The 144,179-nt window shown below is 41.9% G+C and overlaps 3 protein-coding genes and 1 non-coding gene across 5 annotated transcripts; all 4 read left to right on the forward strand.

The window, feature by feature from the left end:
- The first annotated feature begins 266 nt into the window (after positions 1-266).
- On the forward strand, positions 267-78,618 carry IL13RA1 (interleukin 13 receptor subunit alpha 1). Of its 2 annotated transcripts, none has more exons than XM_034949439.3 (11): positions 267-861; positions 14,174-14,313; positions 20,111-20,249; positions 22,832-22,952; positions 31,227-31,414; positions 34,317-34,468; positions 39,717-39,764; positions 40,031-40,163; positions 47,072-47,168; positions 49,624-49,708; positions 78,324-78,618. In XM_034949439.3, the coding sequence occupies exons 1-11, from the start codon at positions 774-776 to the stop codon at positions 78,363-78,365; spliced, it is 1,233 nt and encodes a 410-aa protein (XP_034805330.1). In that variant the 5' UTR covers positions 267-773; the 3' UTR covers positions 78,366-78,618. The 2 variants fall into 2 exon arrangements, with proteins under 2 accessions (XP_034805330.1, XP_034805329.1); XM_034949438.3 differs by lacking the exon at positions 78,324-78,618 and adding an exon at positions 65,257-68,022 and having other exon boundaries at positions 268-861.
- LOC112438596 (small nucleolar RNA SNORA35) lies at positions 11,211-11,338 on the forward strand. Its single transcript, XR_003027000.1, has one exon. It is a non-coding gene; the product is annotated as a small nucleolar RNA SNORA35 (small nucleolar RNA).
- LOC103785125 (cell cycle control protein 50B) lies at positions 40,249-44,057 on the forward strand. The gene is given in 5 exon segments (XM_014343537.5): positions 40,249-43,362; positions 43,365-43,447; positions 43,449-43,553; positions 43,556-44,020; positions 44,022-44,057. Coding segments are annotated over 5 exon segments (1,062 nt in total). The 5' UTR covers positions 40,249-42,989.
- Positions 78,619-97,154: 18,536 nt separating the features above from the next.
- ZCCHC12 (zinc finger CCHC-type containing 12) lies at positions 97,155-100,310 on the forward strand. The gene is made up of 4 exons (XM_003812636.6): positions 97,155-97,347; positions 97,681-97,732; positions 97,931-98,055; positions 98,473-100,310. Exon 4 carries the CDS (start codon positions 98,587-98,589, stop codon positions 99,793-99,795), a length of 1,209 nt encoding a protein of 402 aa, XP_003812684.1. The 5' UTR covers positions 97,155-97,347; positions 97,681-97,732; positions 97,931-98,055; positions 98,473-98,586; the 3' UTR covers positions 99,796-100,310.
- Positions 100,311-144,179: the final 43,869 nt, after the last annotated feature.

Here is a 144,179-nt window from a genome sequence, read left to right on the forward strand (position 1 = left end):
ACCCTCATAGGCGCCCAAGTATCAATGTGTATTCTTCCGATTCACCTCCCATCCCTTTGAAAAATATGTAGAAAGTTTGTCGTGTGCTTTAAAAAATGCATGTATGGTACCCTCCCTCATGTTTGGAATGTTCCTTTTAAAATCAACATTATGTATTGCCAGCTTTCAAATATGCCCTTTGTCCTTTTCACAAAGCACAGTACTGCCAGTGTCCCCAACTCCACCCAGTGAAGTAGGGCTGGTATTACTAATCCTGGAGTCAGCGCTAGCAAACAAGGGCTCAGAGGTCAAGGGCTGGAAGCCAGGTCTCCAGACTCCCAGGCCAAGGCTCTTTTCCGCAGATGACTCTGTCCTGGTGTCCAGCAGGACACAGCCCCTAGCACCTCCGAGGCCCCGCAAGTGTGCTGGCAGCGGCGACGCCGGCTCCGCCACGCGGAGGGAGGAGGCCCAGGCAGCGCCCGGACTGGGCGGCGACGTGGTGGAGGAAGTTTTGTTCGGTCAGAGACCGGACGCGGGAGCTGAGGGTGGGCCAGGTGTCCAGCCTTGGGAGCCGTAGGAGCCGCCAGAGCCGCCAGAGCCGCCGGCGCCCCGCTCCGCCTCCTCCGGCCGCTCTCGCCGGCTCAGGTTACCTGAGGCCGGTGGGCGGGGCGGCCCTTCCCGTCTGCGCCGGCCCCCAGCCTCCAGGGCGGCGGAGTCGGGAAGTGGAAGAGGGAGCGAAGGAGGCGGGGACTGCCAAGGCTCCAGCCCGGCCGGGCTCCGAGGCGAGAGGCTGCATGGAGTGGCCGGCGCGGCTCTGCGGGCTGTGGGCGCTGCTGCTCTGCGCCGGCGGCGGGGGCGGGGGCGGGGGCGCCACGCCTACGGGTGAGTGCGACCCTCGGGGCCCGAGGGGCGGCCGGCGGGCTGAGGGCGGTGAGGGTCACGGCTGAAAGGCCCGGGAGGTCAACGCCGGGCGGAGGGCCGAAGCTGGGGTGGGTGCTGGGGGTGCCCTCGCGAGGCCCCGCGCTCGGCGGCTGCGGCTTCCCGCGCGGGATCTCTGGGGCCCGGTACTGGGGCCGGTTCGAGGTGGGACCCGGGAGCTGCGGGGTTTTCCCGAACTCCGGGTGCGGCGGAGGTGGCGGCAGCGAAGTAAGAGGGCTGCGACTTGTAGTGGGAAGAGCCGAGGAGGCTGGCGTCCAGGCGTGCGGGGGCGGGGGGCCCGAAACATGCCCACGGCGTCAGAGGGCCGTGGGTCAGCGCCCGGAATGTCGCCTGTGAGCCCGGGAGGAAATGAGGCGCCAGAGCCGGCGGGGACCACGACCGAAGTCCAGGCGAGCTGAGAAAGCGCCGGGGCTCTTTGCCCGAGGCCGCGCCAATCCTCACTGTCTAAGGGTGGCTCTTGCGAGTGGAAGTTGAAGGGAACCTCTAAACATCTCAGTCCTTGTTGAAAAAGGACGTGACGCTCATGACCTCCTCTGGCGTCGAAGAAATCCTTTGGGAAATCCAGAATAGCATCCTGGCAGATGCTCCCCCCACCCCACTCTCTTTAATAAACCTTATATTTTAGGGTAATTGTAGATTTATGGAAAAGTTGCAAAGATACTTCAGAGAGTTGTGTATATCCCTCACCCTGTTTGGTAACTTCTAGTTAATCAACCTGGCAGTTGTGAAAAATTGGGAGTTAATGACTTCCTTAGGAGCAGCTCCTGGAAGGAATGGCCTTCTGGACGTTTTTGGTGACAATGAAAGCCCCAAACTGTATAGGTTTTATTATCACATTGACACAAACACTTATATATGCTTATTGCATTTTTACCAATGTGCTTTGAAATCCAAGTTGAAATGTTGATTAGGAAACCTTAATGCCCTCTATGGATTCAGTCAATAAAATACATGCTGCCAGGCAGTGTTTAGGGGCTGAGGATGCAGCAGTGAGCAAAACAGATCAGGTGCCTGCCCTCAGACATATCGGGGGGTGGGGGTAAAATATATGATATGTCTGAGGGTGTTAAGTAGAGAAAAACAGAGCAGCTGGGAAGGGGTTTGCCATTGTAAAAAGGGTGGATCGAGAAGAAAACAAATGTTGCTGAAAGGTGGCATTTGAGTAGAGACCTGAGGGAGACTTGAAGCTTGTCAGTCAATAATTATTCAGGTGTCTGCCTTATTTAGTACTGAGTCAGGCCCTCTAGGTTGACTTAGAACCTGAGAGTGTATAGCAAAATTCTTGCCCCAAAAGGGCCTCTAGTTTAGTTGGGTACACCTGATTTCCATAATCATATGGGGACATTGCAGTCCAGAGAAGGGAAGGAACTTGTCTAAAGTTACCCGTCTCATTAGTCTCCTGATTTTCACAGTGCCACTCCAGCACCCTCCCTCCTACAGACTCACTCCCACACACACCTGAAACAACAGCTGGCCATCTAGAGAATACTGGCAACTCCCAACTTCATCAGTCTTGTCACAATGGTTTGTCGTTAGCTTGCTTATTTAGAAAACAGAAACTTCTTTCCCCATTAAAAGTATTGATAGAATTGCATTGAGGTATGGTGGGAAAAAATTAGATGTTTCCAGTGAGACTTGAGTTTTAGTGGTTCTGATATTTACCACCTGTGGGACTCTGGGCTGGTCATTTCCTCTCTTTTGTGCTGCAGTTAGTTTTCTCATCTGTGAAATGAGGAGGTTGAACTGCATAAATTCTAAGAGCTCCTCCAGCTCTAATCCTCAGAGTGTTTATAAAAGTGATTAGATTACTAGCTTAGTTTAACCTGTTCCACTCAATGGCCCACATTGTGGCATGTCTTAATTATAACTAGCATGTATATAGCATTTATGCCCAGCAGTTTTCTAGCTGCTTTACTTGTACTATTTCATTTAATCTTTACCAATAATATAACTTGTAGGTGCTGTTATTAGTCCCATTTTGTACACGAAAAAGTTGAGGCACAGTGCGACCAAGACCCTTGCCCAAATTCGCATAGCTGGCAAAGTGGAAGAGCTAGGTTTCCAACCCTGGCAGCCTGATTCCAGAGGCCATGCCCTTAACCACTGTACTCATTGCTTCTGCCCAGCAGAAAAGACGAGAGTCCTTAGCTGGACACCTCCCAGGGTAGCAGGGCAGGACGGCTTGGGACCCACGAAAGTATGTGCAAGCCATTTGTTAAGAAGCTAATGATACTATATTAGGCCGGGTGCAGTGGCTCATGCCTGTAATCCCAGCACTTTAGGAGACTGAGGCAGATGGATCACTTGAGGCCAGGAGTTTGAGCCTGGCCAACATGGCAAAACCCCATCTACTAAAAATACAAAAATTAGCCGAGTGTGGGATTACATGCCTGTAATCCCAGCTACTCAGGAAGCTGAGGCATGAGACTCATTTGATCCTGGGAGGCAGAGGTTGCAGTGAGGGAAGATCAGGCCACTGCACTTCAGCCTGGGCGACAGAGCAAGACTGTCTCAAAACAAAAAAAGAAGCGAATGATACTACATTGGAGACTGGCTTTATAGTGGCTGGGCTGTGTGGTCCAAACAACTAGTACTATAGGCATTCAAAAGAGAAAAAGCTGACGGTTGGTAGTGTTACGGAAGAGGTAAAACTTGAGCTAGATCTTCTGGATGACTGGGATTTGAGTAGGTGGAGAATTTATTCCAGGTGGGGGCAATAGCAGGAGCAGAGACCCAGAAATGAGGGCAAGAGTGCTCCTTTGTGGTCAAGAAGGAACCTGGCTTGGCAGGAGAGTGCATTGGTAAAGTCAATCCAGGCAGAATAGCTTGATTTGCCCTTGAAAGCTCTGAGTCTGGCACAGCATGGGAAAAATAACACAGAAGGAGGAAGCAAGCAGGGAGACTTCACTGGGTAGGGGAGCCCCTGGAGTGTGAAGCTACATAAGAATCTATGGTTGCAGGTCTCCACTAGAAAAATGTGCTGCGAACCCTTCCTGTCCAGGACCATGACTTACTGGTATCTTCCCACCTGGTGGGGCACAACAGAGCATATTTGCATGATTGGGGTAACTAAGAAAGATGTTGGAAGAAAAAAACGAACAGGAGTTGATGCCTGAGTGGATGTAAGGGAAGGGACAGATGACTCATATATGACTCTTGTGATTTCCTTAACTTTTCCCGAAATGTGCATGCCTCTGCTAGCTGCTGTGATTGGACAGGCGAGAGCAAAAGCTATAAGCTAAGCAAAATGCCTTCTTATGAAATAGTAGATTGTGTTAACTCTTAATTTAAATAGGATGTTGTGCTAGATGACTGTACAGACTTGGGATTTGAGGTTTAGATACAGACATACTTGGATCCCTTCCTACTCCCTTTTCTGAAGTCAGTGGTGCAATCCCCAAGACATGGTTGAAATTAGGTGCCTAAGGGAAGCTTATCAGGTAGAAGGGATACTTGTTCTGTCTCAAAGGCCAGGGACACATATCAATTCAACAGAAAACCAAAGCAACCCTGGCCAGGCACAGTGGTTCACACCTGTAATCCCAGCACTTTGGGAGGCCGAGGTGGGTGGATCACTTGAGGTCAGGAGTTCAAGACCAGCCTGGCCAACATGGCGAAACCCAGTCTCTACTAAAAATACAAAAATTAGCCAGGTGTGGCAGTGCACACCTGTAATCCCAACTACTCGGAAGGCTGAGGCAGGAGAATCGCTTGAACCCAGGAGGCAGAGTTTGCAGTGAGCTGAGATCACACCAGCACACTCCAGCCTGGGTAACAGAGCGAGACTCCGTCTCCAAAAAAAAAAAAAGCAACTCTTTAGAATTGTTTTGTCTTAAAGAAATAAAGCAGATAGCTAACACATAGCACTTGCTGCCTGTGGGCACTGTTCTAAGCACATTGCTTGTATTAACTCATTTAATCCTCATAATAACCCTTTGCAAGAGGTTACTATTATTATTCTCATATTAGAGATGAGAAAACTGAGAAATAGAGAGGTTAAGTAATTTGCCTGCTGGCAAGTAGTAGAGGTGGGATATAAACTCAGGCAGTCAGGCTCCAGAGTCTGTGCTCTTAAACACTACACTATGTTGAAGTTATACACGAAGAGCTGTTAGAGACCTTTACAAGTAGTATAATCATCACTTAATCATATATATGTCTAGGCATGTTGTATACACACACAGTTCACATGTATTTGTATATATTTAAACATTTGGAGATTAAAGTTTCAGTGCCTGTGTTTTTTTCAATTTTTTATTATAAAATACACATAAAATTTACCATCTTAATCATTTTTAAGTACACAGTTCAGTGTTACGAAATACATTCATAATGCTGTGCAACCATCATCACCATCCATCCCCATAACTCTTTTTATCTTGTAAAACTGAAACTCTGTACCCATTAAACAATAACTCCCCATTTTCCCCTGCCCCTAGCCCCTGGCAAACACCATTCCACTTTCTATCTCTATGATTTTGACTACTCTAAGTATCTCATATGAATGTAATGATGTACTATTTGTCTTTTTTGTGACTGGCTTATTTCTGTTAGCATAGTGCCCTTATGGTTCATGGTGTATCATATGTCAGAATTTTTCCTTTTTAAAATTTATATATATATATATTTATTATACGTTAAGTTCTAGGGTACATTGCACAACGTGCAGTTTTGTTACATATGTATACATGTGCCATGTTGGTGTGCTGCACCCATTAACTCGTCATTTACATTAGGTATATCTCCTAATGCTATCCCTCCCCCATCCCCCCACCCCACAACAGGCCCGGTGTGTGATGTTCCCCTTCCTCTGTCCAAGTGTTCTCAATGTTCAATTCCCACCTATGAGTGAGAACATGCAGCGTTTGGTTTTTTTGTCCTTGCGATAGTTTGCTGAGAATGATGGTTTCCAGTTTCATCCATGTCCCTACAAAGGAGATGAACTCATCCTTTTTTATGACTGCATAGTATTCCGTGGTGTATATGTGCCACATTTTCTTAATCCAGTCTATCATTGTTGGACATTTGGGTTGGTTCCAAGTCTTTGCTATTGTGAGTAGTGCTGCAATAAACATACGTGTGCATGTGTCTTTATAGCAGCATGATTTATACTATTTGTCTTTTTTGTGACTGACTTATTTCTGTTAGCATAATGCCCTCATGGTTCATGTTGTATCATATGTCAGAATTTTTCCTTTTTAAAAGCTGACTAATATTCCATTGTATGCATATACCATATTTTGCTTATCTGTTTATCTGTCAATGGACACTTAGGTTGCTTCCATGTTTTAGCGATTTCACAATACTATTATGAACCTGGGTGTAGAATATCTCTTTGAGACCTTGTTTTCACTTCTTTTGGGTATATACCCAGAAATGGAATTATTGTATCATATGATAATTCTATTTGTAATTTTTTTGAGGAACCACCATACTGTTGTCCATAGTGAAATTTTAAATTTCCACCAACTGTGCACCGGGGTTTGAATTTTTCCATATCATTGCCAACATGTATTTTCTATTTTTTGATAGTAGCCATTCTAATGGGAGTGAGGTGAAATCTCATTGTGGTTTTGGTTTGCATTTTCCTAAATATTATTGATGATGAACACCTTCATGTGCTTATTGGCTATTTCCATATCTTTGTTGGTGAAATATCTATTTAAGCCTTTGCCTATTTCTGAATTGAATTTTTTTTTATTGTTGAGTTTTAGGAATTCTCTGTATATTCTGGATATTAATCCCTTATCAGATATATGATTTACACATATTTTTCCATTCTGTGAGTCACTTTTTTCTGTGAATATTTTGATGCACACGTTTTAATTTTTTCCATGAAATCCAATTCGTCAATTTTGTCTTTTGTTACCTACATTGTTGGTGTCATATCCAAGAAATTGTTGCTGAATCCAGTGGTATGAAGCTTTTGTCTTATGTTTTCTTCTAAAAATTTTATAGTTTTAGTCTTACAATTTCAGTCTCTGATCCATTTTGAATTTTTTTTTTACTTGGTATTGGGTAAGCGTCCAATTTCATTCTTTTTCATATGGATATCCAGTTTTCCCAGCACCATTTGTTGAAAAGATTGTCTGCATTGAGTGGTCTTGGCACTGTTGTCAAAATCATTTGACCATACATGTGATGGTTTATTTCTGGACTGTCTATTCTATTACATTGATCAGTATGTCTGTCTTTATGCCAGTACACACTGTTTTGATTATTGCAGCTTTGTAGTAAGTTCAGAAATCAGGAAGTGTGAGTCCTACAGCTTTGTTTTTCCGTTTCAAGACTGTTTGGCTATTCAGGGTTCCTTGAGATTTCATAAGAATTTTAGGATGGATTTTTCTGTTTCTGCAAAACTATGCCATTAAGATTTTGATAAGGATTGAATTGAATCTATATATCACTTTGGATAGTATTGACATCTTAACAATATTAAGTGTTCTAATACATGAACATGGGATGTGTTTCCATATCATCTACAAACAGAGATAATTTTACATCTTATTTTAACTGGATGTCTTTTATCTCTTTTTCTTGCCTAATTGCTCTGGGTAGAACTTCAAGTACTATGTTGAATAGGAGTGGTGAAAGTGGGCATCTTTGTTTCATTCCTGACCCTAAAGGAAAAGCTTTCAGTCTTTCACCATTAAGGGTGATGTTTACTGTGGGTTTTTCATATATAACTTTTAAGTCAATTTTCTTACACTCCTAGTTTGTTGAGTGTTTTTATCATGAAAAGTAAATTTTGTCTAATGCTTTTTCTGTATCAATTGAGATGATCAGGTAGTTTTTTTCCCCTTTATTCTGTTAATGTGGTATATTACATTGATCAAGTTTTGTATGTTAAAACATCTTTGTATTCCAGGGATAAATCCCACTTGGTCATGGTCTATAATCCTTTTGATATGCCCCTGTATTCACTTTACTGCTATTTTGTTGAGAATTTGTACATCAATGTTCATAAGGCATATGGGTCTGTAGTTTTCTTTTCTTGTAGCGTCTTTGTCTGGCTTTGGTATCAGGTAATGCTGGCCTCGTAGAATGAGTTACGAAGTTTGAGAAGGTTTGGTACTAGTTCTTTAGATGTTTGGTAGAATTTTATCTGTGAAGCTATCAGGTCTAGGGCTTTTCTTTGTTGAGAGATTTTTGATTACTGATTCAATCTCCTTACTACTTATAGGTCTGTTTAGATTTCCTATTTCTTTGTGATTTAGTTTTGGTGGTTTTGTGTTTCTGGAAATGTGTCCATTTCATCTAGGCTGTCCAATTTGTTAGTGTACGGTTGTTCATAGTACTCTCTTATAACCCTTTTTATTTCTCTAGAATCAGTAGTGATTCTAGAGAAATACTCATTTTCATTTTTGAAAATGAGTAAAATTCTCATTTTCATTTTTGAAAATGAGTAAAGTTCTCATTTTCATTTTTGATTTTAGTAATTTCAGTCTTCTTTCTTATTAGTCCATCTAGCTAAAGGTTTGTCCGTTTTGTTGATCTTTTCAAGAAGCTTTTAGTTTCATTGATTTTCTCTATTTTTCTATTCCCTTTTTCTTTTATCTCTGGTCTAATCTTCATTATTTCCTTCCTTATGATAGCTTAAGATTAGTTTGTTCTTTTTCTAGTTACGCAAGTTGTAAAGTTAAGGTTGCTGATTTGAGATCTTTCTTGTTTCTTAATATGTGTTTATAGCTATAAATTTTTCCAATAGTACTGCTTTCGCTGCATCGTCTACATTTTAGATGTTTATATTTACGCCTTTCATCAAATTTGGGAAGTTGTCATCCATTATTTCTTTATTTTCTTTTTTTGAGACAGAGTCTCACTCTGTCACCCAGGCTGGAGTGCAGTAGCACGATCTCAGCTCACTGCAACCTCTGCCTCCCGGGTTCAAGCGATGCTCCTGCCTCAGCCACCCAAGTAGCTGGGATTACAGATGTGCACCACCACACTCAGCTAATTTCTGTATTTTTAGTAGAACTGGGGTATTGCCATGTTGGCTAGGCTGGTTTCGAACTCCTGGACCCAGGCAATCTGCCTGCCTTGGCCTCCCAAAGTGCTGGGATGAGCCACCACACCCGGCTCATTATTTTTTCAAGTATTCTTTCTTCCTCTTTCTCTCTCTTCTCCTGGAACCCCCATAATGCATACACTGGTCTGCTGATGGTGTACCACAGGTCTCTTAGACTCTGTTCACTTTTCTTCAATCTTTTTTTCTTTCTGTTCCTCGGACTCAATAATTTTTATTGCCCTAATTTCAAGTTTATTGATTCTTTCTTCTGCCTGCTCAAATCTACCTTTGATTCTTTTTAGTGAATTTTTCATTTCAGTTGTGCTTTTTCTGCTCCAGAGTTTCTTTTTGGTCTCTTTTTAGGTTTTCTATCTCTTTATTGGTATTTTCATTTTGCTTACATATCATTTTCTTGACTCTCTCCACATCTTCCTTTAGTTCTGTGAACATCTGAAGATATTTGTTTCAGAATCTTTCTTTAATATATTTGCCATCAGGTCTTTTTCAGGGACAGGTTTGCTGTTGTTTAACTTTTTTTCTTTGGGCCATAGTTTCCTGGTTTTTTTGTTTTGTTTTGTTTTGTCTGTCTTGTGATTCTTTGTTAAAAACTGGACATTTAAATCTGGTTTCTCTGGAAACCAGATTCCCCCTTCCCCCAGGATTTGCTGTTTTTTGTTATTGTTTTGTTTATTGTCTTTATTTTTTTGATTATTGTAGGCTGTCTGTGTGTTGAGCATCAACCTGAAGTGTAAACTTAGTCTTCTCAGGTTTTTTTCTGGGCTTTCCCTGAGCATGTGTGGTCACTTTCTGTTTTTCTCTGTATATATAGTTTTGTTTCATTTTGTTTTGTTTTGTTTTTAAGACCTAGTCTCGCTCTGTTGCCCAGGCTAGAGTGCAGTGGTGTGATCACAGCTCACTGTAACCTCGAATCCCTGGGCTCAAGTGATCCTCCCACTTCAGTCTCCTGAGGAGCTGGAACTACAGATTCATGCCACCACACCTAGCTAATTTAAACAAACAAACAAAAAAATTGTTTTGGTAGAGATGGGATCTCGCAGTGTTGCCAGGGCTGATCTTTAACTGCTGGCCTCAAGTAATCCTCCTGCCTCGGCCTACCGAAGTGCTGGGATTATAGGTGTGAGTCACCATGCCCAGCCTCTGTAGTTGTTTAAGAATTTCTAATCTTTAATGCCTGGCTCCCAAAAGTGGAAAAGGAGAAAAATGAGGCGACAAGGGAAGAGCGCCATTCTTTTACATCTTCTGGAAATCACTTTAGCTAGATAGGGAGGGCTTGCAACAGTGGGGATAGGTGCAACCACAATGGCTGCCAGCCTCTTTGTCTGTACCTCTGTGATCAGAAGCAGCAATCAGTAATCAGAATACAAATCCCTGATATTTGGAGGACAGAGTACTTCTGCCCACATAGCCCACAAGCTGTGGGCAGAGGGCTCCAGGAACATGTGCACAGCCGCCTGCCATGGGGTTGGGGATGAAGGATGGGCAGCTACTACTATGTAAAAGCTGACATTGATTGAAATTTATGGCAATTTGTTGTTCAGGCCTTTCCTGGGAAATTGCAAGCCTTCAATGTAAGTGTTTCCTGATATAACTCTGCAGTCTTCCAAAATTGTTACATCAAACAGACTCTGCCACTACCATTGTTATCTAGGTGAGGAGATAGATGTCTGGTGCTTCCTACTCTTGCCTTATTCCCAGAATCCATGTGTGTGTGTGTTTAAAGTGTAGGAAGTAGAAAAATCAAAAGATATGGAGGAAACCAGAAGAGAAAAAGAAAAGGATAGCAGATAGCCCCAGGAAGCCCAAAATGCAAACCAGTTAGAAGATCTGACCAAAGGACACTTCAAAACAGATGGGAAAATATTAATCCCATTTGAAAGGTTGAATATAGGGCAGGCCATTGTTTTATTTCAAAACTGAGGTTAAAGTAGGTTTTAAATTACCTTGAAAATTGGAGTACAATTGAAATGAACCACAAATAGGTATATTTTTATTATCAGGGCTTTAATATTTGTGTGGGAGTGGGAGGTAGGTGGGTAGGGAGAGTACTGGAAGTGCTAAACTAGGTATCTTGGATGTGTTTCTGGGAACTGCAGAATAAGGCAGATAATCCTACAGTAAATTGTAGTCTCCAGTAGGAACAATGTTTTTATTGGAGGCTCTCTACCTGACAAATGATTTATCTTCAAAAATATCATTGATATGGTGTTAGAAAGGCCAAAATGGAATAGCCATACATGCTTTTAATCACTTAAAATCCTAACTTTAGCACTGTTGCCTGAGCCATTGGTGCTCCCTGGTACTAGCTCAGTTTTAATGCAGTGCAATAGGAATTCTTTGTTTCCACAAGGCCTTGTCCTGCTGTGGGCTGCTCCTTCCCACAGTTGGACCTTGGGAAAAGGTAGAGTTAGAAGAGGGAATGATTTTTTTTAATTTCAAATTTTATTATAGATTAAAGGATATATGCACAGATTTGCTACATGGGTAAACTGCATGATGCTGAGACTTGGGGTCCAACAATCTGATCACCCAGGCTGTAACCAGCCTGGTGGTTACCCAACAGGTGGTTCTTCGGCCCCCAAACCCACCTCCCTCCCTCCCTTGTCTAGTGATCCCCAGTGTCTATCATTTCCATCTTTATGATCATGTGTATTCAGTGTTTAACACCCACTTATGAGTGAGAACATGCGGTATTTGGTTTTCTATTCTTGCATTAGATCACTTAGGATAAAGGCCTCCAGCTCCACCCATGTTGCTGCAAAGGGCATGGTTTCATTCTTTTTATGGCTGCGTAGTATTCCATGGTATATATGTGCCACATTATCTTTATCCAATCCACTGTTGGTGGGCACTTAGGTTAGTTCCGTGTCCTTGCTTTTGTGAATAGTGCTGCAGTGAACATACAGGTGCATGTGTCTTTATGATAGAATGAGTTATTTTCCTTTGGGTATATATCAAGTAATGGAATTGTTGGGTTGAATGGTAGTTCTATTTTAAGTCCTTTTTTTTTTTTTTTTTTTGAGACATAGTCTTGCTCTGTTGCCCAGGCTGGGGTGCAGTGGTGCAATCTTGGCTCACTGCAACCTCCACCTCCTGGGTTCAAGTGATTCTTATGCCACAGCCTCCTGAGTTTCTGGTATTACAGTTGTACACCACCATGCCTGGCTAATTTTTGTATTTTTAGTAGAGACGCTGTTTCGTTATGTTGTCCAGGCTGGTCCCGAACTCATGATCTCAAGTGATCCAACCGCCTCAGCCTCCCAAAGTGCTGGGATTATAGGCGTGAACCACTGTGCCTGGCCTATTTTAAGTTCTTTGAGAAATCTCTAAAGTGCTTTCCACGGTGGTGGAACCAGTTTGCATTTCCACCAACAGGGTATAAGCATTCCCTATTTTCCACAGCCTCATCAACATCTGTTTTCTGACTTTTAAATAATCACCAGGGAATGAATGTTGAGGGTCAAGGGCCTTTGTAGACTGCTGACCAAGTAGCTGCTATGTATAAAATTGACTGTTAGAGAAACCTCAACTACAGAGTGCCTGTGAGTTTGATGTTTTGATGTTTTGGGACAAATGGAATTTTTTGCTCAGTTAGGGAGGAAGGTAACAGTATAAATATTGCTGATTATGTAACAGGCCCAGTGCATTCCAAAGTATTAGCATAGAGTACAAGATTTAACTCTATCATTTGGTAAATTACTATTACTATAATCCTTAAGTAATTAATAATAGTTCCGTTCATCACTTTAGAAAATTTGGGGGAATTATTTTCAAATAATTTTAATAAACTTCTATGTTGAAATAATTTTTGATTTACAGAAAAGTTGCAAAGGTAGGACAGAGGGTTCCTGTATACCCATCACCCAGTTTCTGGGGGATGATTTTGATAGTCTCAGGAGAAGTTCTCAGGAAAGTTTAAAATGATGTTTCACAGTTCCTCCTCTTTCTCTTCCCTCTTCAGATTAGTCAAAGCTCTAGCTCCAGCTGTTTAGTGTCAGACCTCAGGGGAACAAGGGCTGCTAAGTCTCTTTCTCAGTACTTCTTTGGAAAAGCTATAAAAAAACAATTACCAGGTCATGTTAGCAAGCAGAATTAAAGATGAGCTTCTTAAACTTACTTATAGAACTGCTGAGATTTTGAACAATCTGATTTTTTGTTGTTGTCATTGTTTTTGAGACAGGGTCTTGCTCCGTCACCCAGGCTAGAGTGCAGTGGCATGATCTTGGCTCACTGCAGCGGCATGATCTTGGCTCACTGCAGCCTCAAACTCCCGGGCTCAAGTCATCCTTTTGCTTCAGCCCCCCAGTACCTGGCACTATAGGCATGTACCAGCATGTTTGGCTAACTTTTGTAACTTTTTTGTATAGACGGGATTTTGCTATGTTGCCCGGGCTGGTCTCAAACTCCTGGGCTCAAGCCGCTTGGTCTCCCAAAGTGCCAGGATTACAGGTGTGAGCCGCCGTGCCCAGTCTGAAGAGTCTGTATGGAGTGAGGTGTGGATCCCAAGGTTAGGGAACCCCAAATTCCTGGAAGAGAACAACTTGGAAATATTAGTATTTAAGAATATCACTCTTCTCTATGGAAGTGGTTAAGAATGTGACCTTGGAGCCACACTTTTCAAGTGACACTCCCAGCTCTGCCGTTTACTGTAGCCATGGGATATGGAACAAATTACTTCACCTGCTTGCTGCTTCAGTTGCCTCATCTTTAACATGAGGCCAATAGGCCAGATGTGGTGGCTTACACCTGTAATCCCAGAACTTTGGGAGGCCAAGGTGGACGGATCACTTGAGCTCAGGAGTTCGAGACCAGCCTGGCCAGTGTGGCAAAAACCCATCTCTACTAAAATTACAAAAATTAGCCAGGCGTGGTGGCATGTGCCTGTAGTCCCAGTAACAGGCTAGGTGAATCACTTCACCCCAGGAGGCAGAGGCTGCAGTGAGCTGAGATCGTGCCACTGCACTCCAGCCTGGGTTACAAAGTGAGATTCTATCTCAAAAAACAACAACAACAAAAACATGAGGCTAATACTAGTCCCTATCTCCAAGATTGTTGTGAGGATTAAATGGATTAATATGTGTGGAATATTTAGAATAGTCCCTGGCCCAGTAAATGTTAGATGTTGTTAACTCAGTTATTACTGTCTTGCCCTCTAGGACTTGGGAGAATTAAGCAAACCATTAAAAATACTGTTGATAAATTCATTTTTTTTGTCCTTGATTTGAACAGAAACTCAGCCACCTGTGACAAATTTGAGTGTCTCTGTTGAAAACCTCTGCACAGTAATATGGACATGGAATCCACCCGAGGGAGCCAGCTCAAATTGTAGTCTATGGTATTTTAGTCATTTTGGCGACAAACAAGATAAGGTAAGTTTTCTGCAACATGTTACATTGATGAGGTAAAGTGAACACTATGAATTGGAGCCAAGAATAAGCCAAATTCTAATCTTACGTCGAAGTGGAAATTGTATTTTAGGGTGTGTTTAAATTTCAGTTGGGGAAATTATAGAAGCAACTATTGACACAAGTGAACACTTAAAAATATTTGCTAATTATTTGACAATTAAATGCAATTGAGATTGCTCTGACAGGAAATACTAGATATCTTTATCTCTAAGGTACTCAATAAATAATTATGTTATTGTTAAAATTTGTTCCTATGTTCCTGCCTGTAGCTGTATTGCCTTGTATCTATATAACACTTAATTGGGGAATTTTTACATTTACCATCTTGCTAATCACATGGACAAATAGATGTACAGGCACTATGTGGTGTAAAAGTAAATGGCCATATGGAAAGCGAAAAAGTAAGTTGTCAGTGGCAGGTGTGTTTGAGTAGAGGGTTCTGTAATGCCCGTGGAAAAAGGAGGAAGACTTTCAAGATTTCTAGTCAACTGATATAAGTGAATTTTTGTTAATAGGTTTGGATAATTTCAGGTCCTTTATGATAATCTTATTCAACTTTTTTTTCAAAATCTTTTTATACCTTCTTTCGGTGTGTATGTGTTTGTTGCAGGGTGGCGGCGGTGAGTGGGTTGGGTGTTTGGGGTTGAATTTGTCCAGGATTTTGAGTAGGCAGAATGAGAAGTTATTAGCAACAGTGCTTTGCATCAGTGAATTGTAGAAGCACCAAGTTCAGGCAGCTTTGGTGGCAGGAAGTCAGGAGAACTAGCTTCTGATTGGCACTGTCACTCTTAGCTGACTCTATGGCCTGGAATAAATTGCTTAACCTCTCTGAGCGTTTGTTTCCTTATGTATAAAGTATGGCTTTACTCACTTCGCTGGCTTGCTGGGACACAGAAAATAATGTATATATACAAAAGTTTAATAGTCAGGTTGGAACATGCTCTTCCTCTGGAGGGAAATTTGCTAATCTGCCTTCCTCTCCCTTGTCCTGCTGAGGTGTTACTTATGGTTTAGGCGTTAATTGATAAAGAATTGAGGCTTATCAGAAGTATTTGCATTTTAAAAGAGGTCTTCTAAATGTGGAAGCCAATGATACTACTAGCAGTGAGACTGGAGTTTGCCTTTACATACTGTCGGCTTCCTCTTGTTCCTTCTAAGGAAGGGCCTTAGGCATTTGGAGTCTTAGTGGTGATTTTTGGTAATTGAGCCTTGAGAAATTCACAGAAAGACCCTAAGTGCCTCTGGCTGTAAGCCCTGTAATCACCCAAGTGTCTAACTGAAACCCTGAGGAGAGGTTGCTTTTCAGGTCCCTTTTCCTTAAGTTGTCAAGGATCAATCAGGTAGCCAGGCTGGTGTTCTAGCCTAGAAATGGGGCTATTTCCTCAGAGTATGTGCAGAAATCTAGAGTTAAATGTAACTTTAGGAGACAGTAGAATCAGATAGAATTGTACTTGAAATTTTATCTCTTCCCCTTTCAAGCTGTTTGATTTTGGGCAAATCACTTAACCTCTCTGAGCTCCCATTTTCTTGTTTATAAAATATGGGGTTGTTTTGGCGGGGGGCGGGTAATAATAGTACCTACTGAATATGGATGGCGTGTGCATTAAAGGAGATGAGGTTTGTAATGCACCCGACACAGAGTTAGTGCTAGGTAATTGTTAGCTTTTATTATTGTTACTGTTGTTAGGTTGAGCCATGTGAAATTACCACTTTTATGGGTCAAAATGGTTGAATGTTGTCATTATTATTTGTCAGCCTAATATTATCATTTAATCTTGTTTCCTCCATTTTACCCCTGAAGAAACCAGATAGAGACCAAAAAGGGTGACCTCTGCCTAAGGCCAGCTCATTTATTGTAGCCATTTGACAGCATTGTTGGCCATCAGTCCTACATTTGTGATGAACACGGATTATTCCTTCCAGTCAGTGATAGGAGATATCCTGTCTGGACCTTTTTCAAGTTTATCATCAGGAGGCTGAAAATGAATGGCAGAAGTAATTTTCCTCTCCTCTTTCTGTCCTTTGGGTACAGCATTAGCATCATTGGGCCAAACTGAGGTATCCCTGAAGCATATTGAAGCAATGGCATTACGATAGTTTGTACATTAGGGGGCTTAGGAAAATGTTCAAAGGTCCCAAGTTGCTAAATGAGATAAACCCTTGAGGTCATTGTCAATCTTAAGATTGGAGGCTCATCAAGTTGAGAGACAGGGATTTGCAGAGGATTTTTGGAAAAGAAAAGATTAGTGTAAATGGCAGCCCTCCACCATTTTTTAAGCAATGTCTAATAGTTCCTCAGCTGGCAAGTAGAAGGAGGATCTAGCATCAGATTTTAGATATCTTTCATCACTAAGAGATGGGCAAGTCCCATTAGGCAAACTAATCAAAAGGCCAGGCATCCAAATAGGAAGATGCTGAAGCTAACTCCCTTTCTTTTTGAGAAAGGAATTCTGGAGTTGAGAAAGGTGCAGTCCAGCCAAGTTAACATTTGTCTGGGGAGATCAGTTCAGGACTCTTGCCTTGGTTTTTGATAAATTTTCAAAGGGAACCAGATTCCCTGCAGGGTGGAGCATAACATCATACAGCAGCTACCAGTGGGAATGATTCACCAAAGCCAAAAGTCACATGGGAGCCATCACACATACCTCATCAAGATCTGTTGGGAGGGTTGAACGTGGTGACTCATGCCTGTAATCCCAGCACTTTGGGAGGCCGAGGCGGGCTGATCACCTGAGGTCAGGAGTTCAAGACCAGCCTTGCCAACATGGTGAAACCCTGTCTCTACTAAAAATACAAAAGTTAGCCAGGCGTGGTGGTGTGCACCTGTAATCCCAACTACTTGGGAGGCTGAGGCAGGAGAATCGCTTGAACCCAGGAGGCAGTGGTTGCAGTGAGCCGAGATCATGCCACTGCACTCCAGTCTGGGCAACAGAGCAAGACTGTTTAAAAAAAAAATCTGATGGAAGGAATTTAGGAATTTAGTTTCTTGTGTGATACAGAGAGGTGTACTTGACTTGGCAGTTGTTGATAATCTGGGTTCCTACTTTATTAGTGCCAGTTTAATATTGTTTACCTTGAACTTTGAAAGAAATTTTAAAAAAATATTATTTGAAAAAATTTTCCCTCTACTGTCCCTTTTCTATGTTATTATTCATATGCCTAAAGCATAAGGTTCGGATTTAGATACTAAGGCATTTTTTAATTTTTTATGTTATTTTATTTTGAAATGGAGTCTGCTCTGTCACCCAGGCTGGAGTGTAGTGGTACGATCTCAGCTCACTGAAACGTCTGCCTCCTAAGTTCAAGCAATTCTTGTGCCTTAGCCTGCCAAATAGCTGGAACTACAGGTGCATGCCACCACGACCAGCTAATTTTTTTTGTATTTTTAGTGGAGACAGTGTTTTGCCATGTTGGCCAGGCTGGTTTCCAACTCCTGACCTTAGGTGATCCTGACCTCAGGTGACCTTGGCCTCCCAAAGTGCTGGGATTACAGGTGTGACCCACCACGCCTGGCCACTAAGGCATTTTTTAAATTAAAAATTCCATTGTGATAATTTTTGTGTACTAAAACTCCGTAACCCTCTAACTGGAACAATGTCCATTATAATATGAAAACTGGGATTATTTTCATGATGATTCTAATTTGACTGTATTTGACTGTACAGTCTAATTTGACATTTGACTGTACATTTTCCCCTGATGTCTTCAAAGGGCAAATATAGCTTCCAAACAAGAATTGCCATGGATCCTTGGATAAGGGTGGCTTCTTCAAAGATATATGGGACTTGTGCTTAGTAAAATTGTGAGGTCGGTAAAATTTGTATTCGAAGCCTTCCTGCCACCATTACCATGATCCTGGAGGCAGGTCTTCAGCTTCACATACTCAGAAACTTCATTTCCTCAGCACACATGCATCTCTTAGGGGCTGATTTTTTACTTTGTTGTGAAAATGGTAATGGTAATGGTGAAGCATTCTAGGAAGATTTCTGTTAGCATAACTGGTGCATTTCATCCCTGTCGGCAGAGCCTATATGGGAAGCCAAATGTTAAGTAGGTTTCTTGGTGAGGAATCAGAAATTAGTTGTAAAAATATACTTGTCTAAGAATAGCTGGAGGCCCTACTGAGGGTAAACAGCTTTGCCAGTGGGACAGAAAAATTCAATGCCCACATTCCTGTATCACCCTCTTTTTCCTGCCTGTCAGGATTTTGCTCACAGACATTTCTTTTTCTGTTCTTCCAGGGCTGACCAACTCCCTTTTCAGAGTGCTGTCTTGACTGGACCTAAGAGCTATTCTGGTTCTATAAAGTGATTTTGTTTTTGTGTCCTTGCTATGATTTATTCATTGTTGACTTGCTAGTTACTTCTCAGAGGCCATCCATATGTCCTGGTTTTGGGGGTATCTCACAGTTGCCCTCATGCTCAGCTGGCAGCAGGCATGTGACATGGCAGAATAGCTCCTTAGGGTAGCAGATAGAACTAACTGTGGCAAATTTTCCTCTTCATGGCCGTCAACATGTAGATGAAAGGAAATACTATCTCTGACTTGAGTCAGAAGCTATTGCAAAACAGGAAGTGCTCTCCTTGGAGCTCTGATTAAAAGCAGCTCCATTCTTAATTATTCCAACTCTGTCAGTTTGGGAAATGTTAATTTCCCAGAGAGCCCATTAATCTTATTATTCTCAGTCATAGTAACCAGACTGGTGATTTATGTCTCTATGATGTCTATAAATTGGCTTCCTATGGTTCCACAAAGCTTATCTACTTTTCAGAATGAGAGTGTATATACTCAGCACATATAGCAATGTTTGAAATTTATACATATATATGAGGTAGTCAAAATAGTCAAACAGTAGAGAGAGAGGTTTAATGAAAAGTCTCTCTTCAGCCCTCAGGCCCTCCTCCTTTACTTCCTTACCCAGAAGTAACCATGATTACTGGATTTTTTTTTGAGACAGGGTCTCACTGCATTGTCCAGGCTAGAGTGCATTCTTGGCTCACTGCAGCCTCCCCCTCCCGGGCTCAAGTGATCCTCCCACCTCAGCCTCATGAGTAGCTGGGACTACAGGCATGAGCCACCATACCTGGCCAATTTTTTTTTGTACAGATGGGATTTTGCCATTTTGCCCAGGCTGGTCTCGAACTCCTGGGCTTAAGCGATCTGCCTGCCTCAGCCTCCCAAAGTGCTGGGATTATAGGCTTGAGCCACTGAGCCTGGCATGATTCCTGGATTCTTAAAGCATCCCTTTTTAACCTTAATTTTCCTGGTACAGTGCATCTACTTCTAAGTGAATTTTGATAATCATATTGTTTCCTTTAAAATTGCTTTTAGAGAGTTGATATGTTAGCATTGTAGGTTTATAGGTAAATTTCATGTTTATACCTTTAAAATGCGGGAAATTGTTGTATCTACACCAGGGTTTCTCAGTGGTGACACTAGTGACATTTGCTGAAGGGTTTGTTGTAGGAGGAGGGGGGCTGTTGTGTGCATTGTAGGATGTTTAGCAGCGTCCTTGACCTCTACTTACTAGATGCTGGTAACCTCCCCCTCCCAAGTTAGGACAATAAAAAGTGTTCGATATTACCAAATGTCTCTGAGAGTGGTAGGGAGAACAAAATCAGCCCCAATTGAGAATCACTGATCTATACCATTTGATAACTTTTTTGATAAAAAAAGCACCACATTTAAACATGCTAATGTTTCATTATATAAGTGTGTGTTAGCTGAAGCAATGCCTTTTTCAATTTTCTAACCTTAGAAAATAGCTCCGGAAACTCGTCGTTCAATAGAAGTACCCCTGAATGAGAGGATTTGTCTGCAAGTGGGGTCCCAGTGTAGCACCAATGAGAGTGAGAAGCCTAGCATTTTGGTTGAAAAATGCATCTCACCCCCAGAAGGTAACAACTGAAAGTGCTATCTCTTGGTGTTTAGAGAATAAATCCGAATGCTCCAATGCTTTTGTGCATTGTTCATTAATTAATTCAATTCTCAAACATTTTCTGAGTCTAATAAGTGCCAGGCATTGTACTAGGTGCTAGCAGCTCAATGAAAATATGAGTATGTCTCTGCCTTGAAGAAGCTTACAAACAACTTGAATAACAATGCCTAATAGTTATATAAAATTTAATAATTTAAAAAATGATATACACATGCACGTGCGTGCATGTGCACATGAGCGTGCGCGCACGCGCACACACACTCACACACACGCACACCCCTCCTTTAGATCGAGAGTCACAAGCTTATCTTGTGAAGTGAGTAAGGCATGTATTATTACCCTGATCCATTTTATGAGGAAGAAAGGAACTGCGTGACTTGCTGTATGTCTTCACATTTCAGGCCCAGTGCTTTAAAAATAAAACACAAAATACTCTCTTACCCATTATGTGTGATACTTAGTTTGATACACAGGATATATTTGGGAAAAGATGTTGTTTAAAGAGAAAAATATTATGCTGGCCTGGCTCCAATACAAGTCTAGACAAGATAGTACAAGACAACCTTAGGAAAAGCTGTCAAGTAGTGAGGATGATCATTGTTCCCCAATCCCACCTCTCCCAATATCCTTCTGGCTCTTATGTTACATACAGGGAGTAGCATATACTGATTAAGAGCAGGGCTACCAGAAACCAACTGTCTAACTTTAAATCCCAGCTCTGCCAGCTATTAGCTGTGTAACCTTGGGCAAATTTCTTAGCCCCTCTGCACCTTAGTTTCCTCATCTGTAAACTGGGCATGATGATAGTATCTATCTCCTAGAATTATTGGGATGATTACGTAAGTCAGTATATGTGAGGTACTTAGAATAGTGCCTGGCAAAGAGTGAATGTGTGTGTGTGTGTGTGTGTGTATACACACACAAAAAACATATATATATAAAACACACATATATATACTATATATAATATATAATATACATTATATGTAATATATATAATATTATATAATATATAATTATATATAATATGTTGTTGTCTCTTGGTTGGGTAGGGCTGGGCCCCATCTCTTAACCTCCAGTCCTTAGCTCTATGTGCCCTTTGCTCTAAGCCATTCCATTTACCTGCTTTGTACTGATCACAAACACATGAAGTGCTGTTTGTAAAATTATAAAATTCAGGACTGCCAGGAGATTTGAAACAACTTACCTGCCCTATTCTCCTTTCCTTAGGAGTTAACGAAAAAAAAAAAAAAAAAACAAACGGCTAGATGCAGTGGCTCACACCTGTAATCCCAGCACTTTGGGAGGCCAAGGTGGGCAAATCACCTAAGGTCAGGAGTTTGAGACCAGCCTGGTCAACATGGAGAAAAATAATAATAATTAGCCAGGTGTGGTGCATGCTTGTAGTCCCAGCTACTCAGGAGGCTGAGGCAGGAGAATCGCTTGAACCTGGGAAGCAGAGGTTGCAGTGAGCCAAGATCACATGACTGCACTCCAGTCTGGGTGACAGAGCAAGACTCTGTCTCAAAAAAATAATAATTACTATACTATGACATAAAATGGTTGATGATGGCTCAGTGTAGTACCCCTTCAAGGATCATGAGGGATAACAGATTTACATTTTAAACAGAGGTGTTTAATTTAAAGACATTATACCTTAACTAAAATGGCTTTATAAAGATAGAGATTTTAGGTCAGAAAGATACTAGGGCTCTTAAAGTCATGACACTTAAGAGGCAACTACTAAGAGTTAAATTAGGCTTACCTTTCCCCAGAATTGCTTCAGGAGGAATGTTTGTTTGTTTGTTTATTTATTTAGAGACAGAGTCTTGTTCTGTTGTCCAGGCTGGAGTGCAGTGGCAAGATCTTGGCTCACTGCAACCTCCAAAACGGTTTAAGCAATTCTTGTGCCTTAGCCTCCCGAGTAGCTGGGACTAAAGATATGTGCCACCACACCTGGCTATTTTTTTGTATTTTTAGTAGAGACAGGGTTTCGCCGAGTTGGCCAGGCTGTTCTTGAACTCCTGACCTCAAATGATCCACCCTTGTTGGCCTTCCAAAGTGCTGGGAATACAGGCGTGAGCCACCCTGCCTGGCTGAATGTGTATTTTTTAAAAAATGTGTCAGTATTGATCAAAAGACAGAAAGTTAAATTGTACCTCAATAATTTTTTTAAGACAGATATATATAAGGGTTGTTTGTATATCCACATTCATTTAGGAATTGTGTAGATATTGTCTATGATTGAAATAGTTTTTGATCTTTTATCTCTCCCTCCGGTTAGGAATATTAGTTAGGGTCCCTCAGTGATAGGGAAGATGTTTTCTTTGTATCAGGAGGTAAGAGAGAAGGTTGTGAACAAATTAGATTTGAGTTTCCTCCATCCTGGGTGACTTCTGGGTAAAATGGGGTGAGAGATGAAGCATTTGCTTTCTGACAAAGCAGCATGAAGCACTCTCATCATCCCCATGCCAAAGAGTGATTTGCTACTTTGCATTACAAGGAAAGAAGGGTCTTAAACTCTTGGCCTGGATATTCTAGGTGATCCTGAGTCTGCTGTGACTGAGCTTCAATGCATTTGGCACAACCTGAGCTACATGAAGTGTTCTTGGCTCCCTGGAAGGAATACCAGTCCCGACACTAACTATACTCTCTACTATTGGTGAGTATGTACAGTACAGTTACTGGAAGACTGACTGTAATTGTGTTGGGAGCCTTTGGATCCAACCTAGTCAAAAATAAAAGAACTTTATTTTTTTCTGCAAACTCAACAAGATGGACAATTTGCTTCAATGAAAAATGCATCTGCCTTTGGTGTCTACTTTTTAAATAAACTTTCTATTTTTAAATAAAGATCCTGTATATTACCAGAAAAAATGTACAGAGAGATCCCATATACTCCACTCAGTTTCTCCCAGTGGTAACATCTTGTGTAACTATAGTGCATTATCAAAACCAGAAAATTGGCATTGGTACAATCCAAAAACCTCAGTCCTATTTCAACAGTTTTACATGCACTCGTGTGTGTGTGTATGTACAGTTGTATGCAATTTTATCACATGTGAAGATATACAATGGTTGCATCACCATAAGGAGTTGCTCTTTTATAGCCACACTCACCTCCGTCTTAAACCATCTCTCCTTGTACACCCCTCTCCCCCAATCCTCTAACCTCTGGCAACCACTAATCTGTTCTCCAGCTCTTTAATTTTATTATTTCAAGAATGTTACTGAAATGGAATCCTATAGTATATAACCACTTAAGACTGGCTTAAAAAAAAAAAACTCAGCGTAATACCCTGGAGATCTATACAAGTAATTGTATATCACGAGGCCACTCCTTTTTATAGCTCAGTAGTATTCCATGATATGGATGTACCAGTTTTTTAAACCATTCATTAATTAAAGGATATCTCAGTTTTTTCCAGTTTTTTGCTACTATGAATAAAGCTACTGTAAATATTCACATACAGATTTTTATATGAACATAACTTTTCATTTCTCTGGAATAAATGCCCAAGAGTGCAATTGCTGGGTCATATAGTAATGGCTTATTTAGTTTTTTTTTTTAATGCCAAACTGTTTTCTAAAGAAGTTAGTTCACCTTACATTTCCACTAGCAATGTATGAGTTATTGATGTCTACTTTTAAAAAGGAAAATGATATGTCCGGGGTCAAAAAGTTGTTTGTTTGTTTGTTTGTTTATTTATGTTTTTGAGATAGAGTCTTGCTCTGTCACCCAGGCTAGAGTGCAGTGGTGAGATCTAGGCTCACTGCAACCTCTGCCTCCTGGGTTCAAGTGATTCTCCTGCCTCAGCTTCCCAAGCAGCTGGAATTACATGCATGCACCACCATGCCTGGCTAATTTTTGTATTTTTGGTAGAAACAGGGTTTCAACGTGTTGGCCAGGCTGGTCTCGAACTCCTGGCCTCAAGTGATCTGCCCATCTCGGCCTCCCAAAGTGCTGGGATTACAGGTGTGAGCCACCACACCCAGCCTCAAAAAGTAGTTTAGCTTCCTGCAAAACAACTTTGATATTTTGATATTTGATACTTTAGTATTTGGTATTTGTGACTATATCTACTACAAAGTTTGTTAAATTTCTAAGTTAGTCTTCCATCATTCCCTTTAGAGCCTAGAATTATTAGCAACAGAACAAGGAAGAAAGACCAGGTTAATCCAGTTTAATTCAGTAAAGCTTTATTTAGAACACTTTGTGGATAAACCACTGAATGCACAGCAGAGACAAAAAACATATCTCTTCTCTCCTAAAGCTCAAAATATAGAGGAGAAGATAGTGCCTGATACAGTGACCTGCATTAAATTAAGTAAGACAGTGTATGCTGAAGGCTGTTGCAGAGGGATAGATAGATTCCTGTGGGAAGTTAGGTTGGAGCTTGGGGTGGTGGTCGAGGGGAGGTGGATGGCTGGATGGAGAGGGGACTGAGAGGCTTTGATGAAGGAGGAAGACTGCCTAGATGGGGGAGTTTCTCTGATGCTGGCCTCTGGGGAAGAGCATTTTGAGAAATGGAGGTATTTAATCGTTGTGATGTCAGGGTGGAGAAGGGGAGACCTAGCATAGGCAGTCTGCCTCTACATGGCCTTGTTCCCTGACTGTCATTTGTTAAGACTTCTTCTGAGAGAATGGGATGTGGAGAGCCATGTCCAAGACTTGTGAAGCTACTGGATAAACATGGCCTTTCATGCTAGAGTGTCTATTTTGCCTGATGACATGATGGAAAGCATTTTTGATACATTAAAACACTCATGGCTATATCATGGAATAGAATGCAAAAAAAAAAAAAAGTAACACACATTTTTGGATGAAAACCTCCAAAGTTGCCCCAGGATTCACATCCGCACTCCTCCCTGGTGGAAGGATCCTCCTGGCAAAGTTGGGAAATCCTGCATGTGGAGCCAGAAGTTCTGTGTGGTTATGTCTGAGGTCTGTTTCTTTTTTCCCCCCTGATGTAAATCTCATTTGAGGTTTTGTAGTTTCACCTGCTCACTCTTGGTACCTGTTGTTTCTCCTTTACTTAAAACCCTTCAGTGGCTCCCTGGTGGCTTTAGGTTAAAGTCCAAACTCTCCAGCATGACAGACAAATCGCTTTATGACAGACCTGGCCCCTGTCAACCTCTCCAGACTCGGTTGCATCTGCCTCCATGCACCCCCGCCCCTCTTGCAGCCTACCATTCGCCCGCAGCAAACTTCTTTCAGTTCCTCAGACTGCTTTCTTCAAATACTCAAACAGAACACTAGATTTCAAACAGAATATTCAAACAGAATAGTGGAAACATTCTGCATCCTCTTGTAGCCTAGGCCTTTCCTTTTCATTTGGATGCCTCTTATTTGTCTTTATCCTTATTTCAGCCCAGACACCATTTCCTCTCCAGAAAGCCTTCCTTGACCTCTCAAATCTAGACATGTGTCCCTTCCTCTTGTCTCACGGCACCTTGCAATTTCTTGTGTCATACTACCCAGCACATTGTGTTGTCATTTCCTGTTACTTGGTGGTAGCCTGCTACAGGCTTCAGTTTCTCTTGAGAGCAGGAGCTGTGTCTTGTTTCTCCTGGTGCCTGATATATAGTAGGTATTCCATAAATAAGTTGTGAATGTTTGGTAGGATCCAAAGCTAGAGAATATTCGGGGTTGCGGTGATGACTTATGAGGTATAAGCAACTGAGGAATATTATGGTTCATGAATAAAAAGAGAGAAGGATTGAGTAGATCCAGCTCCCTAAAGAATTGCTAAGAAGGGGCCAAAGAACTAAGCCTTAATAAGAAGGAGTAGCCTGGCTGTTGATGTTGTAGTAAAGTTTAGGGAGAGCCGTTACACAGGCTTTTAAGATGTCTTGTGAGTTGGCAGCATCCATGTGTTTATTATGCTATTAAACCCTCTTGTTTTCCCTGGAGTCATTATTGGTAAAACCACAGGGAAAACCTTTAAAGAATCTATGTCTATATAAGGGACTGGAAAAGAAGGGAAGAAGTCTTAAAACTATATCTCATTCCATGGCAGACTGGGTAGAAAATTATCCCAGCTATTAGAATCAGGGTGGCACTGGAGGCAGATGGTAGCCTAGTCCTTGGGGTTCTTCTAAGACAAAAATAGGGAAGTGCCTTGGGGATATACTAGCAAAAACAAAGTCTCAATGCAAATTGTTAAAAGAATGTTTCCTCTGGGTGAATGAATTACAAAAAAACCTGGACTGACCAATTTGAAAAAGCATTCCTCTTCCTCTGGGCTGAAGCAGGCTCTCACCAAAGCTGAGAGCAGATGGTACTTGGGCTGGCTTTCAGCCCTCAGTTGATGTCTTTTTGCAGGGAAAAATCTGCACAGCCACTGGAGGTCGCTCAAGATGCAATTCCAAGATAGTGGTGGGTCACTAGCATCTAAGGGGGCAGGTATCAAGGATCCTACTTTTTTTTGCGATAGGGTCTTGCTCTGTTGCCCAAGCTGAAGTACAGTTGGTGTGATAATTGCCCACTGCGGCTTCAACCATCCAGGCTCAAGCCATCCCCCCATGTCAGCCTCCTGAGTTGCTGGGATCACAGGTGTGTACCACCATGCCCAGCTAATTTTTGTGTTTTTTGTAGAGATAGGGTTTTGCTATGTTGCCCAGGTTGCTCTCGAACTCCTGGGCTCAAGCCCGTCTCGGCCTCCCAAAGTACTGGGATTATAGGCATGAGCCACCGCACCTAGCCTACTTCTTGTCATACACAGTCCCAGAGCTGGTCATCAGCAGGGGCTCTTTCTGTAGTGTAGTTCTGTGCCATCCAGTATAGGAGCCACTGGCTACATGTGGCTAGCTACATTTTAATTTAAATCAATTAAAATTGAATCAAATTAAAACTTCAGTTGCATAGTCTCGCCAACCACTTTCACAAGTGATGAGTGGCTCTTGTATTGGACAGCACAGATAGCGACCATTTCCATAATCCCAGAAAGTTCTGTTGGATGGTGCTGGTATAGATTCTGTATCTTATCCCCTTACCACCCCACAGCTTATTCTTTCTGGAGCCACACTGCTTGGGTTGAAATCCTGGCTCTCTTCCTTACTTTAGTGTGATTTTGGGTAAGTCCCTTCTCTCTCAGCCTTAGTTTCATAATCTGTGAAATGGAGATAGTAATAATAGTGCCTACTTCTTAAGGTTGTTGTGAGGGCTAGTGTTTAGAGCCATGACTAGCTGCTAGCATATGTAGAGTAAGTGCTCAATCCATGATAGCTATTATTACTATTGGCCAGGCGTGGTGGCTCACGCCTGTAATCCCAGCACTTTGGGAGGCCGAGGCAGGTGGATCATGAGGTCAGGATATCCAGACCATCCTGGCTAACACGGTGAAACCCCGTCTCTACTAAAAATACAAAAAAATAGCCAGGCGTGGTGGCGGGCACCTGTAGTCCCAGCTACTCAGGAGGCTGAGGCAGGAGAATGGTGTGAACCCGGGAGGCGGAGCTTGCAGTGAGCCGAGATCGCACCACTGCACTCCAGTCTGGGCAACAGAGCAAGACTCCATCTCAAAAAAAAAATACTATTTATTATTATTATTATTGTTATTCATCCCCACTCCTTTGCAGATGCAGTCAGTACACAGTGCTGGCCTCTTCCCGTCTCACAGAATTAGTACCTAACCCATATCTCCTTCTTTCTTGCTCTCCTCTAGATAGATCCTTTCTAATCAAAACCACAAAAGAAAGGGAGTCAAGACACAGTGCTCATTAGCAAGCACCAGAAATGGTTTAGGTACCAGTATAAATCACATCAAACAAACTGCCAGAGACTGTTTTCCCTAACCCCCAACCATAAAATACGGAGTCTTTCTTTTTTTTCTTTTCTTTTTTTTTTTTTTGGAGACAGAGTCTCATTCTGTCGCCAGGCTGGAGTGCAGTGGTGCCATCTCGGCTCACTGTAGCCTCCGCCTCCCGAGTTCCAGTGATTCTCCAGCCTCAACCTCCTGAGTAGCTGGGATTACAGGCACGTGCCACCACACCTGGCTAATTTTTGTATTTTCAGTAGAGACAGGGTTTTACTATGTTGGCCAGGCCGGTCTGGAACTCCTGACCTCAAGTGATTCACCCACCTCGGCCTCCTAAAGTGCTGGGATTACAGGCGTGACCCATGGCGCCTGGCCTGGAGTCATTTTTTGAAATCAAAATAATTCATTGAAGCCCTAGGGCAATGACTTGTGTCCCTGTAGGGACAGTCTGGCATTGAACAGACCACGGCCTGAAGAGCTGCAGACTAGTCATGCCAACGAATTTTAGGGATTTTTTTTTTTTACCACATTAATCATCTTCTGAGTTGGGAGAATAGTCTTTAATTTGTCAATTTCCTTCTCATATCTGCAGTGTGACTCTGCAGATGAATTCAGTATATAAATTTTAACAGGAATCACCTGCTGTTTTAGGTTAATGTTTCACAAGAATTCAAGAAATGTTATCTATTCAGAACCAGTATTTTCCCTTCTATAATTATTTCTAAATTACAACAAAATTGTTTTAAAATTTCATTATCTGAGATCCATGAGCATATGCAGAATACTCAGGGTACAGAAATGAAAAAGGGATCAAGAAGATTGTGCATTCGAGGAGTTCCTTTCATCATTAAAAACAATTTTACACATGGCTTTCTTTAGTTATGTAAGAAAAATGTCATTAAATTTCTTCAGTTTCTGTTTTTGGCCATGGGCGGAAAACATTCCAGGACTGTCTGATCCAAAAACTAGTCATGACAATAACTTCATTTTTACAACACTGTTTTCTTCAGAAACCACAGGGCGCTGCAACGAGGGGGAAAAGCTTATGTACTACCTGTTGAAGGAAAAAAGCATTTTCTATATCGAAGCATTCCTTTGTGCAGCCTTTGAAGGAATAAATACATTAGCTCTGAGTTTTTTTTTTTTAAACTGACTTGCAGCAGAATCTCCTGGAGAATTGCTGTTCAAATGCTGGTTCCTAGGTCCTGGCAAAACCTTCTAAATCAGATTTTCTGGGAGAGGGTTTGAGAAAGCTGCATTTTAAAGTAGTACAGAGGATTCTGAGGTAACAGGTTAAGGATTTGGGACTCTTTACTCTCAGTTCATTTTTCTTAAAATTGTCTTCCTTTTCTGCAAAACCTTTGTGCAACTCCCTTTGTGGCTGATGATGTAAGACTTGACTCTGTCTTCTGCCAGTTACTACAAAACAGTTCTCTGATAGCCTAGACTAAAAAAAAAAGTGTAATAAACACATTGTCTGCCTGCGCTGGGCTAGGTGCTGATGATCTTTGGGGAAAGGTATGTGTCGAGGAGAAATGGGAAATAAGGTACCTGTAATACTGCTTATGGAAGACAGTTAAAGCCACACAGTGGAGTGAGACACTTAGAAAGCCATTATGTTTTAGAACATTGACCTGGCAGTGATTGGAGGGCACTAATAATGAAGATCAGGGAGGTCAATCTGAAGAAGCAATGGAGCCTGTAGTCATTAGGGTATGAATCTCAGGGTGTGGGCAATGGATGTATCATAAAAGACGAGGATCCATGAAGCTTTGCAAAGGAAGAAAGAACAGAATTTGGTAATAGAATACAGGGAACAGAGGTGGGGGAAAAGGTGATTTTAATTTAAATTATCTAATCTAGGAGCCCAAAGAAAATGAGCTCTGGCTGATAATGGGAAGGTTGGAAGAAAAAACAGTTTGGTGGAGAAGAGGGTGCATGATGTGTTTTGGACACTGGATTTGAGGCAATGGTAGAACACTCAAATGGAGCAGTTGGAGATCTGGGATTTGTTCTGAGGTGAGATGTCAGGATTAGGAATTACCAGCATAGAAACTGTAGTCGAAGGATGAGGGAGTGATAAACTGGATGTGAGTGGATGAGGGAGTCAGAAAGAGGGAAGAATGTGAGTAGTCCTACTCCCCCTCTGCTGGAAGAGGGAGGAGGGAACAGAACAAGCCAAGAAACAAGGAAGGAGCAGGGCAGAGGGACCAGAGGAGGAATCGTAGAATTCAGCAGATAGGCATTTTCAAGAAGCATGAAACTTCTAATCCCAGCCTTAGAATGTCTTCTCTTATACAGAAGAAATAGGCCTCCTGTAGTCTCTATAGCTGCTGAGAGTACCAGTGTTCATCAAAAAGGAACAATCTAGGCTGGGTGCAGGGGCTCACGCCTGTAATCCCAGCAGTTTGGGAGGCCGAGGCGGGTGGATCACTTGTGGTCAGGAGTTTGAGACCAGCCTGGCCAACATGCTGAACTCCTGTCTCCACTAAAAATACAAAAATTAGCCGGGCGTAGTAGTGCGTGCCTGTAATCCCAGCTACTCGGGAGGCATGAGATTCACTGGAACTCGGGAGGCGGAGGCTGCAGTCAGCTGAGATCGTGCCACTGTACTCCAGCCTGGGCAGACAGAGTGAGACTCTGTCTCAAAAAAAAAAAAAAAAAAAAAAAAAAAAAGAAAACAGTCTTTTCTTCCTAGCATATGAAATGAGTCACATTGTAAAATAGGGTTTTTTTTAAAAAAGTTATCTTGCCCATTGCAAATATTGCTTTTCATGGACATCTCAGTCATTAAAAAGAATTCTGCCTTTTTTTTTTTTTTTCTTTTTTTGTGGAAGGGTCTTACTCGGTCACCCAGGCTGAAGTGCAGTGGTGCAATCTCAGTTCACTGCAACCTCTGCCTCCCAGATTCAAGAGATTCTCCTTCCTCAGCCTCCTGAGTAGCTGGGATTACAAGCACCTGCCACCACACCCGGCTAATTTTTGTATTTTTGGTAGAGACAGGGTTTCACCATGTTGGCAAGGCTGGTTTCCAACTCCTGACCTCAAGTGATCCGCCTGCCTCAGCCTCCAAAAGTGCTGGGATTACAGGTGTGAGCCACTGCGCCCAGCCTGCTCTTATTTCTTGAATACTCTGTTGAATATAATGCAGAAGATTGTCTCATTTTATCTTGTAGGCACAGAAGCCTGGAAAAAATTCATCAATGTGAAAACATCTATAGAGAAGGCCAATACTTTGGTTGTTCCTTTGATCTGACCAAAGTGAAGGATTCCAGTTTTGAACAACACAGTGTCCAAATAATGGTCAAGGATAATGCAGGAAAAATTAAACCATCCTTCAATATAGTGCCTTTAACTTCCCGTGGTAAGTTTTAGAAGTCCTCTAAAACAGTATGGATAAAAAGTGTATTCTATCTTTTGCACAATCAGTACAAATAATAAAAAATGATGATTCTGGGTTTAAGATCTTCTGAAACAAGGGACTATATTGATGTATAACTTTCTTTGATAGATCCTTTTTAAAGAAGTAAACTTGGAAATTCTTTTTATTGAACACATGTGCCAGATGCTTTATCCTTGTTTAGAGTACACTGAGAGTTAGAACAGTTAGTTGTAGAACCAACATTGGAATTGTCTTAGTTCATTTTTTGTTTGGTATTTTCTGGTATTCTGTTGCTTATAACAGAATACCAGAGACTGGGTAATTTATAAAGAAAAGGAATTTATTTCTTAGAGTTCTGGAGGCAGGGAAGTGGAAGGTCAAGGGGCCAAATCTGGTGAGTGCCTTCTTGTTTGTGGGGACTTTCTGCAAAGTCCCAAGACAGCACAGGGCATCACATGGTTAGGGAGTTGAGCATGCTAGCTCAGGTCTCTCTTCTTCTTTGTATACATCCACGAGTCCCACTCCCATGATAATCCATTAGTCGGTCAATAGATCAATCAATTCATGAAGGCAGAACCCTCATGACCCAATTATCTCTTTAAAGGTCCAACCTCTCCATACTGCCACATTGGGGATGAAGTTTCAACATGAGTTTGGGAGAAGATAAACATTCAAATCATAGCAGGAACCCAGGCCATCTGACTCTAAGGTCTAGTCTCTTGATACTCTTGATACTAGAGGATGATACTCATAATGATCATATATAGTTCCTAAATAATCTGTCTCTTAGAAAAGGCATAGACTTAAGGTAGTGTAATCGGGTGATATTCAAAATATTTAACATTCTGTATGGCATGGGCACTGATCAGTTAGAAAAACCAGTATAGCCTTAACTGTGGGTGCCAGCTGCATGTCAGCCTGTTAGAAAGCACCCTCAACTTGAACACAAATTATCTGATTAGGTTCTAACTCCTCCACTTTGGGCAAGGCATATAAACCCCCTTCAAATATTTCCTTATCTGTGAAATGGAATATATAATCTCCCTCTATCTAAAAAAATTGTCATAAGGTCCAAATGACATAAAGCGTATTAACACATTGTGTAAATTACTAAAGCAAATTCCACTAGCGTAATGGTTTATTTGTTGAAATATCCCAACTGGGAGCTCAGATTCTGGCTTAGATAGTCATAGAAGTGAATTCTAATAGGGTACCAAAGTCAGCTTACTTTGTAGGCCAAGGGAGTGAGGTTGGAGTATTTTGCCTAGTGGGGTAAGCTGAAGCAGAGCCCTTCTCTTTGTTTGGCAGATTATCTTAGATGACCTTTTAAGTCTTATTTTGCTGTTTTTCTCTCTGGATATTAATGGTGACATAAAGGAAGAAGGAAGATCCTTCTCAGATAGAAGATGATATCTTCAAGTTGTTTTCTGTTAATTACCCATTATTTTCTATTGCTTGGTCTTAAGTATAGCTGACTCCTGAAAAAGTAAATTGACCAGGCTAATGCATTTTTAAAAATAAATTATTTTTTTCTTTTTCTGAGACAGGGTCTCTGTTGCCCAGGCTGGAATGCAGTGGCGTGATCACAGCTCACTGCAGCCTTGACCTCCCGGGCTCAAGCTATCCCTCCCATCTCAGCCTCCCGAGTACCTGGGACCACAGGCGTGTGCCACCACGCCAGGCTAATTTTTGTATTTTTTGTAGAGACTGGGTTTTGCCATGTTTCGCAGGCTGGTCTCAATCTCCTGAGCTCAAGCGATCTACCCACCTTGGCTCCCAAAGTATTTTACTCTTAATTGTGGTTATAAACACACAACATTAAAATTACCATCATAAACATTTTAAGTGTACAGTTCGGTAGTGTTAAGTATATTCACATTGTTGTGCAGCAGCTCTTTAGAACTTTTTCATCTTGCAAAACCGAGCTCTGTTCATTAAACATTAATTTCCCCTCCCCTCCGCCCTTAGCAAACACCTTTCTACTTTCTGTTTCTATGAATTTGACTACTTAAGATACCTCATAGGAGTGGATTCATACAATATTTGTCTTTTGTGACTGGCTTATTTTACCTAGCATAATTTCCTTGAGGTGCATTTATGTTGCAGTGTGTGTCAGAGACTAAGCCAATGTTTTAATGGTGGTCTTTGATTGGCATTAATAAGTGACAACTAGGGAAGCCCCTTGTATCTGGTGCCTTATTACTCATCAGGTGGAAGTACATCTGGATCCAAGCCTTTCTTTATTCTCTATGTTGCATCTAGATGTCCTGATTATACCCTGGCCATTTTCTAACCAGATGCAGGTCAGAGTTCATATCATCTGCTAGATACCCCAAATATGTTCCTTAAATTCATTTTACTAGGCAGTTTTAAATAAACTTCTTCTATAATTGTGGCTAATCAGAAATTCTAAAACTATGTATCTGATCATGAAAGGCCACTAAATGCATCAGCTCTGTTTTGATTTAACTTTATGAACCCTGCATATATACGCAGTTGTCTCTCAGTATTAGTGAGGGATTGCTTCCAGGAACTTCCAAGGATACCAAAATCCATGGATGCTCAAGTCCCTGATAAAAAGTAGCATAGTACTTGCATATAACCTATGCATATTTTCTCACATACTTTAAATCATGTCTACATTATTTATAATACCTAATACAATGTAAATGCTATGTAAATAGTTGTTATATTATCTAGGGAATAAATGAGAAGAAAAAACTCTGTACATGTTCAGCACAGATGCTATTTTTTAAAAAATATTTTCAGTTCATGGTTGGTTGAATTCATGAATGTGGAATCCATGGATATGGAGGGCCGACTGTGTGTTTGTGTGTATAATCAAGCTTTGGAAGCTTACTTGTGTTCTATTTTTGTTTTTCAGTGAAACCTGATCCTCCACATATTAAAAACCTCTCCTTCCACAATGATGACCTATATGTGCAATGGGAGAATCCACAGAATTTTATTAGCAGATGCCTATTTTATGAAGTAGAAGTCAATAACAGCCAAACTGAGACACATAATGTTTTCTACGTAAGGTTTTAAAATTATTGTTTTTATTTGGCTATTTTTCTTTTACTTGAATTTCTTACGTTGAAATATCAATGAAACATAGCTCTTACATTTGTCACCTTATGATGATGATGGTAATGAAACTTCTTGTCTAAAATAAGGCATGGTGGAAGATTTGAAGATTTATGGTATGATAGTATCAGCTGCAAGTTTCAAGCCATTTATTCATCTGTAAGCTTCTTAGAAAGGCCTATTAAACGATAATTCATTTGCTCAACACGTTCTTATTAAATATCCACCACATGCCAAGCACTCTTTTGTGTGCTAGGGATAAGGCAGTGAACATGACACCTGACAAGTTTTTTTCTTCATGAAACCTACATAATAGAAAACGTAAGTAAATAAGCAAGCTAATTTCAGAGCATGAGTGCTGTGAAGAAAATAAAATGGGCTGATGTAGTAGAGTGACTGGGAGAACGAGAGGGAATATTAGGTAGGGAAATCATCTGAGGTAATAACATTTGAGATGAGACCAGAATGATGAGCAGACGCTAGCCATGTGAAGATCTGGGTGTAGGGGGTCAGCAGATACAGACTCTGAGGCAAAAATGAGCTTAGCATGTGTGAGAGAACAGAAAGGAGGGTGGTGTGAACAAAATGTAGCAGGAAAAGATGTCTAAGCAGTAGGCAGACATCAGATCTTGCAGACACTTTGGAGGCTCTGATAATACCATTCTGTTTTCTTGGAGTTTGTGGCAACTAAAGTAATCAGATTTGAGTAGTCAATATTTGTTGGATTATGTGCCTGTATGCTATTCAGAATCAAATGCAGAACATGCTAATTAGAGGCCCTGTAGGACACTGACCAGAGTGTACTATAATCTCAGGACATCAGTCCAGTTGTTCTGCTTTAGGGTAAAGGTCACAAACTAGGGCCTCACACTTTTTTGTGTGGAACACAAAGTCGTGTTTTGTTTGTTTGTTTGTTTACTAGATTTGAATTTTTTGCCCAGATTTTAAATCGTAGTACTTTAAGAGTGTATGTCCATAAGATGGCGCCTTAAGACCATGAAGACTGCACCACTCACTTGTCTGCTACCTGCCTGGACCCTTTGTGTGTTTGAGTTTTAGAGATTAGAAGTGAAGTGTTTTATATTGGCTTTTAAAGGAGCCTAGCATCTCGCACGTGGGTAAATTCCTTGGTCCAGTTGTTTTAGCTCATCATGGAACTTCCAAAATGCTTGCTAAAATAAGCCAGTGTTGACAGGCTATAATTCCAACTCCAGAGGGAGTGACCAAGTCCACAGCAGAACAGAACAGCAAATGCTCTTCTGGGCATTTGCATTATGAATCCTTCTGCTGAAATATAATAATCATCACTAGTACCAGAAATTAAGTGCCCCATGAAATGCAGCAAAGGGAAAAATCTAAGGGCTTCCATGTGGAAAGGGGCTGGTACTTGAATTTACAACAAAAGGAGTTATCAGAAAGCTGAAATACACTTGTTTACTCCAGTCTTTACTGTTCTCTCCTGTCTGAAATCCTGAGATGCATGTCTGAAATCCTGAGATAGTATTCATTTTGCCACTCAATTATTTTCTGCTGTTTAACCTATCACATGTATGCATTTTCTCTCCACTGAAAATATAGACTCCTACAGAAAACCAAATGCCACATGTTCTCACTTATAAGTGGGAGCTGGACAATGAGAACACATGGACACATGGAGGTGAACAACACATACTGGGGCCTGTGGGGGGTGTGGTGGGAGGAGGGAGAGCATCAGGAAGAACAACTAATGGATACTGGGCTTAATACCTGGGTGATGGGTTGATCTGTGCAGCAAACCACTATGGCACACTTTTACCTATGTCACAAACCTACACACCCTGCACATGTACCTCAGAATTTAAAAGTTGATATTTTTTAGAAAAAGAAAATATAGACTTCTGTAGGAAGGAGTTTGGTGCTGTCTACTTTGTGCAGTTCCTGCTACTAAATAGCAGCTAACCTGTATTGAGTGATTACTATGTGCTAGGTATCTTAATAAGCACTATATCTGAATTGTTTCATTTAATCTTCACAATAACCCTAAGGATCTAGGTCCTGTTATTTTGTCTCCATTTTACAAGATAAGAAAACTTAGTTACTCCTAAGGTCACATTTTTAGTAAGTGGTAGAATCAACATTTAACCAAAGTTGTAACGCTAAGACTTGGATTCTTAACCGCTAGAGACCACCTCAATACTTCCTCTTAATAGCAATAGCTATCATTCATTAAGTGTTTATGGCGTGCTACAAAGATGCTCTTCTATGTGCTTCTTAATACAGTAGCTCATAGCAACCCATGAAATAGTAACTATTTTAACCTACATTTTATTGAAAAAACTAAGGCTCAGAGAGGTTAAGTAACTTGCTACAAGCCACACAGCTAATAAGTCAGTAACACTTCAAAGGTTGGTTGGTCTCCATGTATTTAACTTTGACCAAGAATACTTAGCATAATGTCATGTGCACAGTCATCATTTAATAAATTATTATTGAATTGAGTTACTTTTTTTTTTTTTAACACACTTCTGAACTGAAGAGAACACATACACTATGGAAGTTATCTACCTAAATCAGAACTGTTTTCTATTTGGAATTAACTCTGTTTGTACACTTGAGTTTAATATTCTTCCTCCTAGCAGATGTAGAAAGTCATCAGTTTTTTGTGTGCTCACAGATTTTGAGCTCTGCTGCTTAGATTTTTCTTTTTTTTCCTTTTTGAGGAATTATTTTGCCTGGTGTTACACTTAAGAGGGGGAAGTAAGCGGGAACATGAACTGGTACCATCACATGGGGGCTGTGGTCAGAGGTAGCTCATGACAGAATTATGAAGTAAGGAACAACTTGTCTGTGACCACCCCCCACCCCCCACCCCCACCTTCCCAGCAGACTATCTTCTTGGTGCCCTGGCTTTCCTTCTCTTAGTGGTCTCTGAAGAGCCAGTAAACTATGCAGGGGGATTTACATTTGAACAAGAGCCTAGAGACGTAAATCTACAGGTTGATTCGGCAAGTTTGGAATTTCTATATATGGGAGATGGTCCAGGGGAGGAGGGACATCAATTTGCAACTTGATCCCTCACTGGTAGTTGACGCTTGTGATTCCCCAACAGGTCTACGATTCTAAATGGCCAGTAATAGGGTATACTAGCCCCCTGAGTGGGGTTTTTTTTTTCTCAACCTCTGTATGAAATATTGAAAGGATGTCCCTTCATCATTTGCTTGGCCTCTCAGCTCTTTACACAGGCTGGTAGGAACTATTTAGTGAATGACATTGAATGTCAAAAATAATATCTATGTGTTCTGGTCTTGGTTCCAAGTTTAAACGTCTCTTTGATAGAAGTTGACTATTTAAGCAACAGATTTTCATGTGTTTTTTACTCCATTTTGGAAATACTTGCATTTAAGGAAATTAGTATTCTCTTTACATTAGACAGCAAGTGACTTTTATTGTGTGGAGGAGAATTTTGCATTACACTTTCTTTTCTCCAACCCAGTCAAGTTTTATATCTTATACTCTCAACAAGGGACACTGGTTTCTCGCTCCCTGTCTCTTTTTTAAAAGTTTTTACTGAGTTATAATACATGAACAAAATTACACAAATCATAACCTATAGCTCAATGATTTTTCACAAATGATTTTTCACCTATGTAACCAGCACCACAGAAGCCCCCTTCAGTTGCTATCCTCCCAAAGAGCAGCTACTCTCCTGGCTTCTAATCCCATAGATTGATTTTGTTGCTACTTTAAAACTTTATATAAATGGAATTATATAGAACGTACTTTTTTTTTTTGAGACAGAGTCTTGCTCTGTCACCCAGGCTGGAGTGCAGTGCAGTGGTGCAATCTCAGCTCACTGCAACCTCCACCTCCCGGGTTCAAGCGATTCTCCTGTCTTAGCGTGCGGAGTGGCTGGGATTACAGGCACACGCCATCAAGCCCAGCTTTTTTTTTTTTTTTTTTTTTTTTGTATTTTTTAGTAGAGACGAGGTTTCGCCATGTTAGGCAGGCTCCTGGCTCTCGAACTCCTGGCCTCATGTGATCCACCCTCCTCAGCCTCCCAAAGTGCTGGGATTACAGGCGTGAGCCACTGTGCCTGGCCCAGAATGTACTTTTTTGTGTGTTTGCCCTTTTTTTTCACTCAACATTATGTTTATGAGATTCACCAATGTTGTTTCTTATAGCTGTAGATGGTACGTTCTCACTACATTCATTCCATTGTGTGAATATACCATACTATATCCATTCTCCCATTGATGGACGTTTGGATAGTTTCCCATTTGGTTTTATGAATGGAGTTCTTATGAACGTTCACATACTTGTCTCTTGGTACACATGTGCGTACATTTGTGTGGGGCATTTATATAGGCATGTGGGTCATAAGGTTACATATGATTGTCTCTAGTAGATAATAACAGTTTTCCTGGATGGTTGTGCCAGTTTACACTACTAAGCAGAGATTGTGAGTTCTAGATGCTTCATATCCTCACAACACTTGTTGTTGTCAGGTAAGTGTGTGTATTGTTATCTTGTGGATTTAATTTGCATTTTTCTCATGACCAGTGATGTTGAACACTTTTTCAGATGTTTATTCGCAACTTGCTTATCCTCTTATGAAGTGCCTGTTCAAGTCTTTTGCCAGTTTTTTAAAAATTGGGTTTTCTGTTTTTGCCTTATTAGTAGGGTAAGAAAAAATACATATGCAAGTCCTTTGTCAGAAATTGCAAATATGTTCTCACACTCTATGCATTGCCTGTTTATTTCCCTATAAGGTGTCATTTGATCAACAAATGTTTTTAATTTTAATATAGATGACTTTATTAAAAAATTCCCTTTATGGTTAATATGGGAGGTTTTTTTGGTCTTGTTTAAGAAATATTTCCCTTCTTCAAGGTCATTAAGATATTCTCTGTTTTTATCTAAAAGCTTGCTATAGTTATGTATTTATTAATTCATTTTATCTTATACATTTAAATCTGCAATATATCAGGAACTGATTTTGTGAATAGTGTGAGGTAGGGCGTCAAGAATCTTTTTTTTTTTCGTATGCATATGTAATTGACCCAGCACCATTTATTTAAAAAGGCCAACCTTTTTTCACTGTACCTGATCATCTTTTAATGGGATAAAAGGAAAGCTTGTTAGAAATGACTAAGTGATAGAAAATGGGTTTTTAAACATTTAGGACTCATTAGTTTATTTATTTATTTTTATTTTCAAGGTCCAAGAGGCTAAATGTGAGAATCCAGAATTTGAGAGAAATGTGGAGGTCAGTAAATTCAACATTAGCTATTTGGGTTTAGACTTAGAGCAGTTGGCAGTGGAGCATAGCCTAAATATGAGCTGCTTTGAGAAAAACAAATTACGTTGTTCCGTGAGTTATTGACAATTTTTTCGAAAAGTCAAAGATAATTTGAATTGCAATCCAAGTCTTAACCATAGACAGAATTTGGCAGATAATTGTATTATGATTCAATAACAGTGAAAAAGAATAAACTGGTAATATTCCCTGTGTATTTTTATTTTATGCCTAAGAATACATCTTGTTTCATGGTCCCTGGTGTTCTTCCTGATACTTTGAACACAGTCAGAATAAGAGTCAAAACAAATAAGTTATGCTATGAGGATGACAAACTCTGGAGTAATTGGAGCCAAGAAATGAGTATAGGTAAGAGAACAGAATTTTTATTAAAATTTAAAACACTGATGTATAAAAACTAAGCTGAAGCAGAAAATAGACTGGGGAAAGGGACTGTCATGCTCTCTTGATGTCAGGAAAAGAGTACTTACAATTGAAATTTATTTTCTTCTTAATCACTTTCAAACCACCCAGGGTTAATTGACAGTATACAGTTATTTAGAAAACCATAATCCAAATGGTTTTATGTTCTTTTCTATCTCATTTCCATTTTTATTAACAAACTGAACAAAAATATAGAAAGCAGGCATAGGCTGCACACAGTGACTCACGCCTGTGATCCCAGCACTTTGAGAGGCTGAAGCAGGAGGATCGCTTGAGCCCAGGAGTTGGAGACCAGCCTGAGCAACATGGTGAAACCCCATCTCTACAAAAAATACAAAAATTAACCAGATATGGTGGTGCACGCTTGTGGTCTTGGCTACCCAAGAGGCAGAGATGGGAAGATCTCTTGAGCCTGGGAGGCGGAGGTTACAGTGAGCTGAGATTGTGCCACTGCCCTCCAGCCTCGGCGACAGAGTGAGACCGTCTCAAGGAAGAAGAAAAAAAAAAAAGGCAGGCATAATCAAATCTGCACATTGTACAATACTAGAGACTGTCCTACATGCTGGTTGGCAGAAACAAGAGTGGAGCCATTTAATAGAGAGAAACCTGTACCTTAGTTTGAAAAAAATCATTTATTAATTGAAAGGCTGAGCAAGCTAGGCTCAAGTACAGGACTGGAAAGACCTGTGCTTTATGGATGTGTGTGTGGTGGGGTGGGATACACGGCTTTATAAGTGCAATGTGACTCAACATTGTAATCTTAAATGTGTCAAAAAGGCATATACAATCTTAGGAGTGATAAGTGCAGCACCCAGAAAGGAATGCTGCAGGTTGGGGCACAGAGCTATGGCCACATCAGAATTGTGCAGTATTCCATTCTGAGCACCACATTAAAGGAGTTGCCTTGGCAGACTGGAATCTATCCTTGAAAGGATAATCAGGATGTTGAAGAATCTCAAAACTTGGCAAGGAACAATTGGTAAAGTAACTTTGAGGAGTCATGATTGCTGATTTCTAATATTTGAGGTATTGTCAGGTACAATAAGGAATAGGCTTTACTTTTTGTGTCTCCAAGGGGCAACACAGAACCAACTTAAGAACTTTTTTAAACAGCTGTATATTGGTCAAACAGGTTGTCGAGGTAGCCAATTCCCTATTAATTGAGAAGCTCAACAAGTTATGTGCCAGGCATGGTTGTATTCGTTTATTTATTGTTGTATAACAAATTACTCCAAGGTTTAATGGCTTGAACCAACATACATTTACCATCTCACAGTTTCGGTGAGTCAGGAGTCTAGCCACGGCTTAGCTGGAGGTCTCATGAGGTTGCAGTCAAGCTGCAATGAGAACTGAAATATGTCTGAAGGCTTGACTGGGGACAGAGCATCCATTTCCAAGTTCACTCATATAGTTGTTGGAAAGCCTCAGTACCTCACTGGTTGCTGGATGGAGGCTGTTGCAGGTTGAATTGTATCTCCCAAAAAGGTATGTTCGTAGGTTCCAACCCCGGTACCTGTGAATGTAACCTTATTTGGAAATAGGATTTTTGCAGATATAATCAAGTGAGGATGAGGTCATGCTGGATTAAAGTGGACACTTAATCTAATGACTAGTATCCTTATAAAAAGAGAAGCCACACAGAGACACACAGACACACAGGGAAGAAAGCCATGTGAAGATGGAGGCAGAGATTGCAGAGATGCAGCTACAACCAAGGAACAACCAGGATTCCCAGGAGCTACCAGAAGCTAGGAAGAGGCAAAGAGGGATTCTTCTCTAGAGCCCTCAGAGGGAGCATAGCCCTGCTGACACCTTCATTTTGGATTTCTAGCCTCCAAAACTGTGAGATAATACATTTCTGTTGTTGTAAGCCATTCAGTTTGTGGTAATTTGCTTCCCTTAGTTCCTTGCCACTTGGACCTCCCCATAGGGCTACTTCCTGACATGGAAACTGGCTTTCCCAAGTGAGTAATCCAAGCAAGAAACAGTGTGAGAGAACACGCAATATGGGAACCATGGTCTTTTATAACCTAACCTTAGAAATGACATCCCATTACTGCTGCTGTTCTGTTTTTTAGAAGTGAGTCAATTAGTCTAGCCCATGCTCAAGGAGAGGGGATTACACCAGGGAATGAATATCAGGAGGCAGGAATCATGTGGAGAAATCTTAGTGACTGCCTAAAACAACGGTGCCAGGCCTTGATGATGCTTTCTAGATGTTCATGACCTAGTGGGAAAAATGAATTTGTATATAGACAAATGACAGTCTATATGTTAGATGTAGCAAGGCAGGCTTTGGAATTGGACAGTGGAACTGGAATTTGAGGCCTGATGCCATTATTTACTAAATCCTTCCGGATGACTTACTAAACCTCTCTGAGCCTTATCTTTCTCATCTGCTTAAATGGGAGATAATGCTATCATTATAGCATATATATGAGATAAGCATGCAAAACCACCTAGTGTGGTATCAGACATATAGTAGGTGCTTATTTAAGAATAATAGTAGTTGTTAGGATTATTTTAGGTATTTTAGTAGTGGTAAGTAACCAGTAAAATATGTAGTCAATGTTAATAAGATTACATATTTAATATAGCATCTTTGTTAATAGTATTTAAAACTAGTTAAGATCTTCTGATTTACCTGAGCGGGTGGGGAAACCCACCCCATGAGCATCCCCTGGGCTCACCCAGTGCACAGGGGGAGGCCTCCCGTGGCTGGGCCCCTCTCAGTCAGCCCATGTGGCTGCCATGACCTGGAGCACCACAGCCGGGGGCGCCCACCAGCTCAACACCACCACATTCACGTGGCAGCACCTCCCTGCCTGGCAACCGCTGCTGTTGGCCAGCATTAGGCTGCAGCTCTTCTTCTACGTGGGCCTGGCCTTCATCAGCCTGGACCTCTATTACTCCTCCACCAGCATCAAGGAGCTGGAGTACAACTACACCGGCGACCCGGGCACCAGCAACTGCTCGGTGTGTGCTGTGGCTGGCCAGGGCTGTGTGCCACTGCCCATCTGCTCATGCGCCTGGTACTTCTCACTGCCTGAGCTCTTCCAGGGCCCCGTGTACCCCTACTACGTGCTGACCAACTTCTACCAAAACAACCGGTGGTATGGAGTGTCCACGACAACGCGCAGCTGAGCGGGCTGCCCAGCACGCTGCACCATCCAGTCAATGAGTGCACCCACTGCGCCGCCTGCCCATCGTGCACCCTGCAACGTCATCACCAACAGCCTCTTCAACGACTCCTCGCTGTGGCACCAGTGCTGGCCCGGCGAGCCCTACGTGGAGGTGCCGCGCTACCGCACTGCACCTGCATCACCCGGTAGACCAACTACCCCATCAAGTTCTGCAACCCACCACTGGTCAACGGCAGCCTGGCACTGGCCTTCCATGGCACAGCACCCCTGCCCAACTGGCGCCGGCTGGTCTACGACAAGCTCAGCCCCATCCCCAACAACAACGGCTTCATCAACCAGGACTTCGTGGTGTGGATGCGCATGGCAGCGCTGCCCACGTTCCGCAAGCTGTTCCGCAAGCTGTACGGGCACATCCGCCAGGGCGACTACTCAGCTGGGCTGCCGCGGTGTGTCTACTGTGTCAACATCACCTACAACTACCTGTTGTGTGCATTTGGCGGCCACAGGCTCCGCATCTTCAGCAGCATCTTGTGGATGGGTGGCAGGAACCCCTTCCTGTGCATCGCCTACGTGGTGGTCAGCTCCCTCTGCATCCTTACTGGCTTTGTCATGCTGGTCATCTACATTCGCTACCAGGACCTACCAGAAAGATGATGACAATGAGGAGGAGGGGTGATTCCAGCTTTCCAACGACCCTTCCTGCTTCTTACCAAAACTCTGCAAGCTTTTTTCAGTCTTTCCCCTTTGCCTCTCATCCTATTCCAACCTCTCCTCACTTTTCCTCCCTTTGTGAATGAGGGGGCCAGAGAAGGGAATTACCCACTTACTCTTGGGGGCTGCTAAACTCTGTTGCCTGGTGGCGGAGGGTTGACTGCAGAGTGAAACATCCTTGCAAACTCTCCCCACCTCCTTCATGATGCTGAGATGCCATGTTAGATTCTCCAAGTCCAAGAGTGGAAGGGATCCCTATAGAGACTCATTTTCAACCCCTACCAGAGGAAGAGATTGAGAGACCTAGCAACATCAAATAACTCAATCAAGATCAGGCAGCTGGCAAGTGGTTCCTGACGCTAAGGCTAGAGCTTTTGCCACTACAGTACAGTGGTTTTCTTTTCTTTGTGGGGAGGGTGGGTTGGGATGGAGAGTGAGACCCACAAATTATCTGCAGAGGCATGGAGGGGTGTGGGAGAACATATTTGTTAAATATGCAGATAGATGAGGAGGCACCAACCCCAGAGATTCTGACACAGTAATGCTGGGGTGAGATGCTTGAAACTGTGTTTTAACAAACTCCTCTGGAGATTCCCGTATTCTCTCAAATTTGGAAATCACTACCCTGAACCTGGTTGGGCCTGAAGCAGTCACCTGAGTCCAGTTTTTCAGATAGTAATTTGTTCCCAGGGACAGTGACACCATAATGTTGCAGGTTTGGTCTGGCACTCTGCCTTAAATATAGTATGCTCTAATGACTTGTGGAATGAATTTTTTAAAAAATCACTATCTCTGGGCTGGGCGCCATGGCTCATGCCTATAATCCCATCACTTTGGGAGGCTGAGGCGGGTGGATCACTTGAGGTCAGGAGTACAAGACCACTCTGGCCAACATGGTGAAACCCTGTCTCTACTGAAATATAAAAATAAGCTGGACATGGTGGCAGACGCCTGTAGTTCTAGCTCCCGGGAGGCTGAGGCAGGAGAATCGCTTGAACCCGGGAGGCGGAGGTTGCAGTGAGTCGAGATCGCGCCACTGCACTCCAGCCTGGGTGACAGAGTGAGACTCTGTCTCAAAAAAATTAAATTAAAAAAAATCACTATGTCTGGAAAACTAGTTGGTGTACAGATTTGTAGGACAGGGTTTGTGTCGATTTATTTGATATTTTAGTATAACAGCAAACAGGCAAACTTTACCAGATACTGTGTAGAAATTTGAAAATGTGAGGCCAGTTTGTACAGTTCAGAGGGAATGCTTTTTAACTGTAGAATCAGATAGCTGGAAGGGATCTTTGAGGGAAAGTAATTTCCCTAGTCACATCTATGTCTCCTGGCTCAGTCTTCTTTGTCATTTAATCTGTGTGTGTGGGTGTGTGCGCGCGCACACGTGCGTACTTACAAAGGGCTTCATTCATACCTTTTCTCTTGGATCTGGAAAAATTTTTTTATGTTTTCCAATGAGATACATTTGTAGTAATCATATTTGAATCAATGCTAAGGTATATATAGTCTTATATGTAAACTAGAATCTTAACATTATTTGAATCTTGGAGATAATGTTAAAAGTCTTAGCTAAAATGATTCCATTGATTTTATTGATTGACTAACATCAATCAATATGTTTAAAGTTATTCTAAGAAGCAATATTTTTATTTAAAAAAACCTTTCTTTCATGGCAAAATAGCTTAAAAGAACTTTTAAAAAAAACCCTATGTGATATGTTCCAGTTTATTTGCTAAAAGCAAACAGTTATTTGGTATTTGTCAGACAGAATTCTTCAGTGCCTGCTTTCTATTATAGCTATTTTCCAGTTACCACTCATTCGTTTATACTCCTTCCTTTAAAGCAGCGCAAGATCTTGAAGTTTTTTTTTTATCAGTTAAGAAATATTGGATTGTATTGGATAGTATACATAGTTTAGTCTGTTTGTTCTCTGAAAGTTACTGAACAATGGACAATGGGCATGTCACTGACATCCGTCTCAGATCTTCTGGGACAACTATGATTTAAGAGATTCTATCTCATTATTACAGATACCAAAAAAATAGTTGGGTAATTCCAGTGTGTTGGCTTTCCAACTCCTGAACACTACACAATTTTATTATCAGTTTTTGTATGGTGATTTTAGGCTATGAAAACATTATTTTATGTACATAGAGAAATTTTTATTATGAATGTTTGAGCTCACTAGCCCAGCCCTCCTCTATTTTGAAAAAGAGAGTTTACTACATTTTTTACTATGTAGTTGAAAACAACATGTATTTTGTCATTTTTAGAATGGTCAGTCTATTTCTATAAAATTTTAAATGTGGCTGGGCGCAGTGGCTCATGCCTGTAATCCCAGCAATTTGTGAGGCCGAGGCAGACAGAACACTTGAGGTCAAGAGTTTAAGACCAGCCTGGCCCAAATAGGGAAACCCCGTCTCTACTAAAAATACAAAAATTAACTCGGTGTGGTGGTGTGCGCCTGTAGTCCCAGCTACTCAGGAGGCTGAGGCAGGAGAATCACTTGAAACATGGAGGCGGAGGTTGCAGTGAGCCAAGATCGTGCTATTGCACTCCAGCCTGGGTGACAGAGTGAGAGACTCTGTCTCAAAACAAACAAACAAACAAAAGTTTAAATGAGACCATCAAATTTAAGGGATTCTGATTCAGATTAAATTAATGAATATGGTTCCAGGCCCTAGTCTCTGAGTTTTTGAAAGAGAATAAAGCTTATGTTTGTCTTTTAAAAAATATCCTAATTTCAGGTAATCTTTTAGGTATTTGCTCGCCTAGGGAAGTTCAGGCACCAGAGGAGGACTTTTTTTTAAAAACTATTAATTTAACAGAAGATAAGATAATTGAAGAGCTTGGGAAAATAGGTTGGGGGAGGGAGCAGAAATATTTGTGATCTTACTAGCTAACAGAATTGCTGCTTGGTTTATTACTAAAAGGGTTTTATTTCTCAAGTCTTTCTGTTTGCTTTTCATTCTCCAGGTAAGAAGCGCAATTCCACACTCTACATAACCATGTTACTCATTGTTCCAGTCATCGTCGCAGGTGCAATCATAGTACTTCTGCTTTACCTAAAAAGGTAAGGTAGCTGCCCAGGCAGGTTTTGCAGTTTCTGATAGCCTGTTTGCTGTGGTTATTACTTTTAGTGCTTGTGTTTTATGTCTGCCCAGTGTATTAGAAGCATGTTGCCTGTAAGTGGCTTTCGGGAGTATGACATGACAAGGAAGTATTACCACGCCCACTTTCTTTTCTTTTCTTTCTTTTTTTTTTTTTCCTGAGATGGAGTCTCTGTTGCCCAGGCTGGAGCGCAGTGGTGTGATCTCGGCTCACTGCAGCCTCCAGCTCCTGGGTTCAAGCAATTCTCCTGCCTCAGCCTCCCGAATAGCTGCGATTACAGGTGCCCACCACCACGCCCGGCTAATTTTTTTGTATTTTTAGTAGACAGGGTTTCACCATGTTGGCCAGGCTGGTCTCAAACTCCTGACCTCAAGTGATCCACCCTCCTCAGCCTCCCAAAGTGCTGGGATTATAGGCATGAGCCACTGCACCCGGCCGCTATGCCCACTTTCTAATGAAAACCATGTTGGATTAGTTTTCCAGGGCTCCCTGCTCAAGCACTGCTCCCTTTGCATGTGTTTAGGATTGTTGAATAGGTCCTATGTTCACATAATACTCTTTCAAATGCCTAATCTATCAAGTTAGTCAGTAGTTCTTAGAATGAAGTTTTAGAAATGGAGACCTTTACTAATAAAATGACTTGTCTGGTATTAATGCAAAGTAGGCTACTACTTAATATTGTGGGAAAGAGAACTTCATCAAGTTGTCATGAATGTATGGTATCCATTCCTTGAGAATATTTTATTTTCTCTATCTCATTATAGGACTGTTATTTGCTCTTGTAGTAAATAACTAAGGTTGGAATAAGGTTATTAAGTTGGATCCAGAACCAATATTTTATCATTATTTCAACATTTATTCAACATATATATATACTCTCTCTATATATGTATATTTTTTGAGTGCCTATTTGTGAACCAGGCACTGTTCTAAGTGCTAAAGTTACAGCAGTGAACAGGACAAAGTCCTCATCTACATTCTAGAGGGAAAGATACACACATGCACATACACACACACACACACACAAAATAAATAATAAATACTATAATTTCACGTAGAAGTATAATTGACAGTAGTGGGGTATGGCTAGGAGGTGATAGGAGGTGCATTTTATGTAGGATGTCACCGAGAAAGTGACATTTGAGGAGAGACTCCCAGTAATGTAAAGGAGTGAGTCATTCAGATATTCGAGGAAAGAGCACTCCAGGCCATGGGAACAGCAAATGCAAAGTCCCCAAGGCTGAAATGCGCTTGGTTTGTTTGGCTGGAGTGGAGAGTGCAGGGTAGAGAGTGGCAGCGAGGGAGGACAGAGGTTGGCCAACCAGATCACGCAGGCCATGGCAAGGAACTGAGATTTTATTCTAAGCATGATGAGGAGCATTGGAGAGTTTTGAGCAGAGTAGGCACATGGTCTGAGTTACTGTCATAAAGGATTATTGTAGTTGCTGAGTGAAGAACTGACTTGGGCAAAAGTGGAAGCCGATGGAGTAGTTCGGAGGCATTGCAGTGTTTTGGCAGAAAGATGAGGATAACCTATACTAGGGGGTTAGCAATGGAGATAGCAAGAAGTGGTCAGAAATAGTATATATTTTGAGAGTAGAATTGATAAGACTTGCTGTTAGTTGCCTGTCTGTGGAGGTATGAAGGTAATTAAGGATTCAGAGATACCTCTTAGATTTTTGGCTTGAGCAACTGAGTGAATGCTGGTGCCATGTACTGAGACAGAGAAGGCTGTGAGGAGAGCTGGGTTTGAGGGAAAGATAAGGACTTCAGTTTTGCATATGTTAAGTTTGAGATGCTTATTAGATATCCAAATAAGGATGTTAAATAAGCGATTTTGTGCATGAATCTGGAGTTGAAGGGAGAGGTCTGGGCTGAAGATCTAATTTTGGGAATCCTCGGCATGTGAATGGATTTAAAGCCTAAAGACCGAAAGGAGTGCTCATAAAGTGAACGAGATAGACAAGAAGACAAAAAACTGAATCCTGGGGCACATCCATGGACACTCACTGGGAGATGGAGGCAAGCTATAAGATTGAAAAATGGAGAGAAGTAGGAAGGAAAAAGAAACAGGAATGTATCCTGTTCTCAGATTATTCTTTTCAAAATTATACAGAGCAAGTGCCCATCTGGTCTCTTAAAAGTAGAGTAGCATATTATTTAGATGATAGGGTATAAGTAATTCATTTATTCTGATGGTCCCTGTGCTCCACCTATGGGAAAGAGTAGAACTTAATGCCCTTAGAACATTGATTTTTGTGTACCCTATTTTAGAAATTTCTTCACAACTGCTTTGTCAATAAAGATGACTTGTGTACCATGTCTTTTGTCCATGCCTTCTTTTAATATGGTGGTATTTATGTGGGACACTCCTATGGACTGGAAGGTTTGAATAAAATGTCTCTGTTTTCTTAAAGGCTCAAGATTATTATATTCCCTCCAATTCCTGATCCTGGCAAGATTTTTAAAGAAATGTTTGGAGACCAGAATGATGATACTCTGGTAAGAACAGATTTCATGGGGCTTGAAATGTTTTTTTTTTTTTTTTTTGGAAGCTATGGGATTTTTAAAAAAAATGTGGTAAGGTATCCATAACATAAAATTTATTATTTTAATCATTTTTAAGTATACAGTTCAGGCTGGGTGTGGCAGCTCACGCCTGTAATCCCAACACTTTGGGAGGCTGAGGCAGGAGGATCACTTGAGACCAGCCTGGACAGCATGCCACTGCACCCAGCTAATTTTTATATTTTTTTGCGAGATCTCATTTCCACAAAATATATAAAAATTAGCCGGGTGCAGCGGCATGCACCTGTGGTCCCAGCTACTCAGGAGATTGAGGTGGGAGGATCCCTTGAGCCCAGGAGTTCAAGGTTGCAGTGAGCCATGATCATGCCACTGCATTCCAGCCTGGATGACAGAGCGAGACTCTCTAAAAAATAAAATATATGTGTGTGTGTGTGTGTATATATATATATATATATATATATATATATACACACACACAGTTTAGTGTCATTAAATACATTTATAAGTTGTGCAACCGTCGCCACTATCTCTTTCCAGAAATTTTTCATCATCCCAAATAGAAACTGTGGCTGTTAAACAATAATTCCCCATCCCCTCATTCCTCCCACCCCTGGTAACCTCTATTCTACTTCTTGTCTCTATGAATTAAATATTCTAGATACCTCCTGTATGTGAAATCATGCAATAATTTGTCCTTTTGTGTCTGGCTTATTTCATTTACCATAATGTTTTAAAGGTTCATTCATGTTGTAGCATGTATCAGAATTTCCTTTTGAAATTGGTTCTTCTAAAGTACAATTTATTTTTAAAAATTTGAAGGAGAGCTGATTTAAAATATAGTATCTGAGGCCAAGCATACCAGTTAAAAAGTCTTCAGAATACTTTGCTCATCTTATATAACTGGGCTCCATTCTCTCTCTGGTTAGGAGACATATTTTGTCAAAACATGCAGGAAGAAGGGCCTCCTTTATGAAGCTAGCCTAATGAGCAGGCCTTCTGACTCTTGGATAATTTAAAAAACTTGATGTGGGGAAATATAAACATAGGGTAAGCAATTGAAATGCATTGTGTTCATGTTGTTTCTTGGAAGGCTAGACTCCAAAGATATAGAAATGGAGCAGCCCTACCCCAACTGTTATAGTTGGTTTCCTGCAGATTCTCATGCTAGAATTTGTGGCCAGAAAACCTAAGACATTATGGGAACAAAAGGGTTTGAGGCTTCTAACTTTAGTTGGATTTATCATCCACCCTACTGAAATAATAAAGACACCAAATGAAATAAATATTATTATCATTGTGTATATCTTAAAGGAATAATAACAAGCATAGGGCAGTTAATTTAGGGAAGTAGTACTGCATAGTAGATAATAGCCTGATTTCTGGAGTCAGATTGTCTGGATTCATATCCCTGCTGTGTCATTTACCATCTTTTTGACCTTGGATAATTTTCTTAGCTTCTCTGTGACTCAATTTTTTCATTAGTAAAATGGAGGTAACAATAGCACCTGCCTCATAGTGTTGTTATGTGGATTAACTTAATACCCAACAGTTAATTGAATGGAAACTGCTTAGCCTACCTGGTACCTTGTAAGTGCTTAGTAAGTGTTAGTGATTAGTATTACTATTTTTTTTTTTTTTTTTTTTTTTTTTTGAGACGGAGTCTCGCTCTGTCGCCCAGGCTGGAGTGCAGTGGCGCGATCTCGGCTCACTGCAAGCTCCGCCTCCTGGGTTCACGCCATTCTCCTGCCTCAGCCTCCCGAGTAGCTGGGACTACAGGCGCCCGCTACCACGCCCGGCTAATTTTTTGTATTTTTAGTAGAGACGGGGTTTCACCGTGTTAGCCAGGATGGTCTCGATCTCCTGACCTCGTGATCCGCCCGCCTCGGCCTCCCAAAGTGCTGGGATTACAGGCGTGAGCCACCGCGCCCGGCCGATTAGTATTACTATTGATAATAATTTATTTTTATCTTTAATTCCCAAATAATTATTGTAATAATGGGTGATTCTCAATGGTAGTGATGATATTTGGTTAGGGAAGGAAGGCAGAGAGGCAAATATGCTATCAGAAGAGGATTCATTTGGATCACTTTTTAACCAGGTCATCTTCACAGACAGTAGATAACTCTGCCAGACCCTGGGAGTCAGGGCATGTAGACCCAGAAGTTAGGTACCTGATGAGGAAATTGTATGCTGTATCTGGAGCGAGTATGATAGCTATGGTTCTCCAACTTTAGTTGAGTCACAGTCAACTGGAGTGCTTACAAGAAATACAGATTTCTGGACCCTACTTCCAATTCCCTGACCTGACCTGATTTGGCAGGTCAGGGACGAGTTCTAGGACTCTGCATATTTAACAGGAGCCCACAGATGATCCCTGTCCTGCTAAGAGAGTCTGTGGACCACACTTTGAAAATCAGTGATAAAGATATTTACCCCTGTCTCTTACTTCATTTCACCAGCTGTGATAGATGCTGGAGGTTGGGAATTGTACAAGTACTCTAACAACTTTCACCAGCTATTGAAAGTCTACTATGTGTCAGACAATGTATTAAGTGCTTTGCCTATATTACCTTATTGAATCTTCATAACCACCCTATGGAGAAGATGCTGTTGGTATTATTTTACAGATGAGGAAATGGAGCCCCAATGAGGTTAAGCAATTTAGCTGCAGTCACACAGCTAGTTGGCGGTAAGGTGGAATTTGACCCAGGGCTGTCTTATGCTAGACTTCTCTTGGTCTTTCTACTAGGCTGCATTGCCTCTTGTAAGATAGAATGCTTGTCCTGAAGAACCTCACCATCTTCTAAGACATCTGTATGACAGAAGTAGAGGGTTGGGATAGGGGATTTCTGAGAAAAAGATTTAGGGTTGTATTATGAATAGCTTTAAATGGGAAGATATTGGCATGTCTTGTATATATTAATGGCACTTTTCATGCACTGCTGGTGGGCCTGTAAAATGATAGATATCCTTTCTGGAGGGCAAACTGGTAAAATGTAACAGGAATCTTTGAGCCTATGATTATACTTTTAGGAACCAATTTTGAGGAAATGATCCAACAATGGCACAAGAGTGGTCAATGCGGCATTTGCTTTTAACATGAAAAATTAGAAGCCAATGAAACATAACGATTGAGAATTAGTGTAAAAAAATATAAGTTAGGTTTTCAAAGCATTTAATGTTATAACAAAATACTCAAAATACAGGAGTAAGAAACTTACCATAAACATGTAGTATATTACAATCATAATTTTTATCAAAAATGCATTAATATATACATAGAACGAGGGGAAGGAAATGGGTCCGAATGAATGATCATTTCTAGGCAAAGGGATTGTGGGTAACTGATATTACTCTCTCTCTACCTTTCTAAAATCTCCAGATTGCCTATAGTGAGCATGTACTACTTTTATAATAAAAGAAACCCTGTACAAGTCATTAAGGGAAAAAGAAAATACTGTAGTCATCCAGGTCTGAGAGATAATAGGAACTTGAACTTAGGTGGTAGCAGAGGAGATTGACGTAAGAGACATTATTAAAGGAAATCAACTCATTATGACTTGGTGAGTCTGTGTGGGTGATGAGAGGTAGGGAGAGTAAAAAATAATTTCAGGTTTTCAAGTCTGAGTAATAGAGTGAATGATGGTAACATTGACAGCAAAATCAGATCAATTATCTTTCTCAGAGATGGGAAAATTGCTTTTTTCAATTTGCTGTCTAGAGGATAATATGTTGTTTTTGTCCCGATGAGTCAGATAATTCTGTAATTTGGTGACGCAAATACACTGACAATATGGACCATTAAAAGCACAAGGTATTTTTGTTTTGTCCATTGCAGACCATTAAACAAAATCAGTTCTTTAAAACTAAAAGTATAATAAAAATTCCAGATATGGGGAAGGGTAAGAGAACAAATTTTTATGTCGGCTTTTAACCAAATGAAAAAAATCTGCTTTCTTCACATGGCATCAATTCTCACAAATTGAACTGCATATGCTGCATACTCTTTTACTTCTAGCATCATTGAATTATTGAATGAACATAGCCCTAGAGGTCATCTAATGAGGTGGATGTTGACATGTTTAATTATTTCCCTTTAATTATAAATGTTCAAAACTCGAGATTCTCACTCATCTCCCTCTCTTTAGAGATGGGGACATGAGGAGCCACAGAGAAGTTTCTCAAGGACTGTCACTGTGTTAAGCCAATCTTGTATTGCTATAAAGACATACCTGAAACTGGGTAATTTATAAATAAAAGAGGTTTAATTAGCTCATGGTTCTGCAGGCTTCACAGGAACTGTGGTGCCAGCATCTGCTTCTGGTGAGTATCTCAGGAAGCTTACAGTCATGGTGGAAAGTGAAGGGGGAGCAGGCATCTTACGTGGTGAGAGTGGGAACAAGAGGGGGTAGGAGGTGCCATACACTTTTAAACAGCTCTCATGAGAACTCACTGTTGTGATGACAGCATTCAGCCATGAGGGATCCACCCCTATGACCCAAACACTTCCCACCAGGCCACACTTCCAACATTGGGGATTACAATTCAGTATGAAATTTGGCAGGGACATATATCCAAACTGTCAGTCACATAGAGAGGCAACTGCAAAACCTGGACTAGAACCCATATAGCCCAAAGTTACCAACTTCCCATCCAAATAAATAATCTTGTCCTTTTTTAAACACTGTCTTCTTCCACACTGCACCATTAATAGTTGTTCTTATAAAAACTTATTTAGTTATGGCCATGAATAAGTTAAATCTTCAGTATAGTTTTCCTTAAAGTTACTCGTGTTTTGATGATGTTTTCTTCATTACTGTAGTAATGTTTTGGCCAACAGCATTTCTTTCTGTTGCTTTGCTATTTGCCTTTTCCTTGTGACTAATTGGGCTTCTGGCCATATTGAGGGGAGGTAAGGGGAGTTGCAGAGGGAATTGCTTCTCCTCTCTATCTGCATTTCTCTTATCCATAAAAAAAAATATGTTCTCCCCCTGCTTCTTGGAAACCAATTCTTATTTTCAGCATTGTGCCATTTTTATATTCTTGTTCAGAAAGGAGCTTTTTAAACATGGGGATAACATCCAAATACTGCTGATTGTTATTTTTTACTTCAGTGTGTATCTTTTTGAGATGGAGTCTCACTCTATATCACTCAGGCTGGAGTGCAGTGGCACGATCTTGGCTCACTGCAAACTTTGCCTCCCAGGTTCAAGTGATTCTCCTGCCTCAGCCTCCCGAGTAGCTGGGACTACAGGTGGTGCCACCATGCCTGGCTAATTTTTGTAATTTTAGTAGAAATGGGGTTTTGCCATGTTGGCCAGGCTGGTCTCGAACTCCTGACCTCAGGTGATCCGCCCGCCTTGGCCTCCCAAAGTGCTGGGATTACAGGCGCGAGCCACCACGCCCAGCCTCAATATTTATCTTTAAAAGCTAAGAATGCTTTCCTACATAGCCAAAATAGCATTACTGTACTTTAAAAATTATTAATTCCTTAATTTCATCTAATACTCAGTCCATATTCAAGTATTTCCAACTGCCCAAATTGTCAGGAGACAGATATTATCCAGTCATCTCACCACTGACCACTAAGACAGTGGTTGAGATTGACCACTATATTTAAGGTGATATAACAGCATGTCCCCTCCTGCCATCTGCACTTATTTCCCCATTGCTTCAACACAGATAATCTGTGTAGTGTTATGCTAGCACCTTGTCAAGTCTTCAGCTAATGCTTTTTACATCAGTTGATATCCTTGCTTGAATCAGTAATTTCCTTAGGGGTTGGGTTGAATATTACAGTTTTTCTCTTTCTATCATTTCTACATTTACTTTTCTTTTTTTTTTCTTTTGAGACAGGATCTTGCTCTGTCACCGAGGCTGGAGGGCAGTGATGCAACCTCTGCTCACTGTGGCCTCGACCTCCTGAGCTCAAGCAGTTTTCCTGCCTCAGCCTCCTGAATAGCTGGGACTATAGTCATGTGCCACCACACTCAGCTAATTTTAAAATTTCTTTTGTAGAGACAAGGTCTCACTATGTTGCCCAGGCTGGTCTCGAATTTCTAGGGTCAAGCGATCCTCTTGCCTCAGCCTCCCAAAGTGCTGGGACTACAGGCATGAGTCACCGTGCCTGGCCCATTTCTACACTTATTAGCTGACAGGTATCTATAAAGCGCTGCTTTCAGTCATCAACTGAGCTCTTTAGTTGTTCTGAAATTCAGTTCCTACTAAAAAGGCAAGATGCATATTTAATCATTTCCCTTTATTTATCCATTAAGGTGAGGAGTTGGATTAATAGACACCTCACAGTACCAAGTTGTTCCTCTCCATATCACCACATTCAACTTGGTGTTTTTTTGTTTTTGTTTTTTTTTTTGAGACAGCGTCTCACTGTGTTGCCCAGGCTGGAGTACAGTGGTGCAAACATGGTTCACTGCAGCCTCAACCTCCTGGGCTGAGGCAATCTTCTGACCTCAGCCTCCCAAGTAGCTGGGAATACAGGTGTGCACTACCACGCCCAGCTAATTTTTTTTTTTTTTTTTGGTACGAATGGGGTTTTGCCATGTTGCCCAGGCTAGTCTCAAACTCCTGGGCTCAAATGATCTGCCTGCCTTGGCCTCCCAAAGTGCTGGGATTACAGGCATGAGCTACCGTGCCGAGCCTCAACTTGTTCTTTTTCAAGTTGCAATGATTTTAAGGTGTGGAGATCTACAATTCATTTTGTATAACTTTCTGTTTTGAATGTTAATCTGAAGAGAGACTGGGGCATGAAATAGGTAGACTTGTATACCAAAGGCCAGTGTTTTTGCATGGGGCTAAGGTACATGAAGCTCACTTCACTTCTGTAGACAATCCACTCTGGAAAATATCTTAACCAAATCTTGAAAGTAATCTTAAGTTGAGACTTGATATTTCATTGTACTACCAAATTTATGCCTTTAAATTATAAAAACCTATATAACATGCTGTTTTTCTAGGCTCAGATAATTACCAACTAAAAGCCAGTTGTGTAAGTCCCCTAATCACTGATTTTCTTCATCTATGATGTTTTTCATCTTTGGCCATTACTCTGTTGTTGATTACTTTGTTTTTAAAATTGGCGGTAAGGATTGAATTTTGGGCTGGTAATTGTGTGGATTTGTTTATTTTTTTCTACAAGTGGTTTAAAAATTAGACAGGCATATAATTCACAGAATTGAATAATAGGAAAGAGCCATTGCATTTATTTCTTTTACCTTACATGGACATATTCATAGAAGCAGTACTCAGGAAAAGGCCACTGTGTTGATAAAGGGTGGAAATGAGAGTAATTCAAATTTTGGGGATGAAAAAAGGCAATCAGAAAGATTAATGTATTCTGAGAAGCCCTTTCTGTTGTAGTGTTCACCTCATTAAAACAAATTGCTTTTTTCTTGTCCAGCACAGCCAAGTGTTGGTCTAATGACCGGAAACAAAAGTAATTTTCAGGGTGCATTTTTAATAGTTATACAGTTTTTATTTGTGAAAAATCCATATTACACACACACACACACACACACGCTTCACCACTATACATTCATGCATTTTTTAAATTAAAACTTTTTTTTTTTTTCTGATCACTTGGGAGGCTGAGGCAAGCGGATCACCTGAGGTCAGGAGTTCGAGACCAACCTGGCCAACATGGTGAAACCCCGTCTACTAAAAATACAAAATTGACCAGGCATGGTGATGCATGCCTGTAATCCCAGCTACTTGGGAGGCTGAGGCAGGAGAATCGCTTAAGCCTGGGAGGCGGAGGTTGTAATGAGCCGAGATTGAGCCACTGCACTCCAGCCTGGGCGACAAAAATGAGACTCTGTCTCAAAAAAAAAACACATATATATATGTGTGTATATATATATATATATGTGTGTGTGTGTGTGTATATATATACACATATATATATACATATATACATATATATATTCTTTTAAAAGCAATATACATTTAGTATAGATAAATTAGAACTACAGATAGTCAAGAGAGAAAGACAAAATCACTCTTAATCCTGTCACCCAGATATAACTATCTTTAATGGTATGTGAACAACATAGGGAAACTGAAATACCTTTAGTGATAAATGGAGTAATAGCAACCACAATAATAATAGTTCATACTTATGAAACCTTTACTATGTGTCTTAATAACACTGTCATATTGAATTGTATTTGAATGTAACAAATGAGAATTAAAGGAATTTCTGAACTTTTGATATAAAATAAATTTTAATGATGATTGAAAAGATATTTTTCCATATGCTCTCCCCATTTGCTCCCCATTTTTAAAGTTGTTGAACATCTCCATTGTGTCCTCATATAGAGCCCTCATTTAGTCTTACTTCAGTGTGTGGAGATACACTTGATGCTCACTACCATTTTTTATGTCAACATTGCTCCAGTCATTTGGGTTGTTTGAAGCTCGAAAGTTTTCTCAGGAAGTATTCATGGGACCGGCATTTCCTGAATTATTTACAAATTGATGGAATTTGCTACATTTATCATTGAAAGTCATTTTGGCAAAATATAAAATCCATGGCTCATAGGTCCTGCCTTGCGTATCTTAAATGTGTCATCCATTTTCTTCTGGCGTAATATGTTTTGTCAGAGTCAGCAGACAATATAATTTTCCTCCTGTATTAAAACACTTGGTCTTTTTGGCTGGTTGTCAAAGGATTTTTTTCTTCAAAGTCCAATAATTTTACCAGAATATGTGTTGGTGTTGTGATTTTTTGCGGTGTATGGTGTGCTTTCTCAGTATGTAATTTTAGATCTTTTTTTTTTAATTTTAGTAAAAGTTTCTTCACTTACAGATTTTAGTTATTCTCTTCCCATGTTTTCTTTGACCTTTCACATCTTTTTTGTTTTGGCACAGGGTCTTGCTCTGTTGCCTGGGCTGGAGTATGGTGGCACCATGATAGCTTATTGCAGCCTCCAACATCTGGGCTCAAGTGATCCTCCCAACTCAGCCTCCTGAATAGCTGGGACAGGCATGTGCCACCATGCCTGGCTAATTTTTAAATTTTTTTTAGAGATGCGGTCTTGCTGTGTTGCCCAGTCTGGTCTTGAACTACTGGCTTCAAGTTATTCCCCCACCTGGAACTTCTAGAGTTCAGGAATTATAGGTGTGAGCCGCTGCACCCAGCCCTTCCAGCCCTTTCACATCCTCTTGAATAATTTTCATCCACCTTCATTTCATTTTTGTTAAAAAATCCTACTTTTTAATCTATTTAAGATCTTATCTGATGATATGTTGTGTTTATTTGCCCTGTGTTTCTTCTAGCTTAGTCTTCAATTTTGAAATGATTATTTTCCTTTACTTTTATTTTGTTTTATTTTTTGAGATGGAGTCTCACTCCATCGCCCAGGCTGGAGTGCAGTGGTGCGATCTTGGCTCACTGCAAACTCCGCCTCCCAGGTTCAAGTGATTCTCCTGCCTCAGCCTCCCAAGTAGCTGGGATTACAGGCACATGCCACCATGCCTGGCTAATTTTGTATTGTTATTAGAGATGGGGTTGCACCATGTTGGCCAGGCTGGTCTCGAACCCCTGACCTCAAGTGATCCACCCACCTTGACCTCCCAAAGTGCTGGGATTACAAGCATGAGCCACTGCGCCCGGCCTTCTTTTACTTTTAATTCTTCTGTGAGTTTTGTCATCCAATTTCTGAGTTGTTTATATTGACTTTTAATATATTCTTCTACATTGTTTACTTTTTTTCATATCATGTAACTTTTAAAATATACTTCAGCTAGTTTTGAAATATTAGGTTGTAGTTTTCATCTATTTTGTGGATATATCGTTCTGTTTTAATTCTGTAAGAGTATTATTCTGTGGCTCATTTTTATTTTATTCTTTAATTTTAAACATTTTTTATTTTAAAAATAATTGTCACTTTGGGAGGCTGAGGCAGACAGATCACAAGGTCAGGAGTTCAAGACCAGCTTGGCCAACATAGCAAAACCCCGTCTCTACTAAAAATACAAAAAAATTAGCCAGGCTTGGTGGCGGGTGCCTGTAATCCCAGCTACTTGGGTGGCTGAGGCAAAGAGAATCGCTTGAACCTGGAGGCAGAAGTTGCAGTGAGCCAAGATCACGCCTCTGCACTCCAGCCCAGGCAACAGTGTGAGACTCCATCTCAAAAAAAAAAAAAATTATTTTTTTTGTAGAGGTGGGGTTTCACCATATTGCCCAGGCTGGTCTCAAATTCCTGGGCTCAAGCAATCCTCCTGCCTTGGCCTCCCAAAGTGCTGGGATTATAGGCATGAACAACCACACTTGGCTTCTGTTGTTCATTTTTGTATGAAATCAGTTTCCTGAGCTTTTAGAAGGAGGCTTGATTGAGACAAGTTGTTTTTTTCCCTAATTTTATGGCTGTAGAGCTCCATCCTCTAGTGAATTACATTCTGAAATCTCCTGGCCCTTTCTGTCTACCTTTCTGCTTTGATCTAGGCTTTCTTTTTTGTCGCTCTTGTCCCTGTCCTGACCAATTTGTAATCCAGTTTCACCAGTTTCTCCTCAGAGTGCAGCTTTGCCCTGGAAGGGATTAAGGATTAGTTTTGAGTTTCTGGAGGCCCAGGCTGCTTTCAGTCTAGACCATGGACTCCTTGCACTCAATCACTGTTTGAAAATGCAAACCCTTCCCTTTATCAGTTGTTCATAAATTTGCTTGCTGAAGTTGAGTTATTTTACAGTTCTCAGATCTATAGGATGCCATGTTGAGTCCGTTTATATACTCTTCCACAGCTGATACCATTTTGGTCCTGTAACTATCTCTAATTTGTCCACATTCACTCTTACTTTGAGGTTCATGGGGGAAATGTTTTCATCTTGTTTTGTTGTAGATTTCATCTTGTGTTGGTAGATTTTGGATTTACTTTCCTATTGGGGGAACCAGCCCCCAATATTTCAACGTAAGTTCTTTTCTATTTTCCCTAAGTGTCGGCCGGTCTGATAAATAAAGGGAAAGAGTACAAAAGAGAGAAATTTTAAAGCTGGATGTCTGGGGGAGACATCACATGTCAGCAGGTTCCATGATGCCCCCTAAGCCATAAAACCAGCAAGTTTTTATTAGCAATTTTCAAAGGGGAGGGAGTGTACAAATAGGGTGTGGGTCACAGAGATCACATGCTTCAAGGGCAACAAAATATCACAAGGCAAATGGGCAGGGCAAGGTCACAAGGCCAGGGCGAAACTAGAATTTCGCCTGGTTCCTGGTCCTGCTGTGCATGCATTGTCATTGATAAACATCAGGAAACAGGGTTTGAGAGCAGACAACCATTCTGACTAAAATTTACTAGGCAGGAATTTCCTAATCCTAATAAGCCTGAGGGTGCTGCAGGAGACTAGGGCGTGTTTCATCTCTATCTATGACTGCATAAGGCAGACACTCCTAGAGCAGCCATTTTAGAGGCCTCCTCCTGGGAATGCATTCTTTTCCCAGGGCTGTTAATTGCTAATATTCCTTACTGGGGAAATAATTCAGCGATATTTCTCATACCTGTTTTTGGCAGTAAGAGAAATATGACTCTGTCCTGCCCGGCTCCAGGCAGTCAGACCTAATGGTTATCTCCCTTGTTCCCTGAACATTGCTGTTACCCTTTTCTTTTTTCAAGGTGCCCAGATTTCATATTGTTCAAACACACATGCTTTATGAACAATTTGTGCAGTTAATGCAATCATCACAGGGGCCTGAGGCGACATACATCCTCAGTTTATGAAGATGACGGGATTAAGAGATTAAAGTAAAGATAGGCATAGGAAATTATAAGAGTATTGATTGGGGAAGTGATAAATGTCTATGAAATCTTCACAATTTATGTTCAGAGATTGCAGTAAAGACAGGCGTAAGAAATTATAAAAGTATTAATTTGGAGAACTAATAAATGTCCATGAAATCTTCACAATTTATATTCTTCTGTCATGACTTCAGCAGGTCCCTCCATTCGGGGTCCCTGACTTCACGCAACACTTTCCTATTTATATTTCCAACTTGTGTTTTTTTATGGTGATATTTGGGAATATTCAGAAACGATGCTGCTACCACCATCTTCTTCGCAGAATTTTTCTGCAAACTATAGACCAAGGGGCAAATTCTGCCTGCCACTTGTTTTTGTACAGTCTTTAACCTAAGAATGGTTTTTGTGCTTCTAAACAGTTGGGAAAAAAATGTAAGAATACTATGTCATGGCACATGAAATTAAGATTTCAGTGTCATACAGTTTCGTTGGCCAGGCCCATTCATTTATATATTGTCTGTGGCTGCTTTCATGCTACAACAGCAGAGTTGTTTTATAGGCATAGAGACTATATGGCCCCCGAAGCCGAAAATACTTCTTATCTAGCCATTTTCAGGAAAAGTTAGTCAACCCTGGTCCCCTATAATATAGTTTTTAGTGGCTAAATAATATTCCATTGTGTGCACGTATTATAATGTACTTAACAAAATTCCTATTGGCATTTGGATGAATCCTAAATTTCATTGTATAGGCATCATTTCACAGCTAAGTATAAGCATATGTATTAATATTTTATTACTGTCTTAGGATAAATTGTTACAAGCCAAATTGCATGATCAAGGGGGAGGGTATATATATTTTAAACTCTTTGACTGATACAGGCTGAGTATTCCTAATCTGAAAATCTAAAATCCGAAATGCTCCCAAATCTGAAACTAACGTGACGTTCAAAGGAAATGTTCATTGCAACATTTTGAATTTCAGATTTTTGCGTTAGTGATGCTCAGCTGGTAAGTATATAGTGCAAATATTCCAAAAGCTGAAACACTTCTGGTCCCAAGCATTTTGCATAAGGGATATTCTACCTGTATTGACAAATTGTCATCCAGAAAGGTTGTACAAGTTAAATTCCCATTAAGGAAACTGGCTAAATAAGTTACGGTGCATTCATGCAATGAAATATTATGTAGAGGTTAAAATGAGGTAGATCACTTTTACTGATGTATAAAAATATAACATACACTGTTAGGTGAAACACCCAGGTTACATATGGAGAGTATGATTCCTTTGTGTTAAGGAAACTGGGGCATTAAAATGCACAAACAAATTTTTTCATAAGAAGCATAGATTACAACTAAGTTGTGCCAGTTCATATACCTACCAGCAGTATGTTCGACTGGTTGTTTGACCATACTTTTGCCAATATGATATTACCTAATTTTAAAATTCTTGCCAAGTTAATAGATGAGAAAAGAGCGTCTTAATTTTACAGTCAGGTTTTGTACTTTTTCCCAAGTTTATTGGCTTGAATTAATTCTTTTGTGAAATTCTTGTTCCACGTCCATTTTTCCTTGTTGTATTCATCTTTTGGTGGTTTGTAAAGCTCTTTATGTATTAGATATTAACCCTTTGGCTTCGTATCCATGTTTTCCTTTGTATTGTATTTAGGGTGATTAACGATGTACAAAAGGTTTTTCCTTTTTTATGCAGTCAAATCTTCCTGTATTTTTAGGTGTAAAGAGCCCTTTCCACGTTAGATTTATATAGTTGTTCCTCTACATATTTTTCTAGTACTTATTTGATTTTTTTTAACATTGAGATCTTTAATCCATCAGGGATTTATTCATGTAGGCTATGAGGTAGGGTTTAGCATTGTTTTCAAATGCTTATATTACCCAGTTGTCTTAGTGTCATTTATTAAATAAGCCATTTTTTCAAGGTTATATAATTTTTTTCAAATTGTTTTTATTAGAAATCTATACATTTCACATGTTTTAAAATCAAGTTTGAGGTGTAATTTACAATAAAATTTACTCTTTTTTGAGTGTTCAGTTAGAAGAATGTTAGCAAATATATGCAATTTTGTAACCACTGCTCCATTAAAAATATAGAATATTTCCATCATCTCCTAAAAGTTATCTTGTGGTCCTTTGCAGACAACCCCCTCTGTTAATCGCCTTGCAAACACTGATCAGTTTTCTGTCCCTAAAGTCTTACAAGATGTCCTATAAATGAAATCACACAGTACATAGCTTTTTGAGTTTGGCTTTTACTCAGCATAATGCGTTTAAGAGACATCCACACTGTGGTGTGTGTCAGTAGTTCATTTCCTTTTATTGCTGAGCAGTATTCTATAATATGGTTGTAACCACAGTTTATTTAACCATTCACTTGTTCAAGGACATCAGAGTTGTATCTAGTTTTTAATCTATTATTAGTGAAAATGCTATACACATTCATGTAGAAGTCTTTGTGTGACATGTTTTCATTTCTCTTGGGTAAATACCTGGAAGTGGGATTTCTGGGTCATGTGGTAAGTGTATGTGTTATTTTATAACCAAGTGTCAGACTGTTTTCCATAATGACTGCACTATCTTATTTTTACCAACAATACATAGAGATCTAGTTTCTCTGCGTTCTTATGAGTGCTTGGAATTGTCAGTATTTTTAATTTTAGCCATTCTAGTAGGTGTGTCAGGGTTATATAATTTGTTTAGAATAATTTGCATATTTTGAGCAGTGTTTCCCAACTCATCCCCTCATCTCTTAACTTGCCCAGTCCATCTTCAGTTGCACAACCTGAGGCAGCTCTTGTTTCTGTTTTTCTTCTTTCCATTTCTTTTCTAAGAACATCTGTGCAAAAAACAAGCTGAGACATAACCTAATGCAGGGTTTGGTAGACTTTTCTGTAAAGGGCCAGATAATAAATGATTTTGTTTTTGCAAGCCATTCAGTCTCTGTCACAACTCAACTCTGCCATTATAACATGAATGCAGGTGAAGGCAATATGAAACAAAGACCAGCATTCAGCCGGATTTGACCTGTGGACCATAGTTTGCTGACCCCTGGTTTAGTATAACAACTTTATTTTACAGATGAGAGGACCGAGCTCATGTTTCACCCTTTCCTCTGATTTACAAGTAAAAGTAAAAAAAAGGCAAGGACCAGGATATTGGCTTTTACCATAAGAGACATGCTTGAATTGGGTTCAAGATAAGTGTGCTTTATGTGTAATTTCCTGTTCTAGCAAATGATGTTAGATGAAGCTCTTAATATAGGGTCTTTCAGCAATTTCGATTGCAGTAAGACTTTAGGAACATCTTATGTTTTACCATTCTTCTCGATGCTACTTGACTTTTTGAACCTTATTATGTCTCTGGAGCAATGAGCATTAAGAAAATAAAGGTAATAAAGGTCTCAGCAAAACAGTTGCAGTAAGAACGGCATGACATCCTTTTATTCTTCTTAATAGATTTTATTTCCAGTGGTGGAAATGTCCAAATTTGTTTATTTCTGGAGATAGTCATTGTACATCATGTAACTATCTCATGATTCCCACCTCCATTTAATATTAATTCCTGATTGTTCTGTTTCATTAATCATTCAGATAGATAAAGATTCTTAGGTCAAAAAAAAAAAAAAAAACAAACAGGAAATCATACCCCTACGGTTCCATCCACACAAACCTAAAAATAAGCATTGGCACTAAGTACTCAGGGAAAGAACACTGTTTAGAAATGTCATTGTGTATGTGTTTTTTTCCTCCCTTCTAGCACTGGAAGAAGTACGACATCTATGAGAAGCAAACCAAGGAGGAAACCGACTCTGTAGTGCTGATAGAAAACCTGAAGAAAGCCTCTCAGTGATGGAGATAATTTATTTTTACCTTCACTGTGACCTTGAGAAGATTCTTCCCATTCTCCATTTGTTATCTGGGAACTTATTAAATGGAAACTGAAACTACTGCACCATTTAAAAACAGGCAGCTCATAAGAGCCACAGGTCTTTATGTTGAGTCGCGCACCAAAAAACTAAAAATAATGGGCGCTTTGGAGAAGAGTGTGGAGTCATTCTCATTGAGTTATAAAAGCCAGCAGGCTTCAAACTAGGGGACAAAGCAAAAAGTGATGATAGCGGTGGAGTTAATCTTATCAAGAGTTGTGACAACTTCCTGAGGGATCTATACTTGCTTTGTGTTCTTTGTGTCAACATGAACAAATTTTATTTGTAGGGGAACTCATTTGGGGTGCAAATGCTAATGTCAAACTTGAGTCACAAAGAACATGTAGCAAACAAAATGGATAAAATCTGATATGTATTGTTTGGGATCCTATTGAACCATGTTTGTGGCTATTAAAACTCTTTTAACAGTCTGGGCTGGGTCCGGTGGCTCACGCCTGTAATCCCAGCAATTTGGGAGTCCGAGGCGGGCGGATCACTCGAGGTCAGGAGTTCCAGACCAGCCTGGCCAAAATGGTGAAACCTCCTCTCTACTAAAACTACAAAAATTAACTGGGTGTGGTGGCGCATGCCTGTAATCCCAGCTACTCGGGAAGCTGAGGCAGGTGAATTGTTTGAACCTGGGAGGTGGAGGTTGCAGTGAGCAGAGATCACACCACTGCACTCTAGCCTGGGTGACAGAGCAAGACTCTGTCTAAAAAACAAAACAAAACAAAACAAAAACAAAAAAACCTCTTAATATTCTGGAGTCATCATTCCCTTCGACAGCATTTTCCTCTGCTTTGAAAGCCCCAGAAATCAGTGTTGGCCATGATGATGACAACTACAGAAAAACCAGAGGCAGCTTCTTTGCCAAGACCTTTCAAAGCCATTGTAGGCTGTTAAGGGCAGTGGAGGTAGAATGACTCCTTGGGTATTAGAGTTTCAACCATGAAGTCTCTAACAATGTATTTTCTTCACCTCTGCTACTCAAGTAGCATTTACTGTGTCTTTGGTTTGTGCTAGGCCCCCGGGTGCGAAGCACAGACCCCTTCCAGGGGTTTACAGTCTATTTGAGACTCCTCAGTTCTTGCCACTTTTTTTTTTAAATCTCCACCAGTCATTTTTCAGACCTTTTAACTCCTCAATTCCAACACTGATTTCCCCTTTTGCATTCTCCCTCCTTCCCTTCCTTGTAGCCTTTTGACTTTCATTGGAAATTAGGATGTAAATCTGCTCAGGAGACCTGGAGGAGCAGAGGATAATTAGCATCTCAGGTTAAGTGTGAGTAATCTGAGAAACAATGACTAATTCTTGCATATTTTGTAACTTCCATGTGAGGGTTTTCATCATTGATATTTGTGCATTTTCTAAACAGAGATGAGGTGGTATCTTCACGTAGAACATTGGTATTCGCTTGAGAAAAAAAGAGTAGTTGAACCTATTTCTCTTTCTTTACAAGATGGGTCCAGGATTCCTCTTTTCTCTGCCATAAATGATTAATTAAATAGCTTTTGTGTCTTACATTGGTAGCCAGCCAGCCAAGGCTCTGTTTATGCTTTTGGGGGGCATATATTGGGTTCCATTCTCACCTATCCACACAACATATCTGTATATATCCCCTCTACTCTTACTTCCCCCAAATTTAAAGAAGTATGGGAAATGAGAGGCATTTCCCCCACCCCATTTCTCTCCTCACACACAGACTCATATTACTGGTAGGAACTTGAGAACTTTATTTCCAAGTTGTTCAAACATTTACCAATCATATTAATACAATGATGCTACTTGCAATTCCTGCTCCTAGGGGAGGGGAGATAAGAAACCCTCACTCTCTACAGGTTTGGGTACAAGTGGCAACCTGCTTCCATGGCCGTGTAGAAGCATGGTGCCCTGGCTTCTCTGAGGAAGCTGGGGTTCATGACAATGGCAGATGTAAAGTTATTCTTGAAGTCAGATTGAGGCTGGGAGACAGCCATAGTAGATGTTCTACTTTGTTCTGCTGTTCTCTAGAAAGAATATTTGGTTTTCCTGTATAGGAATGAGATTAATTCCTTTCCAGGTATTTTATAATTCTGGGAAGCAAAACCCATGCCTCCCCCTAGCCATTTTTACTGTTATCCTATTTAGATGGCCATGAAGAGGATGCTGTGAAATTCCCAACGAACATTGATGCTGACAGTCATGCAGTCTGGGAGTGGGGAAGTGATCTTTTGTTCCCATCCTCTTCTTTTAGCAGTAAAATAGCTGAGGGAAAAGGAAGTTATGGGAATACCTGTGGTGGTTGTGATCCCTAGGTCTTGGGAGCTCTTGGAGGTGTCTGTATCAGTGGATTTCCCATCCCCTGTGGGAAATTAGTAGGCTCATTTACTATTTTAGGTCTAGCCTATGTGGATTTTTTCCTAACATACCTAAGCAAACCCAGTGTCAGGATGGTAATTCTTATTCTTTCGTTCAGTTAAGTTTTTCCCTTCATCTGGGCACTGAAGGGATATGTGAAACAATGTTAACATTTTTGGTAGTCTTCAACCGGGGATTGTTTCTGTTTAACTTCTTATAGGAAAGCTTGAGTAAAATAAATATCGTCTTTTTGTATGTCACCCAAATGTTTTCCTTTGGTCTTATTTTGGGGAAATGGTGGGAGGTAGAGAAAATTGGAGTTAAAAGAAGAAACATTATGAAAAAATTCCAAGCCAGCTATTTTATCTTATAATCATTCATCATGAGTTTCTTTGATGTTCTGGCTGTTCTGGTGTGCCTATGTTTTCTGATAAGGGCATGAATACACTTAGTTTAATATTAATTTAGCCTTTGTAAGCAGCACTTGAAGGGACTTAAGTATTCAATAAATTGTAGTTATGATAATTAATGGAAATGGAGGGTTGGTCCTTTCTAATATTAAGCTAAAGTGGAATGCAATATGATTAATGATATACATGATGTGCAATGTCTAGTCACAAGGGAATATATTAGCAGGTTAGATTAGAGACCAAGAAAGTCAGTTTTTGACTGGACGCAGTGGCTCACGCCTGTAATCCCAGCACTTTGGAAGGCCAAAGCGGGCTGATCACGAGGTCAGGAGATCCAGACCATCCTGGCTAACACGGTGAAACCCCATCTGTACTAAAAATACAAAAAAATTAGCTGGGCGTAGTGGCGGGCGACTGTGGTCCCAGCTACTCGGGAGGCTGAGGCAGGAGAATGGCGTGAACCCGGGAGGTGGAGCTTGCAGCATGCCACTGCACTCCAGCCTGGGCAACAGAGCGAGACTTCATCTCAAAAAAAAAAAAAAAGAAAAAAAAATCAGTTTTCAATAGCTGTCCTTTTAAAAGCTGGTGATACAGTTTCATATTTTCTATAACTACAGCAAAATGGTTTTAATGTCATGGAGGTTTTCTTCCCCTCATTTGTGTTAAGCTCAAGGAGTGTGTCTTCAGCCAGATCACATTTGCTAATTACCCTGAATCTTTATAGAATCCAAACCCTAGGGTAAGAGTGAGGGTGCTGATCTTGGTCAAGTTATTTATCTGGAATTATCCAGGAAGATTCTGAAAATCCGTTTCTAGGTAAGTGTAGCTGTTTTGTTGTTCTTGTTATTTTAAAATAAGAAACCTCTTTTCTGATTCTTAACACATCAACAGTGAGTATTACAACAGAAAACATTTAAAATTGAGAACCCCCTTGAAGTCGTAAATTTGTGTGAGATCTATGGAAAACAAATTCCTGTAGCCACAAACATGATCACTTTGTCTCAGGGGTAGAGGAGCCAGAGTGATCTAAGCACATTTGATTTCCAGAGGAATTTATCATTTCCTTGTTTCCATGAACTCTTGCTCTTTTAAAGGTGTAACTTATGCTCACATGAATAGCACATTATGCTACTAACTTATTAGTATTTTTAAAAGAAAGCAAGAGGACAAGAACATTTATTTCAGAGACTCTGTTTTCTTTTAACCCCTAACGGTTGAGTCAAGCAAAGTCTTTTTTGTAAATACTGTAGCTAAATCTTGGCATGCTTTTACTTTAAGCAAGGGAGGAGTTTTACTGACATTTGGATGTGCTAGATATTTTCGACATCAATCCCCAAGATGATTTCTTCTTGAAGGTTCTCTGGCTTTTTACTATCTTTCCTAACGGTCACATTTTTAGTTTACCATTAGCAACAGGAAAATATTTAACTGCTGGTTTTCAGCATTTATTGGGTAGACCATTATAAAAAGAAAATTAATAGTTTCTGAGTGGCTCCTATGTGCCAAGTTACATGTGTGATTTCACATAATCTGTATGCTGGTCCCATGAGTTAGGTTGTGTTGTTAACGTCATTTTACAGATGAAGAAACTGAGACATAGAGCGATTGAGCTATGTATGCAAGATCACATAGCTACTAAGAGACTAAGACAAAATTGGGAAGCAAGTCAGCCTGACTTTAAAGCCTGTATAATATAGTCAGTGGTATATTTACTTGTCCCCAAAAGGCAGTTACCTAAAGAAAAAAACATCTTATTTCGCATTTTGCCAAATTGCTTATCAACTGGAAGATTTCTGATTTTAAATCATTAATTGCAAAGTGAGCATTTTATAGCATCTTTTTTGTTTTGTTTTGTTTTTTTGAGACGGGATTTTGCTCGTGTTGCCCAGGCTGGAGTGCAATGGCACAATCTCAGTTCACCACAACCTCTGCCTCCCGGGTTCAAGGGATTCTCCTGCCTCAGCCTCCCAAGTAGCTGAGACTAGGTGACCGCCACCACGCCCGGCTAATGTTTGTATTTTTAGTAGAGATGGGGTTTCTCCATGTTGGTCAGGCTGGTCTCGAACTCCCGGCCTCAGGTGATCCGCCCGCCTCGGCCTCCCAAAGTGCTGGGATTACAGGCGTGAGCCACCGTGCCTGGCCTATAGTGTCTTTTAAGAGATTCATTTGTGCATTCATTTATCTATGAGCTAGACAATGTGTTACGTAATAGTAATTTAGAAGTCAATAAGATTTGGCTTAGTATCAGGTGGTTAGTTAAGGGAAGGCTACTTTGTATAGGGGAAAGAAACCTGGATTATCATTTAGGAGTTCCAAATGAATGTGGGCAGATAACTTTCTCTGTCTGGGTCTGTTTCCCTATCTGTAAAATGAAGGTGTTAGACAGTGATGTATAATCCCATCCATGACTCCTAATGGTGACCATAGGTTGTGGAGTTCATTTGGAAGTGAGAATCTTTGCTATAAACACTAGCTCTAGGCATCTCTAGGCATCAGCGTTCTCATCTGTAAAATGAGGAGGTTGGACTAGATTAGCTCTATTAATTTTGACATCCAATAAAGGTTAAGATGATTTTTGTTTTACAAATCAAGAAAATACCTCTTATTCACTACAGGATGTAGCGAAACTGCCAAAAATAACCAGAGGAGCAGGCCCTTTAATGCAGTGGGAAGAACAAAGGAATTAATACATTAGATGAAACCTGTGGTCTACCCAAATCAGGATTTTCACAAGGGCCCAGCCATGATTGCATCTAACAAATATTTCTTAATATGCATGTATGATACTTTAAAAGCCAAAGAGTATTATAGGGCTTATCATTTAAAAAAAGCAGCCTCCTGTCCCACTCCTCCTTACCCCTGATTCCTGCTCCTAGAAAAGATGTCAACACCCTAATTCTGGGACCTGTGGCTATGTAACTTTACATGGAAAAAGGAACTTTGCAGATTTAATTGTGGTTCAGGCCTTAAGATAGATTTTCCTGGATTATCTGGGTGAGCCCAATATCAAGCCCTTAGAAGCCGAGAAATTGGCTGCTTTGGCTGAAAGCAGAAGAGGGAGAAAGAGCCAAAGCACAAAAAGGGCTCAAAGTGCTGTTGCTGGCTTGAGGATGTAAGGGGCCATGTAGGAAGTGTGAGAAGGAACTGGATACTACCAGTAACTTGAGTGGGTCTGGATGCAGATTTTCTCCCAGAGCCTCCATATAGGAGCACAAGCTGGCAGACACCATAATCTGGGCCTTGTGAGACCCTGAGCAGAGAGTGCAGCCATACTGTGCTGGACTTCTGACCTACAGAAGTGTGATATAATATGTTTGTGTTATTTTAAACTACATTTAACATGTTTTACCTGTTTCTTTTGGTATATAACCCTTTACTTTTGAATAATACCCTAATATTGCAATTTCTTATCTTTAGATTTAGAAATGATCTTTCTTCTGTGGAAGATGAGGAATTAGCTTGCTTTTATGCCTCTCAACACACACTTGTGCACACATACTCACACTTCTCTTCCAAAAATATAAATATTTTCGTTAAAATAGTCAATATTTGCATTATACTTATGTAAATATTGCTTGTGGTTAACTTATGCACTGTACCATTAATTATATTTTTTTGTTTTTTTCCCCATATTGTCTCCCTTTCTTTGATTTATTTTTTTATGTACCTGTCATGAGTTCAATCCCAAACTTTTCCCCATATTGTCTCCCTTTCTTTGATTTATTTTTGTATGTACCTGTCATGAGTTCAATCCCAAACTTTTCTGAAGAACCATAACACTTCACTCAATATGATCAAACATGTTAGGTAATCCATGAGTTTCATGAATTTTTGGGGGGAGACAGCCCTCTTTAGAGTTTGCTGCCCTCCTGATCCATCCTGAAATGGTTGTTCTGTAGGCCGAGCACCTAGCTGCCATCCTGGGAATTCCCTCCACTTCCAGCTTCTGTTTCCTGCATTCCCAGTTGTCCCCCTTCTTGGATTATGCCCTGGTTTTGCTGGACCACACCGTTTACTAAGTTCCTTAGAAAGGTTGCATGGGAGGTGATTTTTATTTTTTTTCAGACAGGGTCTCATTCTATTGCCCAGGCTAGAGTACGGTGGTGAGAGGGGACAGCGTGCTGGCAGTCCTCACAGCCCTCGCTCACTCTCGGCGCCTCCTCTGCCTGGGCTCCCACTTTGGTGGCACTTGAGGAGCCCTTCGGCCCGCCGCTGCACTGTGGGAGCCCCTTTCTGGGCTGGGCAAGGCTGGAGCCCACTCCCTCAGCTTGCAGGGAGGTGTGGAGGGAGAGGCACGAGTGGGAACCGGGGCTGCGTGAGGCGCTTGTGGGCCAGCTGGAGTTCCGGGTGGGCATGGGCTTGGTGGGCCCGCACTCGGAGCAGCCAGCCAGCCCTGCTGGCCCCGGGCAATGGGGGACTTAGCACCCGGGCCAGTGGCTGCGGAGGGTGTACTGAGTCCCCCAGCAGTGCCGGCCCACCGGCGCTGTGCTCGATTTCTCACCGAGCCTTAGCTGCCTTCCCGCAGGGCAGGGCTCGGGACCTGCAGCCCTCCATGCCTGAGCCTCCCACCCACTCCATGGGCTCCTGTGCGGCCCGAGCCTCCCCGACGAGCACCACCCCCTGCTCCACGGCGTCCAGTCCCATCGACCACCCAAGGGCTGAGGAATGCGAGCACACAGTGCAGGACTGGCAGGCAGCTCCACCTGCAGCCCCTGTGCGGGATCCACGAGGTGAAGCCAGCTGAGCTCCTGAGTCTGGTGGGGACGTGGAGAGTCTTTGTATGTAGCTCAGGGATTGTAAATACACCAATCAGCACCCTGTGTTTAGCTCAAGGTTTGTGAGTGCACCAATCGACACTCTGTATCTAGCTGCTCTGGTGAGGATGTGGAGAACCTTTATGTCTAGCTCAGGGATTGTAAACACACCAATCATCACCCTGTGTGTAGCTCAAGGTTTGTGAGTGCACCAATCGACACTCTGTATCTAGCTGCTCTGGTGGGGCCTTGGAGAACCTTTATGTCTAGCTCAGGGATTGTAAACACACCAATCAGCACCTTGTGTTTAGCTCAAGGTTTGTGAGTGCACCAATCGACACTCTGTATCTAGCTGCTCTGGTGGGGCCTTGGAGAACCTTTATGTCTAGCTCAGGGATTGTAAACACACCAATCAGCACCCTGTGTTTAGCTCAAGGTTTGTGAGTGCACCAATTGACACTCTGTATCTAGCTGCTCTGGTGGGGCCTTGGAGAACCTGTGTATCCAAACTCTATCTAACTAATCTAATGGGGAGGTGGAGAACCTTTGTATCTAGCTCAGGGATTGTAAATGCACCAATAAGCGCCCTGACAAAACAGGCCACTGGGCTCTACCAATCAGCAGGATGTGGGTGGGGCCAGATAAGAGAATAAAAGCAGGCTGCCCGAGCTAGCAGTGGCAACCCGCTCGGGTCCCCTTCCACTTCTTTCATTCTTTGCAATATCTTGCTACTGCTAACTCTTTGGGTCCACGCTTCTTTTATGAGCTGTAACACTCACCGCGAAGACCTGCGGCTTCACTCCTGAGCCCAGCGAGACCACGAGCCCACCGGGAGGAACGAAGAACTCCAGACGCGCTACCTTAAGAGCTGTAACACACACCGCCAAGGTCTGCAGCTTGACTCATTAGCCAGTGAGACCACGAACCCACCAGAAGGAAGAAACTCAGAACACATCTGAACATCAGAAGGGACAGACTCCAGACGCGCCACCTTAAGAGGTGTAACAGTCACCGCGTGGGTCCGCGGCTTCATTCTTGAAGTCAGTGAGACCAAGAACCCACCAATTCCGGACAGTGGCATGATCACGGCTCACTGCAGCCTCGACCTTCTGGGCTGAAGTGATCCTCCCACCTCAGCCTCCCAATTAGCTTGGACTATGGGCACATACCACCATGCCCAGCTAAGTTTTATTCATTTTATTTTATTTATTTATTTTGAGACAGGGTCTCACTTTATCATGCAGGCTGGAGTACAGTAATGCGAGCTCCGCTCACTGCAATCTCCACCTCCCAGGTTCAAGCGATTCTCCTACCTCAGCCTTCCGAGTAGCTGGGACTACAGGCACTTGCCACCATGCTCAGCTGTAATTTTTATTTTTTTGTAGAGATGGGGGTCTCCCTATGTTGCCCAAGCTGATGTTGAACTCCTGGGCTCAAACAATCCTCCCACTATGGCCTCCCAAAGTGCTGAGATTACAGGCATGAGCCATTGCTCCCAGCCAAGATGATTTTTGTAAAATCATTTTTTGTCTAAATATAATCTTCACACATGATTAAAATTTTTACTAGGTGAAGAATTACTAATTGGAAACAATTTCCTCTGAGAATGTTGAAAGCATTATTCCGATGTGTTATTGCTTCTAGTGTTGCTTTAGAAATGTCTGATTGATTTCTAATTTTCTACATGTAACTTTTATCTGCAAGGTTTTCTCTTGGCCTCTTTTCTCTTTGTGTTTTAAATTTTAATGATATGCCTTATTGTGGATCTTCTTCCATTTACTGGGCTGGACTTTGTGAGCCCTTTCAATCTAAAATCTCATGCTTCATTTTTAAGACATTGCTTTCTATTCTCACACAATAGCTTCCCTTGTGTTTTCTTTATCTCTAGGATTCCTATTAGTTGTACATTGGACATCCTGGACTGATTCTGTAATTTTCATATGTTTTTTCTCCCATGTTCCCTTTATTTGTCTTTTGGTTCTGCTTTTTGGGAGATTTTCTTAACTTGATCTACCTGAGGCTCAGTCCTCATCTGTAAAATGCTGATAAAAGGACCTACCACCTAGCGTTGCTGTGAGGTGTCAGTGAAATAAAATGTAAAATGCTTAGCACAGTGAACTTTAATAAATGGTAGTTGTGGTTGCACATACTGTTATTCTGGAACCAATTTCTTGTCCCTTCTCATGTGAAAATGACAATCCTGGTTTACAATATCATACTATAATATTTGCCTTCATTGTAGTGAATTTGTAATGACATGGCATTTTCCAATTATACTGTTTTTAGAAAAAAATTCTATGGTATAAATCCAGTTAGCAACATTAATTCTTATTTATGCTTCTACAAACACTTAAAAGTATTTTTTTTCTTTTTTCTTTTCTTTTTTCCACTCTCCCCTCATCCCTGGGGTAGATGAGAACTGGAAAAATAATGCTGGGTATCCACTCCCTGACAGTAAAATAGGTAGTTTGGAGCCCCAATTAATTACTTTGTTAGGATGAGAGTGCAGATCAAACCTTTAACATGTGGGGGTTGCCGTACACTCTGCCTGCTATGCAGCCCCAAATAAGGCTGGCCAGTACCTAGGGGCACTGAGGAGGCTAATGGACAATTAACAAACATCGAGTCCAGAGGAGGCCTGGATTCTCTGTAAGCTTTGCAGCCAAAGGTGGCCCTGCCTGCCCACTTAGGGCCCCATGAAGACTAGAACTAGAATTACAGAAAAAGAATGTCTGCAAGTCAAGAACAATCTGGCTTTACTACTTTATTTTCATTCATTCATCTGTTCAATTGGGGGGTGATGTTAAAGCTATGTGACATGGGCACCAACCAGTCAGGTCAGATGCTGGCTATAATTACTTGGTAGGTTATGTATCAACCCTGGATTCAACAGATATTTATTGAGTGTCTACCATGTGCCAGCACTGTGCTAGCTAGGTACTGTATGATGCAGGGCAAGTTTCTTTCTCTGAGCTTCAGTTTGCTCACTTGTGAAAAAAAAGGAGTAAGTGATCTACAAGGGCTCCTTTAGGTCTAACATTCGCAATCAATAAAATAGTAACTTTTGATTGTTTTGGGAAAATAATGGAAACAGCTATAGAAAAAAAGCAGCTGACCTAAGACTTGTAGATTTGAAAATGGGGGAAAAAACAGAAAATTATTCTGAGTTATTGTTTGACTTGAGATTTGGATTAAGAATCAGTTCTACATGTCTTATTTTCATGATGTTTCCAAAGGGAGACAAAGATAGCTCTAATCAAAGGGTGAGTTTGTTTTACAGCCTTGAACATTCAAGCTCCACCCCACTATCCCCCACCAACATGCATATACAAGACACCTTCCCCCTAAGGAGTCTACTACTTTCTTTTAGCATCCTCTCTCCAGCTGCTACACTTCAAACCCTTTCGTTCAGTGGTTGGCAATAGCTTGTCCACTCTGGCAAGAGTCCATGTTCCAAGCCTTTCTTAACTTCCTCTTTTCAGACTTGTCCTGCCTCATTTCCTGTTCCTTGTGGCCTCTGCCTCATAAGATGTTTGATCAATTCATCTTTGCTAATGTAGCCAAGGAGGGCTAAGAAGTTTGTGGGTTACCATTTCTGGATAAAATTCATATTACAAGGAGCCTCCCCAAACCATGCTACCACTTTTATGGTGGATTAAAAAAATATTATGGGAAAGTTCAAACATATATAGAAGTAAGGAGACTGTTACAGTGAATGGTCATATACCCATCAACTAGCTTCAACAATTATCAAAATGGTCAATCTTATTTCATTTATACCGCCACCCATTTCCTACTTCCTACATGATGAATTATTTTTAAGCAAGTCCCAGACATCACATCATTTCATCTGTAAATACTTTAGTATATATCTCTACAAACTAAGGACCCTTTTTGTTTTAAAAAACTGCAATACCATTATCACACTTTAAAACTAAACAATAATTGCTTAATATTCTCAATTATCTAGTCAGTGTTTACATTTCCCCAATTGTCTCATAAGTCTTTTTTTCCTACAATTTGCTTGAATCAGGATCCAATAAGGCTCACGGTGATTTTTAAAATAATGATGCTTTGTAATATACAGGGGTGAGAATTTGGGAACAAATGATTGTTTGGCCTTTAAAATCGTACTACATTGGCATTTAGGAATGAATACAGCCCTGCTGCCACAAAGTAGCTCTTTTTCCCTTCCAGATTGCTTTGACTAAAAATTTGTTTAGCATCCCATTGGATTCTGGAAATTCTTCTTGTTTTCTCTTTTCCTTCCTTCCTTCCTTCTTTCCTTCCTTCCTTCCTTCCTTCCTTCCTTCCTCTCTCTCTTTTTTTTCTTTCTTTCTTTCTTTCTTTCTTTCTTTCTTTCTTTCTTTCTTTCTTTCTTTCTTTCTTTCTTTCTTTCTTTCTTTCTTTCTTTCTTTCTTTCTTTCTTTCTTTTTTTTTTGACAGAGTTTTGCTCTTGTTGCCCAGGCTGGAGTGCAATGGTGCGATCTCGGCTTGCTGCAACCTCTGCCTCCTGGGTTCAAGTGATTCTCCTGCCTCAACCTCTCAAGCAGCTGGGATTACAGGCGCCCGCCACCACGCCTGGCTAATTTTTGTATTTTTAGGAGAGACGGGGTTTCACCGCGTTAGCCAGGCTGGTCTCGAACTCCTGACCTCAAGTGATCCACTTGCATCAGCCTCCCAAAGTGCTGGGATTACAGGCGTCAGCCACGGTGCCCAACAAATTCTGGAAATTCTTTATAAGCATAGTCAGACATCTGTGAAAGAAGTGAAAACTGAAGTTTGGCCTTGAAGCTTAGAAGTTCTCACACAACCAAGACATAGTCTTCCTTAAAACAGAAAAAAAACACAGCCATGCATACACACACACACACACACACACACACACACACACACACACAAATGCCAACTTCTAATATGTCTACGGAATGTTTTTGCAAATGGTAGTACAGAGCATATCTGTGTTGTGTAATTTTTTCCCACATGATAAGGACCAATATAAACAAATTGGAAATGTGATACTAAAAGAGAGTACTTCAGCATGGATTAATTAAGACCAATATGGGGCAATCCTTTTCTGATATTTTACAATGCACTGAAAATTTTAAAGCAAGGTGGAAAAATAGGCTTATGGGTCTGAATGTTAGGTTGAGAAAAATTATCTGTGGTCAAGTGTGTGCTTTGTAAATCTGCTGAGTTTACACTTGATCATGCAGTTTTCCATAAGTTGCTGGCTTGAATACCACTGGGAAATATACAAACCATGTGACTATGAAACCAACCCAATTGTCCCACAGAGCTGATGTTTCTGATCTCTTTGAATAAACATAGAAATTGATCCTTCCAGTCTTAAAACTTGAGAAAGTTACATTTGTCTTATCTGAATTCCTTTCTCAGGAAACAAACCATCAGGCCTCCCAGAAAGTATCCAGGATCTGAAAATCACCAAATCACCACGTCCGGACAGTGAGAAGCCAGATCCTTCACCCTTCTTGATTGGCTGACAAACCAACTGCTTCCTGTTGACCAACTCCTCTTCCTTATCCCTCCCTAATTCCTGTTTTCCCACACATGGTTTCACTTCTTCCCTGCTATACAAACACCTAATTTTAGTTGGTCAGGGAGATGGAATTGAGACTGATCTCTTGTCTCCTTGGCTGCTGCACCTGATTAAAGCCTTCTTCCTTGGCAATACTCATTGTCTCAGTGTTTGCCTTTCTGTGCAGTGAGAAAACAGGACCTAAATGGAACTCCTGCTGTTTTGGTAACATTACTACAGACCTCTCAGAATGGCTAAAATAAAAATAATGACAACACCTCAATAATAGTAAGGATGCAAAGAAATCATATCACTCATATATTTCTTGTGGGTACATAAAATGGTACAGCTACTCTGAGAAAGAGTGGCAGTTTAAAAACGAAACATGCAACTATCACATGGTCCAGCAATTGTACTGTTGGGCCTCTATCCCAGAAAAATAAAAACATATGTTCACACAACAAACTTTACAGAAATGTTTATAATGGTTTTATTCATAATTTACAAAAACTAGAAAAACTCAGATATCCTTCAATGGGTGGGTGAATGGTTGAACAATTTTTGGTACAGTCACATCATGGAATACTACTTAGCAATAAAAGTGAATGAATATCACCTCATGCTCATTAGAATGGCCACTATAAAAAAACCCATAAAATAGAAAGTGTTGGTGTGGATGTGGGGAAATGAGAATCCTTGTGTGCTATTTGTGGGATTGTGAAATGGTGCAACAGCCATGGAAAACAGAATGGTAGTTCTTCAAAAAGTTAGAAATAGATCTACCTAGGCTGGGTGCGGTGGCTTACGCCTGTAGTCCCAGCACGTTGGGAGGCCGAGGTGGGCAGATCAACTGAGGTTGGGAGTTCCAGACCAGCCTGACCAACATGGAGAAACCCCGTCTCTACTAAAAATACAAAAATTAGCCGGGCGTAGTGGTGGGCACCTGTAATCCCAGCTACTCGGGAGGCTGAGGCAGGAGAATTGCTTGAACCTGGGAGGCAGAGGTTGCGGTGAGCTGAGATCGTGCCATTGCACTCCAGCCTGGGCAACAAGAGTGAACTCCGTCTCAAAAAAAAAAAAAAGAAAAGAAAAGAAAAAAGAAAAAGAAATAGATCTACCATATGACTCAGCAATCCTACTTCTGGGTATTTATGCAAAAGCATTAAAAGCAGGGTCTTGGGATATTTGCACACCCATATTCATAGCAGCAGTATTGAAACATGGAGTCTGGGAGCAGCATTCCTATGATCAGTGTCTATGCTATTCCACTTTGTGCTTTTATTAATTCATTCAAGAAGGCTTTTGACGAATATAGATCGTGTACGAGATGCTGTAGTAGATTCAAAGAATAGAGCATGCTTTCTTTTCTTTTTTAAAAAATTGAGATGGTGTCTCACTATTTTGCCCAGGCTAGTCTCAAACTCCTGGGCTCAAGTGATCCTCTTGCCTGCCAAGTAGCTGGGACTACAGGTGCAGTGCATACTTTCTGTCCTATTATTGCTGATAGTCCAGTGCAGGAATGGCAAATTTGTTTCATTTTGTGGATCAGTTCTTCTGGAATACTGTTTCCAGAAGGATTTTGAGATTGGGTTTGGGCTCAATGGGAAGATGGCTAAGATCTATCAGTGATGTCTCTTGTTGGGTACTGGTGGGGGGGTTTTGATGTACTTGTGCCACATGGTTGCCACCTTGGCTAAGGGCTAGAGTGACATATTTATGTATATAAATAATGGATTATCAACAAGACAGAATATTAGCAATTAGAGTTATGAAAGGAGGTCCAAGTAAAGTGCTGTATACAGGCAGTGGAAAAAATGATGGGGGTGTCAGGGCTGGGAGGATACCCAGAAAAGTTTTTTGAGGGCAGTGCTAGTTGGTCTGCACATTAAAGCAAGAGTAGAATCTGAAGAGATTAACAAAAGGGGGCATCCCTGTCCTCAGAAGGAGTTTGAGTAGAGTGGAAGGATGGATTGTGAGAGAAAGATGACAGAGATAAGCAGATGACCTAGGGATTAGGCAAGAGGTGGAGAGGATCCGCTCCATGCCTGGCAAACAGGAGAGGAGGGCACAGATCTGAAGTAGTTTAGAGGTTGACTCACCAGGACTCCATGAATGGGAGGGAGATGCTCAAAATGTTATAGAGAAGCACAGGCTTGGGTGGGGAATGGGGAGTAGATGAGAAATACGAATTTCATTTTGGACATGTTCACTGTAGTATGCTAGAGGAACCATTAGGTTATGATTTCCTACAGGGTTGGGGACACTCACAGATGGCAATGAGAGGAGGGCAGCTTCAAGAGTCAGGGTTATGGGAGCCAGCTGCCAGGGAAAGACCAATGAGGTCATTCCCATAATAAGACACATTGCAAGCCCTCTCAGCACAGTGTGAGGACAACCCAAATCTAAGCTAGCTCTGGGGGCAGTCATGGCATGGTGGGTTAGATGTCAAAGCAGAGACTTCATCACGAACTTGGCAGCCCAAGAGTAACACACTGCTGCCATCTGGGGGCTGCATGTAGAAATTGTAATGGCAGCTTTGTGAAAGCCACTTAATGAGAGAGGACATTATTTTGGAACCAGCAAGACCCTTCCTCTCAAAAGCCTTTTATAGTTCTTCCTTAAATTCTTTTCTGCCTAGTTCTACTTCTCTGTCCCCAATGAAGGAAACCATGGGTGCACATGTTCTGTAGCATATTTCCAGAAGGACTGAACCCCTGAAAGCAGAATACTTTCAGTCAGCTACAGCATCCTAGCACTGAATTGAGATACTCCATGCTGCTGCTGCTACTGTGCTCTAGCAACTGACCAAAGTTCTTGCCTGAACCACCCTCTGCCGGATCTCCCAAATCCCCTCATTTTGACTTCATCACTGCCTGGTTCTGACCTTTGATACTAGAATACTGAATTTTTGCCTCCAGGGGCACAATTTACTCTTCTATGTTTTCTTTTGCTAGCATCTTTTTCCTAAGTGGAACTGGATTTTCATTTACTCATTTTTCATTCAACAAACATTTATTGAGTGGCCACAGTGTGTCAGGTACTAGGATACATTTGGGAGCAAAAATAGATGGGGCCCCTCAGAAACCTGTATTACAGTCTAACTGTAAAGACAAAACAATCATTTTAAATGTGATAATTGCTATGAAGGAAAGGTCAATGATGCAGTGAGATGTAGTGAGGTGAGATGAAGAAAAGGTCGATGAGGCTGTGAGAACAGGTAACAGGGGATTCTGACCTAGTCTTGCAGGGTAGCAAAAACTTTTCTGAGGATGTGACATTTAAGCTGAAATTTTAAGGATTGGTAGGAATTAGCCAGAAATTAACTGTTCTGAAAACTATGAAACCTATAAGACTGGGAAAGAAGGGGCCATCCTCCTTGTTCCTCTGTCTTCTACAGTGGTAATACAGCAGGGAGATTCAATTGCTTTACATAGGACAGTCTCTAGGAAAATCTTTCATTCTGAGTTAGCATGTCAACTACAGTGAAAACATGTCTAAAAAATAACAATTACAACAACTAGAAAATCAGGAAATGTAGAAATAAAGAACCCCCCCTAAAACTCCTCCAAATTAGACTGCCCTAATGAAAATAGGAATAGGTATAAACAGACAAAGAAAGACTAATGTTCTTGAAGTCTTGAAATACTATCTTTTGGTTTATTTCTTTTCATTTTTATTTTTCATTTAAATAATTGAACCGATTTTTTATTTTTTGAGACAGGGTCTTGCTCTGTTGCTCAGGCTGTGGTGCAGTAATGTGATCACACCTCACTGCAGCCTTCAATTCCTGGGCTCAAGCAATCCTCACACCTCAACCTCCTGAGGAGCTGGGACTACAGGTGTACACCACCACACCAACTAATTTTTTTTTTTATTATTTTTAGTAGATACAGGATTTTGCCATGTTGTCCAGACTGGTCTTGAACTCCCAGGGTCAAGTGATCTGCCTGCCTCAGCCTCCAAAATTGCTAGGATTACAGGCGTGAGCTGCTGTGCCCAGCCGAACTGCTTTTTAAAAATCTCCATATACACTTATTTGAACAACTTGATCATAATTTCTGAAATCTTTTAACACATCAGACCTGAACCAAATCAAGATACCAAAACCCACCTGAGCTTCAGATGCCTCATTGGTAAAATAGGGATTATAGTATAGTAATAGCTACATCTTACGGCTTTTGGAGACTTAATGAGTTGACACTTACAAAGCACACCATTGCCCTGCTCATTGTAAGTGCATAATACATGTTAATATTATTATTCCAGGGCTGACCTGTTTGTAGAAGGTGTCAGGGGAAAATATTTCCAGGTTGATGGAACGTTGAGGTTGCTTCAACCCCATGCCATGGTTGGTTACTTCAGCTACGCAAGGACCAGCCCCGACATGAGAAATGATAAGTGAAAAAAAGAGAATCAAGCCCAGTACATAGCATATAATTCACCTGGCCTGCAGAAGTACACACAAAAGCTTATTCTGTAGTTCATATTCATAAGAGATATCCCCTCCCTCGTTCCTAACAGGTAATCGTCTAGTCTCTGCCTAAATCCCTGCAGCAACAGGGAGTGCCAAAGGCCATTTTATTTATTGATAGTTCTAATTTTCTGGATCTATCTTCAAATTCCAGAGTAAAAAGTCATTTTTATCATGTATCTTCCCATTAATCTTCCTTATGCCCTGGAGAACCAAACAGAACAAAAAAAGTCCTCACTCAAAATTGGCAAAATTGAGTAAGGACATAGATTACAATATTGCATCACTATCAAGTGTCCTAATTTTGGTAATGGTCTTCTATAAGAATGGCCGTGTCCCTGGGAAATATGCATTGAAGCATTAGGGAGTAAAGTGGCATGATGCATGTGACCTGCCTGCAAATAGTTCCTAAAAAAAAAGAACATTAATATGTAAGTAATGAGAGAGAGTGATAAAAACAAATTGCCAAAATATTTAAAATTGGTGGGATCTGCATAGATGGTATATGGGAATTATTTGTTCTACTTTTACAACTCTTCTGTAATTTTTAAATTATTTCTAAATAAAAAGTTAATAAAAATCCTAGGCTGGGCATGGTGGCTCATGCCTGTAATCCCAGTACTTTGGGAGGCTGGGGCGGGTGGATCACTTGAGGCCAGGAGTTTGAGACCAGCCTGGCCAACATAGCTAAACCCCATCTCTACTAAAAATACAAAAATTAGCTCGGTGTGGTGGTGCACACCCACAGTCCCAGCTACTCGGGAGGCTGAGGCAGGAGAATCGCTTGAACCCTGTAGGTGGAGGTTGCAGTGAGCCAAGGTGGCACCACTGCACTCCAGCCTGGGCGACTGAGCGAGACTCTTTCTCACCAAAAAAAAAAAAAGATAGTAAAAATCCTCTCTCTTCCATAGCAAAGTTCTTCAAAGGTTTGAGAGCAATTACCACATTTATTCTGTTCTACATTTCCATCTCACTTATTTGCTTACTCTTCACTCATTCATTTATTCTTTGATAAATATTGATTGAGCACTTGCTTTGTACTATGCCCAGAGCTGGGCACTGTGGAAGTGGTGGAGAAGAAAGTCAATTCTACCTGGCTCTCATGGAATTCAGGGGCACTTGGTGGAGTCCAAAGGTAATCAAATTATTCTACAAGTAATTGTATTATTTCTAACTCTGATAGGGCTATGACATAAGAATCAGGGAGGGTGGGATGGTATGAGAGAGCCTGCCAGAACGTTCTGAACCTGCTAAGTGGACCCAGCATTTAAGGTTGTAGGGGTGCAAAGGGCAGTGTGCCAAAGAGATTAGCATTCTTTATGAAAAATCTCTTGGCTGAGGGGAAGGATTTGTGAGCCCAGGTGAGCAGCTTTGGACAAGCTGTTCCATTTGTCAAGTTGTTCCATCTGCTTCCTTAAATGTCACAAAGTATTGAAGAGAGATTGCCTGGGCTTGAATGACAGCTGCTGTTTCCTAGCCATGTAGTTGTGAAAGAGGATAGCAGAGCCTTGGTGCCTTCACGCAGATTGAGACCCTTGTCCCCCATCAATCATAGCTATGTCTGATGGCATGGCTATGGCAGTTGGGTCCCTTGCCACACAATTTCAAGCCTGGGCCTGAGTTGAGCCCAGATGAGTCCTGGGAACAGAAACTCCAACAGGAATCATGTCAGTTTCTGTAACAGGATTTGCCTTGCAATCTAGATGAGAAAACTGAGCTTTAGAGTCATCAGCATGTATTTTTTTTCCCAAGAAAAATAGCCATTAAATGTGGGGGTGGATTTGAAGATCAAGCTAAGAATGTGCATGTGAAGCTTAGCACTTAGAACATAATACGCCTCCAACAAATGGCAGCTATCATTCTTTTCATCACTGATACCAAGGTGGGCTGAGTGAAGAAAAATGAGGTGGCTGAGGATGCTGGATATTTAATACCTCCAGGGCACTGTCAAGGGACAGGGGACAGGGCTCCAAATGGAAGGATGCAAGAACTTGCTTTTTTTTCTTTTTTTTTTTTGAGATGGGGTCTTGCTCTGTCGCCGAGGCTGGAATGCAGTGATATGATCTCGGCTCACTGCAGCCTCCACTTCCTGGGCTCAAATGATCCTCCCACCTCAGCCTCTCGAGTAGCTGGGACCACAGGTCCACATCACCATGCCTGGCTAATTTTTTATTATTTGTAGAAATGGGATCTCCATATGTTTCCCAGGCTGGTCTTGATCTCCTGGACTCAAACAATCCTGGCACCTTGGCCTCCCAAAGTGTTGGGATTACAGGCATGAGCCACCGCACCCAGCCGAGAACTTACTTTCACCCATCTCATAGTTTTGCTTGTGATGATCACCTAGTATTCTAAACAGTCAGTACTCGAACTCTAGTGCAATATTATTCATTCAATGAATGTTTATTGAGTACTTGCTATATGACAGACACTGTCCAGGTGCTGGGGCTACACAAGTAAACAAAACAAATGAACACTTAGCTTCATATTTCTATATACCATGAGAGTTTTCACAGTGCTTTCATGTCCATGATTTCATCTGTTCCTCACGACAATACAATGAGATAGGTCCTATTATTATTTTCATTTTATGGGTGGGGGAACTGATATATCCAGAGATTAATTAATTAACTCAAGAGCGATAGAACCCAGGCCCCCAGGTTGTAGTTTAATGCTCCCTTCACCACACACACATTCGGAATGGCCACCATCCTGATCTACCTCTTGCCAGTCTCCCTCTTGCCAGTGGGCCCCCAGGGCTTTCCAGCCTGACTTCTGCCTCTGGACCCCACCCTCCTCCCCCACTTGCTCTAGATCTTGTCTCTGCCACAGCAGTCCAGTTGATCAGTCAGCAAGGATTTCTGAAGCACCCAGCACCATGATTTTACCATGATTTCCCAAAGGGCTACTTGGGTCTCAGTCATTTCAGTCAATCCAGACCAGCAGGCTGGCCTACATTTTCTGAGGTGTTGCAGCTATGCAGAATTGGTTGGACTTTTTGCTGGGCCCCTCTATGGTGGTGCTCTGGGAGGGCACTCTCCTGTGTTCAGATACCTGGGGCAGAATTAGAGGAATTAACAAAATAACAGTTTTGGATGCCAGGTTCCCCATTAGGAGTTTGACTCTGCACTCCCTCAGATTTGGTGGCATGTGCTCTCCTGCTGGTAATACACTTCCTGTGACCTGGAAATCCTACTGCTATATTCCTTAGGTTTGGCCAGACTTTAAAACCCGCCAGATCATTGCAACTTAAGCAACTTCTAAGAACATCTCTTTACCAGGTGTTATTTAGGGAATGCAAGAGATTTACGTCTGCTCTGAAATGTTACATTGGCACTATATAAACTTTCCCAGTACACAAAGCTCTCAGGCTTTTGGACATGTTTTCTCCTATTAAGTCATATAAATAGCTTAATAAAACAGTATTTGGTTAAACATCATTTGAATTTCCCACTGAATGATGGTTATATTCAACTCCAAGAAAACATGGAAAGTGCAAAGGCTTTGGAATTAGATGGATCTGTTTTCAAAACATTACTCCACCTCTTAAAGCTGTGTGACTCCAGGCTTCTTACTTAACCTCTCCGAGTGTCAGTTTCAATTACACATACCATGCCTGTAATCCCAGCACTTTGGGAGGCCAAGGGGGGTGGATCATTTGAGGTCAGGAGTTTAAGATCAGCCTGGCCAACATGGTGAAACCCCATCTCTACTAAAAATACAAAAATTAGCCAGGTGGTAGTGGTGCACGCCTGTTATCCCAGGTAGTCGGGAGACTGAGGCAGGATAATTGCTTGAGCCTGGGAGATGGAGGTTGTAGTGAGCTGAGATCACGCCACTGCACTCCTGTCTGGGCAACAGAGTGAGACCTTGTCTCAAAAAAAAATGCAATTGTATTATTTTCATGTATGGTATCTAGAATAAATGGAAAATAGGACAATAACAGACATACAACAGGGACTCAGAATTAATGTATCTCATAACGAGCTTTAGAAAGAAATAATAACAGATGCCAGTTATAGAGCACTTACATGTCAAAAAACATACTCAGCTGGGTGTGGTGGTAGGCACCTATAGTCCCAGCTACTCGGGAAGCTGAGGTGGGAGGATTGCTTGAAGCCAGGAGTTGGAGGCCACAGTGAGCTATGATGAGTACAGTGAATGGCCACTGCACTTCAGCCTGGGCAACAGTGAGGTCCCTTATCTAAAAAAAAAGTTCACAAGGTATTACAAGGATAATCTTCTTTAATATGCACAGTAACATTTTAGCTAGATGCTATTATAATCTCCACTTACAGATATGGAAACTGAGGCCCAGAAGGATTATGAAACTAAAACTTAAGTGGTAGATGCAGAACCTATTTGGTTTGGCTGTAGAGCCTGCATGCTTTACCACTATTTCCCTATCTTTAGTGCTTTGCACAGGAACCAAAGAAGCACGTCTTTTAGGAAAGTCAAATCTTCTTTTTACTCTATCCAACACTCTCTCCACTCCTATTCCCTCTTTTAATCTTACGGACACTTAATTTAGGAACCCTTTTCTTGAAATATCTGGAATCAATAGCCTGGCTCAGTCCAATATTTTAACAATTCAGTGTAGTCCACATACACTCAGGTGAATGAGTTTAATTTTAACAGTTTATTGAAAATAGAACAGATATACAGAAATGTGCATAAAACATGTATGTAGATTTTTAACAAATCGTTAGAAAAGAAATACCCATGTAACCACCAAGAAAGATCAGAAATCAAACACTAGGATGCCACAGAAGCCCTCTGTGGTTCTCTTTTTAATCAAAGCTCTTCTCTCACCCCCAGGCGGAACCACTAGCCTGACTTTTATAGGAATAGTTCCATGCTTTCTTTTAGTTTTTGATCATCTCTGTATGCAAGTCTAAGCAATATAGTTTAGTCTCACCTTTGTTTGAACTTTATATAAATGGATCCACACCGTAAATATTCTTCTTCTAAAAAAATCTTTATTGTGATATAGTGTACATCTTTAAAATTCATCCTTTGAAAGTGTACAATTCAATGGTTTTTAAATATATTCAGTTACATGACCATCATCACAATCAATTTTAGAACATTATCATCACCACAGAAAGAAATCCTGTACCTATTAGCAGTCACTCCCTTTTCCTTCCTACCCCCAACCCCTGGCAACCTCTAATCTACTTTCTATCTATGTGGATTTGTCTCTTCTGAATATTTCATATAAACAGAATCATACAATATGTGGCCTTTTGTGTGGCCATCTTTCACTTAGCATAGTGTTTCCAGGGTTCACCCATGATGTAGCATGTAAAAGCACTTCTTTCCTTTTATCCATTCATTAATTGATGGACATTTGAGTGGTTTCCCCTTTTCGGTTATTAATAATGACACTATGCACATTAGTATACAAGTTTTTGTGGCCGGGCACAGTGGTTCACGCCTGTAATCCCAGCACTTTGGGAGGCCAAGGCGGGCAGATCACGAGGTCAGGAGATTGAGACCATCCTGGCTAACACGGTGAAACCCTGTCTCTACTAAAAAATACAAAAAATTAGCTGGGCGTGGTGGCAGGCACCTGTAGTCCCAGCTACTCAGGAGGCTGAGGCAGGAGAATGGCGTGAATCCAGGAGGCGGAGCTTGCAGTGAGCCGAGATCACGCCACTGTACTCCAGCCTGGGCGACAGAGCGAGACTCCATCTCAAAAAAAAAAAAAGTTTTTGTATGGACATAGGTTTTCATTTCTTTTGGGTATTCACCTGGGAATAGAATTGCTGGGTCATATAGTAATTCTATATTTAACCTTTTGAGGAAATTTCCAAACTATTTTCCAAAGTGACTGCACCATTTTACATTCCTGTGAGCAATATTTCAGGATTCCAATTTCTCCATATCCTTGCCAACACTTGTTATTATCTGTCTTTTTAATTATAGCCATCCTAGTAGGTATAAAATGGTATCCAATTGTGGTTTTCGTTTGCATTTCCCTGATGACCAAATAATGTTGAGCATCTTTTCATTGGCCATTTGTATATCATATATATTCCCTGGAGAAATGTTTACTCAGATCCTTTGTCCATTTTAAAATTAACTTGTCTTTTTATTGTTGAGTTGTAAAACTATATATACTAGATAAAGATCCTTCATCAGATATATAATTTCCCTATACTTTCTTTCATTCTGTGGATTGTCTTTTCCCCTTCCTGACAGTGTCTTTTTTTTTTTTTTTTAAACAAGGTCTGGCTTTGTTGCCCAAGCTGGAGTGCAGTGGCGTGATCTCAGCTCACTGCAACCTCTGCCTCTCAGGCTCAAGCCATCCTCCTACCTCAGCCTCCCGAGTAGCTGGGATTACAAGCACATGCCACCATGCTGGCTAATTTTTGCCGGGTTTCACCATGTTGGCCAGGCTGGTCTTGAACTCGTGAGCTCAAGCAAGCCACACCCTTGGCCTCCCAAATTGCTGGGATTACAAGTGTGAGCCACCATGCCTGGCCCTGACAGTGTCTTTTGATGCACAAAAATTTTAAATTTTGTGAGCCGAGATCGTGCCACTGCACTCCAGCCTGGGCAACAGAGTGAGACTCTGTCTCAAAAAAAAAAAAAAATTAAATTTTGATGAAGTCTAGTTTTTCTGTTTGTTGTTGTTGTTGCTTATACTTTGGTGTCATATCTAAGAATGCTTTGCCTAACTCAAAGACACAAACATTTACTTCTATGACTTCTTAGAGTTTTTATAATTTTAGCTTTTATACTTAGGTCTATGATTCATTTTGAGTTAATTTTTGTACATGGTGTGAGGTGGTAGTCCAAATTCATTCTTTGCTTGTGACATCCATTTGTCCCTGCACCATTTGTTGAACAGACTTTTGTTTCCCCATTGAATGGTCTTGTCATCCTTGTCAAAAATTAACTGACCATAAATGTATGAGTTTATTTTTGGACTCTCAATTCTATTCCACTGATCTATATATCTATCCTTATTCCAGGACCACACGATTTTGATTACTGCAGGTTTGTAGTAGGTTTTGAAATTGGGAAGTGTCAGTTCACCAACTCTGTTCTTCTTTTTCAAGATTGTTTTGACTATTCTGGGTTTCCTGCATTTCTTTCTTTCTTTCTTTCTTTCTTTTTTTTTTTTTTTTTTTGAGACGGGGTCTCACTCTGTCACCCAGGCTGGAGTGCGGTGGTGTGATCTTTGCTCACTACAACCTCTGCCTCTCGGGTTCAAGCCATCCTCCCATCTCAGCCTCCTGTGTAGCTGGGACTACAGGCTCAGGCTTGCACCACCATGCCTGGCTAGTTTTTGTATTTTTAATAGAGACAGGGTTTCACCATGTTACCCAGGCTGGTCTCAAATTCCTGGGCTCAAGTGATCCGCCCACCTCGGCTTCCCAAAGTGCTGGGATTAGAGGTGTGAGTCACCACACCCGGCTCCCTGTATTTCTGTGTGAATTTTAGGATCAGTTTCTCAGTTTCTACAAAGAAGCCAGCTGAAATTATGCTAGACATAACATTGAATCTACAGATCAATCTGTAGATTGCCATTTTATCAATATTTGGCCCTCCAAACCAGGATGATCAAATGTCTTTCATTTATTTATATCTTTAATTTCCCTCCACGATGTTTTGCAATTTTTAGTGTAAGCTTTACACTTCATTTGTTAAATTTATTCATAAGTATTTTTGATGTTATTGTAAATGGAATTGTTTCATTAATTTCATTTCTAGATTGTTCATTGCTAGTGTATAGAAATACAATTAAATTTTGTATAACAATCTTGTATTTTACAATCTTGTTGAACTCATCTATTAGTTCTCATAGTTTTTCAATGGTGTCCTTAGAATTTTCCATGTACAAAATGATGTCATCGTTCAATTCCCACCTATGAGTGAGAACATGCGGTGTCTGGTTTTTTGTCCTTGCGATAGTTTGCTGAGAATGATGGTTTCCAGCTTCATGTAAATGATGAGTTAATGGGTGCAGCACAGCAACATGGCACATGTATACATATGTAACAAACCTGCATGTTGTGCACATGTACCCTAGAACTTAAAGTATAATAAAAAATGATGTCATCTATGAATACAGGTGGTTTTATTTCTTCCTTTCCAATCTGGATGTTGTTTATTTCATTTTTATCTTGTCTAATTTCCCAGGCTAGAACCCCTAATACAATGTTGAATGGAAGTGGCAAGAGAGGACATTCTTGACGTGTTATAACATTGCTTTCTATTTCACTAATTTCTATTTATCATATTATCGTTTTTAAATTTTATTGGGCTTATTTTGTTTGTTTTCTTACATCTTGAGATGGACAATTCATTAACTCATTAACTCGTGGATTTTCATCATTGCTTACAGATACAAGGGTGGGTTTTTTTGTTTTGTTTTGTTTTGTTTTAGAGACAGGGTCTGGCTATGTTGCCCAGGTTCATGTGATCTTCCTGTCTCAGCCTCCTGAGTAGCAGGGACTACAGGTATGCAACACTGTACCCAGCTCCCACACTTTTTTATATGAGTATTTCCATTATTGTTCAGCAAAAAAATATTTTTAATTTCACTATCATTGTTCTTTGACTCATCAGTTATTTTAGAGTATGTGTCTTGGTTTCCAAACATACTGACATTTTCCAGTTATCTTTTTATTATTGGTTTGTAACTTACTTGCATTGCAATCAGATTTTAATTCTTTGAAATTTGTTGAGGCCTGCTTTCTGGCCTAACATATGGTCAAATTTTTTTTTTTTTTTTTTGAGACAGAATCTTGCTCTGTCACCCAAGCTGGAGTGCAGTGGCATGATCTCGGCTCACTGCAAGCTCCACCTCCCAGGTTCACGCCATTCTCCTGCCTCAGCCTTCCGAGTAGCTGGGACTACAGGTGACCGCCACCACGCCTGGCTAAATTTTTGTATTTTTAGTAGAGATGGGGTTTCACCATGTTAGCTAGGATGGTCTTGATCTCCTGACCTCATGATCCGCCCGCCTCGGCCTCCCAAAGTGGGTCAAATTTTATAAGGGTGTTGTATGTGTATTCTGTAGTTGTTGGCTGTGGTGTTCTATATATTGGCTATTAGTTCATTATTAATAACATTGTTCAAAAATTCTATATCCTTAGAGACATTTTTTGTCTCCTTGATCAACTACTGAGAGAGGTGTGGTAACACTTTCCATTCTAATTTTATATTTGCTTATTTCTCCTTTAGTAAATTAATTTTCCTTTATATATTTCAAGGCTTTGTTATCAGCATAATCATTCAAATTTGCTAAACTTCCCGGTGAGTTGGAACTTTTATCATAATAAAATAACCTTCTATATCTGTCATAATGCTTTTTGCTTTTAAGTATATTTTGTCTGCTATGAATATAGCTATACAAGTTTTCTATCTGTTATATATTATTTGCATGATTTTTCTGTCTCCATGTTTTTACTATCAACCTATGTGTACCCTTATATTTTGGATTTGTCTCTTTTCAACAGCATGTAGTTGTGTTTATTAATCCCATTTGACATTATTTTTTAACTTGAGCCTTTAGCTTTTAAAATCTTTTATGTTTTGTAATTTTAAAAATCCTTTTATTGATACATACTATTTATACATATTTATGGGATACATGTGACCTTTTGATACATGAATACAATATTTAATGATCCAGGGTAATTAGGATACCTATCACCTTGAACATTTGTCATTTCTTTGTGTTGGGAACATTTCAAATCTTCTCTTCTAGCTATTTTGAAATATACAACATATTGTTTTTAACTATGGCCACCCTATTGTGCTATTGAACACTATAACATATTATTTTAATGTAAGTCATTAACTAATCTCTCTTCAACCCTCCCCACAACACACACCCTTCCCAGCCTCTGGTAACAATCATTCTACTCTCTAACTCCGTGAGATACACTTTTTTAGCCCCCACAGATGAGTGAGAACATGCAATTTTTATCTTTCTGTGCCTGGCTTATTTCAGTTAACGTAATGACTTCCAGTTCCATACATGTTGCTGCAAATGATAGGATTTTATTCTTTTTATGGCTGAATAGTATTCCATTGTGTATATATACTCCATTTTCTTTATCCATTCATCCATTGATGGACATTTAGGTTGATTCCATATCTTGGCTATTGTGAATAGTGCTATAATAAACCTGGGGGTGCAGGTATTCATTCAATACACTAATTTCATTTCCTTTGGCTATATATCATATGATTTCTGGATGGTATGATAGCTCTATTTTTTGTTTTCTGAGGAACCTCCAAACTGCTCTCCATAGTGGCTGTACTAATTTACATTCTCAGCAACAGTGTGTAAGAGTTTTCTTTTCTCTGCATCCTTGCCAGAATTTTAAATTTTTATCTTTTGATAATAGCCATGCTAACTGGGGTCACTGTGGTTTAGATTTGCATTTCCCTGATGATTAGTTGAGTATTTTTTTCATATATTTCTTGGCCATTTGTATGTCTTTGAGAAATGTCTATTCAGATCCTTTGCCCACTTTTAAATGGGATTACTTGGGGTTTTTGATGTTGTGGATCATAAACATTTAATAAAATTACTCATATATTTGGGTTTAAAGCTTAATTTTATTTTGTGCTTTTATTCGTCCCATTTATATTTCTTTCTTGATTTAAAAAAAATTGAAAATTTTGTGTTGATTATTCAACTTTTTCCCCTCCCCACTATTGATAGCTTGGAAATTTACATCCTGTTACTATTATTTTAATAGTCACATACTATTAATTACTAGATATATAATTACCTTATTAGAATATAAATTTAATAAATACCTAAATAACTTCCAATACGATACCAGGCCCTTAGAAAAGTTGAAATCCATTTAAGCCCCTCCTGACGTTTTTTCTGATTGTATGATACATTAAGTTTATTTTTTAAAAAGGAGAATAGATGTTTTTCTGATTTCTTCTTCTGCCAATGTTCTCTTACATTGCCCACGTACTACCACTTCCTTTGCTCTTCATTCCTTCCTGTATTTATTTCTTTTAAGGTCATGTTCCTCCTGAAGTACATACTTCAGAATTTCCATTAGCTTGGTTTGCTGGTTACAAACTCTCTGTTTTGTTTGTCTAAAAATAACTATTTTATCCTCTTTTTGAAAACTTTTTTGAGTGACGCTGCCCTTAGAATGCCAGGTTAATATGTGCAGCATCTCCCATAAGCACCCCCATCCAGTCTTTGATATCCCTGAGCCGAAGCCTGAGTTTGAAGTGACCATATGCTCTCAGAAACCTTGGTGAAATAACAATGCCTATCTGAATAGGTTTGATGAGACACTTACATGAGATAAGGATGGAAAATTCCTGGCACAGAGGTTGAAGGCAACTAAAGGGAGTTATTCTTTCAACTGAAGGCATTGGCTCTGAATCTTAAGGATTTTAAGGGGTTTTTTTTGTGTGTGTTTTTGTTTTGTTTTGTTTTGTTTTGTTTTGCAATTGGAAAATGAAATGTGGCCTCCTTAGAACCACCAGAGCTAGAATTCTTGTAATTGGAAGCCCCCTTACCCCCAACCCCTCTCCTATAATGAGGCCAGAGATAAGGTATGCTCTGTATCCAACTGGAGCCAGTTTAGCAAATGCTCCTCCAAGCCCTATATGAAGAGACCTCCGCTTGGTTCTGATGACCCAACCCAGGCAACTTTACACAATCAAAATTTTTTGCACAGCTCTGAGACACAGTCTTTGTCCTTTCTGATGCCACCAGGTCCAACTGCAGAACACCTGATTTGGCGATGAAGCCAATTTAAATGTAGAACACGATTCTGCTTAGAGGCCAGGGTCAGATGTCATAGTATTGGGGAGCAGAAGCAAGAGTCTGAAGAAAACCCCTAAGCTATTGCCAGCATCACCCCCGACTGTGTGAAGTAAGCAACCTGCCTTCTCTGCACCTCCAAAATCCTCCACCCACCACCACCACCATTCCAGTGTTCCATCCACAAGAGAAAGGTCATGCCCCTGAGATGAAGGTGCTTTGTCTTTAAATATAGATTGTTTACTCCAAGGAATTCTAGGTATTGGAGTTGGAAATAAGAAGGCAGAAAGAAGCAGGTAAAGTACCTTGGCAGGCTGAAGCTGAAATTAACAGCAGCTGAAAAGCATCAGACTGTTCACTCACTTCCAAACATCAGGAGTCAAGAACAAGCAACTCCTTTGCACTTGGGCAGTCCAAGTGCACTTGGTCTTGACCCCCCAAAGTTCCCACAGGAGTCTCTTAACCACACTTTACATGAGAGAAGGAAGGCTTGCTTTCCCAGAACCAGAAGTAAGGGAAAATGGAGTGCTGCAGGCTGAATTATGTTCCCCCAAATTCATTGTAATCCTAACCCTCAGTACCTTAGAGTGTGACTGTATTTAAAGATAGGGCCTTTAAAGAGGTTATTAAGGTAAAAATGAGGCCCTTAGGGTGGGCTCCAATCTGACTTGTGTCCTTATAAGAAGAGGAAATTTGGACACACTGAGAGAACCCAGAGGCACATATGCACAGAGAGGATGGCCAAGCAAGAGGGCAGCCATGTGCAAGCCAAGGAGAGAAGCCTCAGGAGAAACCAACCTTGCTGGCACCTTGAAGTTGGACTTCCCAACCTTCAGAACTATGAGCAATACATTTCTGTTGTTTATAAACCACCCAGTCTGTGGTATTTTGCCATAGCATCCCAAACAGACTAAAACAGCACTGTAACAAATTATCACAAACTTGGCTTAAAACAAGAGAAGTTTAATTTCTCACAGTTCTAGAAGCCAGAAGCTTAACATCTGTTTCTCTGGGCTGAATTCAAGGTGTCAGTAGGACTGTGCTTTATTCCCTGCCTCTTCCAGTTTCTGGTGGCTGCTAGCATTCCTCTGCTTATGGCCACATCACTAATCTCTGGTCATTGCCTTCTCTTCTTGGTGCACCAACTCTCCCTCTTTTATAAGGGCACTTGTGGTTTAGATTTCAGCCTGCCTGGAAAATTAAGTCAAAAATCCTTAACTTAATCACACCTGCAAAGACCATTTTACTTTATAAGGTAACATTTACAGGTTTCAGGGATTAGGACTTGATACATTTGGGTGGCCATTATTTAGCTTCATACAGAGTCCGAAATCTTTGCATACAATTTCAGGAAGATCATGGATTCCACGTAGGCACATCTGCTCTGGAGTTGCATTTCACCACAGATACCTGTGGACAGATATTGGAGACAGGCTCATTTACTTATTCACAAACCTTGCTACAACTCAGAACCAACCGCAGCGCTGGTTAAAAATACTAAATACAAAACCACATCCCAACCGCTAGTCCTAGTAAATTTGAATCCACCAGAGTTGGGGCCCAGAGCCTACATTTCTTTTCTTTTCCTTTTTTTTTTTTTGAGAGGGAGTCTTGTTCCCTTGCCAGGCTGAAGTGCAGTGGTGCGATCTTGGTTCACTGCAACCTCCGCCTCCCAGGTTGGAGAGATTCTCTAGCCTCAGCCTCCCAAGTAGCTGGGATTACAGGCACGCGCCATCATGCCCAGCTGATTTTTTTTTTTTTTTTTTGTCTTTTTAGTAGAGACGGGGTTTCACCATGTTGGCCAGGATGGTCTCGATCTCTTGACCTCGTGATCCGCCCGCCTCGGCCTCCCAAAGTGCTGGGATTACAGGCGTGAGCCACCATTCCCGGCCAGAAGACTGCATTTCTAACAAGCTCCCCAAAATGACTCTGATGTCTTGCCCCCATACTTGAATGGGTATTGGTTGAGAGCCTTGTTCTCCAGCTCTCCTCTCTGTTAAATGGACATACTGCTACTTCTTTCACAGTAAAAGAGGAGATGTGTGTGAAAGCCTGTTTCCGCAATGCACGTGCTAATGCTCTTCCCACCCCTTCCCCTCTTACCCGTCTTTTCCAAATACCAAGGTGAAGAACTTTTATTATTCACTTGATTTTGGACCCACCTCGTGTTTAATGCACCTGGCCTAAGATGCAGAGTTGAGCCCAGGGAGAAGGGACGGGTTGGGGGAGGAAGAAAGAGTCGCAAATTCCCAGGCAGATTGGCTCCATCGGTCTAATCAAGCTGCACTTGACGCTCCGCGGGCCTGCTGCGCCCCCGCCCCCTCAGGCGAAAACTCGCCTCTGCCCAGGGCTGTGCGGGGCGTCCGCCCCCGCACTTCGCTGATTGGCCGCACTAGCCCGCTCGTCACGCTCTTTTGTCTCAGCTGGCAGAGGATAAAAGCCGCCGCGGCTGCCTTAGGAACGGCGCTGCCTCGTCTCGGCTACCCCTGGTTGGGCGGCCCTGCGAAGCAGCTCCTTCGGGCAGCCCCGGGTCGCTTAGCGGCCAAGGAGGCTTCAGTTCTTTGCCGCCTGCAAGGCGGAGACCAGAAGGCGGAATCCACAGCTGGCGACGCGGGAGCATCTGCTGTCCACCAGCGGAGCACAGGTAAAGAATGGGGGTGTGATTGCCCGGCGGGGAGAGGGGTGGGGGAAGACCCACCAGTACTGGGCGGCTCCCAGCTTGGAGAATCGGTGACTGTGAGGCAGGGGTAGGAGTACTCTCGTGGCCCGGCTGCGCTGAGGGAGGAGGTGGGGTTCACCTGGATACTGCGGGCTAGGTAGGATTTGCCTGGATTTGGGGGTGGGAGGAGAGGCGAGGGGTAGCGGGGGGAGGAATCTCGAGCTGTTTGCTTCGAACATCCTTTGCATCTCCTCATCTCTTTCTGGGAGGAATATGTGGGTGGGTGTGTCCAACTCCTATTCCCTTTCTCCGTGGCAGGCCATCAAAGCCGCATCTGAACTTGAATTCTGTGCAGCTGATTGCAGAGCTGGTAGGCCGACGGCTTCCCAGGGGAAATGTAATGCTGGAGGGTGGGGGGCTGGTCTCTGGCTTATAATCAGGAGGGGGCAGAGAGAATTTTTCGCCTGGCAACAGCGGAGGTGGTGGGTAGCAGGATGACGGGTGAAGCTGCTTCTAACCCTTCCCTTCTCTGGCCTTCTCCGCTGTGGCGCAATCTTGAAACCTCAAGGACCCGGATCTGCGACCCCCTGTGGACAGAGGTTGACCGTACCCCGGAGAGGAGCTTTCTCACGGAGGGCACTGGTTGCAGAGGCTGGAAGTGAAATAAAGACGCGCTCTTGTTTCAGAGTTCGTGTAAGAATCTGAGAAATAACAAGGGGGACGGGCGTGGGGGGCACTTTGAGAAGGGGGTGTGGTTGAGACCAGAGACCATGAGGTTAATGAGATCTTATTTTATTTCCACAAATCTGCGATCATTGTACTCTATTTGGAGAGCCCAATATCAGCTCCAGACACTGCTACACCTAGAATTTGAAGCAACAGTTACCGTCCCTCTTGGAGGACTGGTGGGAGGAATGGATGTGGCTGCAAAAAGCACCTTGCTAGCACGCAGGCATCGGGTAGCTCTGGGAGGTTCTAAGTGTCAATCTCCTACAGGATTATTTTTAGGGTAGTGGGCAAATATAAAATGTACTGCAGGATATTCAGGTAGGAAGAGAATGCAGCTGCAGCCCGCTTCCTTATTAACCAGCACCCCTTTCTTTTTTACAGCCCCTGCTGAGATAGGAAGGCAGAGCCACCTCCTCTCCTCTCCCACCTGCAGATTAAGCTTTTCTAAAAAGCCTAGGCATCTTCTTATATTCAGATACCCTATCGTCGTCAGTCATGGCTAGCATCATTGCACGTGTCGGTAACAGCCGGCGGCTGAATGCACCCTTGCCGCCTTGGGCCCATTCCATGCTGAGGTCCCTGGGGAGAAGTCTCGGTCCTATAATGGCCAGCATGGCAGACAGAAACATGAAGTTGTTCTCGGGGAGGGTGGTGCCAGCCCAAGGGGAAGAAACCTTTGAAAACTGGCTGACCCAAGTCAATGGCGTCCTGCCAGATTGGAATATGTCTGAGGAGGAAAAGCTCAAGCGCTTGATGAAAACCCTTAGGGGCCCTGCCCGCGAGGTCATGCGTGTGCTTCAGGCGACCAACCCTAACCTAAGTGTGGCAGATTTCTTGCGAGCCATGAAATTGGTGTTTGGGGAGTCTGAAAGCAGTGTGACTGCCCATGGTAAATTTTTTAACACCCTACAAGCTCAAGGGGAGAAAGCCTCCCTTTATGTGATCCGTTTAGAGGTGCAGCTCCAGAACGCTATTCAGGCAGGCATTATAGCTGAGAAAGATGCAAACCGGACTCGCTTGCAGCAGCTCCTTTTAGGCGGTGAGCTGAGTAGGGACCTCCGACTCAGACTTAAGGATTTTCTCAGGATGTATGCAAATGAGCAGGAGCGGCTTCCCAATTTTCTGGAGTTAATCAGAATGGTAAGGGAGGAAGAGGATTGGGATGATGCTTTTATTAAACGGAAGCGTCCAAAAAGGTCTGAGTCAATGGTGGAGAGGGCAGTCAGCCCTGTGGCATTTCAGGGCTCCCCACCGATAGTGATCGGCAGTGCTGACTGCAATGTGATAGAGATAGATGATACCCTCGACGACTCCGATGAGGATGTGATCCTGGTGGAGTCTCAGGACCCTCCACTTCCATCCTGGGGTGCCCCTCCCCTCAGAGACAGGGCCAGACCTCAGGATGAAGTGCTGGTCATTGATTCCCCCCACAATTCCAGGGCTCAGTTTCCTTCCACCAGTGGTGGTTCTGGCTATAAGAATAACGGTCCTGGGGAGATGCGTAGAGCCAGGAAGCGAAAACACACAGTCCGCTGTTCGTATTGTGGTGAGGAAGGCCACTCAAAAGAAACCTGTGACAACGAGAGTGACAAGGCCCAGGTTTTTGAGAATTTGATCATCACTCTCCAGGAGCTGACCCATACTGAGATGGAGAGGTCAAGAGTGGCCCCTGGCGAATACAATGACTTCTCTGAGCCACTGTAAGGGACCACCCCCAGGTTTCAGTGAACCCTTACCTATATTCAGCATCCAGTAGTGGGAAAACTGGGGTGGGGGTGGGGGTGGGGCTTCTAACTGCATGAATTAATCCACAAAGCGGCTATCTTTTGGGGTGGAGTAGAAAGGGTCTTGGATGCCAGCACATTGGAGGGAGATAGCCTGACCTCTGTCCTTGCTCCTTCTCCCTGCAGCCTACGGGTCTGTTTTCTGTGTGTGCCCATTTCCTTGACAGCTTTATTCTTTGTGAAAGTGGTATAATTTATTGTTAAATATTTGAACAATAAAAAAGGTACAAAAAGTGAAGTACAAATTACCCAAATCTCTCCACCCTTATATAATCATTGTCAACCCTTTGATGAGTGATATTTCCCTATACCTATGTACCCAGATAGATATATGCATAGATAAAAGTGATGAAATATAAGTGCTGTTCTATCTGTATTTTTTCACCAAACAATATATGTTGTGAGCTTCTATGTCAATAAATATATATATCAGCATCTGCCTTTAATGTGTCTGTGCTGTTAGGAAGAATTAAAAAAAAAGAAAATATAGTAAAAAACTGTAAAGGGGGGTTGTACTCTGAGGTGGGATTTTTAACCGCATTTTGCAAATGAAGAAAAATAAATGGGCTGAGATACTTCCCAAAGGTAAAAGGACAGAGCCCCCTTACCACAACTAACCTGTCCCTTCGCTCAGAGAGCCAAATTGTGACACCCACTTGTTGACAAAACACCAGTGCTTTCTTCTCTGATATACCCAGGAGTCTGATGGGGGATGGGGGAGTCCGGTGCTGAGGTAATAGCCCAATATGGGGATTCCAGGGGCTCCATTTCTGTTCACTTTGGGGATGGGCAGTTCTTCATCTGGGCAGATTCCTTAGATCGTTGTTGCTGTTGCTGCCTCTGGACAACGTCCTGGTCACAACAAGGAATCTCTCCTGTGGGCTGACACCACCTTCTGCCCCCTCCCCAGTTAAGGAAAAGAGAGAGCAGCCACTCATGGGAGCTCAGCATTAGCAGGCTCAACTCCTGACGGCGCCAGAGCCTCCCCTATAAACTCTGAAGCTATGCGCTGGAGGCCACCGGCAGCCCACGGACTCCAAGTTAGCTTGGGAGGCACGAAAAGCAATATATTTGCTGGAGCACGTGAAGGAACATGGGAATCGGAAAGCCAGGAAGCCCTGCACTCTATGTGAGCAGAGCCAAGGGCATCCATAGGAGAGGGAGAGAAAAGAGGGACCACCTCCTCATCTCATCCTGGAGGGCGATAAAAGAGGACTTGCGTGTGACCTCAGGCCCCAAAGGTCCCTATGTTTCTTGTAGGTGCCTAGGTCCCTATTTTTGCGAGCAGGACAAGGCTGGGGAGTGGGGTGGAGGTGGTTGCACTTAAGGCAGAGGTCGAGTGTGAAATGAATATGCAGATTTGGGACCCTCAGGGAGTCTGCCCTGCCGGAAATAGGGGCTCCACGGAGCTGAGAGGATAGAGTATGAAGCAGTGAGTGCTGGTGTGTCGAGGAGAAGCACAGGGCTGGATGGGCGGGAGAGAAGAGAGAGTGCTGTGACCAGTCAATTCACAACTTCATTGACTGGGACAGGGAGCCTCGGAGATATCATAGACCCTAGGGTTTCAAACCCGTCTCTGGGCTGTGTTGTACCAGAAATGGCTCCGGTTGAAGGTCCCATGGAGGGGTATTGGCGTTCTGATTATGTTGGCAGTTGATGGTCCACTCCGTGGGGACAAAGGGGGTTCAGTCTGAGGCCCCGAGGAAGGAGTGGTAGCCAGGCACTACAAGAAGTGTTCCCTGGGCTGCCATGCCAAGAATCTGGCGTGAAGTGCTTCTCTTTCTAGAAACAGGCTCTCAGCTACTCCCTGGCTTATTGCCCCTGCTCCACTCATGACCCCACCATTTGACCTTATAACCACCAGCCCACTGCCCTCCTGGAGCCACGTACAGCTGCTGGTGGAGGGTGTGGAGCTCAGTCTCCTGGGCTCTGCCCAGTCTCCCTTCCCTCCTCCCCACAGCATTCAACATTTACCTTAAGCCTCAGCCTCCTTTACCCTCCTGGCCAAAAGGAGACTGGGAGGGCCCTTCTGCCTCTAACTCTTTTTATTTGAGACAGAGTCTTGCTCTGTCTCCCAGGCTGGAGTGCTGTGGCACGATCTCGGCTCATCACAACCTCCACCTCCCGGGTTCAAGCGATTCTTCTGACTCAGCCTCCCGACTAGCTGGTATTATAGGCAAACGCCATTGTGCCTGGCTAATTTTTGTAGTTTTAGTAGAGACGGGGTTTCACCGTGTTGGCCAGGCTGGTCTTGAACTCCTAACCTCAGGTGATCCACCCGCCTCAGCCTCCCAAAGTGTTGGGATTACAGGTGTGAGCCACCGTGCCAGGCCTCAGCTTCTGACCTTTTAGCTTAAGAAAAACTGGGTCAGGAGCAAAGACTCAAGAGGGCCACTCCTTGCATCCTTCTGGGGCATCTCTGGGCCCCTGGCAGCAATCTCAGTCTCTCCAGAGCCAAGAGGGACCCCTTGTGCACCCCCAGACAGGTGGCAGCTCCACTCAGGCCCCCAAAGCCAAAGAGGCCCCCAACATTCTCCAGCTTGCATAGAGTTTAACCCTTAATTCCTCCCTAAATCTACTCCTGGGTGATATCTACCCTTCTCATCTAGTACAGATTCGAATATTGTTCCATTTCCTGTTCACGTTTTTTGGTTTTACTCTATAAACACTTGTTGAGTGATTTGTCCAAAGACACAGATTATGCTGCTATTTCTTTCTATTACCAGGGGGAGTAGAAAAATGAAAAGAAAAATGAATAAATCCTATCCATACCACTACCTTCCCTTTCACTGGAGTGAGCTTGGGTGTTCAGTATAGACCACTGCTTTCACTGCTTTGAAAACCTGTTTTGTGACTCATTCCCTTTCATCCTCGCCCCCTCCCCTTTTTTTTTTAAACTCTGACCCTGGCTTTTAGTTTATTCAAGAAATATGCATTCTTCCGAATTGGATACCTGGGCATTCAGATCAGATGAATAGAGTTACCTAAAAGGCTTTTAGAGAATTTTGTGTCGGATAGCCTTCATTTAAAGATATGGGCTTATTTTCTTCCTTTCTGCCTTCATTCTCATTGGTCGCTAAGAGATGAGAAATTGCTATTTCATCTTGTCAGAAGAAACCAGTCTCTGAGTGCCCTTTTACACAATCTCTCCACTTCCTGGCATCTTGTCCCTCCATTTCCATGACATCCCCCCTCACAGTTCCCGCTTCCTGACCTTTTGATGCCCACTTCTCGGTCTCCTTTGCTGAATCTTCTTCTTCTTCTTCCTGATCCTTCCATAATAATGATACAATAAACATCATTAAAATTTTTATTTTTTTTTGAGACACAGTCTCGCTCTGTTGCCCACGCTGGAGTGCAGTGGTGCAATCACAGCTCACTGCAGCCTTGACCTTCCCGGCTCAAGCAATTCTCCCATCTCCCAAATAACTGGGACCACAGGTGCATGCTACCATGCCCGGCTAATTTTTTAATTTTCAGTAGAGACAGGGTTTTGCCATGTTTCCCAAGCTAGAAAATTGCTATTTTTAAGAGCTTATTGTGTGCCAAACATCCTGTATCAGGCTCTTTGAAGGCGTTGGTTCCTTGAATCCTCATCTTAACCCCATATGGTATTGCCATTTTTACATATTTTAGATGAGGAAATAAACTGGAACATTAAGCAGCTCACCTAGGGTCAGGCAACTAGTTAGTGGTAGAGCCAAAGGTCACATTCCTGGGGACTGGCTCCAAAGCATATAATTCTTTTTTTTTCTTTTTTTCTTTTTTTTTTTGAGATGGGGTCTCGCTCTGTCGCCCAGGCTGGAGTGCAGTGGTGCAATCTCGGCTCACTGCAAGCTCCGACTCCCGGGTTCACACCATTCTCCTGCCTCAGCCTCCCGAGCAGCTGGGACTACAGGCACCCGCCACCATGCCTGGCTAATTTTTTTTTTTTTTTTGTATTTTTAGTAGAGACGAGTTTTCACCATGTTAGCCAGGATGGTCTCGATCTCCTGACCTCGTGATCCGTTCGCCTCAGCCTCCCAAAGTGCTGGGATTACAGGCGTGAGCCACCACACCTGGCCCAAAGCCTATGCTTCTTACATGTCTCCCATGTTCACAGCACCCTATCATGTAGGTGTTATTATCTGCATGTGACATGAAACGAAATTGAGGTTTGTAAAAATTCAGGATAATAAGGCCTGCCTTTCCAGGTGTGCCCTTTATATGAGTGATTAACATAGGGTTGGTCCATTGTAGACTCCCACAGACTCTCAAGAAATGGCAGCTACTGGGCATCTGCTGAAATGCATTACTCTGCTACTGAAGGAAGGGCAGGAAAAGTTAAATGCTGTCCATGCCATGCATACAGTGCTTATTTAGTGTTAATCTGATGATATGACAGTCTGGTTTCAGGAGCTACACTGAGCTTGGCCCCTGACAGGAGTCCTTTACAATTCAGGTGACCCTGAAATCCTGCCACTGCCAGAGTTCTCAGGGGCAGGATAAAAGGAGGCAGCGAGACTAGCTCTGGGTCTTGAGTTATCATCCTGGCAGGAAATATGTATGGATCCTTAGCTGCAGCAGCTCATTGCAGACCAGAGCTGACAACTTAGGTTGGCCTCACACACATTCTTCTTCCAGATATGTAACATGTTCATCATCTCCATTTTACAGACTAGGACATTGAGGCACACATAGTTATTGTCACTTGCCTAAGATTACACAGATAGTAAGGGTTGGGGCTGGAATTGAACTTCAGATCTGCCTCTCCCCAGAGCCAGAAGTCTTTACAGTTATACTATAAAGTCCTTCCTAATGGGTACAATATATCTGATCATTCTATCGGTTGCATCCTGGGCACCAATTTCTAATTGCCATACTCACGACCAAAAGCCTTCACAGTAACATAGCCTTGGTCTCATTTCTTTTATTAAACAAGACGGAAAAAAAAAAATCAGTTTAGGAAAGCTCCTTCTTAGAGCCTGTAACTATCTTCTCTTCATATTTATTTTTATATACAATTTCTGGGATAAGATACTAAAAATAACAAACTGTTGATGAGGATGTGGACAAGCAGTCTCTCTCCCACACTGCTGGTAGGACTGAGGATTGAGGCATTCTTGCTGGAAGGCTGACCAGGAAATGCATCAAAGGTTGAAATATAAAAATCCCTGGATCCAACAGTATGAGCTGCTGAAATTGATGCTGAGAACATAGCTGGACAAGTGTAAAAAATTTTTATGAACAAAGATGTTTACCCTAGTTTATTTTGTGTAATAGTGGAAAACTGGAAACAAGTTAAAAGACCATAAGTAAAACTTGGGTGAATAAATTAGGCTTCATACTTGCAAGACAACGCTCTGCATTTCAAGCTCTCGGTGTGCCTTCAGATCATTGAGTCTAATTGGAAAAATTAAATGTGGCCGCTCTAAAAACGGGCTTAAAACCCCAGGCCATCTGTGTTCTCTCTGACCCCCAGTGTGCTGCTCCATCAGTCTGGAACTCTTTTCACCTGGCAAAACCCTTGTCAAACTTCAAGTATCCTCTCATCTGGCACTCCCTCGGGCCAGCTTGCCCTGACCCTGCTAAAGCTCATTCCCCGAATCTTAGGTAGCATTTATCATTGTGTTGTAATTGCTTGTATAACTAGCTGTCTTCCCCACTAGGCTTTTATCCTCCCAAGCCTAGTACAATGTTGTTGGGGCATCTTGACACAGACTTCAGGCACGTTCCCACCTCACCAGTTTGCACTGGTTGTTCTCATTGTTCCTCCAAATAGCCCTGTGCCTTAATCATTCCCCATGTTCCCGTATTTGCTCAAATGCCATCTTCTCATTGAAGCTGACCCTGAACATCCCATTTAAAACAGCACATCTGATCATCAGCACTCCGATTCTCTCTTGCCTGCTCTATTTTTCCATCACATGCCTTTCTTCTAGTATACTACATAATTTACTGAGTTATATTGTACATTGATGTCTCTCCCCACCAGACTCAACGACAGCAGGCATTCTAGTTAACTGCAGCATCACCAGCTCCTGGAACACTCCCTGGAACAGAGCTCATTCTCAGTAAATATTTGTGGCTGGAATGAACAAAGTGCCTGGCACACAGTAGGCCCTCAGTGAATGCCAGCTTTTGTTACTGCCTCCTACCTGGAACAAGTGCTGCCAGAAAGGAGACAGTCAATGAGAGAATAGTGCACATTGCTGAGCCACCACCCACCTAGCTGATGAAATCACAAACCTGGAAGACATTCTATATCCATTGCTTGGTTTTCACTTCCCCAGGGTATCACTTATTAGATGGACCATTCACTCCTAGCATGGCAGAAAGTGGGAAATGGGTTTCTTTGTAGCTTCATCTGTCACATTATCAAACTTTGGGTTTAAGAGTTTCAAATCCCCAGGCCGGGCATGGTGGTTCACGCCTGTAATCCCAGCACTTTGGGAGGCCCAGGCAGGTGGATCACGAGGTCAGGAGATCGAGACCATCCTGGCTAACACAGTGAAACCCCGTCTCCACTAAAAATACAAAAAATTAGCCAGGCATGGTGGCGGGCAACTGTAGTCCTAGCTATGCAGGAGGCCAAGGCAGGAGAATGGCATGAACCTGGGAGGCAGAGCTTGCAGTGAGACGAAATTGCGCCACTGTACTCCAGCCTGGGCGACAGAGTGAGACTCCGTCTCATTAAAAAAAAAAAAAAAAAAAAAAAAAAGAGTTTCAAATCCTTAATCATCCCAAGTGCATTTGTTTTGTAATCCCATGGGCATTTGCAAGATGCCCCAACAACATTGTGCTAGTCATAGGGGATATAAGCCTGATAATAACTCATAGGTCCTGAAGCTAAACTGCCCAGATCTGAAGCCCAGTCTCAGCATTTACTAGTTGTGATCCCAGTCAAGGTATTCACCCTCTCTGTGCTTCAGTTGCCTCTCTCTAAAATGGGGACAATAACAGTACCTATCTTAGAGAGTAGTTGTAAGAAATAAGCAAGTTACTATATGTGAAACACATATTACAATGTCTGGAAACAGGCAAGAGCTCTATAAATGTTAACTATCATAAGCCATTAGTATTTAACAAATATGAATGCCTATAGGCACGAGTTTGAGGAATGAAAAAGAGGGAAGTGGAGACATTAAATTTATATTTTTCTTTACCCGACTCATGAAATATGGGGAGATCAGAGACAGGTTAATATAGCTAAAGAGAACCGCGGGGTCAATTCAAGCATTACACTTCCTTTATCAACCCCCATTTCCTGGAAAGTTGCCCAGTCCTTCCTTTTCTGCTCCTATGTAGACTTTTACCATAATACATATAAAACTGTCACAAAGGCCGGGTGCAGTGGCTCACGCCTGTAATCCCAGCACTTTGGGAGGCTGAGGTGGGTGGATCACCTGAGGTCAGGACTTCAAGACCAGCCTGGCCAACATGGTGAAACCTGTCTCTACTAAAAATACAAAAAATTAGCTGGGCGTGGTGGTGGGTGCCTGTAACTCCAGCTACTTGGGAGGCTGAGGCAGGAGAATCGCTTGAACCCAGGAGGTGGAGGTTGCAGTGAGCTGAGATCGTGCCACTGAGCTTCAGCCTGGGCAACAAGAGCGAAACTCCATCTCAAAAAAAAAACAAAAAACAAAAACCTGTCACAAACATGTTTGTTTTGTTATTTACTCATGTGTTTAATATCCACAACATTCGTGTTTTACATGTCTTTTCTCTATCCTAGAATCCAGGCTCTTTGAGTGCTGGGGCTATGTCTTATTTGTCTTTATAAAAGGATTTCTTTGTCAGTGCTTTATTTTTAGAATATGTTCACACGCTTAGAGTAAGGAAAACCACTAAAGAGAGAAAGACAAGGAATTGGCTAAATTCCTTAAAAATATGAAACTACCCAGGTTTGGGGATAGTAACTGACCAGGAGGGCTTTTTTTTTTTTTTGAGACAGTGTCTCGCTCTGGAGCCCAGGATGGAGTGCAGTGGCACGCAATCATGGCTCACTGCAGCCTCGACTTCCCAGGCTCACGTGATTCTCCCACCTTTGCCTCCTGAGTAGCTGGGACCACGGGCATGTGCCACCACACCCAACTAATCTTTGTATTTTTGGGGTAGAGACAGGGTTTTACCATGTTGCCCTGGCTGGTCTCAAACTCCTGGACTCAAGCGACCTGTCCACCTCGGCCTCCCAAAGTGCTGGGATTAAAAGTGTGAGCCACTGCGCCCGGCCCATTTTATCATTTGACTGGGGCTTTGGGAAAGTATGAAGAGGTTAAGAAGGGAAGTTAAGGAAAACCATAGCTAGTAGTCCCAACTTCCTCTATAAATTTTAACACAAGACATCTCCGAGAGACTATGCTTAATTGGGGGAGTAGAATTTGTTGAAGTCTCCTTGCATGTGCCTAACTTCAATTCCTTTTCATGAACATTTTCACCATCTATTGCAATTTCCCTGCAGTTTACTATTCTCTTTCAAAAAGCAGTACTATACAGAGTATTCCAGATGTCATCAGATCCATATAGTGGGACTACCACCTTCTTCAATCGAACATCGGTCAAATGGAAATAATAGTCTCAATCACATAGTGTTGTAAAAATTAAATGAAAAATTTTAAAAAGAAAATAACTGTCTTGAAAAATATGGGTATATTGGGTACTCTTTGCTATTTTCCTTCTATTAAGGAACAAACAAGAGTGATAATAGGACCGGGCATGCTTGCTCAGGCCTGTAATCCCAGCAGTTTGGGAGGCCAAGGCACACAGATCACTTGAGGTCAGGAGTTTGAGACCAGTCTGGCCAACATGGTGAAACCTTGTCTCTACTAAAAAAAAAAAAAAAAAAAAAAAATTAGTACGACTGTAATCCTAGCTACTTGGGAGGCTGAGGCAGGAGAATCATTTGAACCTGGGAGGCAGAGGTTTCAGTGAGCTGAGATCGTGCCACTGCACTCCAGCCTGAGTGACAGCCTAAGACCCCGTCTCAATAAAAAAAAAGATAATAATAAATGATTTTCAATCACTATGTATTGAACATGTCAATAATATAGTAAGAATTCTTAATCCCATTTAAGAGAATATCAATGAGTCTCAGCAAAAGATAGTAACAGGACTAAGGTCATACAGTCAGTAAGTGAATGGTAAGTTGGGCGGCTCCAAAGCCTGTGAACTTTCCATCACATATTTTAAGTAAAAATATTGACATTGCTTAGAAAAACTGTATCATAATGGAAGATTAGTTCTTGGGGCAGGAGAAATAAGCAGATATGAATATTTGACCAATTTCCTATTCATCAAGACAAAGCTGTTTGAAAAACTATAAGTAAAGGAACTTAAATTTTACTAGTTGGAACATGATAGAGGTTTTTTTTTTTTTCTTTTTTTTTGAGATGGAGTCTTGCTCTGTCGCCCAGGCTGGAGTGCAGTGGAGCGATCTGGGCTCACTGTAAGCTCTGCCTCCTGGGTTCACACCATTCTCCTGCCTTAGCCTCCAGAGTAGCTGGGACTACAGGCACCTACCACGACGCCTGGCTAAGTTTTTGTATCTTTAGTAGGGACGGGGTTTCACCGTGTTAGCCGGGATGGTCTCGATCTCCCGACCTTGTGATCCGTCCTCCTTGGCCTCCCGAAGTGCTGGGATTACAGGCGTGAGCCACCGCGTCTGACCAGAGGTTGGTTTTAAATATCCTGGATGGACCAAGATCTAATTTTGGCTCAGGAAAATATAATTTAAGGTAGAATCTTGGGGCTGGTTATGGTGGTTCATGCCTATAATCCCAGCACTTTGGGAGGCTGAGGCAGAAGGATTGCTTGAGCCCAGGAGTTCAAGGCCAGCCTGTGAAATATAGTGAGACACATCTCTACAAAAAACTTAAAAATTAGCCCGGCATGGCGATGTATGCCTGTGATCTCAGCTACTTGTAAGGGCTGAAGCGGGAGAATAGCTTGAGCCCAGGAGGTCAAGGCTACAGTGAGCCGTGATCATGCCACTGCACTTTGGTTTGGGCAACAGAGTGGGACCCTGTCTCAAAAAAAAAAAAAAAAGATTCTTGGCCAAGTGCAGTGGCTTATGATTGTAATCTCAACACTTTGGGAGGCCCAGGCAGGAGAATTACATGAGGCCAGGAGTTCGAGGTTGCAGTGAATTGTGATGGTGTCTGAGCCTGGGCAATGAGACTGTCTCTAAAAACAAAACAAAACAAAACAAAAAAACAAAAAACAGAAAAGAAATGTAAATTTTTTCCTTCTCTGTGTGCCAGAATGTTTGTAAAACTATTTCATTTATTAAATTATTTTAGGTTTGTTATAAAAGTTGAATATTTAGAGTGTCACAAAATTATGTAAAATACAGTTAATACTTAAATAATCATAAAAGTATACAGTAAAAGAAAAAATAAATCATAGGTAAACACTGAATATTTTGGGATATTTCTTTTATTTCTTTTTTATTTTTTGAAGACAGGGTCTGGCTCTGTCACCCAGGCTGGAGTGTAGTGGCACCGTCTCAGCTCACTGCAACCTCTGCCTCCTGAGCTCAAGCCATCCTCACAACTCAGCCTCCCAAGTAGCTGGGACTATAGGCGTGTGCCACCACACCTGGTTAATTTTTGCATTTTTAGTAGAGATGGGGTCTTACCATGTTGCCCAGGCTGATCTTAAACTCCTGGACTCAAGAGATCCTCCCATCTTGGCCTCCCAAGGTGCTGAGATTAGAGGTGTGAGCCACCATGCCCAACCTGGCATATTTCTTTTAAATCTTTTTTCTAACCCTGTGAATGTAGATACATGTATAATTTACTTTATTGGGATTGTACTCTCTAAAAAGGGAGTTTTACATATGAAGTATTTATAAAATTGTTTTTGTTCTTTTTCTAATGACAAATGTGATAATTTTGAGAGCAAAATTAAAGATTATTTGTCAAAAAAGAGGAGTAAAGGGGTAAAGCCTGAGCAAATATAAAAACATACTAATAAAAAAACTATAATAAACACTGTGTTGTTACTGGCTGACAAATATCCATCATAAATTGTAATAAATATGACTCTTTTCCTAGAAAAAGCAAGAGAATTGATGGAAACACAGCTGAAAATAAAACAATGAGGGACAATAACATAAAACTGAATGACTTAGGAGAAGAAAATGATACTACTCTTTTGAGTGCACCTGTTAGAAGATTTGAATGAATGGAGAAAACTCAAGCTTAGCTGGAGGGTGGTAGGCCTGGTGGCTGGGGTAAAGAGGAAGATATCACCATAAAATCATCCAGGCCCCAGCCACATCATAGGCCAACCTCACCATTACAATGCAGGGACCCCCTGCTCCAATAGGCTTGCCAGTATGTGAAGTAGTTCACTGGGAATGAAACAAGTGTGAGGCCCGGCTTGGTGGCTCAAGCCTGTAATCCCAGCACTTTGGGAGGCCGAGGCGGGTGGATCACTTGAGGTCACGAGTTCGAGACCAGCCTGGACAACATGGTGAGACCTCGTCTCTACTAAAAAATACAAAAAGTAGCCGGGTGTGGTGGCACGTGTCTGTAATCCCAGGTACTCAGGAGGCTGAGGCAGGAGAATCGCTTGAACATGGGAGGCGGAGGTTGCAGTTAGCCAAGATCATGCCGCTGCACTCCAGCCTGGGTGACAGCGAGACTCCATTTCAAAAAAAAGAAAAATCGTGCAAATGCTTGGCTAATTATTCCAACACCATTAATTGAATAAGTGGGAGGATCACTTGAGGCCAGTAGTTGGAGAGCAACCTGGGCAACATAGCAAGACCCCATCTCTAAAACAATAAAAATCAAATGCTCGCTCCCCATATATCACCAATGCACCTGATGATATGACGAAGTGCATTTATTGCTTCCCTCACTACGGGAGAACACCACTTCGTGAAGCTTTAGCGGTGCTTCAGACAGGAAAAGAAAGATCAGAATTTATTGAGAAATGAAAAATGGGCTTAAGGCAGTGAGTCTTTCAATGCTGGGATTTGATTGGGATTGGGTAAGAACCACGAGATACCAACATTCTAGGATTGGTGTAAGCAGCAAGAGGAGGATTTTAATGAGAGGCATTCAAAAAATTTTAGAGTGCAAACTGTTGGTGCTGTCCATTGACGAGTTGATGGGCCTTTGCAGAAGATCCTGTAATGCAGAAACTATTCGCCTGCAGAGAACGTCCTGGAAAAGTCATGCGAATGAAGACAGTGGATTAGCAAAGTCCTTTTTATGTAGATGCTAAAGTGGGGTTTTTGATTCTCAGTGTCCAGGCCGAGTTTGGGGATAGATGGTTTTAATTCCCATATACATACATTTTTAATGGACAATTCACCTTAGGCACGTGTTTATTTTATGGTGTCAAAATCCTTTCATTTCTCGAAGGTGTTTACTGAGACCTGAGTTAGTTGCTAAACTAGCTGGTTTAAAGCTAAACAAGTAGCTTAAACCTGTCTGCTAAAACCTTCAGGTGGATTATTTCATTTGCTCCTCACAAACACCTGTGAATCCTCACAAACACTTCACCATTATTGTCCCTATTTTATAGAAGAGGAGAATGAGACTCAGAAGTAATAATTAGCTCACAATCTCGGGGCTACAAATACATGTTTTCAGGAGCATCAGCAAAACCCTCTTAATCAAACAAACAAACATAAACTCCAAAACCCTGCCTTATTCTTCTGTTTTTGCACAAGGAGCTGGAATCCAGGTTCAAGATAATTATCTGGCCATTCTGTCTTCTTAGAGGTCCTTTTCCCTTTCGGGGGAAGGGAGGAAAGGGTGGAAGCGGCTTCCACCCACTCCACTTCGGGCTTGGGTCAGCTCCCTGGGCTTCGCGGAGCACGCCCTGGTGCCACCGGCGGGGCCATTTCCGCCGCGGGGGCCCAGACAGCGCCGCCGGCTCGCGTAGGGTCCAGCGGACCGGCAGGCTCGCCCTTGCGGTGCCAGCTCTGCTCTCTTCTGGTCACCAGGGGGCGCCAGAAGCAATGGTGCATCCCGAAAGGGACGGCGGCCACGTGACAGGGGGGTCACGTGCAGGGTCGTGGGGGACCGCCTGGGGATCCCCGGACGGCTGCGAGGAATGAGCGGTTGGCTCGGGCTGGTTTCCTCCCTCCACCGCCTGCTTGTTTCGCCATGCACGGGCGGGACGGTGGGGCTGCAGCGGCGAAAGCGACTGAAGTCCGGGAGCAGTCGCATGAGCTTCCCGGTCACCAGGAGGCCCCGGGAACAGACACCTCACCCTGACATTGTGGCAGGTTTGGCCCTTCCCGCAATGCAACAAAGGAGGGACTTTGTCCCAGCCTTTCCCCTAGCCAGGAGAGGTGCTGTTAAATCCCTTTGTGCCTCCCCACCGGCCTTGGAGAGATGAGATTTCCCCTGTAGTACCCCAGGGGACGGGCCGACGGGATGGACTTTGTATCTTTTGGCTGATCTGGCCGGACATCCTTGCTCAATAAGCACTTACCCAGTTGCCCACCCTCCAAAAAAAGGAGAAAATCAAATCAGTAATTTGATCGATCATTTTCATAGATATGCTGTAATAGAACAATTCACCTGGTTGTGAACTGGGCTGGGGAGTTTCAAGACGTGAGTTTGTTAACTGACTAGTTTCTTGCTTGGTGTAGAGGCCTTAGGCACTCTCACACTTAAACCGGCAGAAAGGCCAGGGAGTATCTAGACTACACACTGGGGTCACTCAACTGGAAACACGTTGTACACCTCAAGACATCGTACAATTTCTCAGACTGAGATGCTGGCTGTGATGTCTATGCAGCACAGCCCCAAGTCCCAACTGACAGAAATGTCTCAGAAACTTAATTCACCACGGTCTTTTTTTTTTTTTTTTTTTTTTTTGAGACAGAGTCTTGCTCTGTCGCCCAGGCTGGAGTGCAATGGCGCGATCTCGGCTCGCTGCAACCTCTGTCTCCTGGGTTTAAGCAATTCTCCCGCCTCAGCCTCCTGAGTAGCTGGGATTACAGGCGCCCGCCACGACACCCGGCTAGTTTTTGTATTTTTTAGTAGATATGGGGTTTCACCATGTTCGCCAGGCTAGTCTTGAACTCCTGACCTCAAGTAATCCGCCCATCTTGGCCTCTCAAAGTGCTGGGATTACAGGCGTGAGCCACACGCCTGGCCTCACCACGGTTTTATTTTTGTTTTTGTTTTTGTTTGTTTTTGTTTTTGTTTTTTCTTGAGACGGTCTCACTCTGTCGCCCAGGCTGGAGTGCAGTGGCACGATCTCGGCTCACTGCAACCTCTGCCTCCTGGGTTCAATCAGTTCTCCTGTCTCCAACTCCCGAGTAGCTGGAATTACAGGCATGCCACCACCATGCCCAGCTAATTTTTGTATTTTTAGTAGAGACGGGGTTTCACCATGTTGGCTAGGCTGGTCTCGAACTCCTGACCACAGGTGATCTACCCGCCTTGGCCTCCCAAAGTGCTGGGATTACAGGCGTGAACCACTACCAGCAGCCTCACCACAGTTCTTAATAGAAGTAGTCTATTTGAGGAAAAACAGTTAATTTATAAAGAAACTGAATAATGTAATAAATTGAGGAATTTTTTCCCAGCCTTGTACTTTTTATACCATCAAATCCACTGACTTTAAGTGTACAGTTTAAAAAATAAATTTAGCCAGGAGCGGTAGTGCACACCTGTAGTCCCAGCTACTTGGGGGCTGAGGTGGGAGGATCACTTGAGCCAGGGAGGTCGAGGCTGCAGTGAGCTGTGATTGTGCCACTGCACTCCAGTCTGGGTGACAGAGCAAGACCCTGTCTCAAAACTAAACAAATAAATAAAAATAAATTTATGGAGTTGTGCAACCATCACCACAATACAGTTTTAGAACATTTCCCCTATCCCCCATGAATTCCCAGAAGCAGTTTGCAGTTAATCTCCTCTCTCATGTTTAGCCCTAGGCAAACATTTGTCTGCTTTCTGTCTGTATATAGTTGCTTTTTCTGGACATTTCACATGAATGGACTCATACAATATGTGGCCTTTTGTGTCTGGGTTCTTTCACTTAACATGATGTTTTCAAGGTTCATCCATTTTGTAACATTATCAATACTCCCTTCCTTTTTCTGGCTAAATAATATTACCTTGATGGATATACCATATTTTGTTTTTCCACTCATCAGTTGATAAACATTTGAGTTGTTTCCACTTTTTGGTTGTTATGAATAATTCTGTGAATATTCGTATACAAGTTTTTGTGTGGACATGTTTTGGGTTCTCTTGGGTATATACCTAGGAGTGGAATTGCTGGGTTTTATAAAGTAACTGTATGTTGAACTTTTTAGGAACTTCTGGATTGCTTTCCAAAGTGGCTGCACTGTTTTCTATCCCCACTGGTAAATGTATGAAGATTTCTATTTCTCCACATCCTTACCAATACTTTCTTGTCTGTCTTTTTGATTAGTGTCTCATTGTGATGTTAATTTGCCTAGATTGAGTGACTTTTGGTTGTATTTGGTTTAGCTAGTTTCACTTCATTTAATGAATGCCTTTTTTAGTGTTATAAAAATTAGGAGCTGAAATGAATAATACATAGTCCTTCCTTGCAAGGAGCTCATAGTTCCTTCAGGAAGACAGACAACAAAACAATGACAGTACAGCTTGTTAAGTGCTCTGAAGGGAGTTGAGGACAAGATGCTCTGGGGAGCAGAGAAGAGGAACACTTAACCCTGCTTGAAGGCGGGTGGAGGAAAGTATTAAGGAAACCTTTTACAGAAGAGGAACACTTAACCCTGCTTGAAGGCGGGTGGAGGAAAGTATTAAGGAAACCTTTTCCAGAAGAGGTCTTAATGTGCCTCTCGTTTTCTTTTGTTTATTTTAATCAAAATTATACAAGTACATACTGTAGGTTTTTTATTTGTTTTGAAACAGCATCTCGTTCTGTCACCCAGGTTGGAGTACAGTGGCGCGTGCAATCACAGCTCACTGCAGCCTCAACCTTCAAGCAATCTTCTCACCTCAGCCTCCCAAATACCTGGGACTACAGGTGCACACCACCATGGCTGGCTAATTTTTAAATGTTGTGTAGAGACAGGGTTTCACAGCCAGGCGCAGTGGCTCACGCCTGTAATCCCAGCACTTTGGGAGGCTGAGGTGGACAGATCACCTGAGGTCAGGAGCTAGAGACCAGCCTGGCAAACATGGCGAAACCTCATCTCTACTAAAAATACAAAAATTAGCTGGGCGTGGTGGCGTGCACCTGTAATCCCAGCTACTCAGGAGGCTGAGGCAGGAGAATCGTTTGAACCCAGGAGGTGGAGGTTGCAGTGAGCTGAGATCGCATCACTGCATTCCAGCCTGGGTGACAGAGCAAGACTCCATCTCAAAAAAAAAAAAAAAAAAAAAAAAAAGAAAAAGACAAAAAAAAGACAGGGTTTTGCCATGTTGCCCAGGCTGATCTTGAACTCCTAGGCTCAAGCGATCCTCCCACCTCAGCCTCCCAAAGTGCTGGGATTACAGGTATCATACTGTAGTTTTTAAAAATCAAATAGTTCTACAAGATTTACTTTTTTAAAAAAATGAATCATTTGCTTTCCTTCCCATTCCATGTTGCCCCCAAAAGCAACCACTTTCTATTCTTTTAAGTCTTTGAATATTTACCTGTATATCTTTAAAGAGCATATTTATATTTGAGAAAAAGAAGCCCCAACATAGGCCAATTAATATCCTCACTTGCACTGATTTTTAAATTGGTCAGCCCTATTAAATATTAACACATGGTTAGTTATGAAAGTGACGGTCACAATGCAGCCTACCTTCTGTCCATCTAAATGAAAGAAGACAGGCATGCTCAACAGTTAGCTACCAGAATAACTGAAGTAACACAATACATACTTTTAAAAAATGTGGGCTGGGCGCGGTGGTTCACGCCTGTAATCCCAGCACTTTGGGAGGCCGAGGTGTGTGGATCACCTGAGGTCAGGAGTTCGAGACCAGCCTGGCCAACATAGGCGAAACACCATCTCTACTAAAAATACAAAAAGTAGCCAGGCGTGTGCCTGTAGTCCCAGCTACTTGGGAGGCTGAGGCAGGAGAATCGCTTGAACCTGGGAGGCGGAGGTTGCAGTGAGCTGAGATCACACCACTGCACTCCAGCCTGGGCGACAAAAAAAAAAAAAAAAAAAAAAAAAGTGGCTGAGGAATTGTTTTTCTCATTGGTGCTTTACTATCATATAGCTCCAATAAGCCAGCACCCAAATGTAACTGTCAATTATGAGGAATGTTATTTTCACTTAAACTTTAAAAGAAAAGCAAACCACAAACAAGCTGCATGATGTAGTATAGGAATTGGCAATCTATGACCTGTGAGCTAAGAATGTGTTTTCAGATGAATAGTGACAAATTTGATGATAAGGAACACTAATTTTCAACCCTAATGAAGCAAAATGTTATTTTTCTATTCTAACCTTTTCATTAGTAGAACTGTATTATAAAACCTTATAGTCAATTGTTATTACTTTTTAAATTTCATTAATTAAAAATTTGTACAATTTTGTTTTCTCTCATTATGTAAATACTTATATAATATCCTCGATCTTGCTTCTTGGTTCATAAATTCTAAATTATTAATTCTCTGACCTTCACAGAAAAGCTTGCTAACTCCTGGTTTAATAGAATAAAAAGGGCTGGGCGCAGTGACTCACGCCTGTAATCCTAGCACTTTGGGAGGCTGAGGTGGGCGGATCACGAGGTCAAGAGATTGAGACCATCCTGGCCAACATGGTGATCAAAAGATCGAGACATCCTGGCCAACATGGTGAAACCCCGTCTCTGCTAAAAATACAAAATTTTTGTCCTGAAAGAAGACACTGTTCTCAATGAAAAGAGACTTAAGATGCAGCGTGTGGTCTGAGATTGGATCATGATTTAAACAAACTTGCTTAATGGGACATTTTTGGGAAAATTAGGGAAATTTGTATATGGATGGTTATTAGATGATGTGAAAACTTTTTAAGATGAAATGGTGGAGGTCATTAACTAAAAAGGGCAGTTGTAAAACATTTTGTACAGTATTTCATTTTTGGAAGAAAATGCGTATATATATTACATATACTTAGAAAAAATATCTGAAAAGATATATACTAAGCTGTTAATGGTGATTTCTGTGTGATGGGAACACAATGTTCTATTTAGTTATTTTTGCTTTCAAATTTTTCACAATGAATATACACTGCTTTTGTAAAAATAAAAGATTGTTTCTAATTTAAAAAATAATCTCTCTTTTCACGAAGCTTATAGCTAATGCCTCTTGTAAGTATTCATATTGCCAATTTGTCACTTTTTTTTTTCAGGGCAGGAAAACATCTAAGAAAGGAGGCTCCCCCTTCCCTTGCAGGTAACAAAGTATCGGGGTGATCTCTGTGAAATAGCTACTGAATGTAAACTGATGCTACTGGCATTCCTCTGGGACTTTTACTGATAAGTAGAGCTTTCATAGTCTTCCCAATTTCAGATGACTCGAGATTGAATTTCTTTTTCTTTCCTTCCTTCCTTCCTTCCTTCCTTCTTTCCTCTCTCTCTCTTTCTTTTTTTTTTTTTTTTGACCGAGTCTCGCTCTGTCGCCCAGGCTGGAGTGCAGTGGCACGATCTCGGCTCACTACAACCTCTGCCTCCCAGGTTCAAACGATTCTCCTGCCTCAGCCTCCCGAGTAGCTAGGATTATAGGCACCCACCATCGTGCCTGGATAATTTTTGTATTTTTAGTAGAGATGAGGTTTCACCATGTTGGCCAGGCTGGTCTTGAACTCCTGACCTCAGGTGATCTGCCCGCCTTGGCCTCCCAAAGTGTTGGGATTACAGGCATGAGCCACTGCACCTGGTCTAGATTGGATTTCTTATCTTGCAAAGCCAAGGTGAAGTCCAGACCATGAAAAAGCAGAAAATGTATCAAGATAAATGCTACCTTGTGAGCCCTATCAATAGTCCTACCAATAGCTTTCTGATATTGGAGGCTTTCAAATGAGATGGTTTTTTTTTTTTTTTTAGGGTTACCAGCAATTAAAAAGAAGTACTAGAGAGGCAAATATCGGCAGTATACATCTAAGCGCTGGTCGGAAAAGAAGGAACTCAGCCCAAGAACTTGCCCAATCTGATACTGGAGGTAGGTGTATCTCTGTTGCATCCATGAACGCATCAGGCTACCAAAGCCCGATGTGATTAAGCATTTGAATCGTGTAACTGCTTCTCTTATTGTAGGCCAGGAGTCAGCAAACTTCAGCATGTGGACCAAATCTGGTCTGCCATCTATTTTTGTAAATAAAGTTTTATTGTTTATTTGTTTATGTATTGTCTATTACTGCTTTTACCCTGTGATGGCAGAGTTGAGTAGTTGGCGACAGATACTGTATATGACCTACAAAGCCACAAATATTTACTATCTGTCCATTTATTTATTTATTTATTTATTTATTTATTCATTCATTCATTCATTCATGAGACAAGGTCTCGCTCTGTCACCCAGGCTGGAGTGCAGTGGAGTGATCACGGCTCACTGCAGCCTTGAACTCCTGGGCTCAAGCAATCTACCCACCTCATCCTCCCAAGTAGCTGGGACTACAGGTGCGCCCCACCATGCTCAGCTAATTTTAAAATATTTTGTAGAGATGGGGTCTTACTGTATTTCCCAGGCTGGTCTCAATCTCCTGGGCTCAAGCGATCCACCTACCTCAGCCTCCCAAAGTGCTGGGATTACAGGTGTGAGCCACCATGCCCAGCCTATATGGCCCTTTAAATAAAAAGTTTGTGGACCCCTCTTCTAGATTCACCAGAAAACTGCCTCAGTACGCATGCCTGTGGAAGAGAATAACCACTTATATTATTTTCTTTTTTTTCCCTATACATTTAAGTAGTGTTCCTTTCATCCAATGGAAAATGAATAAAGGGACTTTCTTTGGTCCCTGCCTGTGTTCACCTTTGCCAAGGACCTTTCTCTCATGAATCCCTCTCTGCTCTTTTCAAGGAGGGTTTCAGGTTCTGTGTTATCACCCAAATTGTGACCTTTACAAAGCCCCGCTGGTCTGCTTGGAATTTCACATGATGTGCCCTTCTCTAGATTTAGGTCTTTACATGTAGTACTCGCTTATTTAAATTTTATTTGCCTTTCAAGGTGCCACTCAAGAACCACTCCCTCCAAGATGTTTTCCTGGATTTCCTCAGCCTAAAGTAATCCCTCTTTTTCCTGGGTGAGTTATATCTTTTAGTTTATTTCTCTTGTTAGGCTCACGTTCACTGATTTACATTCATACTCATTGCTTTGTGCTTATTTGTATTTGTGAGTTACATTCTCTACCAGATTTTAAATTCCTTGAGGGTAGGTACATATGTTGTTCAACTTTTTTTTTTTTTTTGAGACAGATTCTCGCTCTGTTGCCCAGGCTGGAGTGCAGTGCACGATCTCAGCTCACTGCAACCTCCACTCCCCGGGTTCAAACAATTCTCGTGCCTCAGCCCCCCGAGTAGCTGGGATTATGGGTGCATGTCACCACGCCTGGCTAATTTTTTTTTAACAGTTTCTTCATGTTGGCCAGGCTGGTCTCAAACTCCTGACCTCAAGTGATCTGCCCGCCTTGGCCTCCCAAGATGCTGGGATTACAGGTGTGAGCCACTGCACCCGGCCTTTTGTTCAACTTTAAATAAATTATTTTTTCCCCATCATCAGATGCAAAAGAGGTTCAACAATAAAATAAATTGGTAAGTTCCCCCATATACTTCAGATCTAATCTTTAGTTCTCCAGTGTTTCCACTGAGGATTTTTCCTGTGAAATGCTGGAGTCACTTCCTTTGTCCCTAGTGATCCTTGTAATTTCAAGCACCAGGCTATGATTTTCTATTCCATTGCTTTGATGGAGTTACTTCCACTAGGGGGAGCTCCTTACTTTGCTATATAGTCAATTTCCTTCTCTTTAGGAGACAAAAGAAGGGAGACTTCCTCAGACAAAATGTCAAAACAATGGTAGGAAGTAGGAACTAAAAACATCTCCTGGGGCTTGACTAGGTCTCAGCACTAGCTGGCTCCTCAAATGCCATTTCACTTGTCATATTGCAATTTGGTATAATTCTGGCCCATGTGTCAAGATTTCCCCCTACCCAATCTACTTCATTCATTCCATTTACAAATACATATTGAGTACATACTTTGTGTCAGGTATTGCTGTAGATGCTGGGGCTTCATCTGTGAATAAAACAGACCAAGTCCCTGACTTTATGGAGCTTATATTCACATATGGGCAGCGGACAATAAGTGAGATGAATAAAGAAAATATACATCTAGTAGATAGTCTAGTAGATAGATATTTATCTAGTAGATAAATATAAAAGAAAAAAGCAATGCAGCATCTTGTAGGCTATTGTGAGAATTTTGAATGTGATGGGAAGCATTGGGGAATTTTGAGTAGGGGAGTGATGTGATCTGACTTACATTTTATAAGGATTGCTGTGGTTGTTTTGTGGAAAGTAATTTTTTTTTTTTTTTTTGAGACGGAGTTTCGCTCTGTTACCCAGGCTGGAGTGCAGTGGTGCGATCTTGGCTCACTGCAAGCTCCACCTCCCGGGTTCACGCCATTCTCCTGCCTCAGCCTCCCGAGTAGCTGGGACTACAGGCACCCGCCACTACGCCCTGCTAATTTTTTGTATTTTTAGTAGAGACGGGGTTTCACCGTGTTAGCCAGGATGGTCTCCATCTCCTGACCTCGTGATCTGCCTGCCTCGGCCTCCCAAAGTGCTGGGATTACAGGCGTGAGCCACCGCGCCCAGCCTGTGGAAAGTAAATTTTAAGGGGTCAAGCTTGGGTCAGGGGAGGAACAGTGGACTTGGGGAGAAGTTGTTGGATTTTGGATACATTTTGAAGGTAGAGCCAACTGGATTTGCTAACAGATCAGATGTAGGATGTAAGAGGAATCAAGGAAAGCAGGGTCACCATATGGCATAACACTAATAGCATTGACAAAAATGTGACTGGTGCCCCCTGGAGTTCTGTAACACAGCATCTCTGTCCAAGATGATGCCAAGGCTTTTGGCCTGAATGGTCGGAAAGATAGAGTTGCCACTAACTGCAATGGTGAAGACTGTCAGATGAACAGGGTTGGGAGTGTGTTGGAAGCTCAATTTTGGATATGTTTAATATGAGCTGCCAGTTAGACATCTAAGTGGGGATGTTGAATAAGCTGTGGGATGTATGAACCTGGCATTCAGAGGAGTGGCCTGGGCCAAAGATAAACATTTTTGAGTCATAGGCATCTACATAGTATTTAAGGTATGATATGGACGAAATCACCAAGGAGTGAGAAGAGTTAAAGAGAAGGAGACCAAGGACCAAGCCCTGAGACATCTCAACATTTAGAGTTTAGGAACGTAAAGAGGAACAAATAATGGAGGCTAAGAAAGACTGGCCAGAAGGTAGAAGGCAAACCAGAAGAGAATGGTATCCTGGAAGCCAAGTGAAGAAGGTGCTTCAAAGAAGAGAGAATGATCAACTGTGAAAAATACTTATGGTTGGCCAAGTAAGCTGAGGTCTGGGAAGTTTTGGTAGAATTTAACAACTTAGAGGTCACTAGTAGCCTTGATAAAAGCTGTTTCAGTGGACAAAAGCTTGATTAGAATGGTTCAAAAGGGAAAGAGAAGAGAAAAATTGTAGACAGGGAGTATAGACAAATCTTTTGAAGATTTTTGTTTTAAAGGTGAGCAGAGAAATGAGGCAGTAACTCAAATGGTTTGTGGGGTCAAGAGAGGGTGTTTTGAGTGGGAGAAATAATTGCAAGTTTGCTCTAGGAGTACTTAGCGACAGTTGAGTTCACTTGTACTTATTCACCTGCATTTCTTGGGGGTAGTACCCAGTAATCCTCAGGGAAGGTAGCTATCACAGGAGGGGATGTTGCCAATAGGTTTGAGTGGAATGAACTCTAAGGGAACCCATGGATGCCCTTTAATAAAACTGAATTCAGAACCTCTGCAGTTAGCAGAGCAGAGAGTATCTTAATGTATGGAAAAAATCAGGGCTGTGAGGTCTAGCTATCCCTCTCACCCACATGGTGATTCCAGCCTCCTTTGCCAACCTTGAAAGATCTGGCCTCAAGTTACACTAAAGAGAGTCTGAGGGTCTCCTTCCAGAAACATTATCTATTGTATGGAAGGGAGAGGAAAGGAAGTTCTTACAGGTGCTATGAAGCTGACTAAAACCCCAGGGAGTGTTTCAACTAAGTGGGAAACTTGACATAAAGATTCACTGGTCATTTCCCGGTTCCTTGGTGAGAAGTGGCCTCAGCAGTAGAAGACAGTATAGCGCTGGGCTTGTTTCTTAGCTTTGTACTTTAGTAGTGATGGCTTTGAAAACACATACAAGTTTTACTGGTCTCCATGTAGCATTTTGGTTTGAATTTTTTAAAATTACTTTTATGTTTTTGAGACACAGTCTCACTCTGTCACCCAGGCTGGAGTGCAGTGGTGTGATCTTGGCTCGCTGCAACCTCCACCTCCCGAATTCAAGCAGTTCTCCTGCCTCAGCTTCCCGAGTAGCTGGGACTACAGGCACCTGCTATCACGCCTGGCTGAGTTTTGTATTTTTAGTAGAGATGGGATTTTACCATGTTGGCCAGGCTGGTCTCAAACTCCTGACCTCAAGCAACCTGCCTGCCTCAGCCTCCCAAAGTGCTGGGATTACAGGTGTGAGCCACTGTGCCTGGCCTGAATTTCTTTCCTATTCTCATACCTTCAAGGCCCAGCTCATATGTTACCTGCTCTACAGAGCCTTCTTTGAGCTCCCTCTCTGGCAAAAATAATCATTTCCTCTCTGCATCTATAGTATTTTTTCTCTTTCTTTCTCTTAGCACATATCACATTGCGTTATGGTTGTGTGGTTGTAAACTGATGAGGCAGTAGAGTGTAATGATGAGAGCATGGGTTCTGGAGCTAGGCTGCTTGTATTCAAATGGTGGCTCTTGCAAGTTGCTTAACCTCCCTGAGCCTCAGTTTCTTATCTGTCTCATCTCAGTTTAATAATAACAATATGACTGGGATCTCATAATAGGGATTTTGTAAAGATTAAAGAGATTAACAACGTGAAGTACTTAGAACAGTGCCCAGCACATAGTAAGTGCTTAGTGACCTTTCGTTATTTGTTTCTCTTCTTGCTGAGGAATAAGACCATATATATATATTTTTTTTTGATATGGAGTCTCGCTGCTCGCCCAGGCTGGAGTGCAGTGGCGCGATCTGGGCTCACTGCAAGCTCCATCTCCCGGGTTCACACCATTCTTCTGCCTCAGCCTCCCGAGAAGCTGGGACTACAGGCGCCCGCCACCACTCCCAGCTAATTTTTTTTTTTGTATTTTTAGTAGAGACGGGGTTTCACTGTGTTAGCCAGGATGGTCTCGATCTCCTGACCTCGTGATCCACCCGCCTTGGCCTCCCAAAGTGCTGGGATTACAGGCGTGAGCCACCGCGCCCCGCCAAATAAGACCATATTTTTATCTTATATATATATATATTTATTTATTATACTTTAAGTTCTAGAGTACATGTGCACAATGTGCAGGTTTGTTACATATGTATACATGTGCCATGTTGGTGTGCTGCACCCATTAACTTGTCATTTATATTAGGTACATCTCCTAAAGCTATCCCTCCCCCTCCCCACACCCCACAAAAGGCCCCGGTGTGTGATGTTCCCCTTCCTGTGTCCAAGTGTTCTCATTGTTCAATATAAACAGAACCAAATACCATATTTTTATCTTTGTACCACTGATGCTTAGCACTGGGCTTGGCAGAGAGTACTGGGTATCTACTTAATCAATTTTTGTGTGAATAAACCAGATTTCTAAATCAACTTCAGTTCTTGTTTAATAGTTTCATAGGTATATAGCCCTTTTATGAGATCACTCATTCATTCCTGTGTAGCACTCTGTGTAGTAGTTAAGAATGAAGGTTCTGGAGCCTGATCACCCAGTTTGTATTGTTGCTTTGCCAGTTATTGGCTGGATGAGATTAGGCATGATATTTAACATCTCAGTGCCTCAGCTCTCTCACCTGGAAAATGAGGAGAAATATAAGACGTTAAACATAGAGTTTCTGAACACTCAAAAGTTAACTATAATAAGTATTATTAATCTTATCAGCAATTAAGCGACTTAATGAACACCTACAATGTTCCAGGAATTGTGCTAACAGTGGGGATGCAGAGATGAATAAGGCTTGGTCCCTGCTCTCAGAAATCCTATAAGCTAGTGAAGGAAACAAGTGTGATCAAATCAGTATGTATGGAGCCTAGCAGAAGATGGGATCAATTTAACAGGAGGGAACAGTAACAGGAAAAGGCAGGGTAGTAAGACTTTATAGAGGAGGGAAAGCCTGAGCTTTGCATCTGTGGGTTGACAGTCCTGGGATATTAATGTCAAGTACATATTGAAATCCCTTTTGTGGTTTATCAGAGATGAGTTTTATAACAGATTTCTCCCATCAGATTTTCTTTTTTGTTTGTTTGTTTTTGTTTCACTGAAAGCATTTACCTGGAAGATTTTCTTAATAAGGCCACTTAACAAGAGGCCTCCAGACAGTGATGATCTCTGTCCTCACTTGGCAGCATGGTGACTGCACTGCCATGCAGCTCCTCCGTCTCACCTTGCCTTTTGAGAGATCTGGCTGGTTTTAGGAGCACTGTTACTGGATTCAACATTGCATCTAGACTTGAGAATTCTTTGTTCACATCTGGTTTGAAAAAGAATGTTTGAATGGCTTCTGTCTGTCCTGTTTGCTTGGAAACAGAAACAGGGCTAATTGTTTTATGGAACCCTCAATCTGCTATTTGAATGAATTTTATGATAAATGCATATAACCAAGACCAGTATTGATATTGCCTTCTAGTTTGGGGGCCTAAGAAAAATTTTAATCCTTCTCAGAAAATATGGAATTGTCATGTCAATAAATCTTGTCCAATGCCTAAAGAAAAAGCCTCACCCTGGCTGGGTGCGGTGGCTCACGCCTGTATTCCCAGCACTTTGGGAGGCTGAGGTGGGTGGATCACGAGGTCAGGAGTTCAAGACCAGCCTGGCCAAGATGGTGAAACCCCGTCTCTACTAAAAATACAAAAAAAAAAAAAAATTAGCCAGGAGTGGTGGTGGGCACTTGTAATCCCAGCTACTCAGGAGGCTGAGGCAGAGAACTGCTTGAACCCGGGAGGCGGAGGTTGCAGTGAGCTGAGATCACGCCATTGCACTCCAGCCTGGGTGACAGAGTGAGACTCCGTCTCAGAAAAGAAAAGCTTCACCCTGCCTTTTGAATCCCAGAGAACCTGTTCTGGGCCAACAATGCACCACCGGGCTTTCCCAAGTGCACCAAACATAGTTTTGAATAGTTTTCCTTGGGCAAAGCTCCTCTTTCCTTTTGAACTTCAGCCAGAGGGCCCTCACAGGCAGAAGACTAAATTTCAGATGCTTCTGTCTTGCCCTCTCCCTCCCTCTCAATAAATTTTCTGAAAAAGTTGGCATTTGGATTCTTCTTTTCCCACCCTAACAATCAGGCAGGAAGGAAGTAGAGAATAGCATATGTTCTAAGAAAAGGCTGGTGCCCCTTTCTAGCTCACCCTTTTAATAGAGGCCTCTTAGAGATGGTGGGACTGGAGCTACAATTAAATTTTTGAGATCAAAGACAGGGTGCAGATAGATGAAAATCTTAGTGTCTTTTGTCTCTCAGAAAACCAATAGAGCCATCGAAGCTTGTCTAGTTCCCCCAAGTAGTTAATGAGAACAATAGAATTTTGAGTTCCTGGTGTTCCTTTGGAGCTGATTTTGGCAGATGACAAGCAGTTTGTAAAAGGGCTTATTATTCAAGTAGAGCTTTGGCTGCCTGACTTTTAAGGTTGATTATTTGTTTTGCATGTTGTATAACAGGAGTGTTGGGCAATGCTCAGAAGAGGTTTTTGGGGTCAGAGATGTAAGGACTTCTCTGACTGTCTTCTCCCAACAGAACCAGATTCCAGCTGCGGAGCAAGAGGCAAGCTTGTACACAGGACCAAAGCCATGGCTTTTGTATAGCCCCTTACCACCAGACAGGCCTTTTCACTGGTTCCTTTAGGGGGAGAATATATCAAAATTTCTATCAAGTCAGTAACCCAAGAAAAATATTTCTCTGTGTATGTAATTTCTCAAACTTTCATTGGTGATGTGACCTGCTTTTTAAAGAAACATTTTTAAAGACATAGTTTGGTCTTTTGCAATAAACAGTTGTATATGGGGTCCCTGTCAGCTCAGTAAGTAGATGCTCTGAAAGGTAGAGCCTTCAACTGGTTATAGTGAAAAACAGCTAAGAGAGGTCTTCCCTCATTGGTGAAGAGTGCCAAGTGGATATTGTCCCAGCCCTTTTGTTTTCAAGGTTTAAAGTGTTGTGCTTCCTGACCAGGTGCAGTGGCTCACACCTGTAATCCCAGAGCTTTGGGAGAATGAGGCAGGTGGATCACTTGAGGTCAGGAGTTCGAGACCAGCCTGGACAACATGGCAAAACCCTGTCTCCACCAAAAATACAAAAAAAAAATTAGCCAGGCGTGGCGGTGCACGCCTGTAATCCCAGCTACTGGGGAGGCTAAGGCAGGAGAATCTCTTGAACCCGGGGGACGGAGGTTGCAGTGAATGGAGATCGTGCCACTGCACTCCAGTCTGGGTGACAGAGTGAGACTCTGTCTCAAAAAATAAAAATAAAAAAATAAATGAAATGTTGTGCTTCCTATCTTATGCTGGACCTGCTGGCTCACTGAGAGATAGAGAGGCAAATATTAGACATTTTGGAGACAGTGAATGAAGGATGTTCCTCTCCCTCCTATTCTAAACTTTAAAAGTACACTGAGCCAGGGCCTACAAGAAATTGAGATTTTTTTTTTTTTTTTTTTTGAGATGGAATCTTGCTATGTTGCCAAAGCTGGACTTGAATTTCAAACAATCCTCCTGCTTCAGCCTCCCAAGTAGCTGGGACTACAGGTGCTTGCCACTATCAGATGTCTTTGATAAACAGAAACTTAGTTGTGTCTCCTTTTTTGTTTTTTAATGGGAACCTAATATATGAGGGAGTTCTGTGTATAAAGGCTATAAACTAGCATTTGTGTCCAGTGCCATCAGTAAAATGGGAAGTAGCAGAAGGAGATGATAGGTACCTAGGAAGAGACTTCATGAGCTATTCAATAAATTTTGGATGCTTTTCGATATTTGGAAGATGTGTGTCCTTAGGAGAGATGGTCTCTACACTTGAAGTTACTAATTCATGGCAAACCATTCTCCTTCAAAGACAAAGTTTTGCTGAAGAGAGTCTTGGGAAACATGAAATCTGATCATCCTGGTAGAGTTTGTGTCTCTAAAAGGAACTATACATTGTGGGTGTGAGTAGCTTAATTTCTTGCACTAAAGTCTCTGGCACCCTAAATGAAACACTGCTTTGGTGCCTATATTAATCACGATAGGCTAGACCGATACAGTGACAAATAGCAGAGGTTTATTTGTTGCTCACATAATGTTTGATATAGACTGGTTGGTCCTCTTCTGTCTTGTAGCTATACCATCTGGAACAGATGACTTCCAAGGACACCGTAGCAAAGAAAAAGAGAACTGGAAGCCCATGTGCCTTAATCGCCTCATCCTAGAGGTAACACAGAACTTCTGCATACATTTCATTGGCAGGAACTAATCACCTAACCCCAATTTAACCACAAGGAAGACTGGGATATGTAGAGGCATAGCTAGTAGATTTCATGTCTGTTAACAGTCTCTGCTATACCCCCTCAGTACCAACTGACCACTAACTTCCCACCCCACTCACCAGGAATGTATAGCTGCTGATGATTTTCGAATTCGGTAAGAGACTGGATTGTGAATATCAGACCACCTCTTCAGTCTAACAGACAGTGCTTGTTTTACCTAAGGTGAGGAGACAGCACAGGCAGTACTCACTTGTTTGTCAGTTACAGTCCTTTTCCTCTCCCTCTCTCATTACTCACCATGAAACACACATTGTCCCTTCTACTTCTGTCCCAAGCGTCACACTCATAAGAACATAAGAAGTGCCCCCAGATCAAACAAGAGTGCTTGAATAGAAAGTGAGATATTTCTTCTTTATAAGGTTGACCTTACAAGGCTGAGGCAGGCTAAGCCTAATTATGTAGGGACCCTAATGTCTCATGGTTGTGTCAGCATAAATTAATTAATGATTAACCCTCTAACAAGGCTAAGTGAACAGAATTCCCCAGTGTCCTGAGAGAAGGAAAGTTAATGTGGTCTTTCTCCCAGGAGGAGGATAACCAGTGGAGCCTTTTCCGGATTTCTCACTAGAAGTAAAGACCAAATTTCCAGAAGGAACCTGAGAGATAAAAAGTGGTTGGCTGCTCCTGACCTGACTCATAGTGTTTAACTGAACCATACCACTAGTGTATACTAGTGTGTGTGTATGTACATGCATACACACATGCACACACACATTCACACACAATCCTATGGTATTTGGTGACTGGATGCCCAGCTCTTGCAACAATTTCCTGCTGTCATTCTTTTCCCTTTGAATCTCAGGGGTGAGCAAACTAAAGAAATACTATCATCTTACTGTTTTTAGTATATTCCATAGAAAAGGAGTGGCTGGAGTCAGTGTAGATCAACCCAAGAAGTACAAATCTGCCACAATTGCAGCTCAGCTTCCTTACCTCCAGCATGTGTACCTTTCTGAAGGGTAGGCCCTTAAGCCAGACATAAGTAAGTTATCCACTCTGTGCATAACTGTCTGACTTGGCTTAGAAGCATGAAAGGGGCAGAAATGTAAGATGGGTAAAGAAGGGCTGCATCTGAAATAGGGCCATGATGATTAGCTCTCTCTTTCCTTCCTTTGGCTTCATTGCTGTATTCCATGTGGGTCTTGATATCTTGAAACTGGATGAGATACCCAAATAGTCAGTCCCTGAATATAAATCATTTCCTTGTACAGAATCACTGCCAAACTCAGTATGGTTAAAAGATTTTTAACACCCAGCTGCAGCATTCACTCTGGTTAGAATTGGCCATTTAAATTTATTTCACATATGTAAGTATCATATCCTTTATAATGCATTCTTAATTGTTGCTCAGTTCTTCCAGATTGAATTCCTTTAAAAAATTCCTTATGTAATCTTTTAATTCTAGTTGGAAAACATCACTTGACAGTTGCTGTTTATACAGGCATGCCTCGTTTTATTGTGCCTGGCTTTATTGTACTTTGCAGATACTGTGTTTTTCACAAATGGAAGGTTTGTGGCAACCCTGCGTTAAGCAAGTCTGTTGGCACCATTTTCTCGACAGCATGTGCTAACTTTGTCTCTGTCTGACATTTTGGTAATTCTCTCAATGTTTCAAACTTTTTCATTATGATTACATCTGTTATGTGGAGCTGTGATCAGTGATCTTTGATGTTACCATTGTAATTGTTTTGGGGTGCCACAACTGTGCCCAGATAAGACAGTGAACTTAATTGATAAATGTTTTATGTGTTCAGACTGTTCCACTGACTAGCCCTTCTTCAAACTCTCTCACTCTCCTTGGGCCTCCCTATTCCCTGAAATACAACAATATTGATATTAAGCCAATTAATAACCCTACAATGATTTCCAAGTGTTTAAGTGAAAGGAAAGACATGTATCTTTCACCTTAAATCAAAAGCTAGAAATGGCCAGGCGTGGAGGCTCACGCCTGTAATCCCAGCACTTTGGGAGGCCAAGGCGGGCGGATCACAAGGTCAGGAGATCGAGACCATCCTGGCTAACACGGTGAAACCCTGTCTCTACTAAAAAATACAAAAAATTAGCCGGGCTTAGTGGCAGGCGCCTGTAGTCCCAGCTACATGGGAGGCTGAGGCAGGAGAATGGCGTGAACCTGGGAGGCGGAGCTTGCAGTGAGCCGAGATCGCGCCACTGCATTCCAGCCTGGGTGACAGAGCGAGACTCCATCTCAAAAAAAAAAAAAAAAGCTAGAAATGACTAAGCTAAGCTAAGTGAGGAAGGCACGTCAAAAGCCCAGCGAGGCCTCTTGTGCCAGCCAGTTAGCCAAGTTGTGAATGCAAAGGAAAAGTTCTTGAAGGAAATTAAAGTGCCATTCCAATGAGCATGTGAATAAGAAAGCAAACAGCCTTATTGCCGATATGGAGAAAGTTTTAGTGATCTGGATAGAAGATCAAATGTTTTCTTAAGCCACGATATTCCCTTAAACCAAAGCCTGCCTAATCCAGAACTGGACCCTAACTCTCTTCAATTCTATGAAGGCTGAGAGAGATGAGGAAGCTGCAGAAGAAAAGTGTGAAGCTAGCAGAGGTTGGTTCATGAGGTTTAAGGAAGGAAGCTGTCTCCACAACACAAAAGTGCAAAGAGCAGCAAGTGCTGATGGAGAAGCTGCAGCAAGTTATCCAGAAGATTAACTAAGATCATTGATAAGAGTAGCTGCACTAAACAACAGATTTTCCATGTAGACAAAACAGCCTTATATTAGAAGAAGATGGCATCTAGGAATTTTTTTTTTTTTGAGATAGAGTCTCACTCTGTTGCCCAGGCTGGAGTACAGTGGGGCGGCCTCAGCTCACTGCAACCTTTGCCTCCTGGGTTCAAGCAATTCTCCCTGCGTCAGCCTCCCAAGTAGCTGGGATTACAGGCGCCCGCCACCACGCCCAGCTAATTTTTGTATTTTTTAGTAGAGATGGGGTTTCGCCATGTTGGTCAGGCTGGTCTTGAACTCCTGACCTTAAGTGATCTGCCTGCCTCGGCCTCCCAAAGTGCTGGGATTACAGGCATGAGCCACCGTGCCCAGCCAGCATCTAGGATTTTAATAGCTGCAGAGGAGAAGTCAGTGCTTGGCTTCAAAGGTTCAAAGGACAGGCTGACTCTCTTGTTAGGAGCTAATGCAGCTGGTGACTTTAAATTGAAGCCAATATTCATTTATCATTCTGAAAATTCTAGGGTCCTTAAGAATTATGCCAAATTCTGCTTGTGTTCTCTAAATGGAACAACAAAGCCTGGATGACAGCACATCTGTTTACAGCATGGTTTTCTGAACATGTTAAGCCCACTGTTGAGACCTACTGCTCAGAAAAAAAGGTTCCTTTCAAAATATTACTGCTCATTAACAATGCACTTAGTCACCCAAGAGCTCTGATGGCTATGTACAAGGAGATTAATATTGTTTTCATGTCTGCTAACACAACATCCATTCTGTAGCAGATGGATTAAGGAGTAATTTAGACCTTCAAGTCCTATTTTTTTAAAAAATACATTTTATAAGGCTGCAATAGAGCTATTCCTTTGATAGATCTGGGCAAAGGAAATTGAAAACCTTCTGGAAAGGATTCACCATTCTAAATGACATTAAGAACACTCATGGTTAATAGGAGGAGGTCAGAATACCAACGTGGACTGTAATCCCAGCATTTTGGGAGGCCAAGGCGGGTGGATCACTTGAGGTCAGGAGTTCAAGACCAGCCTGGCCAACATGCTGAAATCCTGTCTCTACTAAAAATATAAAACATTAGCCGGGTGTGGTGGTGGGCGCTTGTAATCCCAGTTACTTGGGAGGCTGAGGCAGGAGAATCTCTTGAACCCAGAAGGTGGAGGTTGCAGTGAGCCGAGATTGTGCCACTGCACTCCAGCCTGGGCAACGGAGTGAGACTCCATCTCAAAAAACAAAACAAAACAAAACAAACAAACAAACAAAAGACAAAAAAAACCCAACATTAACAGGAGTTGGGAAGAAATTTGATATGGTTCAGATCTGTGTCCCCACCCAAATCTCATGTCGAATTGTAATTCCCAGTGTTGGAGCTGGGGCCTGGAGGAAGGTGGTTGGATAATGGGGGTGGTTTCTCATGGCTTAACACCATCCCCCTTAGTTGCCATCATCACATACTTGTGAGATCTGGTTGCTTAAAAATGTGTATCACCTCCTCCCCGCTCTCTTTCTCCTACTCTGGCCATGTGAAATTACTTGCTCTTCCTTCGCCTTCTGCCATGATTGGAAGCTTCCTGAGACCTCCCCGGAGGCTGATGCTGCCGTGCTTCCTGTACAGCCTGCAGTACTGTGAGCCAAATAAACCTCTTTTCTTTATATATTACCCAGTCTCAGGCATTTCTTTATAGCAATGCAAGAATGGACTAATACAAAGTTGATTCCAACCTTCATGGATGACTTTGAGGGGTTCAAGACTTCAGCGGAGGAAGTCACTGCAGATGAGGTGGAAATAGCAAGAGAACTAGAATTAGAAGTGAAGCCTGAAGATATGATTGAATTGCTGCAATCTCATGATAAAACTTGAACAGATGAGCAAAGAAAGTGGATTTTTGAGATGGAATTTACTCCTGGTGAAGATGCTGTGAACATTGTTGAAATGACAACAAAGGATTTAGAATATGACATAAACTTAGTTGATAAAGCAGTGGCAGGGTTTGAGAGGACTGACTCCAATTTTGAAAGAAGTTTCACTGTGGGTAAAATGCTATCAAATAGCATGGCATGCTATAAAGAAATCTTTTGGGCCGGGTGCAGTGGCTCATGCCTGTAATCCCAACATTTTGGGAGGCCGAGGTGGGTGGATCACGAGGTCAAGAGATTGAGACCATCCCGGCTAACATGGTGAAACCCCATCTCTATTAAAAATACAAAAAAATTAGCTGGGCATGGTGGCACATGCCTGTAGTCCCAGCTGAGGCAGGAGAATCACTTGAACCCCGGAGATGGAGGCTACAGTGAGCCAAGATTGTGCCATTGCACTCTAACTTAGTGACAGAGCAAGACTCTGTCTAAAAATAAATAAATAAATAAATAATCTTTTGGGCCAGTTGTGGTGGCTCACGCCTGTAATCCTAGCACTTTGGGAGGCTGAGACGGGCAGATTGCCTGAGCTCAGGAGTTCCAGACCAGCCTGGGCAACACAGCGAAACCCCATCTCTACTAAAATACAAAAATCGGCTGGGCGTGGTGGCGGGCGCCTGTAATCCCAGCTATTCAGGAGGCTGAGGCATGAGAATTGCATGAACCCTGGAGGCGGAAGTTGCAGAGAGCTGAGATCTTGCCACTGTACTCCAGCCTGTGAAACTCTGTCTAAAAAAAAAGAAAAGAAAGAAAGAAGGAAAGAAGAAAGAAAGAAAGAAAGAAAGAAAGAAAGAAAGAAAGAAAGAAAGAAAGAAGGAAAGAAGGAAAGAAGGAAAGAAGGAAAGAAGGAAAGAAGGAAAGAAAGAAGGAAAGAAAGAAAGAAAGAAATCTATCTGTTGGAAAGGAAGAGTCAATTGATGTGGCAAACCTCACTGTTGTCTTATTTTAAGAAATTGCCCCAGCCACCCTAACCTTCAGCAACCACCACCCTGATCAGGCAGGAGCCATCAACCTCAAGTCAAGACCTCCCACCAGCAAAAAGATTATGACTTGCTGAAGGCTCAGATGATCATTAGTATTTTTTAGCAATAAAGTATCTTAAATTAAGGCATGTTTATTGTTTTTATAGGCACAATGCTATTGCACAATTAGTACACTATAGTATAGTGTAAACATGACTTTTATATGCACTGGGAAACCAAAAAAATTGTGTGACTCACTTTATTACGATATTCACTTTATTACAGTGGTCTGGAACCCAACCCACAATACCTTCAAGGTATGCCTGTATTTCCCCTTTCTTTCCCAGTAACAAAATTTTAATTCTTCACTTTCACATTTTCCTGTCTTCCTCTTCCTATTTTGATCTCTGCTGTTGGTTGCCACTTTCTTTGCTAAGTTTCCTTTCCTTTCCCAACATCAAATCCTAAGTTTTATTCCCTTTTCTGTATATTTAATTTCAGTTATTTTGTGCGATTTCTAGCACAACTTTTAAGTGACTGAAGATATATAACTCTGAGCCAGTTAGAATCCCTTAGACTTATGTGATCCTTCCAAGGAGTTCAAAGTAATTCACCTTAAAAATTAAACTATTCCACTGTAGTACTTCATTTATCATCTCCAGATATCTGGAGACTAGGTAGGGGCGACTTTTACCCTTCCTATTTTAAGAATGGACAAATCGAGATTCCGAGATGATAAATAACTTTTCCATCATCATTATCCTGCTGGTTCTTTGATGTCCAGACCAAAGTAATGAAATGATGACCTGTGAATTCTACATTATTACCTCCTTCCTTGATTAAAAATGACACTGGGATAGGCTGAGGGAGACTGCTGTGCATTGTATGGGGATGAATAATCTGGCAGAGGCAGAACTCTGTAGTTAGGCATCCCTAAAAGGCAGGGACCCCAGCATCTAAACAATCCTCCTTTGATATCCTGTGTCTGGCTGGGCCTTTGGCATCTGGCCCAGCACTCCCAGCAGAACCCTGTGGTAATCCTTGCCTACAGAGTATGGGGATGCAGTGAGCATTTAGCTGCCAAGAATGTTATAGACAATAGAAATAGAGAAGTTTCAAGTGTTCCTTCCTAGAGTAGCAAGTGACAGCTTAGGATGGGAGGGAGAATGGCCTTCTCTATAGCTTACCAAATGAGTTAGTGACTATGAAAGTGGTTTCTAAGTAGTAAAAATATGGAACACACGATGGTTATTGCTGTGACATTATAAATTGCCTGTGTTGTTTTTCCCCCAAGGTTTGTAAGAAGACCACAGAGAACTCAAATATTGCTACAGTCATGAGCTCAGCCTCCTGAGTAGCTGGGATTACAGGTGCCTGCCACCACATCTAGCTAATTTTTGTATTTTTAGTAGAAGTAACACTTACAGTTCCCCTAGGCACAATGCAGAGATTCTCCTCTGTGGAGGTTAGAGCAAATTCCCCAGGCTAGTGTTACCCCTGCTTTGTCAGCACTTACTTCATTTTCTGAAAGAAGAATCTGGCGTGGCTTCATCTTTATTCCTAATTGTTCTTCCCAATTTTCTGTCATTCAAAGCCTTCTGAGCTCTAGGGAGTTGAGAGGAGGACAGGGGAGCTTGAGGCATGGCCTGATCCCAGGCTTATATTCCATAGCACAGCATTTATCCCCAGGTCAGGCCTCTGGCATCCTCTGCTCTCTGAAAATCTGCTCCAAATCTGGATGGAAGAAACAGTCGCAAACTCCCTCAAACACACAGAGGTGGCCTTACAGCATTAAAGGTCTGTTATTCTTCAGACATTTTCTAGTCCCTTGTTTATAACGTAGCTCTAAAGAGTCCTGTAATCTGGTTACCTAGCTGCACAGATTAGAAGCAACAGGCAGATATATTGCAGTGGGGGAGGGAGGGAAGAAGCTCAGACAAACTGATGGAGGAAGTGCCTGCTGAAGGCCTGAAACCCTGGGAGGAGGCAGGAAAACAAAATAGCATAACGTAATGAAGGATGTGATTGTGATTACCCTGAGTAAGCTGGAAAAAGGTTCAAGTGGGCTGGGGAATCTGGAAAACATGTTATATAAACATGTATATTTCACATGTCATGAAAATACTGTTTAAAATTTTTGGCATTTAAGGGATAAGGTTCCCTTATCTATACAAATCCAGTTATTTCTAAGTCTGCCATAACTCACCTAAACCAGAATTATGAGTATTTCCTATAGTGACAATATAATGCTTTTTTATAGTAAGGATTTGAAGCCCTGTTTTTGTGAGTGTGATTCAGGCATCGCGTGAGAATGTGATTGGAATGCTGAATTCATTCATTCCCTGATTTGGTACTCATATAGAAGTGTTAGCCAGGTGCGGTGGCTCACGCCTGTAATCCTAGCACTTTGGAAGGCTGAGGTGGGCGGATTGCCTGTGCTCAGGAGTTCGAGACCAGCCTGGGCAACGTGGTCAAACTCCGTCTTTACTAAAATACAAAAAATTAGCTGGGTGTGGTGGCGCTCGCCTGTAGTCCCAGCTACTCAGGAGGCTGAGGCACGAGAATTGCTTGACCCTGAGAGGCAGAGAGGTTGCAGTGAGCCGAGATTGCGCCACTGCACTCCAGCCTGGGTGGCACAGCAAAACTCTGAGTCCAAAAAACAAACAAAAAAAAAGTGTCACATTTCAGCCTTCATACAAGGCTCTCTCAACCGCCCTTAGACTTTTCCTCACATTTCTTTCATTGGCCCAGGAGTTGCTTTTGATCCTCCATGGAAGCCTGAGCTGTGGAAGACTGCATCTCAGGACTGGAGGTCCCAAACAGGAAGTGACTTCAATCTTCAGGAAAGTCACTGCCTGGTTGTCACCTGGATTCACATTCAGTGTACCGATGAACTAACTAGCCCAGTGCATTTGTCACTGCTTCTGAGTCAAGCCTGGGCAGGGCACAGAGGCTGGTGTACAGATTCTACCTTGTGAACTGTCCTGCTCGCAAGGCCATAAGCTTTCTGACCAGCTGCTGTGAACTGGCAGGTGCTGGGTGGGAGGTGATGCTGGTTGTGCCAGAGCTTTCTGGTGCTGTCATATGCTTCTACAATTACCTCCCTTCTTTTGCTTGCAGATTCATAGTTTGGCCACACATCTTTGCCAGCAGGAAGGTCTGTTTTATTCACTCCTCTCACTGACCCTCCCCCCACCCCCAGTCCATGACAGAGAGTATGATTGACTTGGCTCAAAGCAAAGAAGCAGCAAGGCTGCAGAGCCCATAAAGCAGTCAGAAACATGTCTCACTTAGCCCTTGTAATTGTGATGTCTTGGCTTGGCCTTTTGCCACCCTTCCCTGTTCTGGTCCTTAACATGCTTCACCAAGGGGTAGTTGCTAATTGGGAAATTTAGTGCATCCTTCTTTGAGGATGATTGTTATGGCTATAGAACTGCAAAATAGGACACTAAAATGTGGTGGAGCACTGGACTTAGAATCAGGAAGCCTGGTCCTGATTCTAATCATATTCTGGTCCTGGGTCAGCTGTGGATTGCTGTGTGATCTTGGACAAATCTCTTCCTCATCTGCTGGAGGGGCAAGGGGACGATGGTTATACTAGTCAATCTCTGAGATCTAAGCATTAAATCTTCCATTTTCTTTCCTGTTCATGCAGAAAGAAATGTTTTGGTTCATTTCCTAGAATGTCTTCTCTTTTTCTCTGTATCCACGTCTCCTTTCACCAGAACCTGTCTTTTGGTGAAGCAGTTATTCATCTATTTCATTTTAAAGCTGCCCTGGGAATATGGAAAGATTGTATAGAGGTGCCTAGGTTCTAGGAGTTTTTATTTTGAAACCGATGTATGGAATTCAAGATTAATAGAGTTATTGTAGTCCCATCTGGAATTTTAATCACTGAATCACAGGGAGAGCAGCCAAGCCAACCATCCATGATGCAGTTAGATTTGGAACTAGACATCTCAGCCTCAGTTCTCTCCTGCAAGTGACTGGGGTGGGAGCAGAAGGAATATGCTATCCCATCACCTCCCATCATTAGCACTGCCCAGAAAAAGCAGGGGAGAGACTGAAAAGGGTGTGGTAGCAAACTTGGACAAGGATACCAGACAAGTGGCAGACTTTATGAAATGCCCACTGTTTGGCAAATGAGCCAGGCATTGTGGAGCAGGGAGACTAAGGACAACTTTCTACAAACAAACCCTGCCTGTTCTTGCTTTTGGGCCTATATCAAGTTTTCTCCAATTGGCATGCCCTCCTTTTCCTCGTAGCTTATTCAAAGTCCTACCCATCCAGCAAACTCCACCTCTTCTATTTAAGTTCAGCAGACCTTTATTGAGGACCACCCAATGACCCAGCCCTCCTTTAAGGATACAAAGATGAATAAAAACTTAGTGCCTGGCCTTGGGATGACAGTAATATATTGTCCTGCTTGGGTCACTGTTGTTTCATGTGTGTTTCTTTTCCCTCTGCAGCTAAACTGTAAGCTCTTGGAGGGCAAATTGTGTTTTGAGGGGTCCCGCAATCACCCCAAGTTGGGTGATTTACTAGAAAGACTCGTAAGACCCAATAGCAGGTTTTACTTACAGCTAAGGTTTATTACGCCAAAGGATACAGAACAAAAGCTGCAGGAAAAATATACATTGAGTAGGCACAGGTTTTCAAGTCCTTTCTTATCCATGGCTGCACAGGAGCATCTAACAAATTAACAGCAAACTACAGGGACACCTGTGAAATGTCTCTGTCTAGGAAAGCCCACCCAAGTCTCAGAGTCTCTGAGGCTTTTGCGAAATGACACTCAGGATCCCAACATCAAAACCAGGTACATCATGAATCTTGCAAAAACAATCCAGAGAAGTCCTGACAAGTAGATACAGTATACCTCATTGCTCTGGATGTATAAAATGACATCAAGACATCATCAATTGGTGACATAAAGAACATCTGAGGGCTGTATTCCCAGAGGTAGGCCTAGGGGCAATCATAATTCTAGGCTCCCCTGAAGACGTGCAAGGACTGATCAATTAGAGCTTCTGTGTTAACCCTTTCTTCAACGCTGTGTCTTACACATTTCATACATCCCCTCAGAGTGCTTAGCACAGACAGGTCCTCTTCTCTAAGCCCAAGACTCATATATTTCACTATCTCTTATGTTCATTCCCACAGACATCAGCACCTCAACATGTACAAATATGAACTAGATTTCCCCCCTTACCCCACTTTCTCCATCTCAGTAACTGTCAACATCATTCACTCTGTTGCTCAGGCCCCCAAATCTTTCTGTTTTCCTTTTGATTCTCCTCTCCCCGTCACTTCCCACAACCAATCAGGAATTTCTTTTGACTCTAACTTTGAAGTATATCCCAAATGTGATCTCTCATCCTCTCAGCCACCCTAGTGTAAACCATCATCATCTTTCATCTGGACCACTTGCCTCCTAAATGTTTCAATTTGTTTCCTCTATAGCCTGTTCTCCACTCACCACCAAGAGTGATCCTTCAAAATGTACATCAGACTATGTCACTTCTGGCTACTCACAACCTCCAATTGTTTGTTAATATGCTTGGAATAAAACTGAAACATTTTACTCTCTTGCTCACTTATTGTGCTCTAGCCTGAGACCCCGTGAATGAGTATGTTTCCTTCTCACATGACATTCCTTTTTCCAGGACTGTTCTTCCTCTAACGCTTTAAATGCCTGGATGCTTTTCCTTTAAGTGTGACCTTCACTATCAGCCCCTCATGGAGACTTTTTCTGATCACCCTATCTAAGGTAGCCCTGCTCCTCTGCTCACCTGAAATCATAATTGTTTATTTGTTTATGTATTTGTTGTCACTCTACACTGATTAGACTATAAACTCATGAGAAAAGACCTTTGTCTCTCATTCATAATGATATCTTCAGCGCCTAGCACTATGCCAAATTTAGAGTAGGCTTCCAATAAATATTTGTTAATGAATATAATAGGTTATTAATAAATATATTTGATTACTTAAAAGTGATGAACTGGCCTCTGCCCTTAAAAGGTTTATGTTCTACTGAAGAGTTGAGTAGGAAAGAAACTCAAAATAGATGGAAAACTTTTCTGTGTTGTCCGGGATCCAACATAGGACATATCAGCATTCTGGACAGCAGAAACCAATAAGCAACAGAGGGACCACATCAAACAGCTGGAATCTATCCAGCTCAGCATTCTCTCTGGCAGGGGTTTCTGGGGTCTGTTTGAAGAGAGATACAAGAAGCTTGGAAATTCCATGTGGAAAGCAAGGATCGTGGAGAGTTGATGTCTTCTTTAGGGTAGTGGCAGTGGAGTTTTTGCCAGCGAAGCACCCACAGTATGGCTGCACCTTGTTTCTGGCCTCTTCAGGGCCTCACTTTATGGGTCGCCAGAGATCCTGTGGGTGGTCTAATATTGTTTAATAAATTTCCTTTCTGCTTAAACGAGTCAGAGTGGATTTTGCAGTTTGCAATTAAGAACTCAGACCTATCTAATAGGTTGAAAAACAAGGTTGAACTTCAGAATGGTGACTTGTAACTGACATCTAACTTTGATAGAAAGTGTTAAAATTATACTGATGTTGGAGGCATTACTTCAAAACTGAACCAAAACATATAGCCATATCAAAATGACATGCTAAGTTTGAGACAAAGCAATTTATTTAGTCACATCCATGGGAAAAATTGTATATGTTTTCATGTGTCTATAAAGCACTATTGTCAAAAATGAGCATTTTTAAGCATTTACTTCTTTAAGTTGATTGCTATTATAATCTGGTGTAATTTTTATTACAAGTATATCAGCAACTAAATGAAAAACACTTAAAATATTTTTAAAAGGCAAAACTAAACTATTACGTTTAAGGTTGCAACCTGAGTGATAAAACTATAATGAAATCAAGGAAGAGAGGAAGAGATTTCCATAAAAGTCAGCGTAGTGGTTAATTTTAGGATTGGGATGGGACATGTGCCAGGCTTCTAAGGTAGCTAGCAAAGTTCTATTTCTTGACCTAGAAGTAAATATCTAAAAGTGTATTTACTTTATAATACTCTATTAAGATATGCATTTTTCTATTATTATATCTTGCAGTTAAAATGGTTAAAAATATGTATATCAACTACTCAAATGTGAATTATTTTTATGGAAATGTCCCCTGTATGTTTTCATTTCAGGATCCCTGAGGACTTTCTTACAGATTTTTGTCTGTGGGAACTTGTGAATTACCGTATGAGCTTAGCAGGAGAGTTAACTTAAAATGTTTATTGTCCCTTATGACTGGGCGTGGTGGCTCATGCCTGTCATCCCAGCACTTTGGGAGGCAGAGGCAGGCCAATCATCTGAGGACAGGAGTTGGAGACAAGCCTGGCCAACATGCTGAAACCCTGTCTCTACTAAAAATACAAAAATTAGCCAGGTGTGGTGGCGCACGCCTGTAATCCCAGCTACCCGGGAGGCTGAGGCAAGAGAATTGCTCGAACCCAGGTGGCAGAGGTTGCAGTGAGCTGAGATCACATCACTGCACTCCAGCCTGGGCGACAGAGTGAGACTCCATCTCAAAAAAAAAAAAAATTAATTATCCCTTATAATCAAAGTTATGCAAATGAAAAGAAGACACCATTATTCCCCATGGAACTGTCAAAGATGTTTTAAAAAGTGTTATTACTCAGTGTTGGTGAAAGTATGGAGAAATGGATACTTATATATGCCCTGATGGCAGAAATGTAAATGACTATAATCTTTTTTTTTTTTTTTTTTCTTTTGACAGAGGCTTGGCCTGTCACCCAGGCTGGAGTGCAGTGGTGCAATCTTGGATCACTGCAACCTCTGTCTCCCGGGTTCAAACAATTCTCTTGCCTCAGCCTCCCAAGCAGCTGGGATTACAGACGCCTGCCACCATTCCCAGCTAATTTTTGTATTTTTTTTCAGTACAGATGGAGTTTCACCATGTTGGCCAGACTGGTCTTGAACTCCTGACTTCAGGTGATCCACCCGCCTCAGCCTCCCAGAGTGCTGGGATTACAGGTGTGAGCCGCTGCACCTGACCGACTACAACCTTTTTGTAAAGCCATTTTGAAGTCTGTAACAAGGGCCTAAAAATGCTCCTTTTTTTTTTTTCTTTTGAGACGGAGTCTTGCTCTGTCACCAGACTGGAGTGCTGTGGCACAATCTCGGCTCACTGCAACCTCTGCCTCCTGGGTTCAAGTGATTCTCCAGCCTCAGCCTCCCAACTAGCTGGGACTACAGGCTTGCACCACCAAGCCCAGCTAATTTTTGTATTTTTAGTAGAGACAGGGTTTCACCATGTTGGCCAGGATGGTCTCGATTTCTTGACCTCGTGATCTGCCCACCTCAGCTTCCCAAAGTGCTGGGATTACAAGCGTGAGCCACCACGCCTGGGCCCAAAATGCTCATTTTTAGGAAACTTTAACCCAGTAAACTCAATCCTAGGAAATTTATGTTAAGGAAATAGTCAGAGGTGTACAAGAAAATATATGTACAGGGATGTTTCTTGCAGTAGTTTTGTAATCGTAAAATTTTGGAAACAACATAAATGTTTAACCCTAGGGAAATGGTACAGTCACAAAACAAAATATTATACAGCCATCAATATGAGTAGTTCTGAATGTATACACATAGAAGGTAATAATGATAGTGATGGCCAACATTTATTGATCACTCAATATTTGCCAGGGACTATGAAACCTCTTTACATGAATTATCTCATCCTTGAGATAATACTGTGAGGTGAGTACTATGATTATTCTCATTTTGTAAATAACAAAACTGGGACTCAGAAAGTTTAAGTAACTTGCCCAAGGTAAGTAAACAATAGAGTCAAGGTTAAATACTCCAAATTTACATAAAGGCTGTTAACCCTAGTAATCTTTAAGTGATGGGATTATAGTTATTTTTGTTTTCTGCTTTATATTTTATTTATTTATTTATTTTGAGACAGTGTTGCTCTGTCGCCCAGGCTGGAGTGCCGTGGCATGATCTTGGCTCACTGCAACCCCCACATTCCAGGTTCAAGCAACCCTCCCACCTCAACCTCCTGAGTAGCTGGTACTACAGGTGTGCGCCACCACACCTGACTAATTTTTGTGTTTTTACTAGAGATGGGGTTTCGCCATGTTGACCAGGCTGGTCTTGAACTCCTGAACTCAAGTGACCCATCCACCTCAGCCTCCCAAAGTGTTGGGATTACAGGTGTGAGCCATGGTGCCTGGCCTCTACTTTATATTTCTCTTTATGCTTATAATTTTTTATTTTTTAATTGATAAATGATAATTCTATATATTTATGGGGTACAGTGTGATGTTTTGTTTGATGCATGAATATATTGTGAAATGATCAAATCATGGTAATTAGCATACTCATCACCTCAAACATGTATCATTTTTGGGGGTTGAGAGAGGATTTAGAATCCTCTCTTCTAGTTATTTTGAAAAATCTTAATTTTATAAAATAACCACTTATTACTTTTGTAATCAGAAAAAAAAAATAGCTCTTCCCAGATATTCTTGCCACACAGAGATGCACTGACTTCTGGGGAAAGTGTCCTGGGATGAGGGTAGGGCCAAGGGTCTTGAGGCAGGAAATAATACAAAATAGTTCTGTCACCCAGGCTAGAGTGCAGTGGTGCGATCTCAGCTCACTGCAACCTCTGCCTCCCAGGTTCAAGCAATTCTCCTGCCTCAGCCTTCCAAGTAGCTGGGATTACAGACGTATGCCACCACACCAGGCTAATTTTTTGTATTTTTTGTAGAGACTGGGTTTCACCGCGTTAGCCAGGATGGTCTCAATTTCCTGACCTCGTGATCCACCTGGCCTCGGCCTCGCAAAGTGCTGGGATTACAGGAGTGAGCCACCACGGCCAGCCTGTTTATTTTTTATTTTTTATTTTTTTGAGACAGAGTCTCACTCTGTCGCCCCGGCTGGAGTGCAGTGACACGATCTCGGCTCACTGCAACCTGTACCTCCTGGTTCAAGCGATCCTCCCACCTCAGCCTCCTGAGTAGCTGGG

This window comes from Pan paniscus, chromosome X, assembly GCF_029289425.2.
Source record: "Pan paniscus chromosome X, NHGRI_mPanPan1-v2.0_pri, whole genome shotgun sequence".
NCBI lineage: Eukaryota > Metazoa > Chordata > Mammalia > Primates > Hominidae > Pan > Pan paniscus.

What these genes read in the sequence shown, in the direction of transcription:
- IL13RA1 (XM_034949438.3), top strand. Translation starts at nt 774, where the DNA reads ATGGAGTGGCCGGCGCGGCTCTGCGGGCTGTGGGCGCTGCTGCTCTGC. An exon ending in AACTATACTCTCTACTATTG is followed by an intron (nt 22,953 to 31,226) that starts GTGAGTATGTAC and finishes TTTATCTTGTAG; the next exon opens with GCACAGAAGCCTGGAAAAAA. An exon ending in CTTCTGCTTTACCTAAAAAG is followed by an intron (nt 47,169 to 49,623) that starts GTAAGGTAGCTG and finishes GTTTTCTTAAAG; the next exon opens with GCTCAAGATTATTATATTCC.
- ZCCHC12 (XM_003812636.6), top strand. Translation starts at nt 98,587, where the DNA reads ATGGCTAGCATCATTGCACGTGTCGGTAACAGCCGGCGGCTGAATGCA.